We start from the raw sequence: 144,179 nt of genomic DNA on the forward strand, positions 1-144,179 counted from the left end.
ATTTGTGATTAAAAAAGCATTTTGGTAAAAGATACACTGTAACGTAGCTCTAAGTGTGTCCATGTATATATATGTGCGGTTACAAATGCGGATGCCACAAATTGAATGCCTAGCTACAACTATAGATGCTAGTACGGATGCGGTTGTAGATGCGGATGTGAGTGCAGGTGCTGGTGTGGAATGTAAATATGGAATGCGGATATGGGTATGATGCCATTCAGATGTGATATAAATGCAAGTATAGATGCGGTTGAGGATTCGAATGTGTATTTACAGAATTGTTTGCTTTATTTGCTAAAATCTTTAATGACAGCGCCACGAGCGATATTTAGCGGCTTTATAAATAAGCCTACGCTTTTCGCCATCTCAAGATCTCTTATGAAGAAGAAAAAAAAAGAAAACATATGATCTCTTGAATTTCTGGAAGCTGGAACAAAATCCTGTTGTTCACAAAATGTACTTTGCGAAATCAGGTAACTTTCATTTGAAATTTTTTCTATAAAACACATCTTAAAATTTATCAAAGATGATAAAATTTGATGATTCATTCTATATATAGTTGAAAGCATCATGTATTCGAAGATATATGAATATTCATATGGTAAGTTAACAACGAGCGTTTGCAGTGTCATAATTTTTTAAAACAAAAATTATAATAATTGTATATACTTATTATATAATTTCTTCCTTTTATAATAAATAATTAAAAAATATTTGTAAATACAGACACTTTTTCTTTTTTCTCCATTTTTATTTTATGCAGAACACAAGCGTTTTTGTATTTTGTATATTTTGCGACAATTTTATTGAAATAAGAAGTTTGTTTTTTTGTAACTAAATTTCTTGAATTTTTTGTTTTTCTGTTTTTTTAATACAAGATGATAATCATCTCTCGTTTTAAAATGTGCAGGTTTTGTGCAAAAAAAGAATTTTCGTACTTTTTTTCCAACTTCTAAATATATAGGGTAATTCGTATAACGTGAATGATGTAAATATTTGCAAAAGTTAAAAATATATAAAAAAATTTTTTATACGGAAAATATTTAATATAGAAGGAGACGCGTCGCGCGTATGATGAAAACGATTTTTTTATGGCATTAAAGAGATTTCGAAATCAACCTAATTTAATTTTAAGTGGAACCATTCCAATTTATCGATTCTTCGCAATATTTGGTGTAAAAAGTTACAAGGGTAGAGAATGACTAAAAATTTAATAGTTTACGAAATATTTCATAATTTATATAAAATTATGTCAAATTAAAGTATAAAATATTTTGTAAACTATTTAATTTTCAGCCATTCATTATTCATAACTTTTTATATCGAATATTGCGAGAGAAATTGATTTATATAAACAAATCAGAGTCCATTTAAAAAACTAGATTGATTGTGAAATTTCTTTAATGCCTTCACCTACAAAAAAAATCGTTTTTATCATACGAAGTTCTCTTCTGTATTAAATATTTTTTGTATAAAGAACTTTTTCATATATCCGCAACTTTTGCAAATATTTACATTGGTCACTTTATATGAATCTTATAAGTATATAAGATGTTCGATAATAACCATATTACTTTGTATGCAGATAGAGCAGATGAAACCGAGGAGAAAAGTCCTTTACCATTTTGCGATTTTCGTAATAATTAAGAAATTAATTTAAAAAGATCGAATTCGCGCGAGTATAAGCACGCAGCGAAAAGAGATTGCTCAAAATTATGCGGTCGCTAGGCGCGCAACGAAGATTTGGGAAGAGCGCTCTACAAATGACAACGGTTACGTACGAGTGGTACATACAATGCTGGATTCTTGCATTCTAGCAATCACATATCAATGGACTATTCTTTTTTACTGCGCGTTTATACTCACACGAATTGGTCGATCTTTTTAATTAATTTCTTAATGATTATTACGAAAACTGCTAAATGATAAAGGCTTTTCTCCTCAATTTCACCTGTTCTACCTGCATACGAGAAGTGATACAGTTATTATCGGACACATTGTATTTATCTCATTTTATTTCATTTTAGTATGTACACCTACAAAAAATAAACCTAAGATTTTCAACTATTTTCATACATTCATGTCAAAGATTTAAAAAATAAATTTAAGTCCAAATTATTTTATTCTAGCTGAAGAAGAGAAAAGAAGTATATTCATGCGTCGAAATGTATAAAACAAAATTTTTTTCTATAATTGGGAACCAAACATTTGTCAAGTAATTTACCTACATTATTGTTTTTGTCTATTAGTTGCCGGTTAATATAATTAATCAAATCCAAATTTTGTTGAGGACGAATCACCCTGTATATTTAGAAGTTGGAAAAAAAATACGAAAATCCTTTTTTTGCACGAAACCTCTGCACATTTTAAAACGAGCGATGATTATCATCTTGTATTAAAAAAAAAAAAAACAGAAAAACAAAAATGCAAAAAATTTAGTCACAAAAAAACAAACTTCTTATCTCAATAAAATTGTCGCAAAATATACAAAATACAAAAACGCTTGTGTTCTGCACAAAATAAAAATGGAGAAAAAAGAAAAAGTGTCTGTATTTACAAATATTTTTTAATTATTTATTATAAAAAGAAGAAATAATATATTAATTATAATAGGTATATACAATTATTGTAATTTTTGTTATAAAAACGTGATAAATCGGAATTTGGAATCCAAGATTCTCTGCTTATGAATGCCGAAATAAAATGTCGCTTTTTTTAAGCTCCTTATTTTTGCACATTTTTTTCTTTCATCGGCGTGCGAAAGCGCGAAGCGTCGCGGCGCCGCGTTACGACGCGCATCCGCCGACGCAGAAGTGTCGGGTGCCGAGCACGGAGTGGAGCTGCCACGAATAATCGCTGTATGGATCGCGGCTAATAGTTTACGATCTTCGGCGCCCTTGTCGTGATGTGCGCCCGCTCTGCGAATTTTAATTCGGCGGTCTTTCTCGCCGTATGCGGTCTGTTGACGGTTGGTAGCAGCAGTGACATCGCTAATGATGGACCACTGCCAGTACTAAAAGACGATCCGCGTTGCTCACCGTTGCTTAGCGTGGTTCTCAGCGTGGAAAACATCAGTGATAGTACCCTGCTGATGGCGTCGCAAACTCTCGAAAAGAACGGCAGCCTTCTCCATGACCGTATCGTTTACCCGGCCGATCTACATTGGACCGACGGCAATGTCACATATGGTTGCATCTGCAAGTTGCGCGACTGTATCAGAAAATGCTGTCCCGGCGATGATGTCCTCCGCGAGGACCTCACGAAGCAACCGGTATGCCAGAAGATATTCCATAATGACACCATGTCGATTAGAGAAGAAATCAAGATGCAGGATTTGCATCTATCAAGGGAACAAATGGCCAAGGAGGTCCAACATGTTGGCAAACTGAAAGACCATTTTCTGTTGCTGGAGAACTCTGTTTGTCCTGCCGGCACTTACGCTCTTGAACCAAATGAGTTTCAAGAAGAGAAATTCATGCTTCAAGCGAACGGCAGCCTCGTAAATGCCGAGGGGACTATTATACACCCGTTCTGGAATTATTGTATCGATTGGCACATGAATTTTGATCAAATTGGTATTTTGGTTTGCGTGACGCCACAAATTCCGAATGAAGAAAAAAACATGGTTCATCATGTAGCCATTGCAGTATCCATTCCATTTCTTGTCGCAACTTTTCTGGTGTACGCGATTATCCCCGAGTTGAAGAACCTCTACGGCAAAACACTCATGTGCTACGTCATCTGCTTAATTATTGCCTACGTTTTCCTGCTCTTGGTTAACTACATTTATATCTCTTCTATATATGCGTTATGCATCATTACAGGTAAGCAACCATATTGCGGATGGTCTAATTCGTTCGTAATTTGAGTCAATATTTTGATATTCGCTTGATCATGATTGAGATTGCTTACTTTTTTTTTCCTTAAATATTTTAGCAGTTCTGTTACTTTTTAACTCGTTTGGTTGCAAATTAAGATTAATTATGTTTTATATATTATATACTAGAACTTAATTAAATATGAAGAGAACTAGAATGTATGTGTCATATGTCAAAACATTGACAAAAGCATGAAAATTTCGTAAACTATACTACTATTTCTTCGGAGTATCTGTGTAAAACCTGAGCACAATTCTTTTAACGGCTTGGAAATTATTTAAGTTTACGGTTAATATTGATTCTTATGGAAAATCGCGTATTATAGCACTTATTAACGAATTTGACAAGAAAAAAACATAGCCAACGAAATAAAAATTTTTATATATGTATATTAAAAAAACTCTAACAAATATTTGTGTAAAATTTGATTTAGATTTACTTAGTCGTTTAAAAATTGTTTACTTAAAAATTGTAGAAAAATATTCTCTCTCTCTCTCTCTCTCTCTCTCTCTCTCTCTCTCTCTCTCTCTCTCTCTCTCTCTCTCTCTCTCTCTCTCTCTCTCTCTCTCTCTACGAATTACTCGATTTTTTGCTTCCTTATAAAGGAAGTTTTGTTTCTATGAAAAAATTTCTTTTGGGGATTTTGACCAATGTATTCAGAATGTTCTAAAATATCGAAAAATCATGTTTTTAAAAAATGTCCGTATGTGTGTACATATGTGCACCAAAAGGATGCGATTGTTCTAACTTTCGCAAATTTTGAGATATCAAGCTAAATTTTTTTACATGGATAGAGTATCATTAAAAGATGGTTGGTATTGAAGTTGGCTATGATCGATGAAGAGGTTTATCTTTTATAAAATTTCGAATTTTTCTAAAAAAGGATTTGGTTGCTTTAACTTTCGTAAATTTTGAGATATCGGACTAAATACTTTTACATGATTAGATAGCTATTTTATGATAAAATAGTACATTGCTTCTTTATTTTTCTATTTCGCTCATAAAACTTCATCTATAAAGAAGTTAAAATTGAAAAATCCGCTTGCATTAGAGCTTAAGATTTGTGAGCGAAGTAAAATGATGAAAAAGCAATATACAAGTTTCTAATTTGCACAATTTTCAGCTTGTTTTTTGTTTTTGCTGTTGATTTCAGGGGGTATTCACAATCAAAAGTTTTTGTCATAAAATAAGAAAAATATTAATTACAAATATTTTCTTTTACGAAGATGTTAAAACCATATTATTTTGTGATACTTTGATTCTTTTTATAATCTGGATTTATTTTTTTGATTTTTCAAACAGTATAAATATGTTTACTTTACACTAAGAAATATGTTTACTTTTTTCATTTTGACAGTTTTTTGCTACTATAGTACAGCCGAAACATCGTTAATGATGCGGATTAAGCGGCATTTACAACATAATTATTTCGCGATATTATTATTTTAGAATATAACCAATACAGGTAAGATTAATGATTGCATCTTGTGACATACAAACATATTTAATATAATAAATAAATCCGTATTATAAAAAGAATCAAAGTATCACAAAATACATTTTATTTTGAGTCATTATATAAATTTATATAAATATATTTACATTACATAAGTCATTACATAAATTTTTTAATCAAATTTATATTTCATTTTGCATCATTTTATTTTTTGTGCATAGTGATAATTTTAAGAATATTATCTGAATCTATATTAACAGAAAATATCAATGTGTATCTCTGCACAAAAAATGCAAATAAATTTATATATATGTATAAATAGAGTAGAATCAGCGTTGAGGAAATTACTTTATAAAAGTATCTTGTCACCGTTATTGTTTTTTTGTAAAAAGTAATACGTTATCGATTTTAAAGAGTAAATTGTTATTTGAAAAGTAACGAGTCACAAAGTGTTGAGTTACAATTTTTTTTTAATGCTAATATATAGTTAAATACATGACAACACACACAAAAATATTCAATACATAAAATTTATATTTCTAAATATTTTTATATTAAAATATATAAAACAAATACAATATTTAGATATTGATGTCGTATTATCGATATAGTATAGAGTAATTTTGATAATAATTTAGGATCTTCATATCAAAGAAAACTTTACAGAAAAAATGCAAAAAATCTTTTTTTTTTAAATTTCCTAATTATATAATTATAAATAAAAAATATGTTCTCTTAGTTTGTTAGTTTTCTATATAAATATATAAATATGGTGAAAAATAAATCTTATGCAATAAAATCGTGATGTAATAACTAATTTTTGAGTCAAATTCATTTAATACACAAAAGTTTATAAAAATTATTATACATGATTTAATTTAAACTAAAAGTTCTTGAATTTTATGAAAATTGGTTAAGCTGCCTCTATGATGCTTTCAAAAAAATTAATACACTCTTTAGTGTTTTCAAAAGATTTAATACTCTCTATATTTTTCTTTACAGAAAGCAAACCACATAGGTTTTCAAATATTACATATTTTCCAATGCTGGATAGCATTATACATTACATTATACATTAATTGAAAAATTAATTACTACACACAAGTAATGTGATTATACATTAATACTCTGTATACATATTACACTTTATTTTGCCTAGCAATTAACGAACAAAATTAAAATATAGCTCATTTTTAAAGCTGCTAAAATATTGGAAGCGTTTTACGTAAATCAATTACTCTGTAAGAATAATATTTAGTTGTTATTAATATTTTCTATATTTGACAGAACGCGTACATTCTTAAAAAAATATTTTGTTCCTTCAAACTTCTCACTCAGTATTAATTGTTTGAAGAAATATTTTATATTTTTTTATAGACTTTGATTTTTAGATTTATCTTTTGTTTAGAAGTTTAGTTTTTTTATGAATTAAATTATTATTATATATTAGTGTCTAATTTTGTGCATATGCGCATGTATGTGCGTATGTTTATACATATATATTACATGTAATATTAGTGTTATGCTATCCTTGTTCCACTCACTAATACAATATAAAATACAAATAAATATGTCGTATGAATCAACTACATACCATATGTGTGTGCGCGTTTTTCTGGACGCATGATTCCCATATCTCTGCGACTAGCGATAACATGAAAACCACATGTTACACTTTCTAATACGATTTGATTCTTACAATTAATATATGTTTCGTGTTATTTTGAAGAATTTAATGTGATCGAGAGAGTTCTTTCTTCTATCGAGTGTGAACCGAGAAGGTCATATAAGTTGTCAAGTATATCGGTATCACTTGAGCCATTGTTATCAATTTCTAATAAAACAAATATTAACGATCCCCCTCCCCCCTTTTGTACGTATGAAAGGTGCGTGTGACGAGTGCACAAACCGGTTTCTATAATAAGATTTTCTGCTTTTGCATCGGCCATCATTATCTGCAGGGTGGGATAAAAACATTTGCGAAGTGGTATATTCAATGTATTTTCAATATTTTAGATCACATATGCGTATCTCTTTTGAAGCCTAGAGAGATAATGTATAAAATTTATTGTAGGAATATGAATTCTTTTGCGTTTGTACTATCGATGTATTGCTTTTCGAGAGATAAATCTTTCCATATATATTTAATGTAGCTAAAAAAAACTTTCGTTATTTCTCTAACTGCTTTGTAAGACTATTCTCAGTTTCTACAGTTTTCTCAAAAAAAAAAAACATTTAAATTTCTTTTGCTGTTGAAAAAATTAATAAAATTATTCAATTAGTGAAGCTATTCGATAAAAGAAGATTTTTTGCGGACCGCCCTGTATATACCGCCTCGCAGCAGATAAACCGTTTCTTCGACGCTATAGACGACTCATCGTTTAATGTTTAATAGTATCGCCTCATTGCTCGCGTGAATATGTGCGTTTCTCGAACGCTCTTGTCTTCTCCATTCTAAGAGAAGTCACAGCAAAATCGAATACAGTGCCAGTTTTATCAAATCCAGTGAGATAACTATAGATTGTCTTTAGTCGTTACTGATAACAGTGCTATTTTTTATCCGGATGGATTTTTTTTGTTTCGACAGTTTACTGAAAAAAAACGAAAGAAAGTGGCGTAATATATAATTTTAGGTATACACTTCCCTTTTGAAATAATCAGGCCAATTGGATCATTAATTAGAGATTAGCAAAGTAGAAAATTAGCAATATATAATAATAAAATATTTTTTTGCAACAATATATGACAGGTAACGATGTTTTTCTTTTGCTTATTCAACAAACTGATTAAAATCGGATAACAAAGTGCTTATATTGTACATATTAATTTCGATGTATTATTAAATACTAATTGTTAGCTATGCAATACTATATATTATTACTTTGTCACTATATATAATATGTATATGTATGTGTATGTAATATATATGTGTATATAAATATTGTATGTAGATATGTTTTCATTCGCATATAATTTTATCTATTTACATGTATGTTTAGCTTTAAATAATGAACATTTCATGGAAAATGGGATTACATTAAAAGTTTACATTAATATTTTTTAAATTACCAAGTGATCATTTAAAAATATCATATAAATTATTGGCATTTATACGATTAAATTTTAAACAGTTTCTTAATATTGTATCTACATATGATTATTTATCATTCAAATGTGTTGCATTTTTTGATACATATTTTTATGATTAGAGACTTTACGTCTCTCATAAATAATTATTTTATGACCAAAGATGCTGCTACCTTTCAAAAAATACACTAAAATATACATTAATTAAGCATGCTTTTTTATTACTTTTTATTATTTTGACTCATTTCAGCAGTTCATGTACTAACGACACAGCGGAATGTAATAAAATTACTCTAACAATAAGTAACAAGATCAACTACACATTTTATTAATATTATATGTGGGTTAGAGAGAGTCATCGCAATTTCTTCCTCTCTTTTTCTCTTTCATCATTTCTTGCGCCGCTTTCGTGAGTAAGCTTCCGCACGGCGATAACGCTGTAAGAGACGGTGACGATAATTATTTCAAGTTGCCATTTGAGAACAGTTTGACTAATTAGTATAGAATGGAACGGCATCTGAGAACGGCCTCGTTCCTTGTTTGTCTCGTGATTTTGATCGCGGCCGCTCTCGAAAGCGATCAAACAGAGGAAGAGCCAGAGGAGTCATTGGAGGGAAGTTTTATCATCCCTCATGTTTATTCGGAGGTAGAGATAATTTCAAGTCCGATCACATTATATCGGATATTTAGAATTTATCAACGACGGCAATTCACATCGCTTTGCTAACGTATAAGTGTTATCTATCATAATGATTCTATTAATGTCTATACATAGTTTGCAAGTAATGTGATTGATATAATATGATATAATAAAAAATCACTTTTTTAAACACAAGAATAAAAATAATTATATTTTATAATTTCTTGATGTTGCATACAAATCTGGTCTTCAAAATGCTCTTTTAAACATTTTTAGAAATTCGAAGTTAAATTTGTAAAAAGAAATTAAGATAAATGTTTACATTAACTTATACCTCACGGATCGTTTTCATTTTTACATATACTGTATTATAAAGAGCACATTCTTAAGTAACACGCACTTTGAATTTTGTGGCACTCTCTTCTGATTTTAGAGATATGCGATTATGAAGTACAATATCATAATTTTCACATTTATTTCTATGATCTTTTCACTATATCTTACTTGCGTGTTTATGTTTTTTTCTTGCAAATGTATATCCTCTTACAAATGATTTATAAAATAAACATCATATTTAATAAGATATAAAAAATTGTATATTATAATTTTTCACAATTGCTATTCCATGCAAAGCGAGGTTCAACGCAAATCTATGTGTCTAATTTTGTGCTAGTGGAGTCCCCCCGTAGGGGGGGAGGGGCGGAATACACTCTCTCCACGTATATATTTTTTAATGCGAAGTAAGGTTTTACATGAGTTTACAACTTTCCACTTTATATTTACGCAAAAAATATATGCGTGGAGACAGTATGTTCCGCCCCTCCCCCCTGCGGGGGGACTCTACTATTAGAAAACTAAACACATAGGTTTGAACCGTTCCTCGCTTCGCGTGGAAAATGAAAAAATTCAAGGAGCTTTGTTCTCGAAAATGTAAATAACCACTTTCCACGTCTACTTTACACAAATACAACGTAAACTTTATTTTTTCTTATTTTATAACAGAAAAAGCATTAAAACTGTGAAACTTTAAAATTGCATGTCTCTGGAACCAGAAAAGAGCGCCACAAAAAAAAGGGCGTGTTACTTAGGAATGTGCCCTTTATGTAAAAATGAAAACGATCCGTGAGGTGTAAGTTAATGTAAACATTTACCGAAATTAATTTGACTAATTTACTATATTACAGTTATGATAATATATATGCGATGTGCTAAAAATATTATTACAATTTATAAATTTCAAAAAAGATATATTGTGAAAATTGAAGTTAATAATATTTTCATGATTATATATAACATTGGAGAGTATATAATTATATTGTTAAAAAGTTAAGTTAAATTATTAAAGATTACAAAAGACGATATAGGTACTAAATATTTTTTAATTAAATTATACGTACATAAGAATTTTTGTGTCTTCTGAAATTTAATGTCAAAAATACATTTAAAATGATAGATTCGTAATATGGCATTTATATCAAAATTTAAAAAAATTATATATTTGTCATATTGGATTTGTTAATTTTAACATGGAATTATAATCAGAAATATCAAAAATTCTTATGTATATGTAAATATAATATAAATTAGAAAATAATCGATTATATTATTTGTATCTTAATGATTTAATAATTTAACATGATTTTCAAGCAATGTGATAAATTCAATATTTAATCATAAAAACCTTATTAACTTTAAATTTACAACAAAAATTTTACAATACTTTTCTCAGGCAATAGTTCTAACAATATAATTAATTTGAAACAGAAATCAACACCATAGCTGTAATATAATAAATTACTTTTAAAAAAATCATTTTTTACACATCTTTAACTTTAATCTAGAATTTTTTTAAATTAATGATTTTGGAAAGGTGGATTCATATTCAGTTAAAGAAATTATAAAAATAATTATTCTTTTTCTTGTTAAGTGTTTTTCTTATTGAATTGCAATTAATTCTGGAATAGTGACTTTCTAAATATAATGATAACATCAGAAACGGTTACCAACTATTTATGTCATAATTAATCAAGATTTTTAGAAAGACTTATTTTTGAAACTTAAACTCGATTGTGAAAATATCTTAAATGTAATTGCATAACATAAGTGTATAAAACTCAAATTATGTAAAACAAAAGTAATGTTAAAAAAAAGTGTGATATTATATATAACTAATAAATTTCAGCAGATTTATTGTGTAACTTTGAATGCATACCTTATAGGACTCTACCTAAATAACTATCTATGTAAAAAAATGTGTTACAGTTATAACATATGCATTAAAAGTTATGGAATAGACCTGCATACTTCGAGCATTATCTTAATTTGTTTATTTCCGATCAATTTAATACATAATATAATTTGGAATCATTTTTCTTCTAATTGTATAAGTATAGTATGCAGTAAAGAATCAAAATGTTGAATAATGTTTCGGATATAGATAGTTATTTTAGAAGAATATCAGAATTAAAATTTCACATGGTAATGGTGAACTAACAATAAGACAAAATTGTTTTACGATATAAGATATAACAATCAGTTTTTAATAATTGATTTTATTATGCATAACGCATTACACATATTTAGCAATGTTTTGCAACAAAAATCTAAAAATTAACTTTGAATTTTTTTTGCACAACTACCACTATGGGCTACTTCATTTGTCTTCATTATTCCTTCGGGCTCCTTTTCCTAGATGACGACCGAGCATGATGACGGCTCCGGAAAGCCCCGTGTGTCGCTATGTTGTCACGTTAATACTTTCCTCACCGGAGACAACTGCGTGAAAGAAGCGACGAATGGGACGGAAGTGGTTCAATTACCGGCGATTTACGAGACCAATCTTGAACTGACAAATATCACTACGAGCGACGAGTACTTTAATTTTGTGGTATGGAATCCATGCGCCGGCAGGAATCGGTATCCTTTGAATCCGTACGTTTACATGGACGAGAAATGGTATCTCATGTCGAATGGCTCTATATTACGACCTCTGGCTGAAGAGCTGGAGGAGCGCATCCTCGACTACCATCAATACTGCTTAGCGCGGGTGAAAGGCTACGAGTATCAGGAGTACTTGGTGTTTTTCTGCGAGGAGACGTACGCAATTGAGGATGACGACAGCGGTGGAATTGTATACTCCTTCGGAATGCTCGTGTCCGTGCCGTTTCTAGCCGCCACATACATCATCTACTGGTTATTGCCTGACCTGAAAAACTTGCATGGTCTAACGTTGCGCGGATACGTTGGTTGTCTGGCAATGGCGTACAGTATAGTGGGAATGCTTCAACTGACACCGCAGGAGCAAATCCTAACCGATATCTGCATCACACTCGGTATATCCACAGAATGATGTGACTTTTCTTCTTAACTTGTGTTGCTGTATTAACAAAAAAGAATCATGTTATTTTGAGATGAGACTATACGACGAAAATCTCCGACTGTATTAAACGTCGTTTTTATCGATTCTTGAATTTTGATGGCTTTTCTTGTCTCGAATTATTTTATATTATGCATAGCGTATCCTAGAGATAGTGTCATTGAATGAAATGTGCTTTTAGAAATATTGCGCGGATTAAGGAAAGAGTATTTAATATAAACGCGCGCCAACTTTCTAAATAAGTTCTCGCAACATCTCTCTACTTTTCTGCACACATAAGTAGTGACATTTAAAAAAATTATATGTTTGTTATAGCGCTACAATTTATTTATAGTTTATGATGTATGTAAAGTTCACGATTCTTCTAATATTCTTCGTATAATAAGTATAAGCAGAATACTTGAAGAATGACTCTCAAAAGACAAATATGCTTGGATTATATAATTAATTACATAATTAGAATGCGTTATTGGAGTATACTTTTTCTTAGCTCGCTTCTTTTCATTATTCTGCTTCAACATTTGCACTTAATGTGTAATTGCTTGCTTTTTTTATTCAACTAACATAGAAAATAATGGCTTAATATGGCTTAATTTAATATAAAATTTTTCAAATATTCGCACAAAATTAAAAATCTATATAATGATAATAATGATAATTGAAATTATATGGCTAAACCTGATTGATTTACTTATATTAAATTAATTATTTTAAATTATTCTTCTCTCAGAATTTTTTTAAATATACCAAAACAGAATATAAGAAAAATGTTCATGGAATTCAAGCCAATAACTTATCTCGGCTACTATAAAACGAATTGCGAAAACAAGTGAAAACAAACATTTACATTGTACCATTTTCCAAATCATACCTCTCGCAAATCAGATTATGAGACTCAAAGAAATTAACGTCTCCCTACCGTCATCCCATTATCATTTTCGGCCGATCTATCTTAACGAGATGGCTTCTTATCGGAGTGATCTTTTTAGCATGCACTCGCGCATTTGTCAGTAGGTTTGTCCTTTACTGGAATAAAAGTGTTCCTGCTGCAGTCAAGGCATTGCAGACTGACTATATTACGTATTCTCGTTTCCGTAGTCTGTGATATCACTGCAGTTGTTGGACATCTGATAAGGCTGTAAAAAAAGCAAGTCGAAATTAAAATATTAGTAAATTCTGATGCACCAATAAATTGACGATGTATAAACAAAGTTTCGCGTTTTGGTGTGGCACGTTTTTACTCATCGTTTCATCCTTAGAACTTCGACAGAATTCCACAAGCGATACGTTTTACACGAATTCTACAAGAAATCATGGAGATAAAGTGGAATTGTTGCAACATAATTTGAGCGAAAACTTCATCAAGGATAACGACAATGTGCAATATAAATCTGATACTAACTCAACTAACTACCACGAAAATGATAATTCGACGCAATATGAATTTCGCCCGCATTCCATAAAGGATCATAAAAAAAGCAATCAAATGCTGATGGAGCTTGACGTGAACTCTACTAAGATCGAAGACAAGAACAGTTTTATGTCGTATGAACTTCGTGGAAACCTGACACAAATCGAAAATAAAGGCAACTTAACATTATATGAATTCCATAAAAAAACCAATAAAAACGACAAGAAAAACAACATTTTTTCATATGAAATTTGCGATAATATTATCTGCATTCCACTCTGTTGCCCCCTCGGCGATCGTTTGATTGAAGAGAAATGCATCGCTGGAAAAGGTAATTATCCTTTTCCAGATGTATATAGTTACATAACGAGCGATTCGCTACAGAAAGAAGGTAAAAAATTGGATGAACTATTTCAACTGGTCGTCTACGATCCATGTCAGCAGACTGGACGTTTTTTACTTAATCCCGACGATCCCGAGCATCCGAACGATGAGTATATGTTTCTCACCAATGGCTCTTTGTACCAACCGCATTACGTGGATTTCATTCCATCGACATCCTATTGCCTCGCCGTCGTACATCGGGATAAGTTTGATGTGACCGTCTGTTTCGGGACCATGAACGAGACCTCTGATAACGAGATATCTGATGTAAATCATCCACTCGGTACACCCGTGGGCCTTATAGTATCCCTGCCGTTTCTATTGGCGACATTTGTGGTGTACTCTATACTGCCAGAACTAATGAGCATGCACGGGTACACGCTCCGCGGATATGTTGGATCGTTGTTCGTCGCCTATACAGTCCTCGTGATGCTCCAGCTAACCCAACCAAATGCTATAGCGTATTCCGTCTGCATTATACTGGGTACAGCATACCCAAATTATATAACAATATAATATAATACATTTAAGCATACTTATCGATATATACTCGTTTGATAATTATTTTCTCTTTCTGTTGCTCTTTGATATAATAACTGCATAAATTATTGAAACCTTAAAAATTAACGGATAATTAATAGTGGGTAGAATTTAAATTTTTGAGGTGCATCTTATGACATATATATAATCAACTTGAATTTATTTGGATAAATATCTTTCTTTTTGTTACCCAAATTTTCCGGAAATTATGCTTTAATGTAACAAGAATTGATATAAAATTAATATATACAATCAGTTATAATGAAAATTGAGTTATCTATTATATAATACAAAAAAAATACAAAATTAAAATAACTTTATATTATATACCCCCAGATAGCAAAATGCTAGCAGCATGCGCGCAGATTGGCAGCAAATTTAATCAGAATTTCATGCCAAAACCATAGCCATCTGTGATCACATTAAGCTCAGGTTTTGTCGACAGAGCCTGCTGACAGGCAATGTGAGCAGATTGGCACCAGAAATCACGCAGAGCCTGCGCGCAATCTGACGGCAGATTGACAGCAGAAATCGAGCAATTTCTAGACATTTATATAAAATGGTACATTTAAATGGATTTAAACATTTAAAGGGTCTTGAGTCCAAGTAGCAAAATGACAGTAAATTTTGGTCACAAAATAACCAATTAGAGTTAATCCTAAAGTTAGGTCTCATAAGATTCAAAAATGACGTCAATAGTTGATATGTCACATTCACGGGATGTCATTTTCTGACGTTTGTATTAATAACATAAATTTATAATATTAATAATATGTAATCTATTAAAGGGATATATTGGCAATAAGAGCCAGGCGCAGTTATAAAGGCGCAAAAAAGTATATTAAAGAAACTCACGTTACATAAATAAACGCAAAGCGGACGTTTCGGCTAATCTTTTAGCCATCTTCAGCGCAACACATTAAATTAAAATAAAAATTAACCGGAAGATAGATTACTTAGTAAATTCATAAACATTCGCAATACATTAAATTAAAATTACCGAAGATAAACCACCTCGCAAATTCAAACATTCATCAGCAAATTGTTGAAAGCCAGGTATCCTGGCTTTAATAATATGTATTAATATAATATATATATGAAAATTTGAATAATTAATTTATGAAATTAAATCAAAATTAAAATATTTTATTTATATGGAAGTTAATTTCTATTTTATATCTTAAATACATATAATAACGAACGATTTTCACTTATTTGGATAATTTCTTTCCAAATAAGTGAAAATCGGATATTGATCTGTCTGATTTTCTAAAAATCAGTTAAATATCTGAATTCCCGGTACGGGAGTCATATCAGAAATTAAATTGATAGAAATAATTACGATGTTATTAGCCGCATTTTGCAGGCATTATATACGCTCGTGACAAGAACTTGAATACGCGCCGGATATAGAAAGTGAATAGTGCGCCGTATAGCTGTAAGCGAATAAACTATACTATCTCAATAAATTATATGAATGCTAAAAGCTGCAGATTCTGTTTGATTTCTATTGCCGATTTGCCATCAGATTGCGCGCGCGCAGATCTTGCTCGATTTCTGCCGACAATCTGATGTCAAGTCATATTAGCAGATTCTGCTCGATTTCTGCTGCCAATCTGCCGTCAGATTGCGCGCGCGCAGATCCTGCTCGATTTCTGCTATCAATTCGACATCAAATTGCGTTGTGCAGATCCTGCTTGGTTTCTGCTGGCTATCTGCTATAATAATTCTATGCAAATTTTGCTCAGTTTCTGCTACTGATCTGCTGTCAAATTATGTCAGCAGGTTTTGTAACATTCCTGCTGATATTCTGCTATCATTATCTGATATAACAGACTTTGTATACAATCTGGAATCTTTTTACTGACAAAAATTTGTAGCAGACGTTTGGCAAAATCTGTTCGAACAGACTTGGCTATCTGGGATAGGAAATATTTAAGTGTAAAGAAAGTTTTTTACATGGTATTTATAAACAATTGGGGAACTTTGGTATTTCAAACAATAAAATTAATTGCTTGTGAAAAAAAAGATAATTAAAAATAATTAAAATTTATTGAAGAAATTTATTAATATTAATAAAAAAAACTTTGAGAGAAACAAAATAAACATCTAACATTTAATTTTTATATAATAATGAATAAATAAAATAACAATAGTTTAACCAAAAATAACAAAAATTTTTTTTCAAACACGTGCAAGAGAGATATCACTTTTCCTATTTTTTTTTATGCTGAATACTTAATAACTTTTTTTTGCACTGAATATTTAATACTTAGAGGTTAAAACGCTGATTATTTATCTGTTTCAGCCTTCGTCATCCACTTCTCATTTTTGGCAAGCTTTTTCTGGCTAAATGTGATGTGTTTCGACATTTGGTGGACATTTGGGTAAGTTGCTGAATATAAAAAATATATTTTGTTTTGAAAATGTGCTATAGTTGAATCGAATTAGTATATCTTGAGGATGATCATTTGGATTACCATTTTTATTATAATCAACTATTTATATTTGATATATGTTTACGTAATTATAATCGAGACATTAATTACGGTTTACCAAAGATAAAACGTTCCTAGATCGAGTTGTAGATTAAAATGGGTTAATTGATTCGTCAAATATTTTTACAAACGCCACTTGATCCGGCGCTTATATAGCAAAGAAATTTGATAATTGATAAACATAGGGAGGAAATTGATAGCGACAGGACGCAAATTAATATCCGGTACGTGACTGACGCGCGTATATGGCGCAAACACAGTCGAGTTAATTTTGATCTCGTTCGCGGTCGGACGTCGGTCCAAGAAGCCATTCCAATCAGGCAATATATTTGGTGCTCGGAAAATATCAGTAGAATATAGCCCTAAACATCGACACATGCAAGAGAGCGTAAGTTCACTGCTGTAGTCAAATAATATTATAATATATTTTGTTAATCTTATATTCTATTCTAACGTAATCTTATATATTCTCTTATATATTTTAACGTGATTCAAAACGTATCTAAAAAAAGAAAATAATATATCTTCTAAATAAAATTAGGAAAAGATTAGAACATATAAGTAATCAATTTAACAATGTGTTATCACATACATTACATACACATAATATAGTACATAATATAATACATATGTTTTTGATTGTGCCTGCGATCTATACGCATACGTTTCTACATTTGTTTTCCGCTCTTTCATTTTTTTTCTTTATTCACGCAGGATGATACCACGAAGTAATTTTTTATCTTTTGCGTGTCAATGAAATTTCATCACGTGGCGATTTCGTGTCACTATTTACTGTTTCCGTATTATGCGGATGATCTGTTGTCGCCAAGCCTACAGTCGTCACGTTGTTACGAGGGTGTGACGACTATCTATGTGCGTATGCTGTACGTTCTCTTGTAATCAATTACGGCAAGAGTGTCATGCGCGCGACCGTATACTCAGAATTGAATTAATTTCCTTCTTTATTGCATGCACACATCATATGTATAGTGATGTCACGTGTTGCCCTTATACATACTTATAAATACGCATGTCCATCTTTATAGAAAATATACGGAACACATACACAAAACAAATATTTATAAAGGTCATAATAAATTTAATAAAAAAAATATAAGATATTAATAAAGTTGGAGACAATACACATACACGCACACACACATACGATTTAATTAATAATGAAACAAAAATACAATTTTTTAAGGAAATTATTATCTTAAAATGGTTTGTAATATATATATAAAATTAAAATTTATATATTTAATATAGTTCATAGAAATTTCTATTAATAATATATATGTTTAATAATATAATTTTTTGTTGATTTTTTATAATATGTATATATATATACACGTACATATATATATATATATATATAGGGTGTCCCATTTTAAAGGACCCACTCAAATATCTCAAAAACACTGCGTTAAATTGAAAAATGTTTCAAACAAAAGTTGTGTGGCTTCAAGGTGGCCATAAGATGGTGACAATGATTTGACCTGGGAAAATCATTTCAAGGTCATATGAAGGTCAACTTTAAAATCTTAAATAGAAACCCCCATTTTTATTTAGTATTCTTGTAGCTGACATCGAGAGCTTTCCAAAACACTATAATAAAGTATTTTTTCATTAAGTACTTTTTAAGTTATTTTATATTTTAATCTGACATATTTTGATATAAAAAATAAAATGTTTCGTAAAATATTCAGTTTTCGATAATTTTACCGTAATACTTCTATGTACAGAATAATAAGACAAATTAATTAGTGCCAAAAAAAACAAATAATTGTTTAAAAAAATATTGATTGACACAAGTTGTTAAATTCAATTTTTTCTTGAATGACAGCAATACTGTTTTAAGATTTAAAATATTGTAAATGTAATATTAATAAATTAATAACTTTTTTTGTGACGCATAACATTTTCTAAGATAAATAACATTTATCACTTTCTATACCCGAAATTTGAAAAAATTACTGTTATATTTCTAAATCTGTCCGTTATATGAAAATTTGTAATGTTCTTTTAAGAACTTAGAAATTTTCATAACTTACAATTTCCAATTTAAATAATCCCGAATTAGTAAGAGCCAGACGCGGATATGGTACTTACTAGCTAGATTATTTAAATTTGTAATTTCACTTGAAAGTTTTAATAATTTCATAAATTGTTATAATTTCCATATATAAATTCCACTTACACACATACACACGCGCGCGCGCGCACACGCACACACGCGCACACACGCACACACACACACACACACACACACACACACAAATCCACTTACAATTCCATTTACATTGATTTCTTGAAAGCCAATCGCTCTTTTTTCATTTATAATCTCAATTATTAAATATAACAATATAGGGATGGATGAACGGGATAAGTTGTTATTGCTAGTTTATGTAACAAGAAAATAAATCATGCATTTCACAGTGTAATATAATCTAATATTAGCGACACGATTGGTATGACAGATTTTTTAACTACTTAAAAGTTTTAAAAAATTGTTTTTTATTTAGATCAATAAAAAATTATCTTTAGTATACTTTTCTTTCTATTGGTTTACCTAACTAATTTTTGAAAGTATTTATATACAATATATTAAAATTTATCCCAGATATCATAAGAACTAACCTCGCGTTCGGGATTAATTGTTACAAGTGTCGCCTTCTGATACTTTATTAATGTGAAAAAATAAATTACAATTTTTCTTGAAAAAACAAATTTATGCTGTAAAAAATCGAAAGATATTTTTGCAATATCTACTATGTTTATAGATTAATTTAAACAAAAAAAGTTGTAAAAAAAATTCGTATCATCTAACCGTAATTTCTTGTACATTTACATTGTGAATTTTGTCCTACTTATTATTGGCTAAATATAATATATAAACTGTATTTTCATTAGAGGATTCCGCTCGTTACAAGGAAGCGTGAAACAACGAGAGAAAAAGAAGTTTATAATGTATTCGATCTACGCGTGGGGAAGCGCCTCCATCCTCACTATTATATGTGCCATCATGGATTTCGTTCCCAGCGTGCCAAAAAACTTCATCCGACCAGAATTCGGAGTCGTGAGATGTTGGTACAATAGTAAGTGGATATCATCGATAGAGATAACTTTATTAATAATGGCATATTTCATTAAAACGATATGATTAAATCTTTGTTAAAATTAAAAATATATTAGGTAACCTATACATCTATATTGTGTACATTTATAAAATGTAATGCAATTAAAGATGTAACAAAACTATTTTTTTTTCTAGTAGAAAAAAACGTTGAAAAAAAAGTTTTCTCTTCCTTACAAAAAAAAAAAAAATTTATTTATTTTTTATTTTTTTAATATATTATTTTTTCATATTTTCTTCTATTAATATGAAAAAAACTAAAGTTTTTATATTTTTAATTTATCTCCTTTCAAAAATAATTTTTATAGATTAATGAGACTTGTGTGGCAACTTATATCAAATACGACATGATTCGGTTAATTTTCAGTTAGATGCATAACAATGATGCATCCAACTGAAAATTATCGAAATGATATCATGTTTGATATTATTTTATTTGCAAAAATCTCATTAATTCATTAAAACACTTTTGGAAAAAAATAAATTAAAAATATAAGAACTCTAACTTTTTTATTATATTAAAATAGTAATTATAAAATATATTTTTAAAAATTACAAACTATTTTTGTATTGACAATAAATACAATTCATTCAAGTTCAATTTTGATTTTTTTTAAGAATTTACCTAATTAAAAATAGTAATTACATATACATATATATAACTATATAGCCAATTTGAATGTAATATACATTTAAAATAGTGGTAGTTAAAATCCATTATATAAAAAACCAAAAATAATGAAAAAAAAATCAACTTGCAATAATCAAAGATGTTAAATATTATACATGTCTGTGAAAAATGAAATTTCGAAAAAACAAGGCTTGTTTTTTTCAGAGAAAAGTCGTATTTTATAAAACTAAAAAAATAAAAACTATTAGTTTTTTTCTATTTACATCTTTAGATGTAATATTATGATTTTTTTTCCTATTTTAGCGGACGCAGCGAGAGCGCTATACTTTTACGGACCCATGGGTATCACTGTTTTCTGCAACATTTGCTTATTCATCTCTACAGCATTGAAAATTGTGCGCCATAAAAAAGACACAGCCCTTCATCTGAGAAGTTCGGAGAGCCGGCGTCATGATGATAATAAACAATGGTTTGTAGTAAAGTCTTTTTGCACATTGCTATTACTGATAATTTGTCTGGATAACGAGATATGTATTTCAATATATCCGTTTGCAAACGGCTTTGTATAATGTCAATCGTTCCCAAGATGATTATTTTTAGAAGGAAATTTCCCATGCGGCGGTTTGTTTTCATAATTGCGAAATCTTTTGTAAAAACAAACACGTCACTGCCGTTCCGATCGCGTGAGCGGGATTCCTTGAGAGCATCTGCTATTCTCGAAAAGATGATAAACTATAATATTAAAACGAATAAAACTAAAAAATGGATGCTTCTATTTAGTAAAAACAGAAACCATATTTCTTAAGACTCCTATATCCTCATTGCAACTATATTTAATTATAACGTTAGAAGCAAAGTCTTGTGATCGAGATATTATGGATTAATTAAAATACACCGAAAACTCCCTTTTTTATTATCTTGTATTTGTCATAATCGGATTATTTATATAATATTAAACATTAAAGAGTATTAAAAGAAAAGATTAAGAAAGAGTAAACAGTAAAAATTGAATAGAGATTTGTCTGAGATATAATTCTTTAAATCAATAATATAATTAAAAATGAAAATGCGTTATTTTTGTATATAGTGTTGTATTTTTAAATTAATTTTGTTTCTTAATGTCTGTTGAGCTTGAAATTCTTGTGGATTCATTTTCTTAGGAATAGTAAAAGGCTGCATATGAAACATATATTTTTAATCTACTCGTAATTAAGTTAATTAAAATTAATTGTGTCACAAAATTAATTATTAATTTGATTGCTAAAAGAATGAGAAATATTTAAGTTGCATTCATAGTCCTATTATTTTTTGGAATTGAGATTTGATCAATTTATTATGTTATTTAAGAATATCTAAAAATAAGATAATCACAATTTTTCGAAATTCTTATCTTCATTGATTTTGTCTTTATTGATATACAAATCAATTGTTTCGAATGTTTTTAGCCGTAGCAAAATCTTACGATTTGATCCGGTTTTTAGTGATCTTACACAATTAGAAATATGTATTTTATATATTCTAGGCATATAATAATGTTTAGTTTATAGTAATAAATCGTCATAAGCAAAAAAAAATATAGAAACAAAAACATTCATTCGTAGGTTCAATCTGTATTTGAAGCTGTTTATCGTGATGGGCATAAATTGGTCTATGGAAATAGTGTCATGGCTGTTCGATAAGAGTGCGCCGACATACATCTGGTATCTCACCGATTTGACAAATACTCTGCAAGGTCTCATTATTTTCATTATTTTTGTATGGAAGGAGAAGATCAAACGCCTGCTGCTAAAGCGATTTGGTTGCCAGGATCGCGGTATATTTTCTAGAAACTCAACGCGCAGTGGTTGTCATAGTTTGTCAGCTTCACGCACCTGCACTACTACGTCAGGGATGATACCCCTGCAGGAGAAGATCAGTTCTTACGCACAAGCGAACTGTGCAAAGAATTCATCTGATGAAGCCGACCCTTAATGCTACAACGCGTCTTTTATTATAGATCAAAAATCAATGATTAATTTAGCAGTTATCTGTACCATAACTTAATTCTCCAACCGAAGATTAATTTTACATTGTTAAGCATTGATCTCTTTATTTAGAACACGGAAATGGTTTAATCATAAATTTTCACATAATAATGCTTGTCTTTTTCTTTTCATTTCTCTCCTTGTTCTCGTTGATGTTTTTTATTTAAAAATACATTTTTAAATCTTTCTTTCACTCTTTTTTACAATTTATAAAATATTATTTTTTTTTAATTCTTTTATAGCATTACCAGCATGGCATAATATTATATACTCAACTTTATTTATAATGTTTTTTAAAATTGAAGAAATTTGTATAATTAAATTATTGTTACATTAGATAAAAACATGAACTATCATTATTGTATTAAAGATTGTAACAGCAAACTCGCGTGCGCGCATATGTCACATACTTTTTGTAATATTAGTGTGACTATATTATCGTCAAATTACTCAATTTTATTTGTGGCTTTTAGTTTTATGCTTACGATAAATTTCTGAATAATTTATTATTGTATCTATGCCAAATCAATGATTTTTTTTAATTTACTGTTTCAAATATTCAGCTGATATATAAAACATATTTCCATTGAAGAAAAAAAAGAATATATTTTTGGAGCAACGAATCAAAATTGTACCTGAAGAAAGAAAATTAGACATATTTCTTAAAATTGCTTGAATATATTAATATGATCGATTTTTCCAACATATCTATAAACACGAATATTTAAAATCATCTTATCACATAAACGTATCCTATTACGTCTCAAAAATAATATTTTTTTCGTTCAATGCTATCTTTATGCAGTTCAATATTTTGTACACTTGATGACGGAAATATTTGAACACGTGAAGTAATGCAATCAAATATAGTACAGATATTCATTATGCTTCATGAATTGTATTTGACAGTAAAATATATATAAGCACAGTATGAACCAAAAGTACGAATATATACCGTGCTAAAACTGATCTAAGAGGAATATTTCCATATGTCTTTCTCAGGGTTGGGAAATAACGCGTTACTTGTAACGTCATTACCGGTACAGTTATTTTTTGTCGGTAACTGTAACGGTAACGGCGTTATAAAGTAACTTTGTTACATTTTTCGGTAACGAGTAACGAATGTAACAGTTATTTTTATCGTTACTTTTTTCAAATTTACTCGATAAAATTTTCATACGAAGGAACATATTGATAAGAGTGTTGGAACGCAGCATTACATGAAAACTATTGGAAGCTTATTTTGGTATCTTGTTTCCTTGTAAGACAATATTTAAAAATTTTTAGTGTTTAATTTGATCTTGTATTTAAAAAAATTGTATGCCAAGTTAGTGTTATATATAAAAAAACTAACGGAAATTGTAACGACTCGTTATTTTTTGAGTAACGGTAACGGTAACGAGTTATTTTTTTAGAAAAAAGAACAATAACGGTAACGAGTTATTTTTATAAAGTAACTTTCCCAACCCTGGTCTTTCTCTAATAATAAGAAAGTTTAGCTTATATTCTGTAAAGGCAAATACATGCTCGCCTGCTCTCTCTCTCTCTCTCTCTCTCTCTCTCTCTCTCTCTCTCTCTCTCTCTCTCTCTCTCTCTCTCTCTCTCTCTCTCTCTCTCTCTCCCCCCCCCTCTCTCTCCATTTATTGTTATTTTTAATAAAGTAATAAAAGCATATTGTGTGTGTATTATGTATTGTGATATATATATCGACTGCCATATGCTATAGATTTATACAGGATATCTATAAAGTCTGTCCTCATCCCTATATTTCGAAAACGGCTCAATATTATGAAAAACCATGAGATATGTGTTCGATCATTTCGAGAGTCTACTCTTTGAAGGGGATTGGAAGAGTTGTCTCCCCAAGAGAGTGTACCAAATTTGGCGTCATCTTGAATTTAACAATTTTTTGCGTATCCTTTAAAAAAACTAAGGTCAAATCTGAACACTTTCACATCTCGAAGGTTTTTTTAGGATTTTGCAAATGGGAGTAACAATTTTTTGAAAATTGGCTTTTTCAAATTTTAACCCTAAATAACTCCCAAACGGATCAACGTATGCAATCATCAGTTTGCGCCAAAAATTTTCTTTTTGTGTCCTTTCAAACAATATACTACAATATAGGGGATTCCATCTGAGATTTTTTAGTTGGTATCTCCCTTGGGGAAACAACTACCCCAGCCCTCTTAAAATAGTAGCCCCTCAAAATGATCGAACACATATTTCGCGGTTTTTCATAATTTTGAGCCATTTCCGAAATATAAGAGATGGGACAAACTTTATAGATCCTGTACATATAAATTTTACTTTAATATATATATATATAATATTGTACATTTAATAACATTATTTTGATAAAAATGCTATAAACAATTTTAAATTTTAAATTTAGCTTCAATTTTAGACAACACTAACATGCGTACCTTTTATATACACACTGACCTACCGAAAACGAAACAGGCGTATTTTTTGGCAAAATTTTTAGAGTAAAATTAACCCCTCTTGGGTTAAAGTTAGATGAACGGAAATAGCCAATTACCCTCACAGCACCGAACATTGCAGTAAGATTATAGGGAGATTACAAACTTACACATTTGATTAATCATGTTACTGGTATATACCACTATTCTTACAATAAAACCTTACTTTATAATATTATCGGGAGATTAATGGAACCTTATTTCAATATCTCAGCAACCTTACGCGCTAAAATTTCACTTTTCGCGTATGCTGAAAATATTACAAAACTATGAAATATCGTGTAATATTAATAATTGAATTTGATATGCACATTTTCATATATCCAAACTTATTATTTATTTAATATTTCATGAGAAATATTACTGCACGCAATATTCCAAAAACTTTACAAAAAGATAGTATTCAGCCGCTAGTTCGTTTGTTCACCGCTGTGCGACGCGCGATGCGTTCATTTTCGTATTTGAATTTCAGTCATGAGAAGTATATAAAGCTTGCAAAGAGCAACTGGCAAAAGATTAAAAATATAATTATTTCTATCAGTTCAATATTATACTGATACAATCCCAACATAGGGAATTCAGATATTGGACTGATTGTTTCTTAGCTCGGACAGATAAATCCCATACAGCACAGAACATTACAATTACATTGCAGCAATGTTACAATCTTGCAATTTGCAATGAAATATTGTTGAGACATTATTGGAATATGGAATTGTAATATTTTATGAGAATGTTACAGCAACATTTCAAAAACATTACAAAAAACAGTTCTTGATAATCGCTACTTCGTTCGTTTACCACTATGCGGCGCGCGTTGCGTTATCTATCCCGTATTTAAGTTTTAATCACGATGGTTATTTAAAGCTTGCAAAAAGCGGTTATACTAATATTAAAGGTATAATAACTATTTTTATCAGATTAATTTGTCTGATACAATTCCAACACAAAAAAATTCAGATATTGAATTGAGTGTTCAGATGTTCAGAAATCGGAAAAATAATTATCCGAAAAAAGTTAGAATTATCCGTTTATTGTCTACTTAAGATATGGAGTTTAATATTTATATAAATAAAATTTTTATTTTTATGAATTAAATTATTTAATCATTATCAATTTCTTAAACTTGTAAATAATTTATAAAATAGCGATGTTAATTAGATAACAGAAAATTGTTTAATAGTTTCCATTTTTATATAAAAGCAAAAATTTGATAATAATTTTTTAATATGCAAAATGCTTCAAATTTAATAGATAAACTTGGAGAATATATAAAGACATCCAAAAGAGATGAGAAAAAACTCGTTGTAATTGCGTAAATTCACAATTTTTTTTCTTATCTTTCTTGGATGTTTTTATATGTTCTCAAAGTTTATGTATTAAATTTGAAGCAGTTTTTGCATATTTGTAGCAATGTATTTAAATATTACAAATACATTGCACCGTAACATTACTGTAGTCTTACATTGAAATATTTCTGAGGGCGGACATTTCAGTTGCCGCAGGCTTGCAGTAACATTGCAGAAACATTTCGCAACTTCTATGCAATAGTTTCAATGTAAGATCTATGTAACGCTTTTGCAATCTTTCGGTGCTGTATAGGATGTCTGAAAAAGTTTAAATCATCCATATCGAAAAAAAATGTATATATATATTTTTTTTTTCAATATTCCTAAAAATACACTAATAAATAACTGGTTTTATTTAATTTTATGAATTTTTCAAGATTCCATATTAAAGAAAAAAAAAGTTTGAACTATTAAATTATTATTGAAAAAACGATTGAAAGCTATTGAAAACCAATAGTATTTAATCGATTTTTGCTCATATAATATTTTTTACACACAAGGATTCCTTATTGAAAATAATATTAGAAAGTTTCTGACATGTATGAATATTAATGCAACGTTACGCGCAAGGTCTTTGAAATGTTCATGGGATGAATTTGGACGAACATTTTCATGTTGCTGGGAGATTAATGGCAGGTTTATTAATCTCCGTGGAATGTTACTACCTTACAATTTAAGATGATTGGAACGTTATTGGGATGTGGATGTGCTGTGAAGGTAACATGTCCCCTTTATAAATCAAATTGACTTATCCGACCATTTTTCGAACAATTGAGGTTAAATGCTAAAAGCATGCCTGTTTCGTTTTCGGTGGACCACTCTGTATACGATTTTTATATTTATTTTATATTAATATTTGTTCTATATTTCTCTTAAATATTTAATGTTATTAATTCTCTCTCAATTAAAAAATACCGAACATATATAATAAATGTATAATATTAATATATATTTTTAAATATACAGGATGTCCCAAGGCACTCTAAACAACGCCCGTAATCGGGTGAAGTATAGTAAACTGAACGGAAAAGTCTTTTACCATTTTGTAATTTTTGCAATAATTATTAAAATAATTAAAAAGATGGAACGTTCCAAGCGTGCCAGCGGCGAGCTTCTCAATGTCGCACAGCAACGAAAAATTTGGCCTGGCAACGAAAGTCGGGGTTCGCGGTACGCGCGAGGCCAAACTTTTCGTTGCCGTGCGACACTGCGAAGCTCGCCGCTGGCACATCTAGTAATAGGCTGCAAATGGGAACCCCCACCACTTATCATGGGACTTACTAACACAGACGTAGCCGCTACGTCATAGCGTGTATGTGTAGCTTCGTGCGTGGGGGTAAACTACGAAATTCGTAACCTGGTCCCACATACGAAGCTACACATACACACTATGACGTAGCGGCTACGCATGCGTTAGTGTCAGTAAATCCCGTGGTAAGTGGTGGGGGCTCTCATTTCTCACGAATTGGCAGCTCTGCCTAGGCTGCGTTCGGAAACATCACACGTGTACACATGCGTGTCGTGTTATCTATCTTTGTTCAACTTTTAGTAAATAACGAAGATAGAACGCCGCTCGTGTGGACACGAGTGATGTTTCCAAACGCAGCCCTAGAGCGTACATTCCACGGTCTAACTGCGCAAAACTCGCGCTCATTTGCTAATCCTTTTTAACTAATATTTCAATAATTATTGCGAAAATTGCAAAATAGTAAAAGATTTTTTGTTCAGTTTACTGTTCTCTACCCGCTTACGAGCGTTGTCTAGGGTGCTTTGGGACACCCTGTATATATTTATATAGATAAAATAATTTCTATATCTTTTTTCGTTACAAAAATAGTTATTATTAAATATGCAATATAAATATCAATCTATATATTAAATAAAACGTACCTCATATCTTGAAAATCTTTGCGCTGAACTTTATTGAGCACATTTACATTTAACTAAAATTTTATTTATGCATATATTAAAATAAGTAAAACAAAATTAATTTATCTATATAAAATTGTACATAAAATTTTCCAAAATTTTACTGATCTACTATAACAAAAATATATAATGTACTTTATTATAAAAATATAAAACGTATATGTGTTTTTACTTCTATACGTTTCATAAACATTTTTACGACTATCATTATAAACAATTATTTAATATATAATAATGTTATCTGTATATTAATATCTACGTAAATATACATAATATGTCACATCTCACTGATTTTATTGCCACTTATTGTTAAATATTTTGTAGGGAACCATAGTCGTCGCGAGGGTGGGGCAAGCGGGGCGGTTGCCCCTGGCGCCACAAGCTAGGGGGGCTGCGAGGCGTCCCTCTTATGCGAGGGGCGGCATGAGAGCTGTATATCATGTTCGCGATAAAATATTGTTCTCTATCTGTTTAATATTGCATAATAACTTTAAATATTTGTTATTTTATATTCTTTTGTTACATTCTATCATGAACTTAAAACTTAGAATTGTCTTTTTTTAAAGAGCGAGAGGGACGCCTCTGTTGAATCTCTTTTAGAGCGCTTACCAACGCGACGGCTCTGTAAGGGACGATGTGTATGTGTGTTCTGAGTAATTCTCCATAAAAATTAAGTGAGGATCTCCATTTTGGTGTTACCAAAGTGAAGACGTGTCTTTCTGCCCATCAGCCCATTTCTGGGCTATCCTAAGTGCTTAGTATTAACCTACATTTAACCCTCAACAAGTGCAAGCTCCGAACTATATAAACTCCGGCGTCCCTTAACCTGTTGAATAATACAAATTTACAAAAACCGAAGGTAGCCGTTACTACGCATTACCTCGCGGCTTCGGTCATTGTGCCTTTTTTTTCTCTCAGGAGAACAGTTCCTGCTTTTACTTTTCCATCCGTTTTCTGACTCCTCCCGATCTCCGTTTAATCCTCGGAGAAAAAGCTCATCATCAATCTACGCGGGACTCGATCTCACTATCAACAGTAAGTACTCTCCTTTCTTTCATAAAAATGGATGTGAACATGGAAGATCCCCACGTAGCCGCCGCGCTCGAATCGCTGATTTCCAAAGCCGGCTCCACGTCTGTTCTACATACGAAAGATTGGCATAAACGGCCTGGCGACCAGGAAACTCATTCCTCGTCAATTAAAAGTTCACGCTTAGGCTCTAAATCTTGCGCAAATCCATACCTGGACCCAGTCTGGATCAACTATCTCGCTCACCGATAATATCCGCAACAATCGTTATTCTACTAATATCTTTCAATCTCTTAGAAATCATATCATCTGCTATCATTCAAGTTTTTGATGACGTTTCTCCTAATTTTGCTAACTCTATTCGCAGGCCTGTCAATTAATTATGAATAAAAACTTCATCTATGACAAGCTTTCTTTACTACAATCGAATTGCTACGGTATTCTGAATAAGATGGAGGACTTCGCTTACATCGGTAATCAATACGTCATCCTTTCAGGAAATTGGCTTACATCAGATAAAGACCTCTCTCTCAAGGGCTATCACATCATTCGGCAGGACGGACCCTCTAATAAATCGGGTGATGTACTGTTACCTATAAAGAATACAATATTTTACGCCAAAATTGATCACATCTTTGCCTTACATAGTGTACTCGAAGTGGTTGGGATAAAAATTATATTCTCAAATAATTATATCTATATTCTCTCTATTTATAAACACCCCGTACGGTCAGAAGATATCATATGGGACGAGCTTCTTTATTCTATTCCTGTTACATCTTCAATCGTCACAGGTGGCTTTGATGCTCACCACGTTTCCTGGGGATGCGATCGCTCTGACTCTACAGGTAACTCTCTCCTCGAATCTTTTCAAGAATCCACTCTTTTTCCTATCAATGATCCCCGACTTTCATCTTATTCTTCTCGCGTTCTTCCTCTGTCATCGACTTAACTTTTGTCTTTTGTGACTTCATCCCATACTGTTCTTGGAAGCCTTGCGATGATACGTTTGACAGCGATCACATTCCTTCGATAATCACCATTAGTTATCCAATTAAATTTCGATCTTTCTTTTCGCCCAAGCTTCAAATATCTAGAATTAATCGCAAACAGCTCTTTACTTCTTTCTTGAACTTTCTTCCTTCACTCTCACATCAGTTAGAATCTGATAGCTCTTTCTTTTTAGAAAAATACAACATTTTTTGCACTTTTCTAAAGGTTGTAGTAACCTTTCTACTCCCAGTGCATAAAATAGACAATAACCTTCCCCAAAACAAAAAAAGAACAAACAAAAGACACCAATCCCTTCCACCAGCCTCCTGGTGGAATGAGGAATGCACCACAGCAATAGAGCTCAGAAAACAAGTACTCCGCACATTTTGTAAAAACCCCTCACGAGCTAGTTATCTTCTCTTAAAAAAACAAGAAGCTTCCACAAAGAAAATTCTTCGTCAGTAAAAACGCAGAGGATGGAAGCCTATTGCGAGTCTCTTACCTCCTTCACAAATATCTCAATCTTATGGAGAATCGTGAAAAGATGTAAAAACAGGTTCCTCAACACCACTCATCTTTCTTGCTCTTCCAATTTTGGCATCTCTAAGGAAATTCAGATCCTAATCAACACAATTTCTCTTCCTTCTTATCTCAACAAACTATCTATTTCTCATTTTAACCCGAACCGCAAATACTCATCTCACATATTTGATAACCCCTTCTGTTTAGATGAAATTCGTCATGTCTTTTCTTCTCTCAAAAGCAAAAAATCCTCTTCCGGTATGGATCAAATAGATTACACTTTGTTTTCCAATCTTCCGGAGGAATACTTCTCGCTTTTCTTCTCCATCCTTAACGGAGTCTTTTCTTCAGGGGACTTTTCTGAAACCTGACAACACTCTCTGGTATTTCTCAATCCTAAGTCCACCCCAGGAAAATTTCGCTCCATCTCTCTTACATCATGCTGTCTTAAAGTGCTTGAGAAACTCATTCTTGTCAGATTCGACTGGTGGCTAGAACGTTTGCAAAAGCTTCCATCTTCACAATTTGGCTTCCATAAATACCGATCTTGTCTTGACAATCTTTCCATCCTTACATCAGAGATTCACTCAAGCTTCACTCGTGGCACGGCTACAGCTCAGTGATGAAAGCTCGTGGGAAAAATCTCGCACATGTGCAATAGCGCAAATGTTAGTAGGCCTCAATAGCATATAGTGTAAAAAAGGTATTATTATGCCCTATTACGGGAAAGGTATAGGAAATGTTGCAAGAAGTAATATATACCATAATTTAATTTTTAAAATTTATTTTGTTGATCCTTAAAGAGATAATAGGTATTTAATATATCATTAGCATAAATATTAATGAAAACAATAGAAAATTTATATAGACTTTAAAAAGTGTCTTATATTACACCTAAGTACGAGTCTGTCGATATCGGATACGTAAGGCAGTGACGTCATTCACGCATGCGCAGAAAGTTCTGCCTGTGGCATATTTCCCATGAGCTTTCATCACTGTTACAGCTTGCTTCTTCTTAAACTTATCAAATGCCTTTGACGATATTATTTCTGCCGTTCTCATTTCTGACTTGGAAGAACTAGGCTTACCTCCACACCTATGCCGCTTCGTCTACAATCTTATACACTTTCGCAGACTTCAATTTGTGGTCAATGGTAAGTTTACGGACGAGTATCTCTCCTACAAAGGAGTACCTCAGGGCTCCATACTCAGTCCTGTCCTTATTCATATTTAGGTTTCGAAACTTAACAGACACATTAGAGAAGAATGTGAACTTGTCCAGTTCGCTGATGACATCGCCATCTTTGTTAGTTCCAATAAAATCAAGAAGGCTCTCCTCGAATTAGAAAAATTGGCCAATAAAGCCTCCAAATTTCTGTCCTCTAAAGATCTTACTGTTTCACCCTTTAAATTCCCAGATAGCACAAGGATGTCCTTAGGACGTCCAAAGGGCATCCAGGACATACATGTAGGATATCCTCAGGATATCCCATTGTAATCCTCAGATCTCCTCTGGATGTCCTGAGGAAGAGTAAATGATAGCCGTATATTAACCTCTGGAGAATCCAGGGAGATCCTGTGGAACATCCTAAGGAATTTTATAGGATATGTTAGGGATATTTTTCGTATGTTTCAAGGAGCAAATTTTAAAATTTCAATATAAATTAAAATTATGTTTTGTTATTTACTGCCAATATTAAAAATCTAATATTAAAAATAGTTCACCGTTCTTTAATATTTGAGGCTTTCGTGCTGTACATGAATAATATTTTAGGTTTGGCTCCCGGGTTTGAGTTGTGTAATATTTTCTAAACAATTCAATATCTGAATTCCCTATGTTGGGATTGCATCAGAAATTGAACTGATAGAAAATAATTACATTTGTAATTTCCTGTCAGTTGCTCTTTGCAAGCTTTATATAATTCTCATGACCAAATCTCAAATACGAGTTCGCGTGTCGCATAGCGGTAAACAAACGAACTAGCGGTTGAATACTATTGTTTGTAAAGTTTTTGGAATGTTGCGAACAGTAACATTTCTCATGAAATATTAAATAAATAATAATTTTGGATATATGAAAATGTGCGCATCAAATTCAATTATTAATATTAAATGAAATTAATGTTAACAATTAATTGCACATGTATATGTCCTCTGAAAATCCAAAAGACATCCAATATAATAGACAGGGCAGATATATCCTACAGACATCCAGGGGTTATCCAATGGACATTTATAGGACATTAATACTTATTATAATACTTAAGATTTCTAAATTATATTAAATAGCCGACACAACTAAAAATAATTATGTATGCATATTAAATTTTTATAAATATATTTATAATAATATCTTAAAACATCCTACAAATGTCCTAAACCGTCCTGAACATATTCAGGATGATCCTGAGGATGTTTTGTACTGTCTGGGTTTGCTCTGATCTTTACCAAAAAACACATCAACTCTTTTGCCTACTTCATCAAAATGAGAAATTCGGTTATCGAGTCCTCTGCTTCATATAAATTCCTAGAAATCCACCTTGATTATCGTCTTTCTGGAAAGGATCACATCCGTGCTCTTTCTTCACGGTGCTCTAAGCTCTTTAATGTATTTTTTTTGCTAAGAGGAACATGGCAGCATCCCACTCTCTTCTGAATATCTATAAAGCTTTGGTCAAGGGCTCCTTGAAGTTGTTGACGGTTGTCTCACCTTTCCATTTAATAATCATACTCTAATGCACAAACTCAAAAAGATTCAATTTCAGTCTATACGCCTGTGTTCAGGCCTCAGAAGGACAACTCCTACGAACATTCGCCTTGCGGAAGTCTCAGAAGACCCCCTGAAATCTAGATTCAGCCTCCTCTCCTCCAAATACATTCTAAAAATTTTCTCTTTAGACTCTCATCCTCTCATAGATAAACTCTACGCTTTATTTTGGTACTCACGTCGATCGCCTAGGATCAACTCGACAGAAAAGTTTCTTCTTTTCAGATCCTTTTGTGATCTCTTACGCAAAAAACCCTACATTGCAAAGTCCGATCATCCAGCTGTATACTCCATAGACTATGATGCTCTTATCTCTTTTCCTGCAATTATTATTACCTCCTCACTGGAAGCGGAAAAAATAAAAAATGTTCCTATACTTCAATTTGTTTTCTTTGACATCTCTATAATCAACTAATTTCAACCTGCACGTCCTTTTTCACTGATGGATCGAAGAATGACTCGGACGATTACGTAGGATTTTCTATATACTCTCTCTCTCCTCATCTTCAACTTTTATCCATATTGCATTCTTTTGCCTCTATTTTTATAACAGAAGCGCTTCCCATTCTACACGCACCGGAATATATCCAATCCAACTCTGTTACTGTCTTAAAGTATTGTCTTATTATTATATTTGGGCATTCTTATATACGGACGCTCCTGAGACAAAGCGTCGCGTTCCTTAGTTACGCGTATCTGGAGACTCGTTGTTAACGCACGAGCGGTGAGTGGGGGACAATAGGCGTGAGTCACGAAATCGGGCCAAAATGTGCAAGTAAATCCCAGCACTGACTTATATGATAAGTCGTTGACAGGGTTCTTATTCCTACCGCAGCATCTTTATTCCTATGTCGCCACCGTCAACTCGGAGTTTCAGATGTTGTTCTCGGGGACGCTTTTTCGCGCATGCGCATTAAATGTGGCCTTTAGATATGTGTTACGTTTATGGTATAAGAAAAAGGGTGCTATGGAACCTCTACTGAGATAATGTTAAAAATAAAGGAATTAAATGATCTGCAATATAAAAAGCAATATTATGTTCCGAAAAAAATGCTGCTAATTTTATTTCCGCGCGTTTAACTTTATCACTATGCAGACCATTGTTATTATTATGATCGGGGCTTTGAAGATAGCCACGCAAAACGTCTTTCTTTCTTAATAGCTCCTTTTTTGTTTTTATCCTCCATACTAATCAAAAAATAATATCTATTTTTTATTACTTACGTAGCCTATGCTTAGCCTCCTCTGGAACCCGCCAAAACTTTCGCGCCTAATTGCCCTTGTGTGCACACTACATACTAACTATATACGCCGTCGCTGAAAAAAGCGTCCCCGAGAACAACACTAAGTTTCACGTTGACTACTCAGGAGCTTAACCAGTTGTTGACCGAAATGTCCTGATCGGTACTTCAGATTAGAAGTGGCCATAAAAAAAGGAAGAAAAAGAAGAAGGAAATTAAGTGGAGGACGGTATTGGTTTAGTTTAGAAGTAACAACCCATACAGCACCGCAAGATTGCAATAACATTGCAGAAACATTACGAAATGTTGCTGCAACGTTGTTATAATATTGCAGCAACAGTAAAATGTCCACCTACAGAAATATTGCAATATAATATTGCAGCAACATATATAGCAATATAATATATATGCAATAATGCTTTATGTATATTTATCGATATAATATTCTTAACATATAAAAAAATAATAAGAAATTAGGCCTATAAGAGTCAGGATCTAGCGTGTATATAGATTTTCCGTATTATAATAATAACGAAATTATAAAATGTAAATTTTTCAGTACACATTCGATTTCCTTCAGTGACAGAGAATATCTAAGAGAAATAAGAAAAAACTCAATTTGCAATTGTGTAAATTCACAATTTCTTTGTATCCGAAATATTCAGATATCCGGATGCAAAAAGATTGTGGTAAATTTACGTATACGAATTTTTTCACATCTCTCTTGTCTTTATATAATCTCAAAATTTATTTATTAAAATCTGTAGTATCTTGCATATTAGAAAATTATTATCAAATTTTGGATTTTATATAAGAATGGAAATTATTAAAAGAATTCTTAGTCCAATGTCTGAGCCCCTGTATTGGGGTCATATCATACGACTTAAATTAACAAAAATAGTTATTATATCTTACTAGCCACTCTTTTTAATCTTACTAGCCACTCTTTGTAAATTTTATATAATCATCATGACTAAAAATTAAATGCGGAATAGATAGCGCAACATGCGCCGCATAGTGGTAAACAAATGAACTAGCGATTATTGAATACTTTTTTGTAATATTTTCGGAATGTCGTTGTAACATTGCTAAAGTTATATTGTAAAATAATGTCTGCAATATTTCTGCAACAGTAAACTGCAATATGCAATATTACAATGTTGCAGCAATGTCATTGCAAGCTTCAGTGCTGTATGGGAATAAATTAAAGTTTGATCATTTTAGTGCTTCTTTTTAAATATTATAAATTGATATTAGGAGTAACAGTAAAGTTTGTGTATGTATGCTGTATTAATCTATTTGTCATTTTCAAGTAGAAAATATTTTTATTATACATTATTTAAAGGACAGCTATATGGTCATAGATATTTTATCAACAATCAGTTTCTCATATTTCTCTCGGAGTTCATTTCTTGCTGATCAAAAAGTTATTCATGAACATAATATATATTATATATTCACAATATTTATCGCATAAGAGGTGGGGTTCCTTCCTCTGTCCACGCGTGAAAGTCATAAACGGACTTTTTCAATCTAAAACAAACACTAACAGATTTATTACAGCATACACAAACTTTACAAATTTTTATTTGTTATATATATAAAATAATGCCATCCCCTACTTGATTTACGCGGAGAATTATTCAGAACATATACACAATCTCTCCTATGTAGCATGTAGGGTTGAAATCGATGAAATGTCTTATAATGCATATTTACCCCCCCCCCCCACACACACACAAACGCGCGCGCACACGCACACACAATATCTGTACATTTAATACATTTGCAAAATAAAATAAAAGTTTTAAAAATAGATGGACAGAATCATTCACAAAATTACAATGCAAAGAAGAATAAAAACAGGATTCAATCGCGCTGCAGTTAAATATATATATAAATATATATATATATATATATATATATATATATATATATATATATATATATATATATATATATTAAATACATAATATTTATTTAAGGCTTTTTAATCTGTATATTTACATATATTATTATTACATGTATGTATCTGTAATTGTCTATATATACGGTTATATGAAAAATAAAAAAAAATAAAGATTATTACAACATTCTTGTGTTCTGCTTATATGTATTTCGTCAAAAGATTTTCAAAGATTGATTATATTTTATTTAGCGTTTTTAGATTTTCTAGTACAGAACTACTAAATCATTTGAAGTTCAGACAAATGGATCTTATATAAATATATATTATACTAGCTATATACAGGGTGGATCACTAAAGGTGTTACAGGCTAATATTTCTGAAACTGAACAAGATATGAAATTCTTATTTTAAAATCATTAATTTCGCATGTTAACTGCAGTGCAAAGTTCCATTTTTGCATTTCTTGTCGAATGCCTGCTTCGATACCGAACAGTTAGAAAATAAGAATTTCATATCTTGTTAAGTTTCAAAAATATTAGCCCGTAATACCTTTAGATCCATCTTGTATATATAGATAATTAACAGCAATACTAAAAGCTAAAGGTAATGTAAAGGCAGCCATTTTCTGGGTGGGTAGAATATATAGATTGGGCGGTAAAATGTTCATATTACAAATTCTATCATATTTATTTAGAATCCAATTTTATCTTTTATTGTATTATTCAATCAGACTGTTGACACTTATCTTTGAAGGGAAAACTGTAATATTTCATATAAAAGTTTTTAATTTATAAATATTTGATGCGTATTTAATAGCATATATAAAAATATCTAATTTCTAGTCAAAAATTATATTTCTCTTGACAAAAAAAGCCAGTTCAATTTAAAAAAAAAAATATATATATATAAGAGAAAACGATTGTGTACTTATTGTAAAAAAATTGCAATTTCTTCCTTTAGAATATTTACTTGGATAGTCAAGTATGCTACACGTCATTGGTATATTTCTTATTTTTATATTTGCACTATATATATACTTGATATTTTGCACTATCTTAATTTTTCTTTAAAATATACGTTCATTATTACATTATGAAAAGACAGTATTCATATCAAATACAGATTCATATCGAATTATGCGACACCCAATATGACATTCTATCCACCCAGAAAATAAATACCCTTGCATCATGTTTCACCACTTAGCCATATAGTATAGTATAGAAGTCTGTAATCGTGACTTTTATTTTACAGAGTTTCTATTCGGGGTTGTTCTGTCATTCCTGTCAATTCTTAAATAATACTTAAGGTTTTAATCTATTTGTAATATTATTATATTCATATATTTATAATCGCCTATAAAATTAGACAAAAAGATAGAAAATAAAAAATATTATAAGTATTTTTTTTAATAAACTTTTACTACTGTTTATTATTATTACGGGTATTTATTTATAATCGCTTATGTATACGATAATTAGATCAAGAAATAAAAAATAAAAAGCATTACAAGTATTACAGACTTACAAATTCATTATACGCATCCTGTATTTTCATCAATCACTCTTAATTAAAAACTGTTGTAGAAAGAATTTAATTTATGCAAACATGTCTTCTCGATCAGCCCCGACACCTTCACCGTCTTCCAAACTCGAGAAGTTGAGAAAATGAGCAGGCCTATGCACTTCATGATAAAATTCTTTTGGATTCGCTAATTGTAACTCGTATTTCATGTTGGGATCATGCCTTACACCCATAAAATTGTAATTCCATGAACCTTGGCTGGGCACCATAAAAAAGCCAAGGAAACGATCGGACAGAAGCATCTGTACTTTTTCGTAATGGCTAGGTAAATAACCCTTCGGATTGTTTCCCTTATCAGTGTTCTGCTTGCCCCACTCAAATCCACTCGGAGTCAACTTGTACGCTGTAAGAGAGCAAGAACCGGGTGTGAAACTGCAAGTGATAACGATAGTCTTTTCACCGTCCCAGATGGAATTCTCTGCCATAATCCGGGCGTGAGTAGATATGTCCTGCGGTGACAGTTGCGGCAGCTCATTGGGCTGCGTATGTATCCATCCCAGCGGTTCCATCTCCTTCAAATATTGATGATTAGGTAACGTGTTTGGCAGATGAACAGTTTGATGAGTTCCCCATTGTGGTGCCATTACGATGCATCTGATTTCTTTCACCTATTACATATATAAAGCAAAATTCGATCAATTAAAACAAAAGAATCAATATGAAAGTATGTATGTATGCATATGTATGTATGTATGTATGTATGTATGTATGTATGTATATGTATGTATATGTATGTATATATATGTATATACATATACATATATATAAAATTTTGACACACATATATCTTTCTTTTTAATATTACATATTTTAAATAGGCAAAATATTTATTAACAAATAAAAAAATTAATTTTTTTTTTGCATGTTCTTAAAGCATTATATACTTCTGGAAAATAAACAGTTAAAATTTTATGTTGAAATATTAATAATATTATAAAGTTTTAAAGTAGTTATACAGGTATAAAAGAAGTCTTTGGAAAATTTCCTTCGCAGCGCGAAAAAACTGAAGAAATTCAGCGTTAAGCAAAGTAATAATTAATGCAATATGTAATTATCACATTATGCATTTTATATATTTCAATGTTTAATAATTAGGCACAGATATAAAAATCCACTATTATATCAAAGCCATTCAAATATAAAACTTTATATTCATTTTTTCTAAATTATAATAATCTTTTTTAAATTAGTATGTACGAGATATCCTATGTATCAGTCAATTGACTTAAGTTTCTGCATACATCCTAATCTAAAAAATTTTGCATTTTTCGAAAAATGTCACACATACATGTTCAAAACAAATTTTTTGTATATAAAAACTTGAACATTTTTTTTATTTTAGAATATGCTATTATTTCTGTTTCCAAAACAGAAATTCTCAGGTTTTCGAATCAATATTCTTATTAATATATATTTTGAATTATTTTACAAAGAGAGAGGGAGAGAGAAAGGTGATGAGGAAAGAGAGGGGAGGGGGAGAGGAAAGAGAGGGAGGAGGAGAGGTGAGGGATGGGGAGAGTATAGGGGAGAGGAGAGAGGAGGAAGAAGGCGAGGGAGGGAGTTAGGAAGGAAAGGAGCGGGATGGGAAAGAGACAGAAGAATTAGTATATACATTATGGATCTTTTTTCTAAAGTGGATCTTTATATACTATTTTCGTTTTCAAAATGTAATATATTTTTTTTCTCAAATTTAAATTTGTAAAATGTCTTAAATCTTTAATAAATATGTATTAGATGAAATTTCATAAAAAATATCTAAAATTTATTTTTCCGCACAAAGATTCTAAGAGTACTTTTTTCAACAATGAGAACTCTTATGCTTAAAAAGACAATTAATGCATTTCAAGATAAAATTGCTTTTTAAAAATAGAGATAACTAAATCATCTATTATCATAGAGATAATGAAATCAAAAAAGTTTAAAAGATAAATGATATTAAAATATATTATTTCTCAATTTTGAGATAATTTTAATAATAAAAAATAGTAAAATTACTTTACCTGAGGATTATCGGGAGGGCTGATACCGTATAGATAGCCGGCTATCTGCGCTCGCAGATCGGAAATCGTAACAAACTTTTTGAGTACATTCTTCGGCAAAATGTAAGTATAGCCAGTTTCTTTGATGTCATCAGACGAGACGTAGATATGATTTGTTCGGAGATGAAGATTAGTTGCTGAAATGGCACGTACTCGCCATTCAGTCTTTGAACTGAAAGTCTGTGTCTCGTAGTTGGACGTGGTCGCAGTGATAATCTCGTCGCCATGCTTGTTCACTGTTCGTGTAGTAGTGGCGGTAAGTTGACTCTGCTCTTTAGTTTGCTTCTCGATTTCAGCGATTTGTTGACGTTGCGCGGACGGCGCACTTATCTCCATACCCAGAATGATATCGCGGATTTCGGACTGCGTGAGTGACGCAACGTTGACATTATTCTTTTTACCGTAATCCGCCAAGATCAGATCCTTCAACTGCACTTCCACCTTGATCCACTCATCGTCCGTCAGCGATGGCCATATGTGATGTGATTCGGTAATGGTGGTTTTATCAGGCTTTAATACGACTTTCGTTCTTTCGGTGTTGACGTGTAGAGCCCGTAAAATCAGAATCAATCGTGAGAATGCGGTATAAGACGAGATAGTCTTCAACCAGTCATCGTAAAGATTAAATAATACCATTTGCGGCTCGGTTGCCTTCAAAATTAGATCGCCGAATTTCTCCACCTTGAGACATGCCTGGAATGGCAACTGCAATTCAGATCCTTTAATGACTATATTGGGAAAGTCCAACAAGTGCACTTCTAGCGGATCTAACATTCCTTTTCTGGTAACGATAATCTGCTTCGGCTGTTCCTCCACTGGTAGGGAGCGAATCAGCGCAGCGACTTCCTCGGCGGTCTTCCACTTGGCTAATTGACCGAGACGCTTCTGGCCCGCCCAGACGGAAGTATGAATAATTTTCAGAAACAATTGTCCCGTGCGCGGATTGAAGATGAAAATTGCGCCATTGATTGGCTTTGTCGTCAAGTTGCCCTCAAAGGTTTTGTGAATCGTCACGCGATATACGTTTGTGTCATCAACAAACCATATAATTTGATTGGAGAAGAGTTCACCGTAATTTTGCGAAGAAAGATAAGGTTCAGTAGGTTCAGACGAGTATAGTTGCAAGGCTTTGCGAATGCGTTCACGTAATACATATAAAGCAGGATTTGCTTTCATAATCTTTGCCATGGCTTGCTGTATGAGTGGCTTGCAGCCAGGAAACCAATTACCATATGCACTGTGCAAATTATATGCCAAGTCGATAGCTATCAGAAGACCGGTGGGCGATGGATATATCGACATGTTATCTGTCGTATAGTCCAAGAATTTAGCACGAGCGTATCGTTCGATATCATGTGAGTCATAATCGCCCCATCTCAGTTGAACGTCGATCCAATATTTCTGCGTAGTGGTGTTGTCCATCACATCTTTCGAATCAGCAAGGAGTGATGGTCGGGATACGGTCCATTTATAAGCGGAAAACAAAAGGATGTCAGCACATGAGGAATTCATCTTGTAGGACTTTCGCGGATGTATTGTTTCCTTCTGTACGGTCTCAATTTCCAATGCGTCTAATTCTTGATCAAACACCTGGCAAAGATCCATCACGATAGATTCGTGCACCTTTTGCCACAAATGAGCGCGAAATATTTGGATTAAGGATATTTTTAGAGTCGGTATTTTACCGTGCATAAATATTCCTGTCAGATCGAGTTGTACTTGAAAACCAACGTAAACGTTTGCGCGATTAATAGTAGGCGACCACCACAATGTAAATCGACGGTTGGGAATTTGATTGAGACCAGAACGTTGCGCATTCGTCAATTTCTTGTATTTCATGGACTCCTCAAAGCCGGAAGCCTTTTCCCAGAAGAGACCCTCCCATGTCGGGAAGTAGGTGCCTTTAAAAAGAGTGTGCTCAAGAATGCCTTCAACGCCGCCTAGCGCCTGAATCATATCAGTTCGATAGTTATTTAGGTTCCATAATTTTCCATCGTGACGCTGGTGAGTCCACCAAAACGGATTTTGCTTCAGCACCTGATATTGTTTGAATTCTGTACGAATACGCCAACCCTTGTCATAGGCCAGTGTGTGCCGGTCTTTCTGGAATAATGTATTTATCCGAGGGATACCACGATCCCAGCTGTCCTCAAGATCCTCCAAAGTAAGCCTACGATTCTGAGCATTGGCCTCTTGTCGTTTCAGGGCATATTCTGCCCAAACACGTTGAGAATCGATAAATTCTGATTCCCAGGGCTGTATGTAGCGATATAAGTTAGGAATCAATTGATCCTCGTCGTGACTCATACCTGAACGAAAGTGAGTAATGCCTACATCAGTTTGTTTCGACCATCTCAAGTCCGACTGAGGTATCAACACATGACCCATCGACAGCATTCCCAGACCACCCAATTCCTTAGGAGTATAAAAGACGACGGGTGGGAAACGCGACGGCATTTTGGAGTTTAATCCAATCTTGATACGCGTCTGAATCTTGTTCTCACATTTGACCAAAAGATCCAACAATTCTTGCGTATTCACCACGGCTTCTCTAAAATAAGTCATCAGACCAATCAAAGCGGTGTTCCATTTGTTCACGATTTTCGTGAATGTGGTCGAGCCTGAAGCCATTAAAATCTGCCTGACACGATTGTGAAAACGCTGCAAACTCTCGTCGTCGACACGCAAGAAACATTGCGCGGTTCTTTCCTTCGTGATTTCGTTCTGAAGATTCCAAACGCCGTCTCGGTGCGTAAACTCCTCATGAGTCGTTCTGCATTTGGGCAAAATTCTGCATTCGAAACCACTCATATTAAAAAGCAAATTGGGATTATCCTTACTATAGACACTAACAAAACTGTTCTCCCACTGGATAGTGGTGGTAGAACGTGGAAGTCGGTTCTTGATATCCCAGAATACGGCGCGACCCAGATTCACATCGTGCTTCATTAATCTCATACGGGCGTCTCGCGGCCAACACTTTTTATTATTGTAGCCAACAATATTTTCGTTATTTGGATCGGGGTGTTCAGTGAGATAACGCTGAATGAGATCTCTCGCCTCATCAGCGGAAAAACGCAGAAACAGATGTATCCTATCAACATAACGGCAGTATAATCGAATAGGATGCGCTGTCTCAGAGGCAACATCTTGAAACGTAAGGAAGTCGTTTGGCATTTGCGGCGGACCGGCCATTTCACTGGCTCGCTGGAGACCCAACACCAGCAAGTCCAACACTAGTCCGTAATATTGGGCGATAAAAGATGCGAATTGCAATCCTCTAATAATGCCATAGCTATTAGTGTGATTCATGTCTTTATAATTGATGACAACATTATTCTTTGCCGTCATATAATCGGCAATGTTATGATCGACTATTAAACGTAACAGCCTGTTGAGTAACGTGAGATCGATCTTTTCGTACAGCTTCTCAAATTTCGATTCTAGCAGCACATTGCACTCGCCCTCGCTAACATCCCAAACATCCTGGAGATTATTGATACCTTGACACCACTTGTAAACAAGAAGCGGCGGTGGTTCCGTGTCAGCTGGTTTCACCCATGGTGGGAACAGTCGCCTTTTGTCTGCCTCGTACCACAAATACTGATCTAGGTAGGCATCTGTAATTTTCTCTAACGGCTCCACGTCATATACGGGAATCAAGTGACTGTAAAGATCCATAAATTCGATGCCAACTTCTTTAAAAGCTCTCTGTGTTAGCAAATGTCGCTTGATTCTAGACAATGCCTCGTGTGGATTATCGTATGCTTGTTCTATTAAGCCCAGTTCTTCTCGTTGACTTTGATTCAGCCTAGATTTAACACTATAAGCCTCCTTCAAGCGTTCCAGAGCTAATATCAATAGTTTCGTATCATGTTTGTAAGATAATGGTGGAAAGGGTATTGGCGCGAATCTTCGAGATTCTAGCCAATGAACTGAAGTTGTGAATATGGCTACTGCTTCCTCCGGCGATATATATGGACCATCCTTCAAATAATTGTGTTGTCGTTCCTGCTCGGCTTTCAAATAGAGACGCGTTAGACGACCAAGGTTCTTTTTACACACAGTTTTGTCCACCGTAGCTCCACGTCGAATTCTCTCTCGATTGTAATGAGCTGTATTCGTCCACCAATCGGCTTTCATCTTGACATAACGCAATATCATGTTTTCGATCGGAATCGGCAAACCCGGCACTTTCCACGGAATATTAGCTTTCCAACAACGCCAAGCTTCGCTCAAATGCTGAAGAATTGTCCGCGCCTTGTTCTGCTTTATTCCCTCGGGCATCATATCAACTATATCGTGCATAACGGACGCCCGTAATTCGAGATCAAAGTGCGATTCAACTCGCTGCTTCGTTACAGTCTTCGCTACGCCCTTCGAATGACGGCCCTCAAATTGTCTCGACAACAAGTTACCCAGCCATCTTTCCAATAACGGAGTGATGCCCCTCATAAAGAATAACCAAACACGCCAGCCGGGTGCCCAAAAGCCACATCCAGGTCCTTTACCAACTGGTCCGGTGTTAAAACGATAATAAATTAGGTGCTTCAAGTCTTTACACATCCTGATCTGTCGCATCAATTTGTACTTATACCGATACATACCGGTCAATTGACCAACGTGTGCGAAAATATATTGCAGCCCATCGGCAAGTTGAAAGGCATCCACGTTGTTCAGCCGGTACTGAACGTGAGAATCGATAATGAGTTTAGTTAAGCGAAGAATTTCGCGACACAAATGGAAGGCGTTACCAAAGCGCGATTTCTTCCTCTCTTTTGTTGTAAGCGTTTTGACAGGTTTCAAGTTAAAATTGTAATCCAAATGAAGATAGTTGAGGTTCTTCCGATGTATTAGTAGATTCAACATGTTATATCCTTGACGACACACCTGCAGACCGGCTTCTACCCAATCTATTGTCGTTGTCTGAAAGAACTTGGTCGATTTAAAAGAGCGAAACAAGTAGCGTTTCTTTTGCGGTTTCGGTGGTCTGTGCTTCAAAGCGTTCAGAACAAAGTATTTCAGTAGTTTCTGATAACTGACTCGCACTTTCACAGGTTGACCAGGTGGACAGTGCTCTCTGTACCATGACTTGACTAAGGGAATATCAATGGCTCTTCTTGTTCTACCGGAACGTGTATTAAACGGTCGCGGCGCCCACAAAAGGGCTATTCCATTTGCTGTATTATCAGTATAAAGAGGTATTTCCTGAAGGAATGGTTGTACTTCGCTAGGTAGAATAAAGTCTTCATCGTCTTCGATTTGTGGTTCCATCGTCTATATGATAATAATTGAATATTATATAAAATTATGGTACTAATTATTTTATTTAATAATTGCAAATTTACCTTTAGCGAATTTCTATGAGAAATTGGATTAATTAACGGATCAAAATAAAATGCAGGCAAATCTGGATCTTCAGTCTTTATATATACGACATTTGGAGCATGATACCTGTAAAATGTATATACATAAATTATAATATATAATATGAAAAAATAATATACAAAAATATTTTATTTTAAAACATAGTAGAATTTATTGTATGTGATATCAGCAGTTTCTTTTTATAATCTTTATAAAAGAACAAATAACAATCACTAAATTTGCTTTACCACACTGCTAGAAAGATCGTTTTTTATATTGATAAACAGATCTTAAAACTAGTGTGGAAATAAATTTAATAATAAACATTTAACTAGATATAGCGACTTACCATGAAAGATGAACAAAATGTGGCATATTATTGTATAAGTAAGGAAACGCAATTCTATATTCTGTTCTAATAGGTTGCCTGATAATAATCTTATTTATATCATTAAATTCATTCCAATCTTCATCAGCAGCATTTGAATCTTTTACCAGTGGCTCGAATTTTGGTCCTCCAGGAATAGCCATATTTAAAGCTTTTGCAGTAAAGAATGACTTGGGATCAAATAGATAGAAAAAATTTTGATCCACTAAATCAGTCAACAATTGATTAGCCAAACGATATAAAGTAGCCATTTGCGGTAATGTCAGATTCCATCTCCGATATGTAGATCCATTAACATGTCTGGAATATGTTTTATCATTTAAATTTTATTATATATGCAATGGATAAATGACATTCCCAAGAATATTCTTTCAGTATAGCATTTTGTCCAACTAAATAACTTATATCATTTTAATGATATCCAGTGATTCAAGTTGTCAACTCACATATATAGTTGATTTCAGGACCCCTACGCTTTTCATCATTAAAGGACAAATGAGTTAATATAATGTGCCAATAAATAAGTATAGAAACAATCCTTTTTTTCTGTTATAATTATTCATATATATGTATATGCCCATATATATATTAACTTACTTTGTCCCAACTAATGGCTTGTGTTCATAAAACCATGATGCGACTGATTCATCTTCTTCCGAATCTAATTCGATTTGTATAGCCTCTAAAGGTTCAACATCCAAAACATTATCCGCGTAATCTAGAGGAGGCTCTTCATCATCAAAAGGTGGAAATCTCATTCTCTTGAAATGTCTGCGATCTCTTTTTTCTCGTCTCATCATAATCCACATAGTGCTGAGAAGAAAAAATGATACTTTTAATGTAATTTGTACCATTAAATAAAAAGATTTCATGCCTGCAAGATTTCTTACCCCCACTGAGCTATATACACTGGTTCTATAACCCAAGGAATTTCGTTGACAAATGTAATGGCTCCAGTAATATGATACAAAACCTTTACATCTCTTATTTGTTCCCATGGCATAGGCATATTTTCCAATAGTTTCATAACAGCATGTGGCATGTACTTTAACGCCCTATAACAAATACATTTACAGAAATTTTAATTATATATAGTTTTTAACAATAACTTACCCCAAATAAACACGTTTATCGTGTCTGTATTTTCTACTACTCATATCACCATGATCTCTAATGATTTTTCTTATATGTTCAGCTGGCATATCTTCTTTTTGGGCATCTACAAAGCCAAACTTCCTCTTTTCTGCAAAACGCTTTGACTGCAACTGCTGCCATTTTTGTGCTAGAACAATTAATATTGTTATAGAAATGAAAATATGTATTTAAAAAAAAGGTTCAAAATTTAAAGAACAGATAGTACTGAAGATACATGAAATGAAGGAAAAAGTCATAATAAACATGAGGCAAAAAATTAATATTGTCAGAGTTATAAACAATTTTTCATTTTGGTTAAAGTAAATAACTTACTCTTCTGATATTCTTGCACAGCGTGAAAAGAAACATTATGACGAATCACATCAAAGAGTATAAAATGTGTCAAATAGTTAAAGCAGTGTTGGAAATTTTTTAAAGAGTTCTATGATATGCAGATATAAAACATGTATGGAATTGGGAGGACATGTAGAAAACCTTCTGTAAATTTTGGAATTCAAAGAATTCTTTTTTCTTCTTTTGGAAAAAGAAATTCTTTTGGATGAAGGAATGGTAAGATAATCCATTGTTGACGAATTATTCATAACTCCAACAATATTAATTTTTCGATCCATATTTATTAGGATTTTTTTTCTCCATTTCGTGAGTACTATCTGCCCTTAAAGTTCTGAACCCTTTTTTTTAACATCCTATATATAAATAATATTGTTAATTATTTACAAAAATTACCTTTCTCTTGAAGTTTGTCCTCAGACAGGACTTCCGGTTGTTTAGGAATCTGAGGCAACGGTGGCCCAGCTATAGCCTGCATGTGAGCATGATGAGCGGCTTGTGCATGAGCCGCAGCCTGAGCATGCGCTTGGGCAGCTGCCAATTGAACTTGTTGCTGGGCCATCATTGTGGCCCATGGGTTTGGACCCAGCAAATATGGTGGGATAGACATGACTTTAAATTGTTAAGAGCTAAAATGCAAAATAACAATATATAAAACTCAAAAAATTGCTTACAATGTAGATACAATAGGTAGATCAATATATTTCTTTTTTATGTAAAACGAACTTATAATGAATATTTTAGATCAATTCTTAACCCCTTAAAAAATAATATGGATCAATTATTTTCAATATATATATTTTTTTTTTTTAATGCAAAATTCTGGAGTAGTACGAGTAGCCGCGTGGAAGAAAGTGACATGTACAATTAGCCGGTAATTAAATAATGAAGTTGCACATACGCTTTATCACGATGTCAGTTTATCAGTTCTTATATGATAACCATAATATAATTAATTCATCGCTTACAATTAACTTCTTAACAGCACTTCGCACTTTTGTACACGCATCCACATAATCTCACATAATCTTATTCTTGATGCACATAATAATGGCCGCGGCCGCGTTCAGTAGAGAAAGCGCTCAGTGGCTCAGTAGCGGGATTCTCTAAGTGCCGGTCTACAATACATGATTTAGGCCCTAAACCTTAAGAAATTGACTAATCACAATCGAATATTCTCCTCATATTTGATTGTGATTGGTCAATTTTTTAAGGCTAATGCAGCGTTTACAATAGAGATTTTAGCCTTAAGCCTTAAGAAATTGACCAATCACAGTCAAGTATGAGAAGAATACTCGACTGTGATTAGTCAATTTCTTAAGGCTTAGGGCTTAAAATCTTATTGTAGACGCCGCTTTAGGGCTTAAATCATCTATTGTAGATCGACACTTAAGGCCGTATTACACTACGGGTTGCGGGCTCGGTTGCGGTTTGAGTTGGCAGTTGTCAACTCCAATGGTTATAATTGCGGAATGACCAATCAACCGACAAGCTGCTTTGCTCTGATTGGTCAATCCATATTTGTCAATCGTATTAAGGCCATTACACACAAAATTCTATATAAAGACGTAATGGCCCTCGCACAATGGACGCGATAAGCGATGAGCAATGGGCGATATCCAATGAGAGCTCTGCTTTTCCGAATGCCATATCCGTCGCGAGGCTTGGCGCGACATCTCTCAAAAGATCCGCCAACCTTCCAGCCAGTGATCTACATAATAATTAAACTTACGATACATGAAAAAAATCAACTTAATTTGCTCTTCCATAATATACATTTTTTATAATTTACTCCATTTTACTTTTTTATAAATAAATGATAAAGTTAATAACAATGTATTTGCTCCACCATTAAAAATTAATTATCTACAGTATTTATTAAGAAAAAAAATTAATAATTGCTTTATGCATTTTGCGGGATGTCGACATTGTGCGCATGCGCAAAAATGTCTGCGCAACAGAAACCGAACGCGCTATTTTTCAAATTTTTCTTTAATTCATTTAAGAAATATTAACATCGAACAAAAACGATAGAAATCAAATAAATATTTATCACTTCTTTACATATCATTTATTTGAAATTAATAACATTGATTTGAAAAAATATAAAAAAGTGAAGGGGTTACGGAGAGCCAAATACTCGATTGGGATTCGTCGATTTTCTTACGCTTACGTCCTTACGAAATTTTGTGTGTGATGGCCTTAAGTCAGTATATATAAGAACAATAATTTCGCTTCCTAAAATTTGTAGGTAAATGTATGTTCTCGCGTATGCGCGAATCGCACAATTAATAACATGGCGCCGATAGCTCTGATAGTGTCTTGCGTATAACATAAATGATCGGTAATAATTTTATATTTTTGCATTTTTTGTTTTTAATACAAAATTAATGAATATAAAGTCATATATTATCTATTTTATTAACGAATTTGGTTGTTTATAGTATTTTGCATTGAAAATAAAATATTATACATGAAATGTCGAGTTGCCTCTAAAATAATCCAGAAATAAATAATTGGCTATTATAATCTATTTATTAATTTAAATATAGTTAATATTTTTAACTATTTTTACAGCGATTTTCAAACATATTTTCGTCAATTAAAATAATGAGCAATAGAAGTGATTATCGTTGTGCATTTAAAAATTGCACTAATGTTAGCGGAAAAAGTGATGGATCAAAAAAAACTTTATTTGGATTTCCAAAAAATGTAGAAAGATATGTTTTTTATTACATTTTATATTTTTTAAGATCAACAAAAATCTGTTTTACTAAAAAAGTCATAAACTATTATAACAAAATATATTTAAATATATATAACAATGCATGCTAATTAGCTAAATTACTTGTGAAAATATACAGTAATGATTATATTACTTTTATACTCATATCTTATTAATATATACATTTATGTGATATTTATGTGATATTTTAAAGGTGCAAATTATGGATTGTAGCTTGTAATAGAGAAGACTTAGCTATTAAGAATCCTATTACTTTACATTATAATTATAGAATATGCAAAGATCATTTTGCTGATACAATGTTTCTAAATTTTGAAAAAATTAACACGTTTACAACCATATGCTGTTCCATTTTCTATTTTAGATAATATTGGTAAATATATATATAAATTAAATTATTCGAAATTATTTACTATTTTGATATTAATATGTTGTGAAACGTCATTATATATTCACACACATACACACGCACGCACACACGCACGCACGCACGCACGCACGCACACATACAACACATACACAGACACACACACACACACACACACACACATATATTGCTACTATTCTTATAGACTATTCAATGCATGATAAAATAAACATAATAGGAGCATCGACATGTTCCGCAAATACAATATAATATATATCCATTTTAGAAGATCATTATCAAATGCAGAACAGAAGAATTTTTCAGGTATGTTTATATATATGTATCTCTAAATATTTTAACTTAATATTATAAATATTTTATTTAATGTTATATATTATATTAAATTTTTTAACTGGTGTATATTGATATATAATTGTAGAATCTCATTATCTGGAAAAAGCAAAAGATATTAACATTCAGATATCTTTGTCATTATCGGCACCCTCACAGCACATCAACATCCCAATAAGGTTCCAGTCATCTTAAATTGTAAGATAGTAACATTCCGGAGATTAATAAACCTGCCATTAACCTTCCAGCAACATGTTGCCCAAGAAAATGTTCACCCAAGTTCATCCCATTAACATTCCAGAGACCTTGCGCGTAACGTTGTATTAATAAATAGCGTTAAAAATATATTGATATAAATATATATATTTTCGTACAATAATATAAAACCAGATATAACAAAATAAATTATTTTATAGAAATAAATAAAACACGATTAGTAGTAGAAAAAGTAAACAATAACTTAACTTAACATAAACAATAACTTATTTTGAAATAAAATTGTATATAAGATTTTAATATAAACTGTAATATAGGTTTATAATTAAATTCTTTATATGAATATATAAAATATAATATATATCATATATTATATTTTTATATATTATATTTTTATTTTTAATTTATCTACGTATATATATGTAGATTTCGAAAAAAATAATACTAATATTCGGTTTTGCTAATAAAACACCCACAATTTTTTTATAATATAGATATAAAAATAAAAGTGAAATATGAAATATATATATATATATAAAATAAATTTCTTTATTCCCAAAATATTCCCAGATATCAGTTTCACTAAAAGAGAGAGAGAGAGAGAGAGAGAGAGAGAGAGAGAGAGAGAGAGAGAATTGTACAGAGAAAATTTATTACAAGTTTAGAAAAAATATAATTTTTCTTTATTCTCTTTTTATTATTCAATATTTATTAAGAATATAAATCGTTTTTCTTAAATGCGTAATGCATCAATTAATCTTAAATATGGTAGTCTTAAATGTAGAAAACAAAATGTATCTATCTAAAAATAATATGATTAATTAATTTCTTTTCTTTGTATGGAACGAACTTTGGTAACCTTCATTTATCATTTTCAACAAGAAACGCACGACAAATACTATAGCGATAATAATAATTGCTATGCAAAGTAGAAGAAAGGCGTACACATCGACGAGAGATAATTGCCACCAAGTTAAATCCAATGCAGGCGATCGCAAGGCGTCGCTGCCGTATTTAATAATATATTCGATCCAAAAAATAGCGGTATCAAGCGCGTTTAACGGCCGATCGAGAAATTTTTGAGACAAGTTTCGAGCAGATTCTCTGAAACAAACAAATAATGAGAAAAATATAAGCTAAGAGCTAATTTATCGTTCGAAAGCGAAAGATAAGAACTTGCAAATTTGAAATAACAATCAAATATTTATAGCATATTTAAGACTAATTAGATATAAATCATGAGCTACATGTATCACATCTGTAAATGCATAGAGATATTCTCTCGTCTATTTAAAAAAATTGTTAGTTTTTATGAAATTAGAAACAGATTGTGTGCTAGTACTTGTATATAGGATCCCATAAGACTGCGTTTAAGGCTGCGTCCATATCTTTTTCTGTCATTTTTTTGAAGTCCAATCGCACGGCAATGTTTCTGGCAACATATGCATCAATATTCATAAACTGATCGCCAAAGAGTGGTATACCGATCATTGGGACACCGTATGCTACCGCTTCCTGCGTTCCCAGGAGTCCGCCATGAGTGATGAAGGCTCTTATCTTAGGATGCTCTACGACAGCATTGTATTTACATATTGGATAATTTTATAATTTCTACAAAATAATGACTCACTCAATATTTTAATTTGCGACATCCAAGGAGATATGTAAACATTTTCGGGTAAAACAGGTGGCAATTTCTCCGGATTCGGTATCTTCATTAAAACACGCACGGGTGCTATTTTGCCTAAAGAAGCGTAAAGTATATTCAGGAATTCGCGTGGAAACGTCTCAATCAATACCATAGAACCAAAAGTAAAGTAGACGAAACCGTCTTTACTATCGTTTATCCATTTTTCCAAATCCTACAAAAAAATTTCTTGATGCAAAACGAATATATATATATATATATATATATATATAAATTAATATAAAAAAACAATTGTTTTTAAGAAAATTATTTACAATGTATTTTTTTAAACAATTTTTTTTTGCATTAATTGCTTTATCCTATTATTCTGTACATAAAAGTATTACGGTTAGATTATCGAAAACTGAATATTTTACGAAATATTTTATTTTTTATATCAAAATATATCATTATTAAAATTTAAAATAACTCAAAAAGCACTTAATGAAAAAATACTTTATTATAGTGTTTTAGAAAGCTCTCGAGATAAGCTATAAGAATATGTAATGAAAAATAGGGAGTTCCATTTAAAAAATTTAAAATGATTTTTATATGACCTTGACGGTGCTATTCAAGGTTATGCTAACATTATTATATAATGCGCTACTTAGAGCTCTACAATTTTTGCATGAAACATTTTTCACGCAAATGCGTTGTTTCCTCAGAAAACTGCTGATACGGGTGCTCTGTTACACCCTGTATATGTATATACATACATTTGTTTACGCTATACGTTTATGTTATATCTTTCATACATAATAATTAAAAGAAAGAAACATAATTAATATTCTATTACTTAAACTAGTATCATTTGTGTTATTAATAACTAAGAGATAATGTGATAATAGATTTAGCTCATATATAATATCATATTTTCACTATTAAAGAAAACAGATTTTATAAAATATTTCGTAATATCGTCAAATGGAATTAGAATTATCATTTATCGCGTGTCATCATTCATCAATGATTCTTTCTATGCATCAGTATCACCCAAAAAGATCTATACATCAATAAAGAAATCATAATTTTAAAAAAACTATTGCTGAAAAATTATGTACAATACGATTGAATGTTGTTATTATCTTTTATGCGATTGGCTAATTGGTTTTTTCACTGTACATTTATTTCGTATATCGTAAATCATGAACTATTGTTACAGTGCTAATCATTTATTTTGATAATTTTGATAATGAATATTAATGTAATACTATATATGAAAATATAAAATGTTGTAACAATCTGAAAATTAATTAAACTCTACATAATTATATATATTAAATACCTATCTACTCTCTCTCTCTCTCCCCCCCCTCCCTCCCTCCCCTCTATCCCTCACCCTTTCTCTCTCCCTTTATCTCTCAATCTTTCTCTCTTTTTTTCTCTAAATATATTTCTCTATTAAATTCTGATAAATTAAATCTTTAAACTGCAATTGATATATTAATTTTTTATTTCTTTCTTTCAAAACACTGATGACAAGCCAACAAATTGATTTTTAAGTTTTGATCTTTAAAGATTTACAAATATGCAAACATACAATATGCAAAGTGCATAAAAAAATTTACATGCTGATAATTCTTTAAAACGTTTTTTATGAAATATTATCAAGTATTAATAGTGTGACTACAAGAAACTAAATTGTTCCTCACGAATCGCGCAAATCGCTTCATGTGCCATATTGAATAAGTGGAAATGGTTCTTATATAGATCGAAAGAGTCGACTTACAGGTTGTAACGTTAAGCCTTCGTCCTGGATATGCAGTCCCCCCACATCCACAGCAGCAGGTATCTTTGGCTGAATCCTATTTAGAGAAAAGTGAGAATTGGTGAGGATTAATGCTACTTTGGATTCTATTTCCCGTACATCCGGCATGTCATCTCCAAAGTGCTTTCTTATTATCTCGTTCTGCACTCTCGTGAGATAATTAAAGTACAACTTGGAATAGAGCGTGTGCAGCGTATTGTACAAACGTTGCCAGAAATTCATGGGACCAGTAAAACTCAAAACATTGTTCGGTATGAAAGCCAAGTTCTCTGGTTGAGCGATCAGTGGAGGTAGCCATGGGTACAGTGACGTTGTGCAAATCCCGATCAAAGGAATGTTCCACAAATGCGCGAGGATTCCGAAACAATGACCACCAAAGACCTAACATAGAGCACATATCTTAAAACATACGATATAAGAGATATCAGTGTAAAATTTATGATATTAATATAAATTAGCTAATATTGTTAGCGAGAATAATTGATTAGCTAATTTTTAAAGACTTGAGATAGTTTATATTTTGCAGCCAATCAATATAAAAAGTTTGTCGTACGACAAATGTGATATCGGCCTAAGAGTGTATATATATTTAATAATAAAAGAAAAAAAATACATTTCGTTTTAATTCAGCATTCTTAAATTTTAGTTGTTAATAGCAATTTCTAATTATCAGCTGTTTTAGCTTTATTAATATAAATAATTTATTTAGTCATGTGTACGATTTTATTATCAATTCACATTGTATTCTATTATAATCTATTGCATTTTATTACATGATTAATGATCCTATTACATGTTTAATGATTCTATTAATATTCCATCACTAATTCATACATTTACTCACATTTTTATAAATAACGTATGCATTGCTTTTTCTTTGATTTTTGGATATTAATTAAAATAAAATTACATAGGCTCAAAAAGATAAATCAATATAAGGTATAATGTTAAGTCAATACCAGAGCCGAAACAGCTTATGTAAAAGCGTGCGCGAATGTATATTAATCCGAAAACTGACAATGAATATAAATTGAAAAACTAAGTCACAAAAAGAAAATTACATTGATCAGATGTTTCGATCTCCGTTTTAGGATCCTCTTCAGCGGAACATAATAATAAGCCGTTATATAAACATAAATATAAAAGTAATCGCGAGTCGATACGAATAAGGTCAATAAATTCGTTATGTCTTATAAACAATACCCATGTTAATAATAAAACGGAAAATAATTTAAATTGTATAGCTTAATATTATGTTCCAGTAGGCTTATTCTCTAACTTCGCAATGGGGCGCTATTCTGTACACAGTTACTGATAGCTGTAGGTTCTGTAAGTGTCGTTGCGCATATTTTTTGATATATCAAAATACATGCGCAACGACATTTATATAACCTACAGCTATCGGTAGCTGTATACAGAATAGCGACCCTGAAACATATCGGAAAATAGTTGCGCAACGATGCGTAACGATAGCGGATTTGTCGTTAAAAACTACAGAATAGGGCTGCTGAAGAAGTTCCCAAAGTGAAGATCGAAACATCTAGTAGTCAATGTAATTTCTTTTTGTAATTTAATTTTTCAATTTGTACTCAGCTTTCGGATTAATACATTCTCGCACGGTTTATATTTGCTGTTTTAGCTCTGGTATTGGCCTATTATTACAATTTATACTTTGATTTAAATATTAATATTTTACCATCTTTATTTGTACCTTATTATGATAAATCATAAATTAAATTAAAAAGAAAAGAAAATCAACAAAGATATTTTTATTATCAGATGTATCGAATATAATATTTTATTGCAAAAGATTAAAACTAATTAAATCTAATTAAAGCTAATAAAAAAATATTTTTAATTTTTCTTAGTAAACTTTAATATTCTTTTTCACGAATAGATATAATAAGATAAATCTGTATGAATGCAATGAAAAATCTGGCGCTGTATACTAAGATTTTTACTAACTTCTATGAGCACCGCATCATAAGGTGGATCTTTCGGTGGATTACGCGCCAGCTCTTGAATTGCCGGATTTTCCAAATATCCGCAAATATTATTGCCTATCACTTCTGCAATAGTATACACTAGATTTCCTCTAAACAACTGTTGCATATATTCATATGATACATTGTTAACGAATACTAGAGGCGGCACAAGCTCCACAATATCAGTATAATTAGGATAAGATGTCTTCAACGGAAAGGGACTGATCACGTCGACCTGATGACCCTTCCTGGATAAGCCTTTCAACAATTGCTCGAACATAACAAAATGGCTCTTACCAAAAAAGGGAAAGAGTCCGAGCAAACGATATCCATGACAAACTGACAGGCAGAATAACCAAAAAAATACTATTTTTGGCATCCGCATTTTTTCACGCACTACTATATGAATCTGAATCCTAGAGATAAAGAAATGATTAATTCGATAAATTGTTTTGTTGGAATTTTTTATTGCTTTATTTGAAATTATTTGGATTTTATTGTTATATTTTATTTAATTATTTATTTAAAATATAATTTTTGTTCTTTAAATTAATTTCATTAAATTTAAACTTTTTGTTAGACGTGATGAGTTTTAACTTATTTGTTAATATATTTAAATGTCCAGTTAAATATTCTCTATCTTTATGAGCAATTTGGCTACTATTCTACATAATATATTGTAGAATAAAATGATTAAATATAATAAACTGTCAATTTTATATAATGACACTTATGACACTTTGTCAACTATATAACTGACAATAAGCGGTATATAAGACTGACAATTTTAAGTATAAATGGTTGCTTAAGTCATATATATATATATATAACATGGTAGGGATAAGTGCGTGTATCTAATCAGCATATTTATCTAAAGATAATACTTTTTGCTTCCTTGCTTTTGTATGAAATTTATAAGGCTCCTGAGTAGTCGCCGCGGCCATATTGGAATGATGACGTCAGAAGCGAGAAATGACATGCTAAGAATTCTTGCGTGCCATTTTTAAATAAAAAGATATTTTTAAAAAACAAGACTACAGATCGCTTTAGTATACTCGTAAAATTGTCCGAAAACTAAGCTTTTCCTTTGACAAGTAATAAATAACTGTAAAATGAGTGTCAAAGTAAGCCTAGTCATACGGGAAAACATGTAGTTTGACAGCTGTTGAAAGAAGTGGAAAATGTTCTTTTTACATAATACTTAACTTGCTAAGCTTAGTTTTCGGACAATTTTATAAGTTTCACAAATACGTTACACATCACAGCATTAGCATAAAGTGAATAATTACGAAATGGCACGCAAGAATAATTTGGGTTGCCAAAACGTCACTTTTAACGCCTCATAGTTCATCGATTTGCAACGTGAGGCGCTGCATAAAAATTCTGACATATGGGTAACACGCTGGTAACTTGTAGCTAACACGTAACATATATATATAGTATATATCTTTTATATATCTATTATATAGTGTAGTACTCTATTAGAAAAATACTTGAGCAAAGGAAGGGCGCAATGCTCAGCCATTTCCCAAAAAATTTGATTTTAATGATATTTAAATAATATATTTTCTTATATACAGCTCCGTTAGGTCGATTATTGAGAAGGCGACATAGCTCGGACATTAAAGGGTGACCACGCATCAGACCCGGGTACAATTCTTGTCCCTGGCACTTTTTTTCTCATTCTTTTTTATACAATCTAACAACGAATATTTATTCATGTAAAATAAAGTTAATTAAATTAAATTTTTTTAAATTGCACTTTTGGAAGGCAATTTTCTTTAATTTATTCAATTTAATTTATTCAATTTTAATTTATTATTTTATACATTCTATCCGATACAAAACGAAGTAAATAAAACGCCACTTTTTGAACATAATTATAATTTAATACAAAATTACAACAAGTAATTACGACAAGTATATCATCCGAATAATTGTAATCGATCTGTAGAGAATGTTGATGTTACTGATAATAAGGATAAATAAGTTTTGACACATTTGTTTGTAATTTTGTATTAAATTATAACTATGTTCAAATAGTGGCGTTTTATTTGCTTTATTTTATATTGAGTAGAATGCATAAAATAATAAGGTTGTAAGTTTAACAAAAATTATGCTCAGTTTCATGAATAAATTAAAAGAAAATTGCCTTCCGAAAGTGCAAATTAAAAAAAATTTAATTTAATTAACTTTATTTTATATGAATAAATATTCGTTGTTAGATTGTATGAAACAAGAATGAGAAAAAGAGTGGCAGGGACAAGAATTGAATCCGGGTTGGATGTGTGATAGTCACGCGCTTAATGCCCGAGCTACACTGCCTTTTCGCTAATTGATATAACGGAGCCAGATATATGAAAGCCATATTGTTTAAATCATTTTCTTGGAAATGGCTAAGCATTGCGCTCTATCCCTTTGCTCGAGTATTTTTCTAATAGAGTACTACACTATAAAAGCCTTTTTCAATTCGGTAATCCTAAAGTCGCGTCCTCCCCTGCTAGTCACAGGAACATGCGCATCGTAAATATAATAGCACAATACTCTAGTTCTCTAGTAGTAGAGGTTCTCATTAAAATTTTCTATTCAATATTTTATTTTGTATTAATAACAAAAATAATTATTATTCTATTATTATTTACGTATATGTACGTTCTATAACAATTCAAAATATTTATGTTTTATGGTTATCAAAGTATTGTGCTATCACATTTGTGATACGCACGTTCTTGAAACTAAGTGATGCGCTCCTTAGTTACGATTTACGATGCAGTGATGCGTTGCTAAGGAGCGAGGGATAAGAGGGGAGCAGCGAGCAGTGGGCGTGAGCTAAAAAATCCAGCCGAAAGTTACATATAAATCCCAGTTCACTTATAACTTATATCAGTGTTGCTGGGATTTACTTGCACATTTCGGCCCGATTCTGTGGCTCACGCCTATTGCACCCCACTCACCGCTCGTGCGTTAGAAACGAGTCGCCAGATATGTGTGACTAAGGACCGCGACGCTTCGTCTCATTGTCAGGAGCGTTTATATGTAAGAATGCCCAAATATTGTATAATAATAAGACAATACTTTTCTAAATACACCGCAAAAATTCTTAGAATTAAAAGTTTTTTTTCAATATTTTATAATTTATTGATATAAAATATTGAAGAAAAACTTTTAATTATAGAAAAGTATTGTCTTATTATTATATTTGGGCATTCTTATATACGGACGATCCTGAGACAAAGCGTCGCGTTCCTTAGTTACGCGTATCTGGAGACTCGTTGCTAACGCACGAGCGGTGAGTGGGGAACAATAAGCGTGAGTCACGAAATCGGGCCAAAATGTGCAAGTAAATCCCAGCACTGACTTATATGATAAGTCGTTGAACAGGGTTCTTATTCCTACCGCAGTATCTTTATTCCTATGTCGCCACCGTCAACTCGGAGTTTCACGGTGACTACTCAGGAGCCATAAGTGTAATATAGTATTTACTTATTATTCTTAAAGTGGATCTTACTGCAACAAAATGTTATTTGCTTTGTCAATATACGTACATAATTTGTATATTTTAATTTTCTTTGCATACGTATAACTATATTATATTATTTCATAAAAAAAAAGTTATATAAATATCTCGCATTGCATAACATGCTACTATATAATATTAGTTATACATATATGCAAAGAAAACCAAAATATTCATACATAGTATTTACTTATTAATTAATTGTACTTACTGTCTCTGCTACTGTTACTACCAAATCTCTATAACTTAATATGTTACGCTGTTTAGGAAAGTTCTTCAGCCGGAGTTGCATACGGTATAAGATCGTATACAATTCCAGAGGTGCGTTCCGTATTAAGAGTCCGAGCACAGACTTTTGCATAAGCGCATAATCATAAGCATAAGGAAATTGATTGGTCATCTTCATATACATAAGGAAATGGACCAATCAATTTCTTTATGCTTATGGTTATGCGCTTATGCAAAAGTCTGTGCTCGGACCCTAACGTCTGGACGACAACTTTTTATCCAAAACCGTTCCGTTTACCAAGGTGTAACGTCATAACTGCGTTCCGTTTCCACAATTTCCGAACGTCCAGGCGACAACTTTTCGTCGTGCTTATGACTCCGATGAAAAACGTCACGCATGAGTAAAACGACGTAATATAATAAAGCGCGACGGTCAAATATATGTAGATTTGAGACAACCTCGGTGTGTGACGTCATACCTCGTCTGGACGAGGTATGATTCTAGTATACGAGACGCACCCCAGCCGAAGAAATCCCAACTATAAAAGTATACCGGTCTTCTCGAAAGGATTGATTTTAGATAAGAGTCGGACTTCCGAAAACACCATCAAAATGATAATATTAAGATATCAATAAGTCTTCCAATGCATCGATTTTAGAGGAAAAAAAGACATCATATAAGTCTAGTTTCCACCGAAGTCGTCAATCCGATTCTGTTTCGGTGCGCATCGAATTTAATGTACTGTTTCCACTGAAAGTAGAATAGAAGCGAGAAAAATTGATATTTCAGTAGAGCCAACTTAACTTTTGCTTGTGAATGTAAATAAACATAATCCTTGACAATCTTTTTGTTAATTTTCCGTTTTGATGATTAATACGAACAAACGATAACTGTTACGAACATCGATATATAGATTATATATCGATTGTATATTGATGGTTATAAAATAATGAAAAATAAAAGTTGGCACCATTTAGTCTCAACCGTTTCCACCGACTAAATTTTGTGTCAATTCGCTGCCACTCCGACAAAGCTTGTAGATCGAAATGGGAGTGAAATGAACGCAGTCAGTCGTGTTTCCATCGACTTAAATTTGGTTCTACGCCGTACTAGATGCGAATTAATACTTCGGTGGAAACTATAGACCAGTGACATCTAAAAGAATTCCACAATCTGACTTCTTTTAAATATCAAAAAAATGTCATTGTTAAGAACCGTTCTATTTGTAGTAATATATATTTTTGGGCGAGTTTTTTAATTTATTGATTGATCAATCGCATGATGCGCAAGCAAAGTCCTGTATTTGCTACATTTATGCATTATGCGATAGAACAAACGATGAATTATAAAACGCTCTTTTACATTTTTTTTATTTAAAGAAAAATACAACTCTTAGTATACATTTTTTAATAACACTTTACAAGAATTTTGCAAAATATAATATTTTATAAATTATTTTTGTATAATAAAAATAACTTTATAATACAATCAATTTGATAAGTAAATAAAAAATTTGTCATATAATTGCACATAGATTATTATTGACAATGAAATGCTTTATCCTATTTAAAATTAAAAAATTTTATAATTTAATAATTGTTATATTGTAAATATTTTAATAAAATTAAAAAATTTTATAATTTTATAATTTTACATGAAAGAAAAACAAATATAAGCATATACAGGGTGTCTTATTTTAAAGGACCCACTCAAATATCTCAGAAACACTGCGTTAAATCGAAAAATGTTTCAAACAAAAGTTGTGTGGCTTCAAGGGGGCCATAAGATAGTGACAATGATTTGACCTTGGAAAATCATTTGAAGGTCATGTGAAGGTCAACTTTAAAATCTTAAATGGAAACCCTCATTTTTTAGTTAGTATTCTTGTAGCTGACATCGAGAGCTTTCCAAAACACTATAACAAAGTATTTTTTTATTTAGTACTTTTTGAGTTATTTTATATTTTAATCTGACATATTTTGATATAAAAAATTAAATATCTCGTAAAATATTTAGTTTTTGATAATCTTACCGTAATACTTCTATGTATAGAATAATGAGACAAATTAATTTGTGCCAAAAAAAACAAATAATTGTTTAAAAAAATACATTGTAAATCATTTTCTTAAAAACAATTTTTTGGAACATCCTCAGGATCATCCTGAATATGTCCAGGACGGTTCAGGACATTCGTAGGATGTTTTAAGATATATTATTATAAATATATTTATAAAAGTTTAATACGCATACATAATTATTTTTAGTTGTGTCGGCTATTTAATATAATTTAGAAATCTTAAGTATTATAATAAGTATTAATGTCCTATAAATGTCCACTGGATAACCCCTGGATGTCTGTAGGATATATCTGCCCTGTCATTATATTGGATGTCTTTTGGATTTCCAGAGGACATATACATGTGCAATTAATTGTTAACATTAATTTCATTTAATATTAATAATTGAATTTGATGCGCACATTTTCATATATCCAAAATTATTATTTATTTAATATTTTATGAGAAATGTTACTGTTCGCAACATTCCAAAAACTTTACAAACAATAGTATTCAATCGCTAGTTCGTTTGTTTACCGCTATGCGAACTCGTATTTGAGATTTGATCATGAGAATTATATAAAACTTGCAAAGAGCAACTGACAGGAAATTACAAATGTAATTATTTTCTATCAGTTCAATTTCTGATGCAATCCCAACATAGGGAATTCAGATATTGGATTGTTTAGAAAATATTACACAACTCAAATCCGGGAGCCAAACCTAAAATATTCATATACAGCAAGAAAGCCTCAGATATTAAAGAACGGTGAACTATTTTTAATATTAGATTTTTAATATTGGCAGTAAATAACAAAACATAATTTTAATTTATATTTAAATTTTAAAATTTGCTCCTTGAAACATACGAAAAATATCCCTAACATATCCTATAAAAATCTTTAGGATGTGCCACAGGATCTCCCTGGATTCTCCAGAGGTTAATATACGGCTATCATTTACTCTTCCTCAGGACATCCAGAGGAGATCTGAGGATTACAATGGGATATCCTGAGGATATCCTACATGTATGTCCTGGATGCCCTTTGGACGTCCTAAGGACATCCTTGTCTGGGTTTACACCAATATTTTAATTACTTAATTTAAAAAAAAGATTGACCACCAAACGTTTTAATTAGGTTACCAATTATCACCAAACGACCACCAAACGATTAGATAATTTTAATTATTAAAAAGTTAAAGTGGTTTGGCTAACTTTACGGAGCTTATAGTTCAGTGGTTCAGTTTGAATCAGAGAGAAGATATAATAAAGGACGGAAGCCATAGGTAATCGTGTAAGTGGAAAGATCAGACGATTAGAAAGAGATAGAATCAAGTGACCTGGCTGTCATTGTCTATTCGCGCATGCGCAGTTTTTGATATTTAGTATTAGCAGTTTTATAGCAATAAATTTGTTGCAATAACAATTTAACTGCAATATATTTTTCGTATTACTTTATTATTTGAATCGAATGCAAATCGTTTATTGAATTTAATTATATATTTTACTTGTACAGTAATATAAACAAAATTTTTGTGATTTCTTTAAAGATTAAAATATATCGAAATTGATAATTTGATCATTATGAAACTAATTTATTTTTAAAATAATTTGTAAATGTAAATTAAAATTTACCTTTATTAACACTTAAAATTATAATTATTACATTTATTTATGGTTTAATTTTTGTCTACTTATATATTGCAAAATATGTTTTTTAATAAATTTCAACTGATTTTCTGTCATAACAAAACATTTATTTATTAGATCTTTACAAATTTGTATTAATTTTCTTTAAAATATAACTTTATAATATTTTTTACTATGCTAACCCAGACAGCACAAAACATCCTCAGGATCATCCTGAATATGTCCAGGACGGTTCAGGACATTTGTAGGATGTTTTAAGATATATTATTATAAATATATTTATAAAAATTTAATATGCATACATAATTATTTTTAGTTGTGTCGGCTATTTAATATAATTTAGAAATCTTAAGTATTATAATAAGTATTAATGTCCTATAAATGTCCACTGGATAACCCCTGGATGTCTGTAGGATATATCTGCCCTGTCTATTATATTGGATGTCTTTTGGATTTCCAGAGGACATATACATGTGCAATTAATTGTTAACATTAATTTCGTTTAATATTAATAATTGAATTTGATGCGCACATTTTCATATATCCAAAATTATTATTTATTTAATATTTTATGAGAAATGTTACTGTTCGCAACATTCCAAAAACTTTACAAACAATAGTATTCAACCGCTAGTTCGTTTGTTTACCGCTATGCGACACGCGAACTCGTATTTGAGATTTGGTATGAGAATTATATAAAGCTTGCAAAGAGCAACTGACAGGAAATTACAAATGTAATTATTTTCTATCAGTTCAATTTCTGATGCAATCCCAACATAGGGAATTCAGATATTGGATTGTTTAGAAAATATTACACAACTCAAACCCGGGAGCCAAACCTAAAATATTCATGTACAGCACGAAAGCCTCAAATATTAAAGAACGGTGAACTATTTTTAATATTAGATTTTTAATATTGGCAGTAAATAACAAAACATAATTTTAATTTATATTGAAATTTTAAAATTTGCTCTTTGAAACATACGAAAAATATCCCTAACATATCCTATAAAAATCCTTAGGATGTTCCACAGGATCTCCCTGGATTCTCCAGAGGTTAATATACGGCTATCATTTACTCTTCCTCAGGACATCCAGAGGAGATCCGAGGATTACAATGGGATATCCTGAGGATATCCTACATGTATGTCCTGGATGTCCTTTGGACGTCCTAAGGACATCCTTGTGCTGTCTGGGAATGTACTCTCCCGATTCTGTATGCTCTACTCTGCGCATGCGCTAACAGACAAGGACAGCCAGGTCACTTGACTTTGTCTCTTTCTAATTGCCTGATAATCTTTTAGCTGACTCTCGCCCTCTATTATATCTTCTCTCTAGTTTGAATAACAAAAAACGCCATCTCTTGAACCGCCATCGCGTCGCGTCACATCGTGACGTGACGCGTGACGCGCTCAGTGGGAACGAAGCCTAACTGTAACCATAACCTATAAGCAAAATTTGAGGAATTGGCAGTCTAGTATTATATAGAAGTCTGTGGTATAACTTAAAGAGGAATCTTTTTAACAGATATTCTCTGTTAACAATAAGAGAGAAACAAGTGAAAAAAGAGAAAAAATGGATATAGAAAGAAACAATAACGATAATATGTGATGTGCTATGTCCAAAAAAAAAGACATATCCTTACTGCAAAAAAAAAAAAAAAACTGAGAGACTGAGCTATTTCTCTTATAATATGCTTTAATATGCTTATGTGTGATACATATTTCCCCGCAAGATCTACATACTAACATATTTATCATACGTGGAGATATCATATGTATATACACACATACATACATATATATATATATATATGATTAAGGAGTAATATACACGTCACACGAATGAATTGACAGTTTAATCGAGTTTAATGAATCGTGTGCCACGACATAAAGTAGCGTGTTTTGTGCAAAGGTTAGAAAAATTTATAAGAATTTTGTAAAAGATTATGTCCCATGATGTGTGATATATGAAAGTAATTTCCATCTTGGTACATATCGAAATTAAAATAGATCTTATAAGGTTGAAAAGGTATATAATCTATATTTATATAAAATCTATTATATTTTTATGTAGTTAGTGTTTGTTATATATGCCTTATGTCTCAAAGAATCAGTTACAAAAAACAGTTAAAATTTCAGAAATATAATTATACAGGGTATCCCAGACTTATCGCACCACTTGATAATATTAGATTCTTGGGATTATTTTAAGATGATTTTTCTTCAGCAAAAATGTCGAAGCATCAATAATTTCCATTTTATAAACATTTTAAAAAGAAGGGCTTTCTGCAAACTAAACTTTATAGAAAGTTAAAACTACATTCTTTAGTTAATTTCAGATAGAGTTTATTTTAATAGGAAGAGAGAATGTTAATTTAAGGCTTAGTTACAAAGATATATGTTGGAAAAAATTGGAAACCTGCAAAAAATAATGACTCGGCATTTTCGTTAAGGAAAAATCATCTCCAAATAATCTCATGAATCTGCTATTAGCAGGTGATGCGGTAGATCTGGAACACCCAATCAATTAAATAATATAAGTATATAGTAGTATAAGTATATCAATTAAATATATATATCTTTATATATGTTTTTTTATAAAATTTTTGAGAAATCTATTTTTCTATTTATCATGATCACTCATAAAAGGTTCGATTAAAACATTTGCGTTTATTATTTTTGGTTAGTATATAAAATAGCAATAACTTGAATATGTGTAGTAGATAAATAAAAATATATATTTTTAAGGGCATGTATTTAAAAATATAAAAATATATCGACTTCTTGATAAAGAAAGTAATAGGAGAAACATCTCTTTTGTTAATATATATGTATTATTATATAAAATTTGGAACATATTAATTAGCAATAATGCTATTTGTGCTATATATCTTACACAATATTTGTTTATCATAAAAAAATCAATTTATGGGATTCAGAAATTCTTTATTTTAAAACTTTAACTGCTGCAATTTAAAATAAAATCTATAATTTGATTAATTTATCATATTTACAAAGGATGTATGTAAGATTAAAAATTATTATTTAAATTCTAGCTTAAACATTCAGTTTTTATTTTGCATAAACATTGACAAAATTATGACACATATTTATAATTTTTATCTTACAAAGTAAGTATTAATTATAAAGATTATGTAACAAGTATTTAATCAATATTACACTTTTATTTGTTATATACAATATTATTAAAACATTATATGACACCAAAAAATAGGATATATGGCAAATTTTTAAATTTTTTTTAAATTATAAAAATTTTTTATATATTTTTAATAAAGCTCATATTATGAGATAATTGCTTCTTTATCTTGTTACAGTAGCATTAATTGTGATATATAGCAAAGAATTGAAATTAATTAAAATTTATGAATTATACTCAAAGAGAATTAGTAGACTAAAATTTCTTTCTTCACAAGTAATTTAATATATAATTTTTTATATCTCTGTAATGTTGAAAATAAAGTAGAATAAGATTAAAAAATAATATATAATCTTTAAGTAGAACAAATTTTTATAATGTGCTTTATGTAAATATCATAAATTCAACAATATTTATAAATTTTAATGAAACATGGATATGCATATTGTATATTTTTGATATTACATTTAGTTTCACATGCCAAAAAATTTATACATTTTAGGATTTAAGAAAAATATTTTAATATATAAATATTGTTGCTATATATTAATAACAAAATATTACTTTATTAGAAAGTAATAATACAGTTTGATATTTAAAAAAAATAATAATCAGTAATTTATGTATTTATTTTGAATAGTACTATAATTTGACCTTTGACTTACAATAGAGAGCTCATCTATTGTATAACATATTTTTTAATGATATTGCCAAGTAGTTTCTCAATATATTTTATTATATATGTATATGTTTAATTATTCCACATTTATCACAGTGCATTTACAATAATGATGAAGATTGGTGAACTTAAGCTAGACAAAAAATTCTTTATATACAATTATTAACATTGGTATTGATACACTGATTAGAATAAATTATTGTGAAATAGTGCTTTGTATTATAACATAAAAACAATTAGTTTTGTATTATATTATTTTAATTTGGGACATGTAAATGTAAAGATGTTCCATTTAATTTTTCATAATAATGCACATGTATAATGACTACAAATATTGATGGATGCACTATTTCTGGCATTACAAATGAGTAATTGATCAATCAAAATAAAGAAATCTTTTATCCTTAGTCAATTAAATGATTCAAAACGCTTATAAGTCTCTTAGTGAAGCATATTTTATACATATACATACATCGTATCATATTATTTTGAATTAAATATTTTTAACTGTGAAAAATTTTTATTACGAATGATGTATATTTATTCATGTTATAAAAAAGGCTTGTAATATATATTTTCAAAGCTATTTATAAAAAAATGATAATATCACACACGCGCGCACGCATGCACACAACAGTTATTGCTAAATTATATTTTAATCTTTCACATTAAATTTTATTTACAGATTAATTGTTTAGGAAGTCATGTTGGTTAATTCTACTGCCATTCAACATTCAAAAAATCAAGCTCCTACTAATGGTGCTCAGAGAACTGCTGGAAAAAAAAAATCCACTCCAATGGAACACAGTTTGACCCATCCACACAATGTTTCAATCCAGAATTTGGATCCAGATCATTTAACACTTTGGCAACATCCAATTACAACATTACATTATTTCTTTAGCGAAGTGTTCATTAATATACTTAGTTTAGTGAAGAAAACGTTGCTTTACAAACGAACAGTATGTATTATAATTTCAATTATAATACTATTTCTTCTATCAGGCCGAATATCCGGTCCACAACAACAGGTATGTTGTGTCATTTATAATTATGGACATATATTAATAGAATTATATTATTACTTTATGTACAATTCTTTGTTTAATTTCTTTGGAATATAATCCAAGAACTATTAAATATATCCTTTTAAACATAGCTGTTTTTTTAATCTATATGAACAGGAATTTTATCTTAATGCAAGCAGATATCAAGGTAGATTATCATTAATCATTATTAGTATTCCTCTTTTTCCAATATATAATGTATATATATATATATATATATATATATATATATATATATATATTTTCATAACTAATAAACTTTAAATTAAAATTCTATAAAATAAAGTTTAACTAAATAATTGAAAAATATGATTTTAATACGGGTATTTACATATATATAAACTACTCACGAAAATTAAAGAAACATCTAATTTTTTAAGAAAAGTAGACAAAATTCAGCCAGCTGTGGCATCATTAAAAATGAATAAAATTTAAATTTAAAAAAATGGGTTTTAAAGCTTAAAATCTTTACTTTTGAAAGATCACTATTATTTTTGGGTTTTTGTAAGTCCGGGTATTTTTACATATAGAAAACGACGAGCTGGACTAAATGGGAAATTTTTTTCTCACTTTGTATACATATATACATATATATATATATATATATGTTAAAAGTGAAAAACTACAATAAATGATGATTTCTCTTGATATTTTTGCTAATAGTAAGCAAAAAACGACGATGCCTGCGCGTATACGTATAGTATACATATTAAGTGTCTCATATAAGACATAAGCTTTTTCTTCGCCAAAACTATTAAAAATAATAAAATTACTTTTTTTGGCATTTTAATGTTAGCTTCTATCTTTTACATGATGGAATATCGATATTAAACCCCTAAGAAAAGAGGGTTTTATTCATTTTTTAAATGAAGTATGATTTGTTTTATATATATATATATATATATATATTTTGATTACGAGATAGACAAAATCACAAAAAGCGTATGTTTTGGTCCCTTTCTTTGGATCATACTCAGTGCAATTATAAAGTATATGGAAAATGTTATATCAAAAATGTGATAGTAATAATACGCAGAACAAAATAGAATTCTGTCTTGAACATTGGTGTATAACATTTGCCTTCTGTACAACATGGGTGACTAACTCAAGTTTGGTATAATTATATTGCTAGTTATTTTTTAATGTAGTATATTTTATTGGACAGTCTCTTTCTGTCTCGAAATTCTATTATATAACATTTATCATCTGACAATATGGATGACTCATTCTTGTTCTGCGTATTATTACTGTCACATTTTTGATATAATATATTCCATATACTTTGTAATTGCGCTGAGAATGGTCCAAAAAAAGGGACCGAAACGTATGCTTTTTGTGATTTTGTCTATATCAAAATATCAATATAATTCGATTGTAATAAAACATATGTGAACAAGTTACCGTGCTGGCTCTTGAGATTGCCTTTTATTTCCTTCGTATAATATATTCATAAGAGCCTTTATTAGTTAATTTGATTTTATCATTCTATATATAAAAGTATTAAACTAATATTATGGAGAAGTGATATATACACACTTTACGAGATATTACATATTTTATGTTATAAAGTCAAATTGAATTATGAAATATTTCGTAAACTGTTGATTTTGTAATCATCCTATCTTAATATTTTGGTACACAGAATGAATAAAAGAATCTATATTCATATTAGACACATTATATTTATATATATATAATCATGATATTTTTTTAGTAAAATGAAAATTTTTTACTTCTTTGTAAAGATACAATATTCCATCATAAAAGATTTTATTGTATTCTATTGTATAAGATTTTAGTTAAAACTGAAACGTGAAAAAAATTTTTGCTATCTTTCCAAAAAAAAGCATGTATACTTTAAGAGAAATTATGTGTGTGTGGGTGTGTGTGCGTATATATATATATATATATATACAATACATATAATATATGTCTAATGTGTGTAAGAAATTTTTATCTTCATATAAAATAATTCTTGTGCTTTTTATTTCTAGATTTTTAAGTTGTGGGAAGCTAAGATTATATGGTGGTTATATTGGATAGGGCTTGGTGTACTATCAAGTGTAGGTCTTGGAACAGGTTTGCATACATTTGTGCTATACTTAGGGCCACACATAGCAGCTGTTACTATGGCAGCATATGAATGTGGTGCTCTAAATTTTCCTGAACCACCATATCCTGACCAAATAGTATGCCCAACGAAAATTGATCCAGTGTGGATAGTAGGTATATTAAATATTATGAAAAAAGTACGTGTAGAAGCCATGCTATGGGGAGCTGGTACTGCACTTGGCGAGTTACCGCCATATTTTATGGCTAGAGCTGCAAGAATAAGTGGACAGAACAGTAAAAATGAAAATTTTGATCAAGATTTAAAAGAATTAGAAGCTCTAGAAGAGTTAGAAAATAAGAAAAATGTGTCGTTTGTAATGCGTATCAAATTGTCTATGAAGCAATTTGTTGAGAAAGCTGGATTCTGGGGCATATTAGCTTGCGCATCAGTATGTATAGTTTTTTTTTTTTTTTTTCTAATTTTTAGCAAGAGATTCTTTATAAGCAATGATATAATTTACTTTTTATATATTATATTTATCAAAATAAAATTTGACAGATTCCAAATCCATTGTTTGATCTGGCTGGTTTGACATGTGGGCATTATCTCATTCCATTCTGGACATTCTTCGGTGCGACGTTAATAGGAAAAGCCGTCATCAAAATGCATATACAACAATTAGCAGTAATCATAGCCTTCAATGAAGAACTTTTAGATAAATTTATTAGTTTATTAGCAATCATACCATTTGTTGGCAGAAAATTCCAACAGCCATTAAAGAAATATTTTATTGAACAGAAACAAAAGCTACATGTTAAGTCATCTATGGTAAGTCAATTTTACAAATTATAATAAGCAATATGTATTGAGACCAATCTCAAAATAAACATATTCTTACAGGACGGAACAACTACAATATCATGGCTGTTTGACAAATTTGTAACAATAATGGTCTGCTACTTCTTAGTGACGATTATTCATGCACTAGCGCGAAATCATCATCGTAGACGAACAAAACCGTCTATTGATTAAAACTTAAGAGATATAGGAATTAGAAATAAAGTTTTATTGCAACATATAGATAAATATAAATTGTTTTTATGGCAAGAAAAATAAGGTATATAAAAATATGGGGAATATGTTATATTTTCCATTTCTGCAATTTCAGTTTACATTAGAAGTACATATTTTACTTGATATATTAACTAAGCCACATATAAAATATTAAAAATATCTATTCTTCTTTTTGAATGTATGTTTATTTTGTTATAATACTTTGTGATCACAACAAGATAATTCTTGTTGTGTGTACATGTTTGCATGTACAATATATAAATATCTTCCTTTTTCCTTTATGAAACAAATATTTTAATGATATACTGTAACATTTCTGCATAATTCAAGTTTTTACATATTATATCATTAGCACAAGAATTAAATTTGGGCAATTTTGCAAATAATGAAAATATATATATGCTGTAATCAATAAATTATCTAGCTAAATTTCTATAAATTTGGTATGCATATATTAAAACAAAAATAAGATTAAAATCTCGAATTATCAGCTCCAGTTATTTCGCATTAGCAAAAGAGATATATAATAAACTATTGATTTACAAAAAAACAATAGATTATTAATAAAACATTAAATATTTTAACCAATTTATTATAATTAAAACATATGAATGTGAGTTTATAATAAAACTTTTTTATAAGGCATATAGAAAACTTTCTATTCTGCATAACCACAATTAAAGCTCCTGAATAGTCGCCATAAAATTCTGAGTTGACGGTGGCGACATGGGAATAAAGATGCTGCGGTAGGAATAAGAACCCTATCCAACGACTTATCATATAAATGAACTGAATTTATAACTTTCGGCTGGATTTTTTAGCTCATGCATACTGCTCCCCTCTTACTCCTCGCTCCTTAGCAATGCATCACCGCGACGTAAATCGTAACTAAGGAGCGCATCATTTAGTCTCAGGAACGTGCGTCTCACAAATGTGATAGTACAATACTCTGGTAACCATAAAACAAATATTTTAAATTGTTATAGAATGTATATATACGTATTTAATTATAGAATAATAATTATTTTTATTATTAATACAAAATAAAATATTGAATAGAAAATTTTAATGAGAACTTTTACTACTAGAGTATTGTACTATTATATTTATGATGCGCACGTATCTGCGACTAACAGGGGAGGGTGCGACTTTGGGATCACCGAATTGAAAAAGGCTTTTATAGTGTAGTACTCTATCTATTAGAAGAATACTTGAGCAAAGGGATAGAGCGCAATGCTCAGCCATTTCCAAGAAAATGATTTAAACAATATGGCTTTTCTTATATCTAGCTCCGTTCTATCAATTAGCGAAAAGATGGTGTAGTTCGGGCATTAAGCGCGTGGCTATCACGCATCCAACCCGGGTTCAATTCTTGTCCCTGCCATTCTTTTTCTTTTTTCATACAATCTAACAACGAATATTTATTCATGTAAAATAAAATTAATTTAACTAACAATTTTTTTTTTAATTTGCCCTTTTGGAAGGTAATTTTCTTTTAATTTATTCACGAAACTGAGCATAATTTTTGTTAAACTTACAATCTTATTATTTTATTCTACTCGATATAAAATGAAGCAAATAAAACTATTTGAACATAGTTATAATTTAATACAAAATTGCAAACAAATAATGTGTCGAAACTTTTATTCATTCTTGTTATCACTTATCAACACTTTCTACAGATCGATTACAACTATTCGGATGATACTTGTCGTAATTACTTGTAATTTTGTACGTGATAGCCACCCGCTTTAATGCCCAAGCTACACCAACTTGTCACTAATCAATCTAACGGAGCTGTATATAAGAAAATCCATATTATTTAAATCAAATTTTCTTGGAAATGGCTGAGCGTTGCGCCCATAGACATAGTATATCTAGACCGAATGTTGAGGAGTGAGGGCGAAGGTGCACGTAGAAAAGGACATACTCTGTTCCGTGCTCCTTGCACTCTCTCTCACTCGCATGTAGCATATCGAAAGAGTACGCTATGCTACGTGTGAGCGAGAGAGAACGCAAGAGGCACGAAACAGAGTATGTCCTTTTCTACGTGCATCTTTACCCCCACTTCTTAAATAAAGGCAAACGCTCGGTTTAGATATACTATGTCTATGATTGCGCCCTTCCTTTGTTCAAATATTCTTCTAATAGAGTACTATGCTATCCCAGTAAGCAAAATGTTAGCAGTCTGCCAGCAGTTTGCGAGCAGATTCAAGCAGAATATTGCAGCAGATTGGCATTAACTGCGTCCGCATTAAGCTTGTGTTTTGCCGGCAGAACCTGTCGACATAAGTTGACAGCAAATTGACGGCAGAAATCAAGCAGGATCTGCGCAACGTAGTTAAATGCCAGATTGGCGGCAGAAATCGAGCAAGATCTACGCAACGCAGTTAAATGCCAGATTAATGGCAGAAATCGAGCAGGATCTGTCATCATAATTTAAATCGAATAGCAGGTATTTAAATGCTTCATTAATTTATATTGCTCGTTTCGCTTGAAAGATAATAAATGAGATATTTTCCTCGTCGATCGCCCGCATCGAGCATCGTGACCTCATGAATCTGTTTCAGAAAAAGCTTGTGACACAGCTCTCCATGTGCTCCTATCCTCAGCCATCCTCATGCATTGCACTAAAGACGTGTTTGTCGCCTTTATGATAACGTCGGTGTACCGTGTGGGCGATCTCCCTCTACTCCTGGATCCCTCGACCCTGCCTTGTAGCATCAGTTTCTCTAGCCCATCTTTCCTTATGGTGTGGCCAAAATATTTTAATATCCGGCGTCTTATTATCGTACTCAACCGGTTCTTAATTTTTAGTTATTTTAAGATGGATTGGTTGGTCCTCCTGGCAGTCCACGGTATTCTGAGCATCCTCCTCCAAAAAGTCATCTCGAAACTGTCTATCCTGCAAAGGTCGGCTTTCTTTATGGTCCAGCATTCTGAAGCGTACATAAACACAGAGAACACAAGGCTCTTCATTAGGCGCTTTTTTGTTTCGACATGTGTATGTCATGACTTTGCCATATTTTCGTTAGTTGCGCAACTGCCGTTTCTGAAATTCCTGCTCTCCTTTTGATCTCCTCAGTGTTTCCGCCTGTGTTCATCAATAGTGTCCCCAAATAAACAAACCTATCCACCACCTGTATGTTACTAATTTGGGTTACCTCTCTCTGATTGTGATTTAGTCTGTCTACAATCATTATTTTAGTTTTTCCTCTATTAATTTGTAACCCAACCTCGTTGCTGGCTTCCTCTACTTTGCCGACAAGCTCGGTCAGCTCTTCCTCAGTCGTAGCAAGAAGTGTGGTGTCATCGGCGTATCGCAAGTTGCAAAGTTTCCTGCCACCCACTGCGATGCCACCTTTCCACCCATCTGTTGCTCTCCTGATTATCCACTCCCCATAGATATTAAATAAAGCGGGACTTAGGATACATCCTTGTCGCACCCCCTTCTCCAAGTCGAAGAGTTCTGACATGTCAGCATTAGCGTTAACCCTGACTTTGACTCTGCTGCTCTCATATAGATTTTCGATTAAGGTAATCAGGTGCTGCGGTGTTCCCATTTCCGCCAATGTTGTCCACATTCTTTGCCATTGAACACAGTCAAACGCTTTGCAGTAGTCGAGGAAGCAGATATAGATTTTAACGTTGTATTCCCTGCACTTTTTTATCAGATAGCAAAATGCTAGCAGCATGCGCGCAGATTGGCAGCAAATTTAATCAGAATTTCATGCTAAAACTATAGCCATCTGTGACCACATTAAGCTCAGGTTTTGTCGACAGAGCCTGCTGACAGGCAATGTGAGCAGATTGGCAGCAGAAACCACGCAGAGCCTGCGCACAATCTGACGGCAGATTGACAGCAGAAATCGAGCAATTTCTAGACATTTATATAAAATGGTACATTTAAATGGATTTAAACATTTAAAGGATCTCGAGTCCAAGTAGCAAAATGACAGTAAATTTTGGTCACAAAATAACCAATTAGAGTTAATCCTAAGGTTAAGTCTCGTAAGATTCAAAAATGACGTCAATAGTTGATATGTCACATTCACGGGATGTCATTTTCTGATGTTTGTATTAAATTTATAATATTAATAATATGTATTAATGTAATACATATATGAAAATTTGAATAATTAATTTATGAAATTAAATCAAAATTAAAATATTTTTTTATATAGAAGTTAATTTCTATTTTATATCTTAAATGGTTATTATAATATCTCGAATTGAGATTATTTTTAAAAAAATCTTGATATAGCATCAAGTAAATTTCGTGCCTTGTGCACATGTTCAGTTTTAGAAAACTTATTTTTCTATGAAACTGACGCACTATCATCCGCGTTCTGGCTCTTATTAGCTCGCAATTATTTGAAATTTGTGATGTCACACGAGAGCCTAATTTCTTAAATTTGTTAGTTTACGCTGGCTGAAAGATGGCGTTATTAGTAATAGATATTATAAGGCGAATGAGAAGTATCGGTGGTGTGGGGTCTAAATAGCTCAGAGGTAAGAGCAGTCGCCCGGCAAGCGAAAGACTCGGATTCGATTCCCGATTCAGCGACTTCGCCCCGATACTTTTCTCGCCTTCGTCTCTTCAGGGAGGTAAAGAGGGATTATTATAAATCTCGAATTGAGATTATTTAAAAAAAAAATCTTGGTATAGCATCAAGTAAATTTCGTGCCCCGTGCACATATTCAGTTTCATAGAAAATTTATTTTTCTATGAAACTGACGCACTACCATCCGCGTTCTGGCTCTTATTAGCCCGCGATTATTTGAAATTTTTGATGTCATACGCGAGCTTAATTTTTTAAATTTGTGTGTATATAAATATTGACTAAATTTTTAACAACACTTTGTACAAAGCTTTCCATGTGTATGCGCTTAAAAGACAAAACTGATTATAATTGGCACTTTTACACCATACATACGTATATAAGGATGTACATATGTATAAAATTCAGTTCATTGTACTTATTGAGCAATATTGCCAATATAATTTCGAAACAGTTCTTATACCTATTTTATAAGTTTATTATATAGATTTAAATATATCCAATTTTATGTTAACCAATTCAATATCAATATAGTTAAAAGAAAAGAAATGGTTACATAAATATGCTGCAAAAAATAATTCTTTAAAAATAAAGATTGTATATTTTTATAATTAAATTCAATAATATTCTATTGAAATTAATTTAACATCATTTGCAGTGTTAATAAGCGTGAGGAAATACGTTCTACATCAGCACAGTTGTAATAAATTAACTAAGATACAACAAGTTAGATTAATTTTATGACTAGACCTTTGTATATTTCACAATGAAAAAATAGATGGTTTGTTGTAAAAGTCATAACTGGTTCTTCTTAGCCTCCGATATGCTGTATTTGCGATTCTTCAAATTAATCACAACGACGGTAATATTATCCGCAGATCCTCTACAAAACATAAGTGACAAATAAATTACATATTACAGATTACACTCTTAACTATTTTTTTAAATTAACTTTTTATTATCAAAAATGAAAGAAAAAATCAGAATTGATAGATTATAGAGATTTAATTTGACATAATTTTTATATGAACTCTCTCTACGAAATACCTTGCAAAATATTTATTTTTTGATTATTTTATCTCAATAATTTTGCACAAAATAATGAAAGGAATCAATTGGTGTAAAGAGAACAGTTGTCTTTTTTTAAATATGAATTTGCAATGAGCAGCTATATATTTTTTCTTCAAAACAATTAAACTCTATTCAAAGAGAGAATAATATCGATCTGCGCATAGACAGGCAAAGTGGGGAGAACATGGTGACATACTCAATACCGTATACCAATATAGCCTTATTTAAACAATTTATTAAATTTCAATATATTTTTCTCGCAGTGAATTCATACTAAAAAGGACATTTTAAACTTTAAAACTACAGCCGCCGATATACTACAAATAGATCAATGATTTTTATTCGTCATTGTTTACCTGGCCTCGTTTATTTTTCTTCATAGGAGATAACATTAGTGACACTACAATATTCAATTCTTCCATCGCACTTTGTAAATACTTTTTTAACAGAAAAACACTAAAAATACTCGTTGACGCTGCACCAAACCGTTCGAGGATTATTTTGAGAAAATAATTGCAATTGTTAATCAGGGGGACTTGTTACTCGTTGCTAGCACTGGTAAGCTGCATGAGCGATACGGCGATGTAGTGGGGGCTTTTTAGGCATTCTGAACGTGGAGACTTGCGTGAAACGGACGAGTTTTCGTCCGACCCGATATTATTCTCTCTTTGAATAGAATATACGTATTTTCTTTACACTAATTTTATTATTCCGTGCATAAAAATATTGAGATAAGATAATCAAAAATTAAATATTTTATAAGATATTTCATAGTTTATGTGAAATTATGTCAAATTAAAGTATAAAATATCTCGTTAACTATTCAATTTTTGGCTATTCTATCCTTATAACTTTTTACCCTAAATAGGAATCAATATATATAAAAAAATTAGGTTGGTTAAAAAAAATGGGTTGATTTTTACATGATCTTGGCACCTATACCAAAAATTAAACTATTATCCCTATCTTTTTTACCGAATACCGAATATTAGACAAGGTCATGCCGAATAACTGAATATTTGGCGAATATTAGGCATGGTTTTAGCGTCAATGGTTCAACATAGACTATTTGAAAACAATGTAGTGGGCGCGTGGCATTCCCGACCGCGCCTCCCCGCATAAATACATTATGTAACAATAAATGCGTTTTATTTAATTTTATTTTATTAGATATATAAATAAATAAATTAGATACTCGAGCATGTCAAAACTACGCATCCGCGGCTGAGGTGGCAACAGTCTATTAGCTACTATTTTCTTCCAGTTTTACATTTAAAACTAATCGCGCACATCTTACCTGTAAAAACTCTGCAGTGTAATACTTTTCGCACCAAAATGTGGCTCATTGATACGTTCTTTAATAAAAGCTACAGCTTCTTCGTTTGAGAACGTATCCCATAGGCCATCGGATGCCAATACTATAAACATTGGATTATGATCATTCAAATCGAACGTTAAAATATCCGGATCAGCAATGACGAGCTTTTTGTCTTTTAAAGGATAATCTCCTAGAGCGCGAGAAGTCGCTAATATGCCAGCAACTCTCCACACACCGTTAAAAGTTACCAAACCACCAGCTTTATTTATTCTTTTCCTTTCTCTTTCCTAGAAACAAATAAATTTAATCAAATACTTTAAAAATATGATCATTAATACATAATATTATGTTTGCATATATAGGATATTTTTTTATATTTTTGTATTTAAATTATCACAAAAATCTATTCTCAATCTTATACAATTATTTAGATTTGATAAAGTTGAAGTTGAATTGAAAGTTCTTATATCTAATTCTTTGTTGAATTTGGAATAGAATTTCTCTTATCAAAAATAAAAAACAATATTTTAAATTATAATATTTTATAACTATATCCATTTTTTCAACAATGATGACAATTAAATCTCTTACTATTGTTTTTAAGGATCGGTAGAAGAGAGTGATGGGCAAACTCCAAATTGATATTGGAGACTTCGCGCGATGATAATCTGACAATGCGAAGCTCCAGTTTTAGGGTTACTAAAATGTGATTATAAAAAAGGATAAATACTTGTTGTGGTTTGTGGTCGAAAGACAAAGGAATTGCATTGCCTTTTCCATCACACATTACTCCTCTAGAATCTCCAACATTTGCTATAGTTAGCTTATTATCTTCCAAAAGAGCGATCAAAGCAGTTGTACCTAAAATTATCAATATAATTTACATAAAAAAGAAGGTAAACGACATCAATTACAAACAATAAAATATATATAACAGCTTTCTTTCTTAATTTTAAAATATTTTACATTTTCAAAAGTTAATATTTTTTTATATTTTATAATATATTTCATATATATATACAGGATGGGGAAAAAATCCCGGACCCTTGAAATATCTCGAAAGGAGTGAGATGAAGAAAAAAATGTTTCAGACAAAAGCTGTATGGTTTAAAGTGGGGCGTTTGATGGTGATCTTGACTTTGACCTAGAGGTCAAATTTAGAGGTCATTTCAAGGTCAACTTGAAAATTTTAAATGAAAACCCATATTTTTAACTCCGGAAATGAAAAGAACGGAAAATTTTAGTTCAGCTATGTGGTTATGTTACGAGAAAAATTTTTCCCTAAGGGTCATTTAAAAGTCAAATTAATTTTTAGATAAAAAATTCTTGAGGAAAACATTTTAGAAAAAAATGTTAAATACGAAAGTCGTAGGATTCAAAGTGAGCCACTTAATAGTGACCTTGATCTTGACCTAAGAAAGTCAAACTTTGGAATCATAATGATCATAATGAGCTCAGACAGCACTAGAACATCCTCGGGAAATCCAAAGGACATCCAGGATGGATATTACGGATATCCTGTGGATATCCAAATTTTATCCCGGGATATATTCAGGATGTCCTGAGAAATAGCAAATGAGCGCCTTATGCTATACCTAGAAATATCTTTAGGATATTCCATTTCAAATTCCTACGGATGTCCATAAGATGTCCGTACGACATCGTAATTCTTGAAACGTCCATAATGCATTCAAAATTAATCCAGAATATGTTATCAAGGTACTTTATATGATATTTTAAGGATAACATATTTTTTTAACATATTTTAACATATTGAATATATTTTATATAAGATATATATATATATATATATATATATATATATATATATATATATAATTCATATATTAATCATATTATGAATTCATTTTCAATTATTCATATATTATCATCATCTCATAATTATAATAAATGTCACCTAAGGCTCTTGTCTGCGCGGTCGCATATTCTTAAACAATGCGTCAGAAATCATGATGGATTGGTTTACAAAAAATATTCCTCTCTGCGAAATTTATCGTTCCTCAGAGTTTGTCGCAGAGTTTCTGAATCACTCTATACAGAAAATTACCACAAATTTGCTATCATGCTATACATGGCAAGATTTGCCCTATTCTTGCCACAAATTTGCTGTCATCCCGTGCACGGCAAGGTTTGCTCTGTTCTTGCCACCAATTTGCTGTCATACCGTGCACAGCAAGATTTATCCTGTTCTTGCCACAAATTTGCTGTCATGCCGTGCACAGCAAGATTTGCCCTATTATTTGCGTAAAATGTGCATTACACTATTGCGACAAACCTTGCCAGCAAAAGCTAAGCTTTTTGCGGACACACCTTGTCACAATTTTGCTGTAAAACTCGAGTTTGCTACAAACTTTGCACAAAGTTTGCATCATTTTGCTTGCTGGGATGGGTTTCTATTTAAAAATTTCAAGTTAATCTTGAAATGACCTCTAAATTTGACCTCTAGATCTAAATCAAAGTCACCATCAAATGCCCCATTTTAAGCCATACAACTTTTGCCTGAAACATTTTTTTTCTACGTCTCACTCTTTCCGATATATTTCAAGGGTCCGAAATTTTTTTTTCCTAACCTGAATGTACAATATGTACATATATGAATAGAGATTAAGAGGACTAGGCAATCATATTTGTTAATAATGAAATCTTTTTTGGAAATTTATTATAAAAAGATGAATTAAAATCAAGAATTGTCCTTTAACAAAATATTTATTAGGCTCATAAATTATTAAAAAAATTTTTTTTTGTTGAGAATATGTGTTAAAAATGATGCCGCAAATGGCTGATCAAAAAGGATTTTTAAATAAGTTTTGCAGTGATAATTCAAATACAGAAGCTGAAATCGATTTGAAAAAAATTGAGCATGTTCACAATATGTACAATTTCAGACTGAACCTCTAAAAAAACTATGCAAACCTTAGTTTTTAAGAAAAAAAACAAACAGACAATTAAAATGGCGATGTTTTTAATAAAGTTCATTTTTTGTCGAAAAACAGATGTTTGACTTTTTTTCAAAAACTAAAGTTTACACAAACTTTTTAGAGATTCGGTTCGAAATTATACATATTGTGAACATGCTCAATTTTTTTCAAGTCGATTTAAGCTTCTGTATTTGAATTATTACTGCAAAACTTATTTAAAAATCTTTTGCGATCAGCCATCTGTAGCGCCATTTTTAATGCAAATTCTCAATCAAAAAAATATTTTGTTTATAATCTATAATCCTAATAAACATTTTATTAAAGGATAATTCTGGATTTTAATTCATTTTTTTATAAATTTTTTTGTAAATTCCCAAAAAGACTTCATTTTCGACAAATAAGATTGCCTAATTAATATTATTCTTCGTGATATCTCGTTTAAATTGTTATTACAAGAGAATTGTCTATTTTTGTATTTTTTAATATTACAAGATATTCTGCCAATTTACCACACTTTTACTCTCAACAGAACTAATATCAATAACTTATTTAATATTTGTAGTAAGACAAAGATATTTGTTTACATTGTTAGAAAAACGAAGATAATTACCAGCAACATCCATATGTTTCTTAGCAGTTTCCACCAACAATCGATCGACTGCTAGAACTTCATCTGTTAGAAGTCTGCCGTAATTAATTTTGTTTCCTTCAAGATATTTCATCAGGTTTACTTGAGGCACTAGTTCCTCATTTTGCCTACATGGTCTGACCTATAAATAAAAAAATACAATACACAACAGAAAACAGATAAAACTTTTTTTTTATTTTTTCAAATTTATCCAAATTTATAGATTCTTTTTACGAAACATATACGAAACTTGTTATAATGTCGAAAATTGGAAACATTTAATTATAAAAAAAATTATTATTTAGGCCGGTATCCATAGTCAGTTTTTATATTTAAGACGGTCTTAAGCACAATCTTAAGATGTCTTAAACCAGTGCATGCCACGATCTGCACATTTCGGCCGATTTCCGAGAATCAACGCCTATCGCGCCCCCCTTGCGTCTTGAGATCCTCAACTAGCAACCGTAACCAAGCGCGCGGCGCTCTGCCTCAGGTACGGTGCATCTGTACCGCGAAGCGGTTCCGTACCCCCTTACTGCCAAATATCAATGTTTTAAACGCGATCTTTTTAAAAATTTTTTAAATAATTAATTGAAGAACAAAGTTTCAATACTCGATTATTAATTACATTTATGATATAATAATTCTAAAAATATTACGTTATTCTAATTTATATAATGACATCATATACTGGGGATATCTAACAGTCTATAACTTAAATAATATCGTTCATAAGTACAATATTTCGTGCTTTTAATAAAAGCGTCTTTTATAAAACTTTAAATTTACAATTATTTATTAATTTATATATCGGAAAGAATTTCCGCGCGCGACATTTAAGAAATTTAATCTATCCAATATAATTTAATAATATTTTAGAATTATTATATCGTAAATGTAATTAATAATCGAGTATTGAAACTTTATTCTTGAATTAATTATTTTAAAAAATTCTAAAGAGATCGCGTTTAAAACATTGATATTTGGCAGTAAGGGGGTACGGAACCGCTTCGCGGTACAGATGCATCGTACCTGAGGCAGAGCGCCGCGCGCTTGGTTACGGTTGCTAGTTGAGGATCTCAAGACGCAAGGGGGGCGCGATAGGCGTTGATTCTCGGAAATCGGCCGAAATGTGCAGATCGTGGCATGCACTGTCTTAAACCAATCACAGAGCCGTATTAGCACCTTAAGACATTACTTAAGACGGTCTTGAAATAAGAACTGATTATGAATACCAGTATTAATAATTTATTTAATATTATATAAAATTTATAAATAATTATAAATATATTTTCACATGTGCACGCGCATATAATGTTTTGAATTTTTTAAAATTTTTTAATGTGTAAATTATATAGTGCATACATACACATATTAAATAAGTAATTGTTATAGAATGTGTAGATATCCTATACATATAATCTTGTAGTAAAAAATTATTTGTAGTATAAAGTATGAAAAGAGTATGAGATTGAGCCATTATCTCTATACATATTATTAAGAAGAAGAATTTGGTCTGCCGCCAAATGACTAGTCATTTGCTTTAGTTTAGATGTATTTATTGGAGATGTAGAGGTTATTATAAACAATACTTATATATATATATATCTATACAATACACATATACAAATGTAAAAATGTTTTATATTAATATTTTAGCTCTCAAAGAGGCTCTTTGTTTATTTTCTCCAAAGGCGATATTCCCGGATGTCACACGGTGTGTAGTCCGGTGTCTAACCTTAGGCTGCATCTCACAATGCGTCAATTAGGATGTACTTTATATGTATTGTGGATGTACTTTCAATGAAGGCAGAGTTTGCATACTCCTGTTATTATGTCTGCAACAATGGTAAAAGCAATGAAGGTATTTGTCAAACATAACTCCTGCGACCTGCGTCATCTTACTTTTATATTCTACGAGACTAGGAACTCTTTCAGTAAATTTGTGGTCGAACGGGAGCTAGTTCAATGGAGTCTGAATTCTATGGAAACAAACATCAAGATATCTGTTGTAGGTATGGCTCTACTGGTTACTACTTCTGTTCCTTAATGTGAAGATCTTGGCGATTTCGGTGATAATAACGACTACTAGAGAATTTGTCATGTTTGAGCTACTGACTCTACTAGTTACACTATGTATGTCTCATTTATCGAATCCTTAAATTATTGTGGATACGCGTCGATTGTACCTACTGGCTGCTCGCTGGCCGAGAATAACAATAAAGTACATTGCAAAACGGTGCAAAAATTTCAAATGTATCTTTCTACCCACATTTTTGGTCTTCTTTCATAGCCATGTTTTTCAGGAAATCTGAAAAAAAAACGATATTCTTCTTTTACGGAATTATTATTTTATACGCAACATACTTGAATTATTTCACATTATTTAACTTACTTATTTATATTTATTTATAACAGCGCTAATTGGAAAAGATATTTCATTTCTCATCCAACATACTTCAGTTCTTCAGTTGTGCGATTGAATTAATGCATAACACTATAGTTATATTATATAATTTTCTTATATATAACTTTTTATGCTGACTGCGCAAAAGAATGGCACATTTTATGTCGCAAGTGCGCAACGCGATCCGTGTGTGCGGGCTTCGTAGTGGCCAATTGATTATTCAGCAGGCGCCAGGTCTTATCGGCTGCCATGCTTTTAGGCGCTCTGAGAGACTGCCAGAAGTATGAAATATAAGTAAATGAAGTATAACTATAAAAGTCACATATTAAAAATTTTATTTAAGTTAAAAATCTTCTTTCTAATTATCTTCACAATAGTGAAAATTTATTTCATAAAAATCTATTTCATCTTTTTCATGTAAATATAACGACAATAAAAAATATATTCTATATTCCGTCCAGCGAGAGAACTACCACGTTGCGTACACATTCTATGCATATATATAATATTACATATATTCTTAAAAGGTCATCGATATTTGATGTATAATAATTTTATATATTTCGATTATTTGTATTACTCTACCTTTCTTGTAATCGGTGTTATGCTTTCCAATTTATCCAGCAATTCTGAGTCAGTTACTTCAATAGCTTTTTTCATGCAATCATCCGTTAAAGAAGTACTTGCAACTTTCCGAAAAGACTTCCTTTTTTCCGGTAATTTTTCATTTGTTTTATTGTCTTCTTTCTTTTTCTCTGGTTCAGTTATGGTCAGCTGATTCTGAGAAATGAGTACTTTGCCAGCCAACATATCCTTCAATTCAATAACCTTTTTGTTAATATTGGAGATAAGCTTGTCACGAGCATAATTAGCTGCAAACTGAAAAATAACATAAAATTGAATTAACATTGCATGTCCTTTTAATAAAAAGTTTTCTGCTAATTTGAAGATGTTTTTTCTTCAGCAAAAATCTCGAAGAGAATCATCATTTTTAAAAGCTTCTAATTTTTATCATCACATATCTTTGTAACTAAGCCTTAGATTAAAATTCTAGTAAAACTGCATAAAAAATAAAACACACCTCCGATTATATTAATTTAATAGATTTTATTAATTTTATTAGCTAGTTAAATATGTTGTAGGGGAGATCCTCCTGAGTAATTCTCCGCAAGAAATAAGTAGGGGATAGGGCATTGGTTTAGGTTTAGGAGATATAACAAATTGAAGTTTGACATTAAAGTATATATATATGCTGTATAATTTGTTACTTTTTCATTGAAAAAAAAAAAAAACTGTTTATGACATTTATGCATAGGCAGGGGAGGGGCTTTACTTTTCTTCTTACACTCCATCCCAAAAAAATTCTAACCTGGCCCAACTTATTTTCTGTTTTAAAAATAAAGTTGGGTTGGGTTACATTAGATTTTTTCGGGGTGGGGATGCAGGATGCATTTAATAAATAATATTTTTCAAGACGAATATTTTTCACAAATTCGTGTAATTGATGCCTGATAATTGTTGAAACTGTTAACGAACTGCGAGAAATAGGTGAAATATATTATGACAAAATATCCATGACCGTGTACCTATCCCGTAAATGTAGAGATGTAGACGAACACTTTTTCCACGTCTGTTCTACAACAAATACAACATACATAAACTTCACTTTTCCTAATATTATTTTATAATACCTGAGAAAAAGCATTAAAACTGTAAAACTTTAATTTGTTATATCTCCTAAACCAACGCCATCTCCCACTCATTTCTTGCGGGAAATTATTCAGAAACACCTCCCATACAATATTTAAGTGAAATTGATAAAATCGGAGGTGTGTTACTTTTTGCAGTTTTACCAAAATTCTATTAAAGTGAACTCTATCTGAAATTAATCGAAAAATATAGTTGTGTTAATTTTCTCTCTTCACAAAGTTTAATTTACGTAAAACTCTTCTTTTTGAATCGCTTATAACTCGGAAATTAGATGCCTCGACATTTTCGTTGAAGAAATCGTTTCCAAACGATTTCAAGAATCTGCTAATAACGAGTAGTGGTCCTTATCTCATATTAATAGAAACAACTGTATATCTTCTAAATTTGACATTGTGTAGAAAATATTTCAGACAAAATTTATAGAGGATTTTGAGAAAAAAGAGATGACAATCGTAAATTTTAATTAATAATAAGATTATATAATCATAAATTAAGGTCATATAGGTCAACTAGTTTTTTAAATGAAGCTATACAACTATATACAACATATATAACTATACCCAGCAAGCAAAATGATGCAAACTTTGCACAAAGTTTGCAGCAAACCCGAGCATGTCTTTACAGCAAAATTGTAACAAAGTGTGTCCGGATAAAGCTTAGCATTTGCTGGCAAGGCTTGTCGCAATAATGCGATGCACATTTTACGCAAATAATAAAGCAAACCTTGCCGTGCACGGCATGACAGCAAATTTGTGGCAAGAACAGGACAAACCTTGCTGTGCACGGAATGATAGCAAATTAGTGGCAAGAATAGAGCAAACCTTGCCGTGCACGGGATGACAGCAAATTTGTGACAAGAATAGGGCAAACCTTGCCGTGTATGGCATGATAGCAAATTTGTGATAATTCTCTGTATAGGATGATTCAGAAACTCTGCGACAAACTCTGAGAAACGATAAATCTCGCAGAGAGGAATATTTTTTGTGAAGCAATCCATCATGTTTTCTGACGCATTGTTTAAGAATATGCGACCGAGCAGACAAGAGTCTTAGGTGGTATTTATTATAATTATAAGATGATGATAATATATAAATAATTGAAAATGAATTCATAATATAATGAATATATGAATTTTATATATATTGGATGATTGCATAAGTTCGTGCCCGATTTAAATATAAACTTCAATAGATTATATTTTAGAGATAACACTTTTCCCAGACAGCACAAGGATGTCCTTAGGACGTCCAAAGAGCACCCAGGACATACATGTAGGATATCCTCAGGATATCCCATTGTAATCTTCAGATCTCCTCTGGATGTCCCGAGGAAGAGTAAATCATAGCCGTATATTAACCTCTGGAGAATCCAGGGAGATCCTGTGGAACATCTTAAGGATTTTTATAGGGTATGTTAGGGATATTTTTCGTATGTTTCAAGGAGCAAATTTTAAAATTTAAATATAAATTAAAATTATGTTTTGTTATTTACTGCCAATATTAAAAATCTAATATTAAAATTAGTTCACCGTTCTTTAATATTTGAGGCTTTTGTGCTGTACATGATTATTTTAGGTTTGGCTCCCGGGTTTGAGTTGTGTAATATTGTCTAAACAATCCAATATCTGAATTTCCTATGTTGGGATTGCATCAGAAATTGAACTGATAGAAAATAATTACATTTGTAATTTCCTGTCAATTGCTCTTTGCAAGCTTTATAATTCTCATGACCAAATCTCAAATACGAGTTCGCGTGTCGCATAGCGGTAAACAAACGAACTAGCGGTTGAATACTATTGTTTGTAAAGTTTTTGGAATGTTGCGAACAGTAACATTTCTCATGAAATATTAAATAAATAATAATTTTGGATATATGAAAATGTGCGCATCAAATTCAATTATTAATATTAAACGAAATTAACGTTAACAATTAATTGCACATGTATAATATTATAATATATATATATATATATATATATATATATATATATATATATATATATTATAATATTATTAACATTTTGCAGGCTTTATATATACTCATGACAAGAATTTGAATACAGGTATAGATAATAAATAACGCGCCGCATAGCGATAAGCGACTGAACTATTTTATAATACTTTGTAATAAGCTGCAGATTTTGTTCGGTTTTTGCTGCCAATTTGCCATCAGATTGCGCACTCTAGATCTTGCTCAGTTTTTGCCGACAATCTTATGTCAGTCATGTCAGCAAGCTTTGCTCGGTTTCTGCCGCCAATTTGCTGTGTAGTTATGTTAGCAAGCTTTGCTTGATTCTTGCCGGCAATCTGCCAGTTTAATCGGTAATAACAACTCTTGTACCAAATTTGTAGCCTTTTTGCTGACAATAATTTGTAGCAAGCACTTGGCAATATCTGTTAGAACAGATGTGGCTGACTGGGACGTTACGCGCAAGGTTTCTGGAATGTTAATGGGATGAATTTGGGCGAACATTTTCATGTTGCTAGGAGGTTAATGACAGGTTTAGTAATCTCCGTGGGATGTTACTATCTTACAATTTAAGATGACTGGAACCTTATTGGGATGTTGATGTGTTATGAGGGATAACAGATTTTGTATATAATCTGCAGTCTTTTTGCTGACAAAAATTTGTAGCAAACATTTGGTAAAATCTGTTCGAACAGACTTTGCTGACTGGGTTGTCATTCATCCCTTTAATCATTAACATCTTATCCTAATTCAAAATGCGATATCAAAATTAAAAATAATATAAATAAATTATCAGTCTGTTAAATTAATACCTCTCCACCATGGCCATCAAACACTGCAAACAAAGAAACTCCAGTATTGTTCATATCTTCATTCACCACAAAGCGATCTTCCATCCGAGCCCTGTGTCCCTGCACAGCATATGCTGCAATGTGGCTTTGTTTTAATTCCCAACTAAGTTTTACTGCATTATTCACTGAATCATTAACTAAGAATTGCAGTTTGGACACCTGCAGAAAAAAATATAAGTATAAATGTTCAGATTAAAAAACAATTGTTCAGATTAACTTATACCTCACGAATTATCATAGAGCTCTGTTACACGGCACCATTAATCCGATTTAATAACATCCGTAGTTGTAAAACTGGCTAATCACAGCTATTCTCTATCATATATTCCTAATTCTCTGAAAAATAGAATAACTGTGATTGGCCAGCCTTAGAACTACGGATGTTATTAAATCCACAGATATATAGACTGGATTAAGCATTGTGAAATAAACAAACGTGCACTTGTTGTAGAAAAAGAGATACTATATGGGAGGCCTATGTTTGTCTCTTTTCCTAGCATCTCATTGGTGATTTTGTCTCCCTCCATATAGAAAAATAAGCCTCCTATAGTATAGTACCTCTCTCTCTACAGCGAGCACGCGTTCGTCTATCGCAACACTCAGTCCATTCTATATCTCTATGATTAAACCCGATTAGAGATGACGTATAATACACGCTTTGAATTTTGTAATGCTCTCTTCTGATTCCAGAGATATGCGATTTTGAAGTATCAAAAAGCGAATTTTCGTATTTACTTGTATCATTTTTTCGTATCGGTATATCCTACTTGCGTGTTTATTTTTTTGTTTACATTCAAGTCCCTTCATTCACGCATTTATTTTATAATAAAATTGAGCTATATCAAAGTCAAGATCAAGATTGGAGTTAAATTCCATTTTCTTAAAATATTATTTTTACTTCAAAATCGCATATCTCTGGAAACAGAAGAAAGCGCCATAAAATTCAAAGCGTTATATTTAGGAATGTATCCTCTACAATACATGTAAACATGAAAACCGTGAAGTATAAGCTTATACGAATTAACTATTAGTTAATCCGAACATTTACCAAAATATGTAATATAAAGAAAAGAAAGAGGATATATATGTATATTGTGTGTGTGTGTGTGTGTGTGTGTGTGTGTGTGTGTGTGTGTGTGTGTGTGTGTTTGTTATAATATATGTATACAAGTCTATAGAAATGTTTATGTTTCTTGAAAATATATAAATAAAAATTTAAAAATATATCTATAGCAAGAGAGAGGATAGTGTTGTGTTTTATGCAAAATTTTCTTGCATAAAAATACTCAAAAAATCTGAATATCTTGAATTGAAGAATATTAATTAATATAATGTATTAGAAATAATGTATTAGAAAGAACTTCAAATATTTGTATAATTATTTGTATTTATACGTTTAATATATTTTTGAAAAGTAATATATGTATAGATATAGATATATGTATGTATGTGTGTGTATATAAATAATATATTTTTATAGTGCAGTTATACCTTGGTACGCCCCAGAGTGTATTGAATTCTTCCTAGAAGTGCTTTAGTCCAAATATCCACAGCTTGTATATAAAATAAAATAATTGCCAGAATCATACCACATATAAGCACTTCTGGTCTCAAAGCATAGATTCGCATAATTCTATAGAGATAATTTAATGGGCTGTTGATCCCAGTATTTAATCCAGAGGGAATGCTCACAGCAAACTTCGATACAAGCTTCATGTGTGATATATAAGTCTGTGTGAATTATAAACAATTTAGATTTTTAAGTAGTTTTTAAATAGATAATATAATATCGAAGAGGCACACTTTTTCTTTTATAGAATGCATCTGAAATTTATGATATATTTGTTTATTAAAATAAAACTTTTTTATATGTATGTATAAATATATATATATATATTTATATAAAAATAAGTAGACAAAATTATTTTTTATTTGTAAAACTTAAAAATTTTTAACATTAAATATCTTAATGTGTTCGAAACTGAATCTCTATTTAAGTTGTAAAAGTAATTAAAAATAAGATCAATTTTTACATATATGAAAAGGTTTACTTATCGGGCATTTCTAATTTTCAATATCTTTGGAAACTTTTATTAAGAGATCTTTAATTTGGAATTTATATTCTGAGTTATATATATCTATAATTATATGTCAAAATTATAATAATTTGACATTTATTGAAATATTGTCTATATTACGTTCTTATTAAAGACTGGTATACAAACATCTCAAAGCAAAATTTAATTTAAAAAGTAATTGACTAATTATTTGCTTATGACCAACAAATTAATTTATTTCTTAGTTTTAAAGAAATTCGTTTGTTTCTCTTTCTCTTTCTCTCTGTATTAAACAAAAGATTGTAGTAAATCTTCGGAAAACCCACCTATATGAAATAATGGTAAGAATACCCAATTCTTTTGCATTTTTGTTTCTTGAACATAAATATGAAACTTAAAAATAGAGGTTGAACTCGCAAGTCGAAGAAAAAATCAAAAATCCAACCAAACGCGAGAATCCAGCTCATGTCCGAGGGATGCATTTTTATTAGTAGTAATTCATCCCTGAGATATAGGTTTGGGTTAGGTTATATCTTCTGGAAGTGGTTCCCCCCGTAGGGGGGGGGGGGAGGAACTCATTGTGTCCACGCATATATTTTACAACGCGAAGCAAAGTCCATCCCACAATTATTGTGTGGATGGGAAAGTGTATGCGTGGACACAGTGGGTTCTGCCCTCCTACGGGAGGGCTCCACTTCCGAAAGATATAACCTAACCCAAAGTTATATCCCAGGGGTGAATTACTACTAATAAAAATGCATCCCTCGGACATGGATTGAATTTTTGCGTTTGGTTGGATTTTTGCGTTTATCTTCGATTTGCAAGTCCAACCGCCATTTTTAAGTTTCATATTCGTGTTCAGGAGGCAAAAATACATAAGAATTGGGTATTCTTACCCATTATTTCATATGGATGGATTTTCCGAAGATTTACCAAGATTATAACCTAAAGTAGAACAGTGATTCCTTAAAAGTCAGGCTTGCTTAGTCCAGACACTTAATACAACGACGATAGACGAATAATTTTGAATGCTTAATTAAAACAATTAATAAAAAATTTAGAGTGTTTAGAGAGAGTCATTAGAAAAAATATATGTAACTCTTAATTTTTATGTTAAATAAATTTTAGTTAAATTAAAATATAGCATACTATGTGCACCACATTATGATACACAACTCAATAAAATTTTTTAGAAAGTTTATTTTTAAACTCATTTTTATGTAATATTATTTCTTCACCTGATATAAAATTAGATCTTCAAGCTCGTCGTCCATAATATTTTGATGAATTCTGAATTATTCTTGTGTGTATTATTAATTGTGAGTGCCTATGTCGAACAGTATATATGTGAATAATTGGATTTACTTCTTCGTTTGGTACTAACACTGAATTAGCAATATAAAGGCATAGCATATACAGATTGATTCTAAAGGTTACTGACAAACTTCAGGAGCGTATAGATAACAATTTTTGACTAGGGCCGGTTCATAGTCCATTCTTATATTTAAGATTGTCTTAAGTACGGTCTTAGGGCTTGAGCAGAATGGCTGATTTAACAATGTTTTATATCTTTGTCTTAAAGTAACGCACAATACTGTCTACAAGATAGTATGTTACTTCAAGACAAAGACTTAAGTCATAAAACATTGTCAAGTCAGCCATTCTGCTTAAGCCCTTAAGATGCTAAGCGGCCATTTCATTGGTTGAATGAGATTTTAAAACGACCCAAGACCATACTTATGATGATCTTGAATATAAGAACGGACTATGAATACCGGCCTAGAAACGTAAGAAACAAAGAGTAAAGAATAAGTCCGGATCTACAATAGGTTAGAGTTCTATATAATCAGAGAAGCGACAATGGCGTTCCGTTTGTTGATTGACTGACCGCCATGGGCCCGTTCCAATTAACGACCACAACGTTCATGGTATCATTTCATCTTTGTTGTTTACCAAAAGTTAAACAAGGATAGATAATGCTCGGGCGTTATGAGCGTTGCGGTCGTTAAGTGGAACGCATCCTATCCCAGACAGCACAAGGATGTCCTTAGGACGTCCAAAAGGCATCTAGGACATACATGTAGGATATCCTCAGGATATCCCATTGTAATCCTCAGATCTCCTTTGGATGTCCTGAGGAAGAGTAAATGATAGCCATATATTAACCTCTGGAGAATCCAGGGAGATCCTGTGGAACATCCTAAGGATTTTTATAGGATATGTTAGGGATATTTTTCGTAGGTTTCAAGGAGCAAATTTTAAAATTTAAATATAAATTAAAATTATGTTTTGTTATTTACTGCCAATATTAAAAATCTAATATTACAAATAGTTCACCGTTCTTTAATATTTGAGGCTTGCGTGCTGTACATGAATATTTTAGGTTTGGCTCCCGGGTTTGAGTTGTGTAATATTTTCTAAACAATCCAATATCTGAATTCCCTATGTTGAGATTGCATCAGAAATTGAACTGATAGAAAATAATAACATTTGTAATTTCCTGTCAGTTGCTCTTTGCAAGCTTTATATAATTCTCATGACCAAATCTCAAATACGAGTTCGCGTGTCGCATAGCGGTAAACAAACGAACTAGCGATTGAATACTATTGTTTGTAAAGTTTTTGGAATGTTGCGAACAGTAACATTTCTCATGAAATATTAAATAAATAATAATTTTGGATATATGAAAATGTGCGCATCAAATTCAATTATTAATATTAAACGAAATTAACGTTAACAATTAATTGCACATGTATATGTCCTCTGGAAATCCAAAAGACATCCAATATAATAGACAGGGCAGATATATCCTACAGACATCCAGGGATTATCCAGTGGACATTTATAGGACATTAATACTTATTATAATACTTAAGATTTCTAAATTATATAAAATAGCCGACACAATTCAAAATAATTATGTATGCATATTAAACTTTTATAAATATATATTTATAATAATATCTTAAAACATCCTACAAATGTCCTGAACCGTCCTGGACATATTCAGGATGATCCTGAGGATGTTTTGTGCTGTCTGGGATGTTGGCGGTTAGTTTGCACATAGTGAATCCTACGTGCAAACTAATCGCAAGCGGCGTACCGTAAGTGAGAAAAAAGTATATTTGTAATGTTATTTAAGAAAAAACATTTTAAATATCTCTGAGACATTTTTAAGTTATTTTAGATTACAAATGGACAGCTGCAGGCCCAACATGGCGATCATGGGTAGTATGGAGAGGATAACGATGTCGCTTCTCTTATTATATAGGACTATACAATAGGTGTAGTAAGTCTTTAGCCTTAAGAAATTGACCAATCACAATCAAGTATAAAGAGAATACTCGACTGTGATTAGTCAATTTCTTAAGGCTTAGGATTTACCACATCTATTGTAGATATGGACTAACAGAAATGAGCATATAAAAAAATATTTTAAAAAGATATAAAAAAATATTTATTTATTTAGTATCAATGCAGGTACATCGCAAAAGGGTTATGTACAACATCCTCGATTAAAACATATCTTTTTAAACTATTGAAATATATATTTATCGATATTAAATTAATGTTGATAATACTATTAAATAACATTATTTATAAAAATATTTACGGAATTAATCTTAAGAGTAATTAAATAGTCGATTTTGTTATTGGTACTTTCTAATCATGTGTCATCAAAGCGAGTTGTACTGGTAACTAAACACACTATCAGTCAGCTTATCGCATAATGGAAAGAGACAGGTAATAGGAACAGGGAATAGAAATCATCCACCAAGAGGGACAAGGAATAATATCTATTCCCTGCTCCTATTGGTGGATAATTTCTTTTCCTGTTTCTATTGCCTGTACTTTTGTATTGTGCAATAAGCCCTAGGGTCCGGCACAGACTTTTGCATAAGCGCATAACCATAAGCATAAGGAAATTGATTGGTCCACAAACATATGCATAAGGAAATGGACCAAACACTTTTTTTATGCTTATGGTTATGCGCTTATGCAAAAATCCGTGCTTGGGCACTTACTAGCCAATAAAGTCCGTATCATACTACGCATTGTAGATTGAGATTCAAGATTCAAGATTGAAATTTGACCAATCAGAACAAAAAAATTTTAATTCTTTTTGTTCTGATTAATCAAATTCCAATCTTTAATCTTCAATCTTTCATTTTCAATGCGTAGTCTGATACGGGCTTTAGGCCAATATTATATTTGTCGTACGACAAACTTTTTAAGCATATTGATTGGCTTTCAAGAAACTTTCTCGAGTCTCTAAAAAGTAGCTAATCAATGCACTTAAAAAGTTTGTCATACGATAAATGTAATATCGGCCTTAGACTGTGTTCCAATTCCCCACCCGGATGCAGCTGATATTATATTATACGGTCTAGTTTCCACCGAAGTATTAATTCGCATCTAATGCAGCGTAGAACCAAATTTAAGTCGATAGAAACGTCTGACTGCGTTCATTTCACTCCCACTTCGATCTACAAGCTTTATCAGAGTAGCAGCGAATTGACACGAAATTTAGTTGGTGGAAACGGTTGAGAGTAAATGGTGCCAACTTTTACTTTTAATTATTTTGTAACCATCAATATATAATCGATATATAATCTATATATCAATGTTCTTAACAGTTTTGTTCGAATTAATTATCAAAATGGAAAATTAACAAAAAAAATTGTCAAGAATTATGTTTATTTATATTCACAAGCAAAAGTTAAGTTGGCTCTACTAAAATATCAATCTTTTTCGCTTCTATTCTACTTTCAATGGAAACAGTACGTTAAATTTGATGCGTACCGCAACAGAATCGGATTGACGACTTCGGTGGAAATTAGTCTTATGCTGTGTTTCGATTCCCCATCCGGGTACATCCGATATTATAGTATTATCCCAGACAGCACAAGGATGTCCTTAGGACGTCCAAAGGGCATCCAGGACATACATATAGGATATCCTCAGGATATCCCATTGTAATCCTCAGATCTCCCAGATGTCCTGAGGAAGAGTAAATGATAGCCGTATATTAACCTCTGGAGAATCCAGGGAGATCCTGTGGAACATCCTAAGGATTTTTATAGGATATGTTAGGGATATTTTTCGTATGTTTCAAGGAGCAAATTTTAAAATTTAAATATAAATTAAAATTATGTTTTGTTATTTACTGCCAATATTAAAAATCTAATATTAAAAATAGTTCACCGTTCTTTAATATTTAAGGCTTTTGTGCTGTACATGAATATTTTAGGTTTGGCTCCCGGGTTTGAGTTGTGTAATATTTTCTAAACAAACCAATATCTGAATTCCCTATGTTGGGATTGCATCAGAAATTGAACTGATAGAAAATAATTACATTTGTAATTTCCTGTCAGTTGCTCTTTGCAAGCTTTATATAATTCTCATGACCAAATCTCAAATACGAGTTCGCGTGTCGCATAGCGGTAAACAAACGAATTAGCGGTTGAATACTATTGTTTGTAAAGTTTTTGGAATGTTGCGAACAGTAACATTTCTCATGAAATATTAAATAAATAATAATTTTGGATATATGAAAATGTGCGCATCAAATTCAATTATTAATATTAAACGAAATTAATGTTAACAATTAATTGCACATGTATATGTCCTCTGGAAACCCAAAAGACCTCCAATATAATAGACAGGGCAGATATATCCTACAGACATCCAGGGGTTATCCAGTGGACATTTATAGGACATTAATACTTATTATAATACTTAAGATTTCTAAATTATATTAAATAGCCGACACAACTAAAAATAATTATGTATGCATATTAAATTTTTATAAATATATTTATAATAATATCTTAAAACATCCTACAAATGTCCTGAACCGTCCTGGACATATTCAGGATGATCCTGAGGATGTTTTGTGCTGTCTGGGTACACACAGGTGATGTTTCTGGTAGTCGATTGTATATCTTTGAAACAAAGTGAAAATTACAAAAGTGAACAAATTTATTAGATTTTGACAAATAAAATCGTAGATACTCTAGTGAATTTACTTGCTTTTGTAATTTTTACATTGTTTTAAGATACACAATCAACTTCTTGAACGCAACCTATGTAGATTAATGGATCTGTTCAGGGAGTCGATTATGTGTCTTTGAAACGAAATGAAAATTACAAAAATAAACAGATTTATTAGATTTCGACAAATTAAGGCTGCGGTCGAAAAGATGTTAGAGATGCTTCGAAACATTGCATTAACCAATCAGAATAAAAAAATCTTTACTCTTTTTGTTCTGATTGACAATCAAACGCTTCGAAGCATTTCTAGCATCTTCCCGACCGCAATCTAAATTGTAGATATTCTAGTGAATTTTCTTACTTTTGTAATTTTCACTTTGTTTCAAAAACCGTAATAGGCCCTCAGGAGACACAACCGTTTCATAGCAATCAAATGTGATTGATTCTTACTTCTAGAACCAACAAATCAACGTCGAGTATTAATAAGACGATTGTTTCTTCGACTCAACGGTTGTTCTTGGATGCATCCAATATTGCTATAATGTATGTGCTAAAATATAAAGCGATGGTGAGATAAAATAGTGATAACTTATACCTAATTTTTCTCTTTATATCCCTCTTTAAATTGAATTTTTTTTAACATTAATCGTTTATGAGTTTTATCAAGGGTTATTATTTAATTTGGGATACCCCGTATTGTATATACATAAAGAAAAAAAATTTTTAATAACTACATTAAAATTATACTAAAGCAACATCGCATAAGATGGAATTATAATTACATGATAATTTTGTATATAAAATTTATATATGTGCATATATACATATAAAATATAACATTATATATATTGAAATAAAATGTATTAAAAAACGCGATCTTGATATCCGCTATCGGCCATACTGGAACTCGGCTTAGTTGGTCCTCCGGGTACTTGATGGTGCGGATGACGCATGTGACCAGGTCGTCTCGGTGGTGCCAGATATTCAAACATGCTTTGAGTGTGCTGTGCTAACATTTTACTGAGATCGCATGGCATTGGATCAGTCCAGAAAAAATCGTGATTGAGGGCCGAGTCAGAATCGCATCTTTTGCTAGGATCAAGAATTAAAAGTTTGTCCAGCAAGTCACAGGCGTAAGGATCTTTCAGATATGGCTTTAATCTATCCTTCACCTATATAAAATCATATTAAAATTACAGAAATTTATTAAAATAAAAATATACAATTATTTAAGAGATAAGATTTATTATATAAAATTAAAAACATAGGCTCTTATTCTGAGCTCATATTTAGAAGCATATTTAGAGTGTCACATTTAAAGGTGCAGATAAATGTACTAGTAATACGACTAAAATCAGTCATACAATATACAATACATTAGGTTCTAATAAAAGCAGATTTTATAGAAATGGTATCATAAAGCATTTATAAATAATTAATATTAATAATTATTAACGCGGCTATAAAAATCTAATCATCAAGATAGAAAAAAAAAATTTAACATAAATTGATATGTAAAAAGCATAGTATTAGGCGATTTTTGACGATCGTTTGGTACATGTATCAATGTGTACCATAAAGTTTTCGCGTAGTTAGTAATTTGTGATAGAGGTGTGGCTAGCCATTTTGGTATCTATCTGGTTGATATCACGCTATACTGAGCAGTGAAGCAGGGTATATATTGTTAGTTACTGGTAAGTTGCAAATACGCGCCAAATATAATACTATGCTTTTTACATATCAATTTGTGTTAAATTTTTTTCTTTCTATCTTGATGACTAGATTTTTATAGCCGCGTTAATAATTATTAATATTAATTATTTGTAAATGCTTTATAATACCATTTCTATAAAATTTGCTTTTATTAGAACCTAATGTATTGTATATTATTAATTTTAATATAGTATATAATGTAATGTATGTATAAGTTTTTATATATTTTAATTCTCAAAAAATAAATTAAAAGTCAATGTTATTATCATGTTAATGTTATTATAGTCACTGCATGTACATGCATCCACAAAAAAGAATTTTATTGACTTTTTACCTTTCTTTTTTGCCCTTTAGGAAGATCCATTTTGTTAAACAAGTCTAGGTTTTCAACTCCAGGCCACACTTCAGTCGTTATTGAGCCACATAATTGCGAGATCAATATAAGCTGTTGCTGCTCAGTATTACCCTGCATTATAGGAGATCTGTGGATTCATAAAAAGTATCTTAAAATATATAAAATTATACAATTATATACAAAATAACACAATTACATACATCATGCAAGATATATTTACAGAGAATGTAATACATGCCTTGTCCACATTTCTGCCATTATACAACCAGCACCCCATAAATCGACAGGAGGTCCATAATTCCTATCACCGAGTAGAAGTTCAGGCGGCCGGTACCAAAGAGTAACAACTCTGTTTGTATAACGATTTGAATGACCATTTTTTGCACTAAATGCTCGTGCCAAGCCAAAGTCAGCTAATTTTAGTACACCATTCTTTGTTATTAGGACATTAGCAGCTTTCATATCTCTATGTAAAATCTATGATATATAAAATAATACATTATTTTTTATCATTATTATTTTTATCATGATAATAATATACAATAACTAGCATTATCATCATCATTATCATCGTTATTATTATTATTATTATTGTTATTATTATTATCATAATAAATTAATCCATTAAAGAATAATTCGATTATATATTCAGTAATCTAACGTAATATAATGTAATTATCTTTTAATGGATTAATTAATTATAATAGTGGTAATAGTAATAATAATAATAGTAGTAATGATAATAATATGGTGATAATGATGATGATGTTGGTTATTATAAAATAACCAAATATTCTTATTAAATATATAATCTGTTTCTGTTATAAATTTTTAAAATACTTACAAAAAATAAAATATGTATAATAATTTCTTACCTTATTGCTATGTATGTAATAAAGACCATTTAATAATTGTTGCATAACTTTTTTTATCTCCCCTAAACTAAATTTTACATTAACATTTGACAACAAGCCAGCCAAATCATGTTCACAGAAATCGAATATTAGGTAGAAGGTAGAACGGTATCGATTATATTGAGTTGCTGAAAGCATATATATTATAAAAATTAACTATATTAAAAAATTTTAAATTATATATTATATTAATAATACTATATTAGTTTAATATCAATATATTAGATATCTAATAATGATTATTTTTATAAAGAAAGGTTTTTAAATAAGGACGAACATTTATAAAATAATTTGGAATAATAAAGTGTCTCGATAAGTAATACTATTTTTATTTGTTACAAGTTTATTCTGAAGGAATAAAATCAATCTTGCAAACTGAATTTTTATTTTTATTTTCTCATTCACAAACAATAGAAGATATTAAAAACTCTCAAAAAGAAAATTTATTTCTAAATTAAAAATAATATTGTAAATATATACATATTAAAAATACTATATGTTACATAACATAGTAGAAAACGACGCGATATTGTCGCAATATCAAATGTGTACATCTACATATTTATGGTTTATTAATAATTGTAAAACAGTGTATCATTTACCTCGTGTTCTGCAAATCTCTATAAGGTTGACAACATTTTCATGTTTCAGCAATTGTAATATTTTTATCTCTCGTAACGCTGTAATAGGAAACTGTAACAAAATTTTATATATAATTGCTAGTTGCATATTTATATTTTTTCGTGAGAACAATTGTTTTCTTTACAATCATTGATTCCTCTCATTATTTTGTGCATAAAAGTATTGAGGTAAGATAATCGAAAAATGAATATTTCATGAGATATTTCATAGTTTATGTAAAATTATATCAGATTAAAATATAAAATATCTCGATAAACTGTTCAATTTTTAGCAATCCTACCTTTATAATTTTTTACACCAAACATGCGAGGAATCGATTTATATAAAAAAGTTAGAGTAATTTTATTTTAAAAAAACTTGGTTGACCTTCATACAAAAAATGCTTTTATTGTTAGTTAAAATTTAAGGTTATCAATTTTTTTCTGTTTCAAAATCCGATAAATTTTATCTAAAACATTTTTTTTGTATGACAAATACCAAGTTTCAGAGAAAACATTTTGTAACATATTTTTTAATGTCTTACCTTGTATATATATCATTATTTAAAATAAATTAAAAAATATTTTTATGAAAATAATCTGATATTTTAATGATTGCAGTAAAAAAAAAGGGCTAGCCACTTTCCATAGTTCTCTTTAATGCTGAATTCGATACCAAATTGCTCTATCACGTCATAATTTTGAGAAGTTGTAATTAAAATTACAAGAAAAGCAGCATTCAAAAATCCTAAAACAGTTTTCTTATAACTTTTTTTAAGTTATTTTTTATTCAAAATAAACTATTACTATCAAAATTATTATACACTTTACATCAATAACGATTCAAAATTATCAATTTTGTTATATTTTAATATGATATGAAATTCCAAATGTAAATTTTTTGAATGTTTAATTTGATCTTATATTAACATTAGAAAAAGTAATGAAAATTGTTACGACTCATTATTATTTGAATAACATCAAACTACAATATGAATAATGGTAATATATTACTTTTAGAAATTAATAACAAATGCGATAATAAATTATTTTTTAAAAAAAGAAACAATGTATATTTTGATTGCAATAAAATTTTTTCAATATATCACATATTATAGTTATAATATGACATAAAATACATAAAGGTAGTCCTTTCTTGCAACTAAAACTGGAAATTTCTCAAAATTGTGACATGATTTGGAAACTGGAATTGTATGCAGCGTTAAGAATACTATGGAATATATAATTAGTTTTGTCCTTGTGTTAATAAAACATCACAATTACAAGTTATTTGTGATTGAAATATGTTATACAGAGTGGTCCTGAAATAGTTAATCAAAATCAGGGATTGGATTAGGCTCATCATAAGGATGAAAACAGTTCCTGTAAACATTAATCTAAAAATGAATCCTTCAGGAGATATGACTCATTTAATTATCAATTTCGAAGAATAAATACTTTCAAAGTTTTTATCATACTTACGATTTGTGCTTACTTATGATTTGTATTTTTTTAATTAATGTGTTCAATAAGTAGCTTAATCGAATGATCTGCATGGAGGCAACACTTCAGAATTCAAAACATGTACAATATAGAAGAATTACGAGATTGCATTATCAACAGCTGCAAAATTATAAGATATACGCCAGGAATCTTTGGGCATGTTAGACAGTCAATGGTTAGGCGGATGGAATTGTGTGTTTTAGTTAGCAGTGAACCTTTTCAACAACTTCTATAAATAAAAATAAGTTTTTTTCCTTTTATGGTCTTCCATTTTTCTGAATCAGGTATTAATAAGTAAATAAGTCATAATTCCTGAAGGATGTGGTTTTGGACTAATATTTATGAGAACTTCTTTCATCCTTATGAGCTCAATCCAATCTCTGATTTCAGGACCACCCTGTATAACATAAACTTACTCCTTCTTTTTCGTTGTCCATTAATACTTTCTTCATTGCAACAAACTTCTTATTCGTTTTCTTGTCTCTGGCCTTAAACACTTCTCTGTAAAACAATCAAATATATTATATATAATATAAAATTAGATATAAAGAATTAGATATATTTAATACACATTTATAATACAGTAGATAAATATATAATCTTTCTTTCATATTTCTGAAAAATTCGTATTTTTCGAAATATTAAGGGGTTCCAACACTTCTTGTATATCCAAATAATTCAGAAATTGGACATAAAAAGTTTCTGTAACTTGACATTTTTGATCAGGAACATAAAAGAACTACAACATATCACAAATTCAAGCAAATTGAAAACGATTTTCTCATAAGAATTGTGCGTGATCCTATTAAATAATGTTACAAAATAATATAAAATATATCATATAATGAATTATAATAATGTATATTATGTAAATATCTATTTTTTTAAAGTTGATTATTAACATACGCATACACAAAAATAATTATATATACAGTGTGTATCATAAAGACTGGATCAACGCTTAAGGATAAATTCTTGAGATTTGTAGATGATTTGGACATGATTTCTCTTCAGCAAAAATTTTGAGAGAGGTTATTTATCATTTTTCGCAAGTTTCCAATCTTTCCATCATATATCTTTATAACTAAACCTTAAATTAAAATTTTTTCTTTCTCTATTAAAGTAAACTCTATCTGAAATTAAATAAAAAATATAGTTTTAACTTTCTATAAAGTATAGTTTGCAAAAAGCTCTTCTTTTTGAATTGCTTATAACACAGAAATTATTAATACTTCGATATTTTTGCTAAGAAAAAAAATCATCTTAAAATAATCTCAAGAATTTACCCTTAAGCGTTGATCCGGTCTTTATGATACACCCTGTATATATAATTCTTTTTTGACTGAATTAAAAATGTTACATAAATTATAAAAACTACAAAAGCCTTTTAATAATATTATTACATAACCTTAAAAAAGATTATGCTTACCCAAAAGTACCTTGGCCAATTTTTGCAACTTTTTCATACTTCGAAGATTCATCGCAATATGGAAAATCAAATTCTTCAATGTACTTCTCTTTTTCCTTCGTATTCATTGCTGTTGCATTACGTAGTTTTTTGAAACAATTGTAAATATTCTTCTCCTTCTTCTTCTTCTTCTTCTTGTGAATGGCACCGGGCTTGAGATACACAGGCCCACACGGCCAAGTCGATGAATATAAATAGTGCTAATGTTGTAGAGATCAAGTTATGGGTTAGTACCAGAAATTTTATTTAGATGCGAGTTACTGATATGATGCTACAGAAGAAATTCCTCTTTAGAAGAAAATAAAATTCAAAAATAAGGTCCAAAGAACACAAGCGTTAAGGTGGGTATACACTTAGCGAACGAACACTGAACGAACAGCGAATGCGAAACGTTTTGAACGTTTTTCTCGCACGAATTGTCCGCTGAAATGTACCGCTTCATGAGGGAATCGAGCCGAATGCGAATCGAACGTTCTGTTCGCATTCGTTTTGGCGTATATATCTGCTGAATGATAATAATGAACGTTTGCATTCGCTGTTCGTTCGGTGTTCGTTCGCTAAGTGTATACCCACCTTAACGTGAACACGTCCGTACTCGACCAAGGCTGCAACAGAAGTTGTAGGAAATATTCATTGAACTCTATACTTACTAGAATCTGGAATGAGAATTGTTGCGTTGAACAGAAAAAGCAGTTTTGCAACTGTTATAAAATTCTTTAATTTGCTTGGTTTATACATTTAGATCCGGCAGGATCTAAGGGCAACAACCAATCATATTAAAGAATTTTACACAGGCTGCGGTCGAGAAGACGCTAGAGATGCTTCGAAGCATTGCATTAACCAATTAGAATAAAGAAATCTTTAATCTCTTTGCCCTGATTGGTCAATCAAACGCTCGAAGCATTTCTAGCGTCGTTCCGACCGCAGGCAATGTATAGTACTGTCATCTGTGTACCTTGCTGGAAAACGCCCAATGCATTGAAGATTGAAATTTGAATTATGATCCTCGCCACTGAACTAATTAACTTTTATTCTGCTGTATATTGAGCGATAGATGTTAATGTTTTACTGATATATTTTAGAGAAACAAATAGACTAATCTCATCTCACTTTGTTTTAATATCTTTAACTTAACCCAGACAGCATAAAACATCCTCAGAATCATCCTGAATATGTCCAGGACGGTTCAGGACATTTGTAGGATGTTTTAAGATATTATTATAAATATATTTATAAAAATTTAATACGCATACATAATTATTTTTAATTGTGTCGGCTATTTAATATAATTTAGAAATCTTAAGTATTATAATAAGTATTAATGTCCTATAAATGTGGATAACCCCTGGATGTCTGTAGGATATATCTGCCCTGTCTATTATATTGGATGTCTTTTGGATTTCCAGAGGACACATACATGTGCAATTAATTGTTAACGTTAATTTCGTTTAATATTAATAATTGAATTTGATGCGCACATTTTCAGATATCCAAAATTATTATTTATTTAATATTTCATGAGAAATGTTACTGTTCGCAACATTCCAAAAACTTTACAAACAATACCCAGACAGCACAAAGATGTCCTTAGGACGTCCAAAGGGCATCCAGGACATACATGTAGGATATCCTCAGGATATCCCATTGTAATCCTCAGATCTCCTCTGGATGTCCTGAGGAAGAGTAAATGATAGCCGTATATTAACCTCTGGAGAATCCAGGGAGATCCTGTGGAATATCCTAAGGATTTTTATAGGATATGTTAGTGATATTTTTCGTATGTTTCAAGGAGCAAATTTTAAAATTTCAATATAAATTAAAATTATGTTTTGTTATTTACTGCCAATATTAAAAATCTAATATTCTGAATTCCCTATGTTGGGATTGCATCAGAAATTGAACTGATAGAAAATAATTACATTTGTAATTTCCTGTCAGTTGCTCTTTGCAAGCTTTATATAATTCTCATGACCAAATCTCAAATACGAGTTCGCGTGTCGCATAGCGGTAAACAAACGAACTAGCGGTTAAATACTATTGTTTGTAAAGTTTTTAGAATGTTGCGAACATTTCTCATGAAATATTAAATAAATAATAATTTTGGATATCTGAAAATGTGCGCATCAATTCAATTATTAATATTAAACGAAATTAACGTTAACAATTAATTGCACATGTATATGTCCTCTGGAAATCCAAAAGACATCCAATATAATAGATAGGGCAGATATATCCTACAGACATCCAGGGGTTATCCAGTGGACATTTATAGGACATTAATACTTATTATAATACTTAAGATTTCTAAATTATATAAAATAGCCGACACAACTAAAAATAATTATGTATGCATATTAAACTTTTATAAATATATTTATAATAATATCTTAAAACATCCTACAAATGTCCTGAATCGTCCTGGACATATTCAGGATGATCCTGAGGATGTTTTGTGCTGTCTGGGCAATGGATAGTTTGATACACCGGAAATTAGTTGGCGCTGGAAGTTCATATTTTTTAATAATTAATAGCTCAAACGATTGCTCCTTATTATTAATTGCATTCTCCGTCAGAATCCACAATTGCTCCCCTTTTAAAATTAATAGTTTTTGAAATATTTACAAAAAACGTAAAATTTATCATTTTCACTCAAAAATATATTTATTTTTTATATATATATTTTTTTTTAATATGAAATATGTATATCAGTACACCATTGTTTTTGAGAGATCCATAATTATGGATCTAGCAGAGACATGAACCACTCGGTCGTTTTACCGTGGCGCTGAAAGTGGATCTGGCCATGTAGTTCCGCTCGGCCATAAAATGGATCCAGTTAGCGCCACTGTACCGGCTAGTTAAAACATCGTAAGAAAAACGCCGGCGTCGCCGGCGTGGCCCCTCTCAGGCTTTTCTCTGGCTGCACTGAAAATCTATAGTGCACGTGATATAAACTATATATTTTCAGTACAGACAATTAATATTGGTATGCAGCCTATATATAATATATCTATGTTTCTTCGTAAAATTCAGCTGAGTTCAGCTTGGACGTAACAAACATGGCTCCAGGAATAAAAAACATGACTCGATAGAAATGAACAGGAATAAGCAAGTTATTGCTGATTCAACCACGCTCGTGATACTACACTGTTCATAGACGCTTTGTCGAACTGGACTAATCGGATCTAATCAGTTCTGATCGCTTGTCATCGATGTTAAATAGCATGAAAAGCGAGATGATAATTGACGAGTGCAATCGCAGCGAGGAGGACAATCCGCAGAGGCAACCTTTGTCCAGAACAGATCTAGGCTTTCGACCACAAAAGGAGTTAGTATACAATAAATTATTGCCATACGCGGAGAAGCTCGATGTGGAATCGCGAGTATGGCTTGCCCAGATTAAAGGAAATCTAGGACGTGCAGTCATGTTACGTGAACTCAAGCCAGGATGTGTTTTTTGGACAAGCAGATTAAATATGTGAGCAATATGTAGCTTCGCTCTTGATATCATACGTTTTTTCATACTATATCACACTAATTTATATATTAACATTTGATTTTGAATTGTCTTCTAGATATATAAAACTATATGGGATGAAGTTTAGTAAGGAAGATCATATAGCTTTCGTAAAATTGATATATGAACTTGTTACCATACCAAATTTAGATCCAAATCTTATCAACAAATTTGGTACTACCTTAATTCTACTGCTGAAGTAAGGAATAGAGTTAAAGAACATTGTAAATTTAGTTTGTACATTAAACATTTTTGTACTGTCTGATACCTAAAATAGTTTCAAAAGATACTGTATACAAGGTGTTAAAAAAAAGAGTTTAGAACTTTAAGAGTAGATAGTACTTATGAAATAGAGGAAAAAAGTCCTAATAAATATGGGTCGAAAAATTTAATATTGTCGATCTTATGAACAATTTTTCAACAATGAATTATTATTTCTTCATCTAAAAAAAAATTTGTTCTTCCAAAAGAAGAAAAGAAAAAGAATTCTTTAAACTGTGAAGTTTACAGAAGGTTTTCTACATGTCTTGCTCTTATTTTCATACATGCTTTACATTTTTATATCACAGAATTGCGAATTCTTTAAAAAATTCCCAGCTTTGTTCTAACTATTTGACAGGCATTATGTATTCTCTGATGTAATTTGTCATAATGTTTGTTTTTATGTCATGCGAGAGCACCAGAAGTAAGTAAGTCACTTATTTAACCAAAATGAAGAATTGTTCATAACTTTGACTATAATAATTAATTTTTTGATCCATATTTATTAGAATTTTTTTTCTTCATTTCTTGAATACTATCTGCCCTTAAAGTCCTATACTCTTTTTTTTAACACCTTGTAAATGCGTATACACTAGATATATTGTAGATATTCTATTTATATAGTTAATCTCCTTTTTTTAGGAAAAAAGAATTAATTAATCCTGATGAGCTGGAACTTGCATGGAGACCTTTATATGAAATAATACGTCCCCTAAAAAAAGAGAATTCAACAGAAATATATCGTCAACCTTCATGGTTGAAAAATATATTACATTGCATGATTCGCTCTGTAAAAATTTATTTCCCTGTAAGAATAATTTTTTTAAAAAAAGAGGCATCCCTTTTATCAGATTCAGCATGTAACTAATTCTATATTTAACAATATTGTTGCAACAGTTGAATGCCACGCAAGAAATATTAGATGAGCTAAGACCAACATTCTGTCCTTTTGATAGTACGACAATGTGTACAAGTCTTCAGACTTTAGAATGTTTTTTACCATTGCAACTACTTCCTGAGCATCATTCTATCGGACATCAGTTGTGGTTTGATGAATTTATGACTATGTGGAAAGTGTGTCACAATGCGCCGCAATGGGAAAATAATATGATGTGGTTAATGGCAAGATTAGCAACTCACAATATTGGATACATTGACTGGGAACCACATTTCCCCTTGATGTTCACCAGATTTATACGGTGCTTAAATTTGCCAGTAACATACAAGCAGATCCAAAACAGCAAGAATCATAAACTAGAAATAGCACCAATAGCTATATGGATAGTAGCAGTTTTGGTAATATTGCTTGATTAGTATGTGAATAATAAGATATATTCTTTTAAAGTGTGTGTGTGTGTGTGTGCGTGTATGTATGTGTAGATTGATTCAGAACAAGTGTGAAAAAACTTTGATAGATTGTTTGGAAGGTTATTCTGAGTAAAAAATGTCATAAGTCCTATTTTCAATACTTACATAATTTTGCAGGAGTTTTAAAATTTGCTCAAGAAGCATTTTCTAAGAATTTATTATGAAAATAAACTGAAAATAAATAACATTTAATATTTTTCTGTTTTGTTCTAATTTTCTAAAGATTACATTGTATCAAAAACATGTGATCTTACTATGACTAATAAAATTTTAAAACTTCTGTAATTATGTAAGTATTGAAGACCTATATTCATATGATAATTTTTATTCTGAATAATTCTCCCCACAAACATTCTGTTAAAATTTTTTTACACTTGTTTAAAATTACTCTGTATATTTATTTCTTGCATATATACATTTACTCATATATACTGTATATGTGTACATATATCTCGTACAGGGAAATGGCTCAAGCGCACAGATGTATCTGGAAAAATTTTTAAAAACTATGGAGACATATTTTTATCCAGCCAATTTTGGACGATGGTTGGGAAAGTTAAAAGAATTTCTTATCAAACTTCCATATCATTTCATCTTACGCTTACATAAGTATGTAAATATTTAATATTTGCACTTTGATTGTAATATTTATATTATTTTATATTATTATTCTATAGAGCTCTCTCTCTCTCCTCCAACCCAGCACAATTGTAGCCCATTTTAAAATATATTTTTATTAAGATATTCAATTAAATAAATGTATTTACATGATTTTAGAGAAAGATATGCCAAGGTAACATGGGAAACTTCAATTCCCGACAGTTACAAATTAACTGATAGTGATGTCGATGCCTTTGTTAAAAATATGTTGCCTGTAGCTATGACAGCTATGTTCAGTAAATTTGGTGTAAACGATGCCTGCCATGCTTTACAGTACCTTGCTACTATGAGACCGAATTTAGTAATACCAGATATGTTAGAAAGAATGTATTCTACATTCGATTCCTTGACCGAACCGCATAAACTCACAGCCTCGATGATCTGTATGGTAGCTGTTGCCAGACCAATGGTGCAAGGTTCTAGGAATATAAACACAGGTATGAAATTAACAATCTATAGATATATATTGCAAAGATATATTCAGAAACAACTTAACAAAATCAAAATAATAGAATATTGTTTATTACTTTAATTTTTTTTTTTTTTTTTTTTATACACTATATACGGGGAGAGGAAAAAATATCGGACCGGTAAAATATCTTGAGAACAAGGCATTTGAGAAAAAAATGTTACATACAAATTGTATAAAAATTGTATGGTTTCAACAAATGCATCAAATGCAGTATCTATTTGATCTTGAGCATAGATATAAAGGAGATCTGAAGGCCAATTTTAAAATCTTAAATAATCTTAAATCCCATTTTTATTCGATATTATTGTAACTTGTTTTAAGAGCTTATCTTTTCAAAACACTATAATAAAGTTCCTTTCTATTTAATATCTTCCAAATTATCAGGCTTGAAAGATAGAGAATACCATCATTAATATTATTCGAAAGTGATTTTTATGTGACCTTAACAATACTATTAAAAGTCACACTAACATTGCTATTTAATGCATCACTTGAAACCCTACAACTTCTATTTGAAATATTTTTTTAAATCTCGAAAATAAAGCATTTTTGAGAAAAAATGTTTCAAATAAAAGTTGTAGAGTTTTAAATGGCATTAAGTAGCAATGTTAATGTGACTATAGCATTGTTAAGGTCATGTAAAAATTACCTTCGAGTAATATTAATGCTATAAGTATACACTGTATCTTTCAAGCCTCATAATTTGGAAAATATTGAATGAAAAGAAACTTTATTATAATGTTTTGAAAAGCTCTTAATATAAGTTATAAGAATATCAAATAAAAAATGAGGATTTCCATCTATGATTTTAAAGTTGACCTTGAGATTTCCTTCATTATTGTGCTCAAGGTCAAATTGATATCGCTGTTTGATGCATTTGTTGAAACCATACAATTTTTGTATGTAACATTTTTTTCTTAAATGCCTTACTTTTGAGATATTTTACCGGTCCAATACTTTTTTCTCATCCGTACATTCATTTTTTTCATGTACATATATAATTTTATCTTCGTCTTCTACAGGTTACACGTTCTCAGAAGGACCATCGCATGTACTACCATTGCTGTTTTCATCATTACCTGGGATCGATCCAAATGACATTAGGAAATGTTTTGCTACGTTCCGATTTATTTCCGTTTATGCTACGCTAATCCCCATTGTGGATTCCTCTAGATCAACTGCGATTATGACAGAGGATGAAAGGATGATTTGCGAAGCGACGTCGCATTTCGAAGATTTTATATTGCAATTTCTGGACAGGGTATTTATGTTTATAGATTCCAGTTCGTTGGAGAGCGTGCGGCTCGAAAGTCGCGACGGTGACTTGAAGAGCAAACTGGAGTCGATTGCGGAAACAGCGCTCTCTGGCGTATGCACGACACTTTTGATGGAGACCAGTGACGTGATTTTCGAGAGTGCTTTGCATAAATTACGTACATTCATGACAGAACGGGTTCTTGAGACAAAAGTTGCAGGCCAATTGGCAGCGGTCGTGTGCAAGAGTTTCTCTCGCTTTAATGGACGTGATACACTGCATGCGCTAGTACCTGTACTTACGCAAACAATTTTACCGCTTGTTAGTGAGGAAGAGGACGTGCTGAAGGAGGAGAACTTGGATCATCGTCTTCTACATGCTATGCTCATATTGTCCGCGATTGTCGATACACCAGGAAATAACTTGATACCACATATAGACACGTTGCTCAAGGTCCTCGATCGCGTTCTACTCTTAAGATCGACAGACGGAAATAAACTAGCCTGCCATTTATTAAAATGTATTCTCTGGTCATTATCAACTATCACTCCATGCCAGTATAAATCCAGCAAAAGAGACTACAATGATCCTAACTATCCTTATATTAGAGATTGGGGTCAAAGCATAAATATTGATAACTTTTGCATCAAATGGTATATTCCTGGTGAAGAAGAGATTGCTGCTGTACAACGAATATTCTCAAGATATTTGACAATTCAAATTGATAAGCTTAATGGATACTGCAAAAATTCTAGAGTCCTAAATAGGTCAGTTCATACAATTTTTATTTCAATATTTTATATTTGAATTTACCTACAGAATTTGAATTTATAATAAAAAGCACATGTAATCTAGATTACTTTACAAATAGAAAACAAAATCATGTAAAATGTATATTGATCCTTTTTATATAAAATGTTTAGATTAAATTTCAAATAATAACACATGCACATATAGGTAAATAATCATATAAATAATATATATATATATATATAAATATATATAATTGTAGGGAGGAGTTGTTTGTCAGTTTAAACATTGTATGCAGCATTATTAGAGGTTCCGAATCTGTCCTACCAGTTTGGACAGAAGCACCACTTGAAATAGTCAAATCTTCCTTAGAGTGGAATGTATCTATAGTGCCTGCATATGGAATTAGTGGACATGTTACAATGCCTGATGGTAGCAATGTTAGGCATCATCTTGCTGAGATTATGAGCCAAGTCCAACAGACGATGCTTGAAAATGCAGAAGACAATACAAAGAGTTTCTTTGTACTAATACGGGTGCGTGTATGCGTATATGTATATACATGTATGTATATATGCTTTTATGCATGTGTGTTCTGCGCACACATGTTTTTACAATTTGGTACATATGGTAGAAACATAAATTTTTAAATGCGTTTTTCTCGCGAATGTTTAGAGTTGGGTCGTATTATTTTATCATGGGCTGGTGGGAAGGTAGGACTATAATATATGTTAGACTCGACGAAATCGGAGGGTGCTATGTCTGGTATTCTTGTTAAACACTTATTAAAGTAAAAGTTTTAAATACAGTATTTCGAAGGATATTCTTTATATATTTGTGGAAAAAATGCTATGCCATAGATTTTTCAAATTAGCCAAACTTGTGTTTTATCACTTTTTCAAAAATATTTTATTTAAATTGCAGATTTGGTCTAGTTTGTTACTGGGAAAAATACGATTGCGCGAATCATACGATGAACGACGCAAAACTTTTCAAGTCGCCAAAAGGATATTCGAAGATAAATTGATAGGAAACAAGGACCGAATGGGTCCATTGATATTGGAACGTTGTGATATTCAGCATGAGCTCCGAATACTCGCGCAATCAGTCGCATTAACGGAGACTCATAAACGAATAATGTTGGAGCTATTCACGCTGGCGATAAGCAGATACGCAAACGTGCGTTCAAAAGCTCAAGCTAGCCTCTTCTCTGCTCTCAAAAATTTCCCATATTCTTATACATTTATAGTTTCTCGTCTTATCGATATTTTAGCAAAAGATACCGAAGAATATCACGATGCATATAAGGTTAGTTTAAGATAGTTATAAAAATACTAACTGTTAAATAAGAATGATTTGCTGAAAAAATATCACATTAAATTTTAAAACTTTTTGAAAATAGGGTGTTCTGTATATGCTGCTCGGACCGCAACATGTTCCCATTATTACAGAGAGAGACTGGAGTATATTGAAATCATTGTGGCCAGCCATCGTCCTTTCCAAGCCATCCGAGAAACTTTCTGTGATTCGGTTGAAAGAGAACGTTGTAAATATTATAAGCAAATGCTTTTATATGAATACGATCGAACTCCAAATACCCGACAGATGTCTGATAGTTGCGCGCATATTGTGGAAAAACTTTCCACAACCGACACTGCCGCAGCCTAATGAGATTGAAATACAAAAGGGCGCGCAAAACTTAAAGCAACTCAGTGAATCTAATCTAATGGCATATACCGGTTTGCTTGATGAATTATTGCGTTGTATACTTGAAGAATCTTTACACTGGCGGCATAAATTAATGGCGATGAGTTTTATACGGGATTTGGTTCATCCAAATCAAATCTATTCCGCAAAAATAGTGCGTTATTTCTTGCAAGCGCTTATACATGATTCCTTAGAAGAAAGAAAGATTGCTATTAAAATAATGGTATTTATGTTGAAACAACAAAAGCGAAAACATCCAAAAGTATGCAATTTTTATTAGATTTTGTACAATAAATATCAATTATTTATATAAATTGTGGATATATATACATTAAAATGTTTACTTAAAGGTGACAGTTGATATATGCAGTCTATCCAACAAGAACGTATTAAAGGAAAAGGAGCGATTAGAAGTTCAAAATATCACGCCTGGAATAAGAAGTGACAACTCTTGGCTTCAATACAATTATGAGACTCGTCCGCTGACCACTGAGCAATGGGATGAATCTAGATACGTTCATCAACCGTACGTGGGCTATTATGTCTGGCCGAAAATCTTGGAAGTATATGCGCCTTCGTCTCAACAGCCGTGTCTCGATATGCAAATCCGCAAGCTAACGGATTGCGAGCGAGAAATCCATCTCTTCTTTGACAATCCACAGAACATTGAGAAATTCATAAGTTATCTCAGTTTGGAAGAGAAGAAGGGCAAAGACAAATTCAATGCGTCCAGATGTTTTCTATTTAAAGGCTTGTTTCGCAATTATGGGATCGTCCACTTGAAACATTTTTTGCCGCATTTGCAGCGATTGGTGACGGACAAGCACGAGAGCAGCCAACGATGCGCCGCGGAAATCACAGCCGGAATTATTAGAGGTGCCAAGCATTGGCCATTTCAGATGGTGTGTAACATGTGGCAAGAATTATTGCCCATCATAAGAACCGCGATCGCGAATCTAACAGAGGAAACTGTCGTGGATTGGGGTATATGCTTCGCGACAGCACAACAACGTAGAGATCCAAATAGGCACCACTGGCTACTAGAGTGCCTGATGGAAGAACCGCCTCTGAAAGACTCGGAATCTTCGTTTGTAGAATGCGGTCGTCTTTACGTACTGCAAGGGGCCTTGAATCAGCAGTCGTGGCGAGTCACAGAGTTACTGCAACGTCTATTAGTGCGTCTGGAAAATCGATTATTGACTAATCCGTTTCAAAACGTTCGCGAACGCCTAGGATCAGTACTGGTTACTATATTCGATGCCGATCTAAAATATCCGCATGGCTCGTCTGACACTACAATTCCGCAAATGCAAACTTTGATTGATAAAATTATACCAAAATTGAAGCAACTTATAGAGGACGATGATGTAACCAAATTGAATGGTGCAGATAAAGAAAAAAATTTATTTAAAAAAGTTGCTAATGTTTCATTCGATGAATTAAAGAAAGTATCCATGATGGAAGAAGAAATTCCTAAGAGATTGTTAAAAACTATCTGCAAATGGATTATAGGTAGTCTATCCCGTTCGCAGTATGCTGCGACATCAGGCTTTTATGAGATATTTCCGATTATATGTCAATTAGAAAGTTCAGAAGCGGACGAAGAGCTCAATAAGTTATGTTTATGTACCTTGGCAACGCTCGCACAAGCGTTTACATTGCCAGAGGTTATGTCAATAGCATTAACTGCAGTGAAGGCGATGTCCGAGCATTCGTCGTGGTCTGCTAGATTCACTAGCTTGGAATTCCTTCAAGTATTAGTCTTTCATAACATGGGTATAATTCTTAGTAATGTATCGTGGATCGATTGCGTTAAAAATATTGTTCTGCGCTTATTAGAAGATGAGCGTTTAGAGGTCAGAGAAAAGGCCAGTCTGGTACTAGGCGGATTGTTGCATTGCACGTTCATCGCAGATGGAGAAAAGCTATTGGCAAGTTGCTAAAATGTTGTTATTTAAAGCTTTTGTCTCACATAATAATCGCATTAGCATTCTAAAAAAGTTCAAGAGTTAAGATATGTTTTATGTTTTTAGGAGGAATTCAAAAGAAAGGCGAGGACGCGGTTGCACAAAAAAAATAGCCAGACCGATGAAGCGTTGAGAAATATAGAAAAGGTCGATGCGATACGCGTACGTCATGCAGGTGTACTTGGACTATGCGCTTTCATTCGCGCCCATCCGTATGATGTGCCGAAATATGTGCCTTCAGTCTTCGAACATCTCGGTTTTCATATGAATGATCCGCAACCTATACCGGTAATTTTGTCATTTTTCTTGATATTTTTCTTTAAATATTACCCTATTACATGTATACATATATGTTTGCACTTGTTCAATTTGGATATATGATTATACTAATGAGATATAATCAGTTTGCTTGTAATAAATATCTGAATTATAGATGACAATAAGAAAAACTCTGAGTGATTTTAAACGAACACATTATGATGGCTGGACAGGCATGAATGGTCATGCGCAACACTTTACAGAAGAACAATTGGCTGTCTTGCAAGATTTAACAATGCCACCGTCGCATTATGCTTGAGAGAAAGAAGAATATCAGGGATTAAATCAGAGAAAGAGAGAAAAAGAGAGATCAGGGATTAAATTTTATAATTTAATATACAATATAGCAATTTTGGATATAATACTTAAAGTGATAATGAAAGCACTAATTACAATGCAAATCATGCCTGCAAAAAAGTATATAGTATATTCATTAAAAATCAAATAACATTTGAGTTATTATTTATATCGCTGTCACATTTGCTATGATTCTTCCAGTGTCTAATGTTGACATGCTATTTAACCATTGTAAACATAGTAATTGAAAAATTTCTCAGTGTTTCTGAAAAGAATGGGAGAATGACTTTTTACATGTTGAAACCCAAGTAGAGTGATATTAGAACACTATTCAATAACGTCTATTTTTAATCATTTATAATCTACGTCTACGACGTCAGTGATCAATAGTTTGATATTTAAAGTATTTAAGGGTCGACAGGAGAGACAATAGAAACCTCTCGCGGGAAGCCGTGAATTACGAATTCGTAATCTACGTTCTACAGCCAAAATAAAGAGAAAACCGGATTCTAATGATGATATTCGTATTCAGCAGGATCGTCTTTTTAGACGTACAGAGTTTTTTTTTATTTTTTTTTAAATGATCAAAATAAAAATTCTAATACCGAGAAACAACATACAGCTACTCGCAGATCAGGTGTAGTTGCTCCAGAATTCATATTGTGTTTATTATAAATTTTTGAAAGCTAAATTGCAAAATCCGACTCTGTACGACTAATTATAACAATATAAAGAATACGTCAGAACAAGTTTCATGAAAAAATATTAAATTTTCGAGATGTAAGACGAAGACTACGAATTTCCACACATCTGTATCTAAAGTACAGCTAACAGCAGAATATGAGGAATATTCCGTGGTTGCACACTGGCCGCGTGACAAGGAAAGATGATTGCGTCATCTTTGTCTGTCTTTCATCGCGTATGTGTGTAGCGTCCGTGAAGGCACACCGATACGTTGAGCCATGGATGCGGTTGGGAGATAATGTCAAACAAGGAGCGACAATCGCGTGCTATCCTTGTTCCTCTAGCATATCGCTTTACGGCCGAAATACGGTCTAAAAATGTAGTAATGCAACAGCAAGATTAACGGGCGCCCATTCTTTGAGAATTTTATACTTGCATATATACATACCATATATGCATATATATTATGTTTAAATTGTTCGATTCCACAGACATCTGCACATATATTTTTTATAATACTTTTTGTTATATACATTATATTTTGTCTGAGAATTATATTTTAAACCAGAATTATATTTTAAAACAATTGTTAAAATTTTGAAAATATGTGGCCATGTAACATATACATATACAGGGTGTCCGGTAAAGATTGTGCCAACGCTTGTGAGCGGGTAGAGTATAGTAAACTGAACAGATAAGTTCTGTAACATTTTTTTCTATAACGCTTAATAAAGGAGATATTATTGAGTAAATTTTGGTCAATCAGCGCCGACTTTTAGCCGGACGCACATCGGTGAGCCACCCGCCTGATAGTGTGCGTCGCCGTAGCAACGGAGCGCTCACGCACACTGCCAGCTGCCAGGTGTGCGGCTAAAGGTCGGAGCTGATTGGCAGATTTTATTCAATAATAACTTCTTTATTAAGCGTTATAGAAAAAAATGTTACAGGACTTTTCTGTTCAGTTTACTGTGCTCTACCTGCTCACAAGCGTTCGCACAGTCTTTATCGGACACCCTGTATATTGTACATTATAAAAAATTTATCTTATGTAATATATTATTAATACGTGTGTATTTTGTAATAAACCAATAATAGCTATGAAAAGCTATTATTATCTTATAGCTATTATATTCTTGGTACAATTGAAAAAAAATAATATAATTTTAATGTACCAAACTGCAATTACGATTGTTAAAAAATAATATCAAACAAAGATTGACAATCGTACTATAGTTCATCACTATCCCTATCTGATATGATACACGCCCAACAAACACAAATATATAACTGTAACATTGCCATAATGAAACGAAATGTAACAAGTAACCCAGACAGCACAAGGATGTCCTTAGGACGTCCAAAGGGCATCCAGGACATACATGTAGGATATTCTCAGGATATCCCATTGTAATCCTCAGATCTCCTCTGGATGTCCTGAGGAAGAGTAAACGATAGCCGTATATTAACCTCTGGAGAATCCAGGGAGATCCTGTGGAACATCCTAAGGATTTTTATAGGATATGTTAGGGATATTTTTCGTATGTTTCAAGGAGCAAATTTTAAAATTTAAATATAAATTAAAATTATGTTTTATTATTTACTGCCAATATTAAAAATCTAATATTAAAAATAGTTCACCGTTCTATACTATTTGAGGCTTTCGTGCTGTACATTTGTAATTTCCTGTCAATTGCTCTTTGCAAGCTTTATATAATTCTCGTGACCAAATCTCAAATACGAGTTCGCGTGTCGCATAGCGGTAAACAAACAAACTAGCGGTTGAATACTATTGTTTGTAAAGTTTTTGGAATGTTGCGAACAGTAACATTTCTCATAAAATATTAAATAAATAATAATTTTGGATATATGAAAATGTGCGCATCAAATTCAATTATTAATATTAAACGAAATTAATGTTAACAATTAATTGTACATGTATATGTCCTCTGGAAATCCAAAAGACATCCAATATAATAGACAGGGCAGATATATCCTACAGACATCCAGGGGTTATCCAGTGGACATTTATAGGACATTAATACTTATTATAATACTTAAGATTTCTAAATTATATAAAATAGCCGACACAACTAAAAATAATTATGTATGCATATTAAATTTTTATAAATATATTTATAATAATATATCTTAAAACATCCTACAAATGTCCTGAACCGTCCTGGACATATTCAGGATGATCCTGAGGATGTTTTGTGCTGTCTGGGAAGTAACCCAGACAGCACAAGGATATCCTTAGGACGTCCAAAGGGCATCCAGGACATACATGTAGATGTAGGATATTCTCAGGATATCCCATTGTAATCCTCAGATCTCCTCTGGATGTCCTGAAGAAGAGTAAACGATAGCCGTATATTAACCTCTGGAGAATCCAGGGAGATCCTGTGGAACATCCTAAGGATTTTTATAGGATATGTTAGGGATATTTTTCGTATGTTTCAAGGAGCAAATTTTAAAATTTAAATATAAATTAGAATTATGTTTTGTTATTTACTGCCAATATTAAAAATCTAATATTAAAAATAGTTCACCGTTCTATACTATTTGAGGCTTTCGTGCTGTACATTTGTAATTTCCTGTCAATTGCTCTTTGCAAGCTTTATATAATTCTCATGACCAAATCTCAAATACGAGTTCGCGTGTCGCATAACGGTAAACAAACGAACTAGCGGTTGAATACTATTGTTTGTAAAGTTTTTGGAATGTTGCGGACACTAACATTTCTCATGAAATATTAAATAAATAATAATTTTGGATATATAAAAATGTACGCATCAAATTCAATTATTAATATTAAACGAAATTAATGTTAACAATTAATTGTACATGTATATATGTCCTCTGGAAATCCAAAAGACATCCAATATAATAGACAGGGCAAATATATCTTACAGACATCCAGGAGTTATCCACTGGACATTTATGGGACATTAATACTTATTATAATACTTAAGATTTCTAAATTATATTAAATAGCCGACACAACTAAAAATAATTATGTATGCATATTAAATTTTTATAAATATATTTATAATAATATCTTAAAATATCCTACAAATGTCCTGAACCGTCCTGGACATATTCAGGATGATCCTGAGGATGTTTTGTGCTGTCTGGGAGATATTATAAAATATTAATAGAAAAGGACATTGCAGCGTTTATCAACAAAGTTCGACAATTAAAAGAAGGTATTGCAACGTGGCATTGTAAATGTATAATAATTCAATACACAATGAATGACATGAAAAAAAAATTTTAATTTATATAAATATATATATTTATCAAATATAAATAGAGTAAAAATTAATATAACATCACCTAACCTAATCCTAATCAATGCATGATATACCAATAACATACTTGGACAATGTTCTATAGATATACCAGTAATATACTAGGCGACGTTCTATAGATATACTAATAATATACTAGGCAACGTTCTATAAATATACCAATAACATGTACTGGGTAACATTCTATAGATATACTAAAGATATACTAAAGATATATTAAAATATATTCACAGAATATTCTACGAACTATAATAAGTGGGACATAGGAACATTCTCAGTATGTACTCAGTATGTCATAGTACGTATATCGAATATTTTGAGAATGTACGCAATATACTTTTGCGATATCCTCCGAACATTCTCAGAATCTACATGTGCTGTTAGGGACATAGCAATATAATATATATGCAATAATGCTTTATGTATATTTATCGACATAATATTATTCTTAACATATAAAAAAAATAATAAGAAATTAGGCATATAAGAGTCAGGATCTAGTGTGTATATAGATTTTCTGTATTATAATAATAACGAAATTATAAAATGTATATTTTTTGGTACACATTCAACTTCTTTCAATAACAAAGAATATCCACACAAAACAAATATCTAAAAAAACTTAATTTACAATTGTGTAAATTCACAATCTCTTTGTATCCGAAATATGCAGATATCCGGATGCAAAAAGATTGTGGTGAATTTACGCATTCAACGAATTTTTTTACATTTCTCTTGTTTTTATATAATCTCAAAATTTATTTATTAAAATCTGAAGTATCTTGCAAATTAGAAAATTATTATCAAATTTTTGATTTTATATAAGAATGGAAACTATTAAAAGAATTCTTAGTCCGATGTCTGAGTCCCTTGTGTTGGGATTATATCATACAATTTAAACTAATAAAAGTAGTTATTATATCTTTAATTTTATTAGCCGCTCTTTGTAAACTTTATATAATCATCATGGCTAAAAATTAAATGCGAAATAGATAGCGCAACATGCGCCGCATAGTGGTAAACGAATGAACTAGCGATTATTGAATACTTTTTTTGGAATATTTTCGGAATGTTGCTGTAACATTGCTAAAGTTATATTGTAAAATAATGTCTTTGTAATATTTCTACAACATTAAACTGCAATATGCAATATTGCAATGTTGCAGCAATGTTGTTGCAAGCTTTAGTGCTGTATGGGAGCTGGATCTGTGGTTTGCAAATTAGTACCCATCTATTACTTTCGCCTTCTTAAAATATATATATAAAATATGATATAATATTAATAACATAACATTAAGTTCTCGTGTGTGCAACAATCTTACAAGTATAATTGTTTGAAAACATGCTAAAGCACTAATCTACCTTGATGTATTAAATAACTAAATAGCACATGTTTACTTAATCTTCTAACACTGCAAGTTAATAAATAAGCGTTGATCATTCCATTACAGATCACAAGATTCTATTAACGGAGACTATAATATTTAACTCTCGCGGGCTTTAAGCCCGTATCAGACTATGCATTGAGATTAAAATTTGACCAGTCAGGACAAGGAAATTTTAGTAAATCTTTTATCTTGATTGGTCAAATTTCAATCTTCAATACGTAGTCTGATACGAGCTTTAGGGTGACGCGTAAATATAGTCTATGTTTATACTATGGTGCAAGTTCAACTTACGAAGAGAAGGAAGAAGATATCTTCATTAATGCATGAGCTGCGGTCAGTGTAAGAACACTGACAACTGTCAAATGACAATAGTATTAAGGAATTACGTTCGCGCGTGGTCGAGAACAATTGAGAATGGCAGCGGAAATAAAGCCCGCCCCGGGAGTAAATCACGATAAATTCAGCAGCAATCGCAAGCCGATACTTCTATCGAAATTGGAGGGCTGCAGTGACGATGTTAATGCCGCTATTATTATTCCGCGGGAAGAAGGTGTAATCAGTATTTGCGACGACAGGTACTAATCATGCAGGGGCATGAATTTTTGAGAATTAAATGTTTTTTTACATGTGTTGGTATTTTGTATTTTTTCCTTCACGGATTGTTTGTGTAATATAGATTCTATCTCGATTATAGCCAAATTCGTTACTCTAGGTGTTAAAATTGCGCATAATTTTATTATATGGACACACCTTTAACACTATCTTTTTTTTTCTTTCTGTCTTATATATATATATATGCTTATATATATGATTTATTATACCGAAATTATCATTTTGTCAAAATAAATTTATTCGGCATTTAAAACAATCACGTAAAAAATATGTGCATTTAAAAAACTAATACACACACTAAATATGTGACACAAAATTATAAATAGAACTGTCTTAAATTTTGTCGCAAATTTTAAGTCTAAAAAAGCCTTAACATTATATTGTCAAGTGATACAAAATGAAATAGTAGATTTTATATGACTATACATGCCTCAAAAATATAATTATAAAAATATAATATAATATAATATGAAATATAATATATAATATAATATAATATAAAATATAATATATAAAAATATAATATAAAATAAAATATATTATAAAATATAATATTATATAAATATAAATAATTAATCTTCACTGATACAGCAAATAAAATCATTGATGCATAATAGCAAAAACAAAAAAACCGTTCTGATGTATATAATTATTTCTCATAATAAAAAAATGTATTATTTCAAAACACTAAAAAATATTTTTTAAATATTTTTTTTTTTTTTTTTTTAATATTTTCTATTAACTCATTTTATTTTTTCAACTTTTTTCTTTTTAATAGGACAGTTAGAGTATGGTTAAAGCGGGATTCTGGTCATTATTGGCCAAGTATTTGTCAATATATGCCAGCAGGTGCTACTTCCATGCATTATTGTATAGAAACGAGACAGTTATTTGTTGGCTTGGATAATGGGAGTATAAATGTATGATAAGTTATTATTTTTATTTTGTTATTTGTTTAGAATTATATGTAATTTGTACATAAACTTGAATTTATAATTATAGGAATTTATCTTGGAACAAGATTATAATCGAATGACAGCTATGCGCGATTATCTGGCGCATCAAGCAAGAGTAACAGGGATTATTTTTGCACCAGATTCTGAGTGGGTTTTAAGTATAGGTCGCGATAAATTATTTCAACTGCACAGTTCTGAGACGGGACAGAAATTGGGATCATATCAAACAGATGCATGGTATACCGCTCTACAGTATCCTTTTACAAAGTTTCATATTTTTACAAATAAAAGAAATCTTCACAATGTAAAAAAATAAAACAAAATATTATATTAGTATAATCATAATACATCTCTATGAGAAACTTAACTCGTATGCATATACAGATTTGATGCCCAATCCAAACATGCTTTTGTAGGAGATTATTCTGGTCAAATAGCAATGTTAAAGCTGGATAATAATGGTGTTACCTTCATTACTACATTGAAGGCACACACAGGAAGTATCCATACATTAGCATGGGATTCCGAAAAACAATTGTTGTTTTCTGGAAGCTTTGATCAAAGCATTATTGTTTGGGACATTGGAGGTCGTCAAGGCACTGCTTATGAACTACAAGGGCACCAGTGAGTGTACACGAAAAAATTATTTCAGTTCTGACTTTTTATATGTCAAAAACATTTTAATTATGTTTATTTTACTCTAATTTTCTTCTAGCAACAAAGTGACAGCATTATGTTATGCGAGTAATGAGCGTCTACTTTTATCTGGAGGCGAAGATGGCGTAATCGTTTGTTGGAATATGGCAGCAAATAGGAAAGAAACTGCAGCTTGGGTTGAATCTGACATCTGTCAGGTATATTTGTGCAAGATCTTAAAATTTCACGCTATTTAATTTGCGACATTGATTTAAAATGAATAAATGTAGGCCTGTGGGAGACCCTTTTTCTGGAATATAAAAGCGATGATGGATCAACGACAATTAGGCTTGAGGCAGCATCATTGTCGCTACTGTGGTCGCGCGTTGTGTGCCCGCTGCACATCGCAATGGATACCGATACCGGCGATGGGCTTCGAATTTGAAGTAAGAGTCTGCGATCAGTGTCATATACAGCTCAAGTCTGAAAAGTAAGTCAAGTCTTGCTTAGAAATATTCTCGGAGATATATCACGAGATGAATGTAATAAATGATTCACTTTTGATTTATGTAGCCAGTTGTCTCTAGCCTCTTTCCATGATGCCAAACATAGTATCATTGGAATGGACTTAGATGCTTCTAAGAGAAGATTATTGACTATCGGGCAGGATCGTGTTATTAAGATTTGGGATATCACCGCACTCTTTCAATGAATATTATGTACATATGGATATCGATATAATGTCGAAGTTGAAATCAAATTATATAGATATCATATACTCTGGAATATTGTGGAAGAAGGAAGACTATCCCAAAACATATTTTTGTGATTATGTTATTATATGTATGATTATAAATTGGATACAATTGGTGGTCTGCTATGAACCATTCTGATAGAATATTCAGATAATAATCAAACGATCAGTTTAATAATTTTAGAGCAAGTGCTTATTTATATATATATTTTTTGCACTAGATATCAGAATAATTCAAGAACATAATGAGTACAGTGCAAGCATGTTAATTCAATGGAATCATCTTTAAAAATATTGTATCAATGGAATTAGCCTCCTTTCCCCATCCTCCAGAGAAGCGTTTGTGTAATAATACTTTACACATAAATAATAGTCTCTGAATGTAAGTGCAAAGTTCATAAATTTCCTAGTTCAAAACACGTTATATACAATGTGTATATAGTTACAATACAACACAGACAACACAAAAAATGTGCAATATCTTTTGAAATAAAATTGGATTTTTTTAATGATAAATTTACCATGCAGAATCCTCCATTCGAAAAAATTATATTTATATTGATTATAAATTGGAGGGCCAAATTTAAATCAACAATTAGTAATGTACATTGTAATGCAATTGTCTGTTTTGCATTTGCATATTTTGTTATCAAAATCTTTAAAGTATTCTCGTATTGTTATCCATGTTCAAATTTAGTTTTGGTGAAAAAACAGTTAAGAGAGTGATAGAGTCAGCAATTGATTAATGGTATAAGTATCGATTATTTTAATATGATTTATTTAATATAAGAATAGAAATAGACAAATATTTTAAGAATTTTGTATTCATTGGCGTTTCTACATTACTTCCTACTAAACTATTTAGGTAATTTAGTACATAACTTTTCAACTATGTCATTTTTAAATGAATTCAAATAAGTAATAATATATCTTGTATTATGTCCTATATATATATATATAACTTATAAATATTATTATAGCATCATTTTTTTATAAGAGGACAAATTAAAAAAAAATATCGACCATTAATTATATCGATTACTTTCTTAACTATTAAAGTTTCTTTCTTCTCAAATACAAAAAATATAGAGGTACAAGTTATGCAAAATTAATTCATTTAAAGGTAATGGTTTATTATATTTCCTATTATAGAATTATATATAATTTACTTTTTGTCGAATAAAATGATATTATTGTTATTGTTATCATCGTGTATTTTCTCCATAGAGATCTTGTTGGTTAATAAAGAAATTTTTCAACGATTTTAAAACAAAAACTTTGATAACATAGTGATAATAAGCTTCCATAAAATTTAGAATATATATATTAGACGAATAAATTATAACACCAAAACATTATTTCATGTAAACACCACGTGAGAACGCAGTTTTAATTAGTTTTTTCATCCTCGTCCAATGTATACAAAAAGCATATCTTGTACCTGAAAATATGTATAATTATTTCATAACAATCACTGTCTTACTGAGACTATGAAAGAAAACATACTTATTATCAAAGTGTATCTAGATTTATTCGCAGAATAAATTTTGCATTTTGAGTAAATGAATGTGAGAATACAATTTACATAGCCCAAATGAACAATCTATTAAATACAAATATATATACATATATATGGTACGTTTATAAGCCCGATTAGAGAACACTACAGCAAATGCTGTCGCATTTTTATATATGTTTTGCTAAAAAGTATATGTACAATATTTAACACATATATGTGTATATGTGCTTCTTATTATAAACGTATGCCGTTACACGACCAAACATTTACATCGTCAAACGATGATTATTTAAACATTCATGATTGTGTGCATAAAAAACGAACGAATGTTAAATTATGCGCTGCATGATTGTCACTCGCTAAATATAGTATACATGTAACTAACAGAAGAATGTAAAAAGAAACAATTAAGCTATGTGTATGTATCCTATCCACGTCGGATTGATATATAAAATAAAAATATATTTTTAATGTAAAATAGTTACATGATTTTATCGATTTTTTCCGTTCGATGAAAAAAATGCATGCGATGGGATATCGATCCACACACATGTTCAGCTAAAGAATCATGAAATTATATGCTTACTGATAAAAACAAATTTATATAATAATGCTGTTACAAAAACATCTCTCATCTCTATTTTTTCCCGGCCTTATTTTTTTCTAACTTTTAATCTTTATAAATATAAATAATAAGAAAATTTTGTATATGATATCAAACAAATTTACAATGAGCTCCCGAATTTCATCAATATTTTAGATAGGTCCTGCAGCCTAAACTAAAGTTTTAAAATGACCCCATATTAGAAAAAAAATCAATGGGATTGATATCTATAGTAAACGAGGAGACCAAGAAATTGGACTGCTCTATCGTGTGCGTGAATCATTTATTGCCTTATTTGTAATGGGAAAATTTTTAACAATTCCGGTAAGTTATCATTCAACAAGTTTGTATAATTTACACAATAAACAAAATAAACAATCTTCAACTATTCAGCCCCATTGCAAGAAAACTCATACTGATTATTTTTTTTACATATTTAAAAAAATGATTTTCAATAACTTGAAACTGATATAATATAGTATTAAGGCGTATGTTTTTGGGACATCTTATATACAGGGTGTCCCAAAGCACAATGCTCGTGAGCAGGTAGAGCACAGTAAACTGAACTGAAGAAAAGAAGCGTTATAGGAAAAATGGTACAGGACTTTTCTGTTCACTTTACTGTGCTCTACCTGCTCATGAGCGTTGTCAAGGGTGCTTTGAAACACCTTGTATATACATACACACATACGCACGCAGCAAAACTAAACTAATATATAATTTATATTCAAGTATCATCATAAAATGGATATGAAGCCTTCAAGAATCGGTATCAACATAAGATTCAAAGTATATCTGTTTTTGTCAGTTCAATTTCTGATAATTCCAATAAGGGATTCAGAATCAGGGTTGAGTAAATTAATTTTTTTTTAACTAACAATACGTTAAGTTTATAGCCCAAAAATTAACTTTACACGTTAAAAATTATTTAAATAAAGATTAATTTGGTTAAAGTTAAGTTAAAAAATTATTAATTCATTAAAGTTAAAAGTTTTAATTTTCTTTATCCAACAGCGAATCGATACATCCGACAAACTTGTTGTACGATAAATGAAATATTCGCATTACGATTAACCATTTTCACACGACTTTATTAATATTGATGAATTATTTTAATTTGTATAAAAAAAGTTAATAAGTTAACGTTAATGCATTTAAAAATAACTAGTTTAAGTTAAAAGTTATGTTCAAAACTAACTAAGTTAAATTAAAAGTTATTAACTTTTCAACTTTTTAACTTAACTCTTAAGGGGAAATTATCTTTTCAAGAGCTTATAAAAGGCTATATTTATGAATTTTTTTTCGGAAACTATGCAGGCAATTTATTTTAAACTTTATACACATAATACATTTATCCATAATTAGTAATTTTCGCAAAAGAAAAGGAAAATCATGAAAATTATAGCAGTTATAAAAATGTTCGCGCAACTGTTTAATATACAGGGTGTCTCATTTTAATCTCCTCAGGAAAATATCTCAAAAACCAAGCCCGGAAGAGAAAAATGTTTCAGACAAAAGTTGTTTTGTTTCGAGGGGGCCATAAGATGGTACCATTGGTTTGACCTTGGAAGATCATTTGAAGGTCATGTGAAAGTCAACTTTAAAATCTTAAATAGAAACCCCCATTTTTTTAGTATTCTTGTAGCTGACATCGAGTGCTTTCCAAAACACTATAATAAAGTATTTTTTCATTAAGTACTTTTTGAGTTATTTTATATTTTAATCTGACATATTTTGATATAAAAAATAAAATATTTCGTAAAATATTCAGTTTTCGATAATCTTACCGTAATACTTTTACGTACAGAATAATGAGACAAATCAATTAGTGTAAAAAAAACAAATAATTGTTTAAAAAAAATATATTATAAATAATTTTCTTAAAAACAATTATTTTTTTATACTAATTGTTTTATACTAATAAAGCTATATATATATATATATATATACACGAAAGATGGAGGTAGATTAGATCAAACTGAATCGAAAAGTCCCGAACCATTTTTTTTATAACGCTTAATAAAGGAATTATTATTGAATAAAGGTTAGCCAATCAGCGCCTCGATGAGCCGCGCGCCGTGAAGTGTGCGCTGTCGCATATATATATATACAGGGTGTCCGACAAGTAAGTGACCATACGAAAGATGGAGACAGATTGGATCAAACTGAGTCGAAAACTCATGAACCATTTTTTTTGTTTTTTGAAGAAAAAATACATGAATTTGTAACCAGCTATATATTTTTTCTTATATATGTATATATACATATATAAGAAAAAATATATAGCTGGTTACAAATTCATATATTTTTTCTTCAAAAAACAACTATATATATATATGTTTTCTTTACATCAATTGATTTCTTTGATTATTTTATGCATAAAAGTATTGAAATAAGATAATCGAAAAATGAATATTGTCCATAAAATTCATAGTTTATGTAAAATTATGTAAAATTATTAATAAAGTATAAAATATTTTGGTAATATCCAATTTTTGGTTATTCTACCTTTATAACTTTTTACGCCATATATTGCGAGGAATTGATTTATAAGTAAATGATTTAAAAGTAATTGATAAGTAAATTAAAGTGGTCCATTTAAAAAAATGAAGATAACCTTGAAATAATTTCATGATCTTCATTCAAGATCAAACCGATATAGCACCATCTTATCCTTTCTCTATCACAAAACTTTTGTACAAAACATTGTTTTTCGATGGAAACCTTGGTTTTTTGAAGGAATATCAATGCATCATTTAAAATGGGCTACCCTATATATACAGGGAGTCCCAAAATTATATCAAAACTATCCAATCTTGTCAATAAATCCATGTCCGCAAATGAGCTGTTTTGACACCAAAGAATCAAAGACTAACAAGGGAACCTCGCAAATCCGAAAATTCTGATTTTGATGAAATTTTACACGCATAGTCGGGGGAGGGGGTATTGTAAAAATAGATGAATTTAGAAATTTTCACAGTTGCGGCCCAAAAACGATTCTATAAGAGGTGAAATCACCTCTCATGTAGAGGGGCTTTTTGCTTTTCTCGATACATCTCGAAAATGATTCGAGATATCAAAAAATGTTTTATACAAAAGTTTTACAGTAAAAACACTTCTATTTAACCACATTAATAAAATTTTGAAAAAAATTATTTTTTTCAAAGATTTTTGCCCTTGTTAGTCTTTGATTCTCTGTCAAAACGGCTCATTTGCGGATACAAGTTTATTGACAAAATTGGCTTGTTTTGGTATCCTTTATAACCTAAAGTTTGTCGGTCTAATTCTAGGACACCCTGTATATAGTCAATTTTCTTATATCGTCGATAAGATAGACCGCGACCGATAACGCGCGCCGATCCGGTTGCAACAGGTGACACGGGGCACGGGGCTGCCAGGTGAACAACGTAGCGCACAAATGGTCGTTATCTAGCGGACTGACCTGGCAGCGTGGAAACAACTCTGGTATAGAATCGAACGGTCGGTCAATCACAGTTGGGTTCGTATTGTTGTCTACGATAGTGTACCTTTCACCGTCAGGGATTGCGGAGTGTTCGGTGGGGAAACCCGAAGTGTGTGCGGCCTTACAGCTACTATCTTCGCCTGGCTAGCCTCTAGCCTGGCATACCCGATCCGAACCGAAGCTCGCCGAGCGGACGTATTAATGTGCCGGTTCACCGTAATCTATCCTCTGGAACAACGACTGAACGACGACTGCTGCTCTTGGTTGTCGCGACTCCGTAAATTGCCACTGGCTATCCCGCGCACACGATCTCATCACCTTAGTGATCTTACTTTACCTTACCTTACCTTACCTCTCATCTACCTATTCGCTTAGACTTCAGTCTATCATCTCGCGCATACATCTTGCATTCGCTCGCTCGTTATTCGCCCGTCATCATCGTAGTGCCGATCCCTATAGGGACCGGACATGAGAAGAGAGTTGCCCGCCACCGCGTCGGAAGTGTGTAGTGCCAGTGTATAGTGTCTTTTAATGGAGCGTGTCGTCGACATATAAGCCGCTCTCGTCGTGTTTCTCGTTACTCGCAATAGGTACGTTGTTGAAAGTTCCTTTTCACGCATGGGGATTCACAAATCTTCCTTTTCCTCCTTCTATCTTGGCTCCTTCTATCTTGGCTCCTTCTATTGTTTCGGCGATTGAGCTATGGAGGAGTGATTAGCTTATTATCCCAGGATACCATCAGAGTCAAACAGGTTGAAAGAGCATATTCCGGACGAACAAAGCGAAAGTACATAAAAGAACGGCGATGAAAATTTCGATTTCTCATTTTGCTGGTGGAATACATCCTCACGCGCCATTGCACGATCAGAATTCTCGAGGATTGTTTAACGCTGAAAAAAGCGGGAACATTGTGTTGGAGAAATCTTGAATTTAAGTAGTTTTTTAAAAGCATGTCTCGATAGAATTTGCTCTTTAAAAAAATACTCTCAAAAAAGGCCGTCTTACCCACTAAAACAGTCTCACCCACTAAAAAAAACCTTACAAAGGTAAAAAAATACATGCCAAGTACATAAAAAATATCCTAGCATGTACACAACAAAAAGTTGAAAAAAAATATTTACCTCTACAAACTTATAAAAAAATTTTCCCTTAAAAAATGAAAAATAAAAAATAAATATGAAGTCAATAGTTAACTAGCTAAATATTTAGAAGCAATTCAGTTTGTGAGGATTTATAATTTGAAATAATATTTGTCATAAAATCAATCTTGCATTTATAAAAATATTATAGATTCTCTTGAGAAAATTAAAATGCATTTTACTTTTATTATGAAATTACACTATTATATTCCAAATAAATATTTTGCATAATATATAAAATAGCACTATTATATTGCGGATTTTATTACAAATAGTAAATTATTTAACCCTTACTGCAATAACGTCGATCACATCGATCACCAATTTCGAATTTAAAAGTGTCCCATGCTAAACTCGACTTGTTTTGAAATTAATTATAAACTTAATAACCAGATAGGCTCGGAACGAAAAGGGTTAAGCTTAAAGTGACATACGAAAACTTGGCGTGCCCGATCTGAAATAAAAATTTGCAAAAGATTATCAGAAATCATTATCAATATATTAATAAAAATGTATGATTTATAATGCGACCGGGGCACGTTTAGGAGGAATCTTGAATTTAAATAGTTTTTCAAAAATATCTCTCGAGGCAGAATTTGCTCTTTAGAAAAAGACTCTCAAAAAAAGATCTTTTTTATCAAGCGTCGCATTTACGGATAGATACCAGAATTCTCATCATTAGTCATTAGTTTTTAATACAAAAACATGATTGAGATATGAAATAATATATAAACAACCACAAATAACGCTAAACTTTGTACTACATATGTCGCGTCGACGAATCGAATAGATTGTTACGACAAGACTTGACGGTAGTATTAATAATAATAATAATAATTAAAAAAAACATAACGAGTTGCTTTGATTGGTACGCATGAATATTGTGCGTGCAGTGGTGCTGTGATAATAGTAAGAGATAAGTATATAACTATCAGATAAAGTGATTGATAAATTGATTTTAAGTCGAAGACATGAGTTTTACAATCACGCAAACATACATATATTTTATATATTATATATATATATATATATATATATATATATATATATATATATATATATTATTACATCATATTTCTCGAGCAATAGATATTACTCTTTTATTTCTGATAATTTTCTAACGTATACTGAAATTGTATATCGCAGATATTAATTTAATATGTCGCCATTAATAATTTGTGAAAATATATTACTTGTGACAAATTTGACAGTGCACGTTACGCGTTAATAAATTGTAAGAATTATAAATTTATTTTCTTTGTAATTGATTATTCACACACTACACATACATACAGAGAGAAAGAAAGAGAGAGAGAGTAGAGTGATAAACAAACAGATGTCTAACATCCTGCGCGTGTCAAAATCAGAGTGCTTTTTATTTCATATTTTTTTAAATATTAATTATTATTTAATAAATGTGATTATAATAAATAAATACCAATATTACTGGAAATACGGCTTCCGAAACATTATATGTCTCAATCTATATATAAGTTGTCTTGTAGGATTAACATAAGTTATACAGGCTTCCTCGGCGACTCGTTCGATCACCCATTAAAGTCTCCTGCTCGCGCACATGACGCTACGCCACTGACCGTTCTCTGCGGATATTTTCAAAGTCAATGACTGCGACTGCTCACGCCTGTGCTTCAAGTTCATGGCAAGACACGGATGTCTATGTATGTAAAACGAAAGCAACGATTTTAAGGATGTTTTGTACCTATTTTTGAAATATTAGGAATTTAACCAAAATTGTACAGAATGTTCTTACATATGTCCAGAAACTTATAAAGAAATGCTGAGTCGGTTCACTGAAGCGATCAAAAGTTATGACGATTTTAATTTACAGCGATTTAACTCGTGATCTTATGGAAAACGTGTGACACGTCGATTCAAAAAGCCAAAACAAATGGAAATAATATTCAGAATTTACAGAAGTGTAGTTTATATATAGAAATATTTGATTAAATAATATTTAACAAGTCCTGACTGGTTAAGTAGATATTAAATATAATTTGATGAAATTGGTTATGTCATCCGATATGACGCGAAATTCACTGTGAAAATAGTTGAATTTGAGGTATCGTCACTGCTAAAAGTTAATCATTTTGATTCACAAAATTCGGAAATTCTCAGTAATAAGGCAACAGAAATTCAAAGATACATGTCTACACTGTAACTATGATTAAATCGTAATATTCAACGCAATTTCTCATACTGAAACTACATAAGAAATTGACATATTCATCAATATCGAATTTCAGCTATTTTTTACTACGATTGTATCTGCAATACATCCTTAATTCGGAAGGGGTAATAGTAATTCGTATACATCTACAACTTAAACATTACTCTATATTTTCCACAATCGACGCGGGGTGAATTTTTATTTTAAGTATTACTATTATTACTTAAAATAAAGATTTATCCCTCGGACATGGGTTGGATTAGGTTAGTTTTTTCGGATGGGGGGCAGAGGGAAGGGCAGGGCCCCTCCCCGTCCACGCGTTCGATTTGTCTACACATAAATAAATAAATCTGTTAAGAATATATTTTATAAAATATATATAGTCTCTGAAAATTACATATAATTCGTGGACATTTTTTTATTAATATCTTTTTAATAAACGAGGAACGTTTGAAACCTGGAGGATATTCAAGAGAGCAATCTTGATAATATATGTCAAGGTAAAGTTATTGAGTCCGTTTTTGTAAAGTTTTACCATCATATGTCTTCAATACTTTAAAGTGATATATTTTATTTCGGAAACCACATGCAACCCCCACATAGTTGTTAAGTAAAAGTTACTCAGAAAAATTTACTCTTTATAACATATTAAAATGGAAAAAAATTAGTGAGGTATCACCTTTTATAGATATTTATCAAAAAATGTTTAAAATTTATTTTTTTAATTTTGTTGTACATGATTATTTTTCTACAGATGTCAAGGAGTATGTATACATTTTTGTAGATTTTCTCAAGCACTTTGAGATGGCTAAAACTGCGATACGACATTGTGACCCATATGTGACCAGGAACAGAGCAAAGAAAATGTGTCACTTTTAAGGGTTAATTAATAATGCAATAAATGACTAAAAAATTGTCAAGTCTTGTTGTATGTCAATAAATCAAACGAGATATCAAGAAAGAAATTGAAATGCAATTTTATATCGGATAGTGAAATACTCGATCGCGACGATCGCATTAACAAAGCTTGTTTATTCGCGATTTGCTGAAAGATTTGCATGTGCTAGAGCACACGTGTATATAACACAAAATATATTTGTAATTAATATAAAAAAATATCATATAAGATTTGCGAAGATCGTATTCTTAGAACAAACGCGACCAGGAGTCCGTCAATCTATCATAGCCTTTTTCTTAATAAATGTGCAAATGAAAAATCTCTTTGACTATATATATACATTTAATCAATAATTAAATTTTTTTACATTAAATTATTATAAACGTGCGACGATGAAAATTAGATGCAGATATGAAAATTAGATAGACAGATTAATCGCATTTTTAATATCTCTATAATATCTCTAATTTTGCCCCGAGATAGACCTTAATTACAAGATTCTTATGTCTCTGAAAATCTAAATTTAAATTTATTGGTATAAATTTATATAATTATTATCTTTTACTCCACTTCAAGTCTAATAAATTCAATTTTTCCCCTAAAAGCGAACTGCTGAGATTATCCTAATAATAATGCGAAGCATATATATTTGCTCAGTTTACAGATTCAATTCACGAGCAATAATAGTTCTAGCTGTCTTTTACCCTGTTCGTTCTTCTAAAATGTATTGCGCAGCCAAGCGCAAACTTCGTTGCATGTCATCTGGAGAGAGAAAATAGAATTTTCCGCACTTCGCTAAATTTTATCAATTCGATCCGTTCCAATATCGAAGAATGGATCCATATTTTATGTTCTATAGATTGTATTACAATCGTAAAACGGCGCGCGTATATGTGTGTGTGTAAAAGAAAGAAAGAGAGAGAGGGAGGGAGGGAGGGAGGGAGGGAGGGAGGGAGAGAGAGAGAGAGAGAGAGAGAGAGAGAGAGAGAGAGAGAGAGAGAGAGAGAGAGAGAGAGAGAGAGAAAGAGAGAGAGTGATGTGCATGTATGTGTTTGTCGTGGAAAGAAGCTTAAATATAATTATTATATAGTCCACATAAAATTATTAATTTTTTTCTTAATTAAATCATCATATGTGAGAAAAATTTTTTTAAAACTTATGGTTTATAATGGTATATATTGTATATGTTACATTATTTTCTAACAATTATTCTTCGGTTTGTATGGCAGTTTGTAAATTTGACTTCAAAGTCTAGTAACAAATTTTTCGTCTAAATTAAATCAGCCATCGCTGACGCAATATATCAGTAGACTGTCTTCTTATACTCCATAGAATTGGATTTCCATACACTTGAATGTAATACCCAGAAGTTGATTTCCTATCGACCTCACTTCCATAGTCTGCATCTGCGTAGCATCGTATCACTTCTTTGATTCCTCTATGAAAACATAATTGCATATTGAGAGTATCCTTTATGTACCTTAGCACTCGTTTCAATCTATTTCATAATTTTTCAGTCTATCGAGTTTGATGTCTATTGAAAATAATTAACAGCGATGCTTAGATCTGAGAGTCGATTGTGTATCTTTGAAACGAAGTGGATAATTATGCATATTAAGACCCCACCCCCGCAGGATAGTGATGTTGACTAATGTTGTCAAGGTTATGACCCTGATCAACATTCCGAAAGTTTTAGCCGGTGGTCGTTGTTTATTCAAAAGTTATTAACAAATAAAGTTTGAGAAGTATACCACGTAATTTTCGAACAACATGTATAAAAGAATAGTGAGTTTGACCTTGACATAACGAAATTCGTGTTGTAAAGTATATGCGTGGACGCAGTGGATCCTGCCTTCTCCTTTCCCTCCGGGGGGCTCCACTTCCGGAAGATATAACCTAACCCAAACCAAATTTTAATTTTAAATTAGAAATAGGTTTGAGTTAGGTTATATCTTCCGGAAGTGGAGCATCCCTATAGGGGGGGGGGGGGACCCCTGCATACACTTTACATCACGATTTTCGTTATGTCAAGGTCACTATTCTTTTATACATGTTCGAAAATTACGTGGTATACTTCTCAAACTTTATTTGTTAATAACTTTTGAATAAACAACGACCGCTGGCTGAAACCTTCGGAATGTTGATCAGGACCTTGACAACATATGTCAACATCACTACCCTGCGGAGGTGGAGTCTTAATATGCATAATTACCCCCTTAAATTTTTATAATTTCAATTTTTGTGATTCATAAATTTCTATGACTAAACTGACAATGAATGTGATTTAATTGTATGTAAAGACATAAATTAAATGAAAAGATCTTACAAAAGAAGATCTGCGTAAAGTGTAGCGAACATTACCCATACAGCACAGAACATTGCAATTACATTGCAGTAATATTACAATCTTGCAAGTTGCAATGTAATATTGTTGAGACATTATTGGAACATATAATTGTAATATTTTATGAGAATGTTACAGCAACATTTCAAAAACATTACAAAAAACAGTTTTCGGTAATCGCTAGTTCGTTTGTTTACCGCTATGCGGCGCGCGTTGCGTTATCTATCCCGCAAGTTTTAGTCACGATGATTACATAAAGCATAAAGTTTGCAAAGAGCGGCTAATAAGATTAAAGATATAACTATTTTTATCAGTTTAATTTATCCGGTACAATCCCAACACAGGGAATTCAGATATTGAACTGATTGTTCAATAATCGAATACATAAATATCCAAAAAAGTTAAAATTATCCGTTTATTGTCTACTTAAGATATGGAGTTTAATATCTATATAAGTAAAATTTTAACTTTTATGAATGAAATTATTTAATCATTACTATTTTCTTAAACTTGTAAATTATTTATAAAATAGCGATGTTAACCAGATAACAGGAAATTGTTAAATAGTTTCCATTCCTATATAAAACCAAAGATTTGATAATAATTTTTTAATATGCACGATATTTCAGATTTTAATAAATAAACTTCGAGAATATATAAAGACATCCAAGAGAGAAAAAACTCGTAATTGCGTAAATTCACAATCTTTTTTTCTTATTTCTCTTGGATGTCTTTATATATTTTCAAAGTTTATCTATCAAATTTAAAGCGTTCTGCATATTTGTAGCAACGCATTTCAATATTACAAATACATTGCACCGTAACATTACTGTAATATTACATTGTAATATTTCTAAGGGCGGATATTTCAACATTGCCGCAGACTTGCAGTAACATTGCAGAAACATTTCGCAATTTCCATGCAATATTACAATGTTTCAATGCAAGGTCTATGCAACGTTTCTGCAATCTTTCGGTGCTGTATGGGTATATGCCAGACCAGCTTATCACCAGTGCCAATATGATAAAAATGTTTTGGCGAATATATACATAAATACAAGAAAGATTCTAAACACATAAATTCTGTAAATAACTAAAAGCTCAATATTGAAATATTTTTATTTTACATCAGTAGAGACAGCTTACCGTAGATAAAATTCGTCAATAGAAATAAATAAAACAATATCACACACACACACACGCACACATACATAAATTTTGCATTTGTATCGATATATTTAATATATTTTATTGTGCATTGCCGAGTTGTACATCTATCTTATATGTATATTAAAAAATATTATATCGATTGGTATTGAGCAAAACATTTTTATGAGAGGAATTGATAGCATATGACATTTTATGATAATTTGAGCAGCTCATTACACATTAAACGTTTAACATTTTATAATATTTTTATATAATTATTATTATCTGCACATGTAATATACTTACTAGGTATTTGCATTTAAATATGACTCGTGTCAACGAAACATTTCGACATTATGCACGTAATTATTTCGATAATAAACAATAAGAGAAGGAGAGCATTTTTATTACTAATAATAAGCGATGTATCGTGCGCGAAGTTTACAAAAAAGTGCATTCTATTTAAAAAATAATATAATCTCCACATTTTCGTCTTCGGATTTATGTCTTATTTGAGCTCAGAAATATGTTACTAAAATTACGGTGGCTATAAAACGCTTTTTAATCTTGATTTTAATCGGATTGGTTATGATTCGGCGATCCGCGGATCTGAACATGCGACAGTATTTGAACAGATTAGATGGCTGTGCGCGCCGGATAAGAAATTGATCTCGAGAAGATTCACGGATATCATTGAGGCCGTATGGCTCGGCAACATAAACTATCTAACCCACTTTTGCAAACAGGTTTTTGCGCTGCTACTATAGTAACGGTGATCCGCCAGACATCACCGATGTCTATAGAGATGTTTTTTCCTTGAAATAGATGCAGCGACACGTGCGTACGATGCACAGTATCGTCAAATTCTTGGGACTCGCGAGTTCAAATGACTTTACCTTTGATTGTTCCTCTAACAGTTTCCTCGCGGGAACCTCGCGAAGCCGAAAATTCTGATTTTGATGAAATTTTACACACATGTAGAAAGGAGAGGAGGGAGGGGGGAGGGTAAATAGATAAATTTAGAAATTTCCAGTTGTGGCCCAAAAACTATTCTAAGGAATGAAATCACCCTTCATATGTAGAGTGGTTTTTTGTTTTTCTCGATATACATATCTCGAAAATTATTCGAGATTTCAAAAAATGTTTTATATAAAAGTTTCATGGTAAAAACACCTCTATTTAACCACATTACTAAAATTTTGAAACAATAATTGTTTTCAAAGATTTTTGCCCATATTAGTCTTTGATTCTCTAGTGCCAAAACAGCTTATTTGCGGATACGGATTTATTGACAAAATTGACTTGTTTTGGTGTACATTAAAACCACCTAAAGTTTGTTGGTTTAATTTTGGGACACCCTCTATATATGATACTCGCGTGATAGGTTTTTCTAAAATTTACAAATTTTATAGCAGAAAATCTTTAAAAAATCTCTTATTAACTAAAATTATAAACGTACATGATTGACGCACATGATTTATTAGTCTTATATGTATATCTATTTATTTTTTTTTTGTTTCTAGGCGGAGTGCCGACAACCACGACTTAAGAGATGGTCATCGTCACACGGGTAGGTTTTTTGTACTAATCTCTGTTACTCTCTTGACGTCTAATTGATATAATATTATTCGTATTATATATGCGCGCGCGCACACACACACACACATATACGATATATATACAGGGTGTCCCATTTTAAAAATTCCACCCTCATAACTTTTCAGGATCAACGTTTGAAGGAAAACGACTCCGATAAAAGTTGTAGGGAACAAAGGGGGCTATCTAATAGTGACCTTGGATTTGACATTAAAGGTCATCTTCAAGATCATTTGAAGGTTAACTTCTGTTTTTTTAAATGAAACTCCCTATTTTTCATTACATATTCTTGTAACTTATCTCGAGAGCTTTCCAAAACACTATAATAAAGTATTTTTTTTATTAAGTACTTTTTAAGTTATTTTATATTTTAATCTGACATATTTTGATATAAAAAATAAAATATTTCGTAAAATGTACAGTTTTCGATAATCTTACCGTAATACTTCTATGTACAGAATAATGAGACAAATCAATTAGTATAAAAAGTAATTGTTTTTAAGAAAATGTATATATTGTACAATAAAAAAGTGTTATATACAATGTATTTTTTTAAACAATTATTTGTTTTTTTTTTGGCACTAATTGATTTGTCTTATTATTTTGTACATAAAAATATTACGGTAAGATTATCGAAAACTAAATATTTTACGAAATATTTAATTTTATATATCAAAATATGTCAGATTAAAATATAAAATAACTTAAAAAGTACTTGATAAAAAAATACTTTATTATAGTGTTTTGGAAAGCTCTCAAGATAAGCTACAAGAATATGTAATGAAAAATAGGGGGTTTCATTTAAAAAATGGAAGTTGACCTTCAAATGACCTTGAAAATAACTTTTAATATCAAGTTCAAGGTCACTATTAGATGACCCCCTTTGTTCCCTACAACTTTTATGCGAGTCGTTTTCCTTCAAACGTTGATCCTGAAAAGTTATGAGGGTGGAACTTTTAAAACGGGACACCCTGTATATACGATATAATTTACCGACCGATTCCTACTTGACGGATTTTGATAACATATAATCATAACAGTGTGTTATATCAGAATGTTTTTTACATATATATATATATTGTATTATGGTGTATTCGTATCTATACTTTGTTGATCATAACTACAAGGATATTGCGAACAATTTCTCGCAGGTGAAAAGCGATAGAAATTTGCGTGTAAATGCGTCGATCCATTGAATGACGAAACCAAGCAAAATTCGATGAAGCTGCAATCTCGCGAAGTTTAAATCCATTACATTTACTGCTTTCTTCGTTATTCTTCAACACGGTCAGTAGGAATCTGTGACGAGTGAAAATAACCGAACGGGAATCATCGTGTTCTCTCGTTGTAAACAATAATGTACCGCTAAATAATGCTCACGTAGTCATTTCGACGGACAACGCAGCAGAAAAACGCTGCTTCTTATCTTTTTGTACATACAACTTCTTATTCTCTCAAATTATTGCTACGTCGATACTACAGAAACCGTAAAAAAAGAAAATCAACATTTCTCGAAATATTTTGTGATCAAAGGTGTAAAAAAATTTAAGTACATGGAAAAGTGTTCGATTTGATAGCGCCAGAAAAGTGTTAAACAATATGCAAATAAACAATAGTTATAAAAAAAAACAATAGTTGATAATAGTTGATAAAAAATAAAATATCCGCGCATAAAGTATTGCGCAAATCCATGTACGTTTGATTAGTGACATTTAATAACCGGCGATAGTTTCTGTATCTATTTATATATCTTGTAATGTACGCTTGTGCTATCGTTACTAATATACAATGACGACCAAGAACACGCTGCATAAAAAAGAAAAAGAAAAAAAACTGGATAACGTAGATCGATTATACGGTATTTTGTCATGCGCACAAAACGATTATAGGTCCATTGGTTTTCTTATATCAGTAAAGTTATATAATATTGTATATTATACATAAACGAAAGATAGTTTTGTGAAAGATTATAATCGATACACGGCTTGTTGCTCGATCAAATTTATATGAAATGTACGGGATGGAAAATATCTATTTGCTAGGGATCCAAAAAGAAAATATGCAACGCATGCGGGAAGTCCAAAACTTTATTTGACACAAGCTTACGCGTGTCAGTAATCAATATATCTTCCTTCAGCCTTCCTCGCAGCTCAATCTTTTGGGATAGAATCTTAAGGTAATACCTCCGCGACAACCCCAACCAAAAGTTTTGTCCCATGTATACCACATGTCTAAAATAGTGCTCGGAATTATATGCCCTTTTCTGGCCGATATAAAAATTATCTAGCAAGGATAATTTTTATGACGATTTAGCGAAAGGTACGATTCCAGCATATTTTTTATATAGGGACTCTCCTGAGCCACACTGTAACACGCGCGATCGGCGGCTTGGCTGTCGAGCCTCGAACAGTAGTAGGGGAATTGTAGGTGTCGCCTCAGACATTGGCCCGAAAAAGGCATCTAATTCCGAGCCCTGGTCTAAAAGATCGATAATTTAATCAAGTCTTCATAGAAAAATCTATAAAATCTATAATATTGACGTGATACTCTCTAATACTAATACAAGAAATATTATACCATCGTAAAACTTTTTTTATTAACTATTTTTGTCACGTCGGTAGGAGTAAATTTTTTGCTAGAACTGTCTGCGCTATCCCATACAGCACAAGCAGTGGTATCAACGCAGAGTACTTGTTACAATCTTGCAAGTTGCAATGAAATATTGTTGAGACATTATTGGAATATGGAATTGTAATATGTCATGAGAATGTTACAGCAACATTTCAAAAACATTACAAAAAACAGTTTTTGATAATCGCTACTTCGTTCGTTTACCACTATGTGGCACGCGTTGCGTTATCTATCCCGTATTTAAGCTTTAATCACGATGGTTATATAAAGCTTGCAAAAAGCGGTTAGTAATATTAAAGGTATAATAACCATTTTTATCAGATTATTTTGTCTGATACAATCCCAATACCGGAAATTCAGATATTGAATTGAATGTTCAAAAATCGGACAAATAATTATTCGAAAAAAATTAAAATTATCCGTTTATTGTCTACTTAAGATATGGAGTTTAATATTTACATAAATAAAATTTTAATTTTTATGGATTAAATTATTTAATCATTATCAATTTCTTAAACTTGTAAATAATTTATAAAATAGCGATGTTAATTAGATAACAGAAAATTATTTAATAGTTCCCATTTTTATATAAAAGCAAAAATTTGATAATGTTTTAATATGCAAAATGCTTCAAATTTAATAGATAAACTTGGAGAATATTAAAGATATCCACGACAGACGAGAAAAAACTCGTTGTAATTGCGTAAATTCACAATCTTTTTTCTTATCTCTTTTGGATGTTTTTATATGTTCTCAAAGTTTATGTATTAAATTTGAAGCGTTTTGCATATTTGTAGCAATGTATTTAAATATTACAAATACATTGCACCGTAACATTACTGTAGTCTTACATTGAAATATTTCTGAGGGCGGACATTTCAACGTTGCCGCAGGCTTGCAGTAAC

At 31.3% G+C, this 144,179-nt stretch overlaps 9 protein-coding genes and 5 long non-coding RNA genes across 31 annotated transcripts in view; 8 read left to right on the forward strand and 6 right to left on the reverse strand.

The window, feature by feature from the left end:
* Window positions 1–3,729: 3,729 nt before the first annotated feature.
* On the forward strand, window positions 3,730–24,683 carry LOC138939183 (G-protein coupled receptor Mth2). 2 transcript variants are annotated; one of them, XM_070306786.1, is made up of 7 exons: window positions 3,730–3,824; window positions 11,754–12,393; window positions 13,697–14,716; window positions 17,081–17,159; window positions 20,184–20,368; window positions 21,341–21,506; window positions 22,639–24,683. In XM_070306786.1, exons 1-7 carry the CDS (start codon window positions 3,804–3,806, stop codon window positions 23,006–23,008), a joined length of 2,481 nt encoding a protein of 826 aa, XP_070162887.1. In that variant the 5' UTR covers window positions 3,730–3,803; the 3' UTR covers window positions 23,009–24,683. The 2 variants fall into 2 exon arrangements, with proteins under 2 accessions (XP_070162887.1, XP_070162886.1); XM_070306785.1 differs by lacking the exon at window positions 3,730–3,824 and adding an exon at window positions 8,724–9,067.
* LOC138939185 (uncharacterized) lies at window positions 11,606–35,622 on the reverse strand. Of its 2 annotated transcripts, none has more exons than XR_011447814.1 (3): window positions 35,355–35,622; window positions 13,357–13,573; window positions 11,606–12,437 (listed from the first exon to the last, which is right to left on the reverse strand). It is a non-coding gene; the product is annotated as an uncharacterized lncRNA (long non-coding RNA). The 2 variants fall into 2 exon arrangements; XR_011447815.1 differs by lacking the exon at window positions 35,355–35,622 and adding an exon at window positions 14,378–14,796.
* On the reverse strand, window positions 30,085–30,862 carry LOC138939186 (uncharacterized). Its single transcript, XR_011447816.1, has 3 exons — window positions 30,577–30,862; window positions 30,318–30,441; window positions 30,085–30,217 (listed from the first exon to the last, which is right to left on the reverse strand). It is a non-coding gene; the product is annotated as an uncharacterized lncRNA (long non-coding RNA).
* Window positions 35,623–37,371: 1,749 nt separating the features above from the next.
* Prp8 (pre-mRNA processing factor 8) lies at window positions 37,372–49,217 on the reverse strand. Of its 2 annotated transcripts, none has more exons than XM_070306745.1 (9): window positions 49,112–49,217; window positions 48,540–48,772; window positions 47,772–47,940; window positions 47,549–47,713; window positions 47,256–47,471; window positions 46,620–46,958; window positions 46,252–46,357; window positions 40,865–46,180; window positions 37,372–39,472 (listed from the first exon to the last, which is right to left on the reverse strand). In XM_070306745.1, exons 2-9 carry the CDS (start codon window positions 48,751–48,753, stop codon window positions 38,879–38,881), a joined length of 7,119 nt encoding a protein of 2,372 aa, XP_070162846.1. In that variant the 5' UTR covers window positions 48,754–48,772; window positions 49,112–49,217; the 3' UTR covers window positions 37,372–38,878. The 2 variants fall into 2 exon arrangements, with proteins under 2 accessions (XP_070162846.1, XP_070162847.1); XM_070306746.1 differs by having other exon boundaries at window positions 49,045–49,198.
* Window positions 49,218–52,524: 3,307 nt separating this feature from the next.
* LOC138939418 (UDP-glucosyltransferase 2-like) lies at window positions 52,525–61,464 on the reverse strand. 3 transcript variants are annotated; one of them, XM_070307179.1, is made up of 7 exons: window positions 61,307–61,464; window positions 60,992–61,025; window positions 57,244–57,679; window positions 55,240–55,659; window positions 53,454–53,685; window positions 53,166–53,391; window positions 52,525–52,927 (listed from the first exon to the last, which is right to left on the reverse strand). In XM_070307179.1, exons 3-7 carry the CDS (start codon window positions 57,646–57,648, stop codon window positions 52,645–52,647), a joined length of 1,566 nt encoding a protein of 521 aa, XP_070163280.1. In that variant the 5' UTR covers window positions 57,649–57,679; window positions 60,992–61,025; window positions 61,307–61,464; the 3' UTR covers window positions 52,525–52,644. The 3 variants fall into 3 exon arrangements, with proteins under 3 accessions (XP_070163280.1, XP_070163281.1, XP_070163279.1); XM_070307180.1 differs by lacking the exon at window positions 61,307–61,464 and adding an exon at window positions 60,660–60,770 and having other exon boundaries at window positions 60,992–61,168; XM_070307178.1 differs by lacking the exon at window positions 61,307–61,464 and having other exon boundaries at window positions 60,992–61,167.
* A 4,648-nt stretch (window positions 61,465–66,112) lies between these two features.
* LOC138939149 (vacuole membrane protein 1) lies at window positions 66,113–72,970 on the forward strand. 2 transcript variants are annotated; one of them, XM_070306726.1, is made up of 5 exons: window positions 66,113–66,631; window positions 69,244–69,589; window positions 71,620–72,126; window positions 72,237–72,506; window positions 72,579–72,970. In XM_070306726.1, the coding sequence occupies exons 2-5, from the start codon at window positions 69,263–69,265 to the stop codon at window positions 72,708–72,710; spliced, it is 1,236 nt and encodes a 411-aa protein (XP_070162827.1). In that variant the 5' UTR covers window positions 66,113–66,631; window positions 69,244–69,262; the 3' UTR covers window positions 72,711–72,970. The 2 variants fall into 2 exon arrangements, with proteins under 2 accessions (XP_070162827.1, XP_070162828.1); XM_070306727.1 differs by lacking the exon at window positions 66,113–66,631 and adding an exon at window positions 66,642–66,748.
* Window positions 72,971–74,861: 1,891 nt separating this feature from the next.
* LOC138939151 (uncharacterized) lies at window positions 74,862–80,555 on the forward strand. Of its 2 annotated transcripts, XR_011447804.1 has the most exons (4): window positions 74,862–74,920; window positions 75,030–75,207; window positions 75,570–75,756; window positions 80,308–80,555. It is a non-coding gene; the product is annotated as an uncharacterized lncRNA (long non-coding RNA). The 2 variants fall into 2 exon arrangements; XR_011447803.1 differs by having other exon boundaries at window positions 74,908–75,207.
* Window positions 77,880–93,706, reverse strand: LOC138939148 (protein phosphatase 1L). Of its 2 annotated transcripts, XM_070306724.1 has the most exons (8): window positions 93,502–93,706; window positions 91,698–91,937; window positions 90,168–90,365; window positions 86,263–86,556; window positions 83,253–83,412; window positions 80,434–80,564; window positions 79,683–79,990; window positions 77,880–78,197 (listed from the first exon to the last, which is right to left on the reverse strand). In XM_070306724.1, exons 1-8 carry the CDS (start codon window positions 93,535–93,537, stop codon window positions 78,110–78,112), a joined length of 1,455 nt encoding a protein of 484 aa, XP_070162825.1. In that variant the 5' UTR covers window positions 93,538–93,706; the 3' UTR covers window positions 77,880–78,109. The 2 variants fall into 2 exon arrangements, with proteins under 2 accessions (XP_070162825.1, XP_070162826.1); XM_070306725.1 differs by lacking the exons at window positions 91,698–91,937; window positions 93,502–93,706 and adding an exon at window positions 90,430–90,530 and having other exon boundaries at window positions 77,882–78,197.
* LOC138939152 (uncharacterized) lies at window positions 84,657–85,682 on the forward strand. Its single transcript, XR_011447805.1, has 3 exons — window positions 84,657–84,845; window positions 84,930–85,134; window positions 85,286–85,682. It is a non-coding gene; the product is annotated as an uncharacterized lncRNA (long non-coding RNA).
* Window positions 93,707–97,062: 3,356 nt separating the features above from the next.
* Window positions 97,063–100,979, forward strand: LOC138939425 (uncharacterized). 7 transcript variants are annotated; one of them, XR_011447849.1, is made up of 5 exons: window positions 97,063–97,134; window positions 98,714–98,825; window positions 99,174–99,390; window positions 100,325–100,469; window positions 100,548–100,978. It is a non-coding gene; the product is annotated as an uncharacterized lncRNA (long non-coding RNA). The 7 variants fall into 7 exon arrangements; XR_011447846.1 differs by lacking the exon at window positions 97,063–97,134 and adding an exon at window positions 97,187–97,707 and having other exon boundaries at window positions 98,656–98,825; window positions 100,548–100,979; XR_011447848.1 differs by lacking the exon at window positions 97,063–97,134 and adding an exon at window positions 97,572–97,707.
* Cdk9 (Cyclin-dependent kinase 9) lies at window positions 99,044–105,429 on the reverse strand. 3 transcript variants are annotated; one of them, XM_070307192.1, is made up of 8 exons: window positions 105,404–105,429; window positions 104,792–105,030; window positions 103,779–103,863; window positions 101,842–101,932; window positions 101,201–101,367; window positions 100,564–100,802; window positions 100,305–100,452; window positions 99,044–99,429 (listed from the first exon to the last, which is right to left on the reverse strand). In XM_070307192.1, exons 2-8 carry the CDS (start codon window positions 104,896–104,898, stop codon window positions 99,121–99,123), a joined length of 1,146 nt encoding a protein of 381 aa, XP_070163293.1. In that variant the 5' UTR covers window positions 104,899–105,030; window positions 105,404–105,429; the 3' UTR covers window positions 99,044–99,120. The 3 variants fall into 3 exon arrangements, with proteins under 3 accessions (XP_070163293.1, XP_070163295.1, XP_070163294.1); XM_070307194.1 differs by having other exon boundaries at window positions 104,792–104,997; window positions 105,403–105,419; XM_070307193.1 differs by lacking the exon at window positions 105,404–105,429 and having other exon boundaries at window positions 104,802–104,887.
* Window positions 105,430–107,842: 2,413 nt separating this feature from the next.
* LOC138939231 (proteasome activator complex subunit 4B) lies at window positions 107,843–119,870 on the forward strand. Its single transcript, XM_070306867.1, has 13 exons — window positions 107,843–108,308; window positions 108,406–108,546; window positions 109,251–109,416; window positions 109,506–109,904; window positions 110,437–110,585; window positions 110,754–111,073; window positions 112,131–113,130; window positions 113,376–113,649; window positions 114,038–114,421; window positions 114,516–115,082; window positions 115,171–116,751; window positions 116,854–117,075; window positions 117,221–119,870. Exons 1-13 carry the CDS (start codon window positions 108,043–108,045, stop codon window positions 117,362–117,364), a joined length of 5,613 nt encoding a protein of 1,870 aa, XP_070162968.1. The 5' UTR covers window positions 107,843–108,042; the 3' UTR covers window positions 117,365–119,870.
* Window positions 119,871–123,082: 3,212 nt separating this feature from the next.
* Window positions 123,083–126,371, forward strand: Wdfy2 (WD repeat and FYVE domain containing 2). Of its 2 annotated transcripts, XR_011447856.1 has the most exons (8): window positions 123,083–123,360; window positions 124,176–124,317; window positions 124,400–124,605; window positions 124,738–124,977; window positions 125,069–125,207; window positions 125,280–125,479; window positions 125,563–125,814; window positions 125,965–126,371. XR_011447856.1 is itself a non-coding variant. In XM_070307226.1 (7 exons), exons 1-7 carry the CDS (start codon window positions 123,200–123,202, stop codon window positions 125,699–125,701), a joined length of 1,227 nt encoding a protein of 408 aa, XP_070163327.1. In that variant the 5' UTR covers window positions 123,083–123,199; the 3' UTR covers window positions 125,702–126,371. The 2 variants fall into 2 exon arrangements, 1 of the variants encoding a protein (XP_070163327.1); XM_070307226.1 differs by having other exon boundaries at window positions 125,563–126,371.
* A 4,884-nt stretch (window positions 126,372–131,255) lies between these two features.
* Ck (myosin-VIIa ck) overlaps window positions 131,256–144,179 on the forward strand; it is a 22,734-nt gene continuing 9,810 nt past the window's right edge. The window contains exons 1-2 of the mRNA XM_070307377.1: window positions 131,256–131,919; window positions 140,571–140,617. Coding sequence (XP_070163478.1) covers window positions 140,600–140,617 — 18 coding nt within the window. The 5' untranslated portion in view covers window positions 131,256–131,919; window positions 140,571–140,599. The remainder of the gene's footprint in view (window positions 131,920–140,570; window positions 140,618–144,179) is intronic.

This window comes from Polyergus mexicanus, unplaced genomic scaffold, assembly GCF_030449975.1.
Source record: "Polyergus mexicanus isolate NDT 795.1 unplaced genomic scaffold, iyPolMexi1.0 SCAF_14, whole genome shotgun sequence".
NCBI classification, from domain to species: domain Eukaryota; kingdom Metazoa; phylum Arthropoda; class Insecta; order Hymenoptera; family Formicidae; genus Polyergus; species Polyergus mexicanus.

Coding starts and splice junctions, on each gene's coding strand:
- LOC138939231 (XM_070306867.1), top strand. CDS start 108,043: ATGTTAAATAGCATGAAAAGCGAGATGATAATTGACGAGTGCAATCGC. Junction 108,547..109,250: donor ACCTTAATTCTACTGCTGAA/GTAAGGAATAGA, acceptor TCCTTTTTTTAG/GAAAAAAGAATTAATTAATC. Junction 115,083..115,170: donor AAAAGCGAAAACATCCAAAA/GTATGCAATTTT, acceptor GTTTACTTAAAG/GTGACAGTTGATATATGCAG.
- LOC138939148 (XM_070306724.1), bottom strand. CDS start 93,537: ATGGACGACGAGCTTGAAGATCTAATTTTATATCAG. Junction 91,938..93,501: donor AAGATCTAATTTTATATCAG/GTGAAGAAATAA, acceptor TAATTCACACAG/ACTTATATATCACACATGAA. Junction 90,366..91,697: donor ACACTCTGGGGCGTACCAAG/GTATAACTGCAC, acceptor TTTTTTCTGCAG/GTGTCCAAACTGCAATTCTT.
- LOC138939418 (XM_070307179.1), bottom strand. CDS start 57,648: ATGCGGATGCCAAAAATAGTATTTTTTTGGTTATTCTGCCTGTCAGTT. Junction 53,392..53,453: donor GTCGCAAATTAAAATATTGA/GTGAGTCATTAT, acceptor ATGCTGTCGTAG/AGCATCCTAAGATAAGAGCC. Junction 52,928..53,165: donor TTATGGGATCCTATATACAA/GTACTAGCACAC, acceptor TGTTTGTTTCAG/AGAATCTGCTCGAAACTTGT.
- Prp8 (XM_070306745.1), bottom strand. CDS start 48,753: ATGTCTATCCCACCATATTTGCTGGGTCCAAACCCATGGGCCACAATG. Junction 47,941..48,539: donor GGACAAACTTCAAGAGAAAG/GTAATTTTTGTA, acceptor TAATTGTTCTAG/CACAAAAATGGCAGCAGTTG. Junction 46,181..46,251: donor CTCATAGAAATTCGCTAAAG/GTAAATTTGCAA, acceptor ATTATCATATAG/ACGATGGAACCACAAATCGA.
- LOC138939183 (XM_070306785.1), top strand. CDS start 8,927: ATGGAACGGCATCTGAGAACGGCCTCGTTCCTTGTTTGTCTCGTGATT. Junction 9,068..11,753: donor TCCCTCATGTTTATTCGGAG/GTAGAGATAATT, acceptor TCCTTTTCCTAG/ATGACGACCGAGCATGATGA. Junction 14,717..17,080: donor TTCCGTCTGCATTATACTGG/GTACAGCATACC, acceptor TATCTGTTTCAG/CCTTCGTCATCCACTTCTCA.
- Wdfy2 (XM_070307226.1), top strand. CDS start 123,200: ATGGCAGCGGAAATAAAGCCCGCCCCGGGAGTAAATCACGATAAATTC. Junction 124,318..124,399: donor TGGATAATGGGAGTATAAAT/GTATGATAAGTT, acceptor TTATAATTATAG/GAATTTATCTTGGAACAAGA. Junction 124,978..125,068: donor TATGAACTACAAGGGCACCA/GTGAGTGTACAC, acceptor ATTTTCTTCTAG/CAACAAAGTGACAGCATTAT.
- LOC138939149 (XM_070306726.1), top strand. CDS start 69,263: ATGTTGGTTAATTCTACTGCCATTCAACATTCAAAAAATCAAGCTCCT. Junction 72,127..72,236: donor GCATATTAGCTTGCGCATCA/GTATGTATAGTT, acceptor AAAATTTGACAG/ATTCCAAATCCATTGTTTGA. Junction 72,507..72,578: donor TACATGTTAAGTCATCTATG/GTAAGTCAATTT, acceptor ATATTCTTACAG/GACGGAACAACTACAATATC.
- Cdk9 (XM_070307192.1), bottom strand. CDS start 104,898: ATGAATACGAAGGAAAAAGAGAAGTACATTGAAGAATTTGATTTTCCA. Junction 103,864..104,791: donor ATTGGCCAAGGTACTTTTGG/GTAAGCATAATC, acceptor ATTGTTTTACAG/AGAAGTGTTTAAGGCCAGAG. Junction 100,803..101,200: donor ATTACATACATAGCAATAAG/GTAAGAAATTAT, acceptor TATATATCATAG/ATTTTACATAGAGATATGAA.